We start from the raw sequence: 105,757 nt of genomic DNA on the forward strand, positions 1-105,757 counted from the left end.
AAAAAAATGTGTTTAAACACTTAATTTCTTGTGTTTTAATTATTAACAACCTTTTACTAGGGCACATTTGACTGGTGGGTTTTCTGTCATGGTGTTTTAAGAGCCTTTTTTAATGTTTTTTTTCCATAAAATTTCACAAGATAGTATAAAATAAACAAATATGGACCACTGTAGACAACAGTTTATACTGTTTCAAAGTGTGCAATTTGCCCAATCGTGTCAGCATTTACAGAATAATGTCCTTTATATTTGTCTCTGTGTTTGTATTGAGGATATTTATTATTGAAATGTGACGCCTTTGAAACTCACAGGCAACTTATTGATTGGGATTTGTCACGGTTGTCAGTCTGGCAGGTTGGTAATGGTGGGGTTAAAATCATGAATCAAATTTAAATCTCCCAATAACCAGTGCAAAAAGAATATTTTTAGTTTGACATATCTTATCATAATGTTCTGTCTGACTGTACATGTAGAGGTTTCTTGAACACGTAGAGTGAAATGTATTTGCACAGATATAACCCATGTGAAACCGAGTTGTGTGTTCCTCTTATTTATTTGTCTTCATGAGCAATTCACTGGATAAAACAAATACTGTTACAACACAAAAAAAGATCATTTTCCAAAGCAATTTTGGCCACCTGTTCTGTACATGTTACAATGTCATAATAAAAAGACAGAAGATCATCGCCTCCAGAAGACCCCGTTTTCTCCATTTCCATAATAAAAAAAAATCATTTCACTGATCACCAGGCCTTTACGTTGAGACATAATGCTCAGGTCAAACCGTCTTCATGTTATTATTTGCGAATGCAAAAATCTTGTCAACAATAAATAATATTATAAAATGTACACAAAAAGATTGACAGTCCACCACAAGTTAAAACGTCGAACAGATCGGATGTTTTTAGGAACGAGAAAGCTCTGAGGAAGGATTCGTCTTAGCAAAAATGTGACAGTCCATACAAGTTACAGAAAAAGCTGATCATCTATACATTGACACAAGCAAGATAACAAAGTTGTTTGTTTCTGGTATATTTCGTTTTGTACAAAGAAGGGAGAGTCTTCTTTACAAGCAAGCATCATTGTCTTAACTGTGGAGATTATACAAGCAAGAGTTAAGGCAACTTCTCTGTTGTTTTTGAACAGTAACATGAAGTCCAGTCATGTTTTATTGTGTCTGTGGACCACTCGCCTCTATTAGGTTTGGAGTTAGTTGTCATTGCATAATTCAGGCTGCTGACCGGGGCCTGTAGTCTATCATCAAAAAAGGAATGCTGGATGTTTGTCAGGAGTCAGTTCATCATCTCAAAAGACTGATTCACTGGTCCATGATTTCCATGCGAATGTCATGGTTTCCTATCTTCAGTATCTTCTCCGACATGGACATCGTGCCTTTTATAACGCTTCACAACATGGTGCACATTAGGACCAGACATATTGCGCATGTGGTTCTATCTGTGTTTGTCTGTATGTGTGTGTAAAGGTGTCGAGCAAGGGAGGAGAACAGATAGAATGGATTTCTGATAGTTCCTGTTTCAAATCAAGCCCCTAAACCTTTTTTAACCCACTTAGAGAAAGACTGGGAGAGCAGCCAGTAGTATAAAATAGACTAAAATTGCAAATTTGGCCTGATGACGGAAGCAGAGGAAAGGTCAACATATCAACTTGCATTTGTCCTGGTTCCAAATTTGAAGGAACACTGTACTTTCACATTTTGGGAATTACATTTATGAAACTACAGCCATTAGCCAGCTAGCTTAGCTTAACATAAAGACTTTTAGAGATGCTGGTATTTACTTTCAAGCTTAGGAAAGGTCCAGGCTATTTCTTTTTCAACCAGTCTTTATTCTAAACTCAAGGAACCAGCTGCTGGCTCTAGCTTCATATTCAACATACAGATATAAGAGTAGTATCAAGATTTTCATCAAATTTTCTCCATAAAGCAAATGTGTGCATGTCTGAAAATGTTGAACTCTTCCTTAAAGTGAAATCTAAACAATTACTTTGGGCTATTGGATCTGTACAGTTGACATTTTGTCCTGAGGGTGGTGCTAGAGAAAAGCTAATGGAGTGGCCGAGTTGGAAAGGGTTCATGCTCTAATTAACATCAGCGGGCTCAGTCCATTTTATGGCAATCTAACCACATGACCATCATTCATCTCAGCCACCGAACAGGACAAAAATGTTACAGTCGGTCTTCTGTCTTTTTTGAAAATGTCCGCAGGCCGCCGGCTCTGAGCTACGAAGAAGCAGGACAAAGATTATTTTGTGAAAACTTTTTTCTCCTCACCGAACAGATGGGACGACCAAGATGAGAGTTTTCAACCTTTCTTTTTTAACTGCCATGGCGCAGAGTAATGGGCACGCCCGAACACTAACACACAGGAAACTGTACTCTTTCTACCCATTAGAGAAAGGACACATCTGTACCAGTGGTGGTGTTGTGTGTTGGGATGTAGCTACTATTGTTTTTCGCAACCTGGAGGGACTAATAGTCTTTTAAAAAGTAACACACATATTGTTTTTTTTTAGAAATAAACTGTACAAAAAGCATATTAATAATAAATACAACATGACTAATGTTAGTAGTTAAATTATGAGAGACCTTTTTTGGTTTCTGGTTAGAATAGTGTGGGGTGCGCTGGGCGGCTAGTGGTCTCCAAAGTCGTGGCGGTGGTGTTGGTTTAGTATTGTTACAGTATGTATTTGTTCTGCAGCACAGACACTTGAGGCTACAGTGTCAGCTTTCTGAGTTACATCATCCCTGGTTTTTGTGCTTTCACTTGCAAGATCACAGATGAGGTTTGATAGAGAAATTGCCATTTGGCAACAGGGGTGCATTTGCTCAATTTCGAGTCTTTAAAAATTAGATGGATATGGAAATCAGTAAAATAACTACAAAAAGGAGTGTTTCTACTTATGATCAGGAAAAAATAAGACAAAAGACTTCTGTTTAAAAAAAAGAACATATTCACTGCTTTTGCTTTGAGCGATGACGTGAAAATGTTTAAAGTGACACCAAAGCTAGGCCTTGGCAAGTGGCGAGCTAAGCCTAAATGCCTGACTAACAGGCAACAGATAGAGTTGCACACTCCTTATTCTGAGTCAACACGCTGTAATCTCAACTGGGCTTTCTGCTTGCACCTGCCACACACATATACACACACAAAGCCTAATTTACTATGTGCATTGTGTGCGTGTATTCCTATTACGTGCATGTGTGTGTGTAAATGTTGGGCCTCATTCGGACAAAGAATGACTCATCAGTGTCTCATTATAAGGTGAGAAAGGACAAGGTTATACCAATGTAACGTATGATTTAGATTCTTTCAACTCTTACATCTTTTTAGTCCAAAACCTTACTTGCAGGAAATAACAAAGGGTAATACTGCTTCTGACATTCACTTGTGTTCTCCTCGATATTCCTTTTTTGTCATTTTAAAAATAAGTGCTTGTTAAATTGGCAACCATAAATTATCTGGTCAATTTTTTTCCGGTTGAAATCTTAATGAAAACTAAGCGACATATTTTTGTTTCAACACACCAGGCCTTTGGCTTAAGATAACACCAAGTATTGCATTAGTAAAATGCACCTCCTCCATAGGAGTGTCAATTAAATGGCTGGCTTTGTGTGATGGGGTCTCGGCTCACAGGCTTAAGCCACAGAGTAACTGGATCACATCAATCTGGTTTAATGACAGTTACAGTTTGTGATGCTTTTACCTGACATGCCCCTAGAGCTGCACATAGAGCTCAGCACTGAATCGAGGACAGCACCGCCTTAAGGTTTGGCTCAAAACAAATAAGACCTGGCAAGAGAAGAAGTTTAATTTGGCGGGGTCGGTTCAGTGGACAAGCAAGCATCAATGTGTAGATTTCCTAAATTATATATTAAAAAAAAAGAATCTGTCTTCAGTGTGTTTAATGTGGAAATATTTTCTCTAGTGTTATTTCAGCTTCTTTTCCTTCACATATCCCAAAGGAATTATTCATGAAAGAGCAGGCTTTCCATTGCCCCCTCTAAATTCAGTGCAGTCAGTCTCAAACTAACCCATGACAGGAACATCACTGGTAATGTATTATAGAAAAGATTAAGTACTAGCCTGTGGTAGCAAGTACCTATTGCAGGTTGGCAGAGTTTCCACATTGCCCTGCCATCCCACTTCTTATGGGTGAGCAGTGAGCACTGAAATGTTCCCCGACAGCAGGGGCCCACATTACTGTTACTCACTCACGTTCAAGTACACAAGCTGTTTTCCAGAGGATGAGAAAATGTAAATAGTACGAATGATTATCATGACAACTCTGCCTCATTCGTGTAAAATAATATATATTTAAATTTGGTGATTTCTATGAGCGAACAAGTAGATGCCACAGGAACATGGTATCATTTGCTGGTGAAGGTTAATATTCTATCCTCCAGTTTGCTGATTCAGTTGGAATAACGCTCAACACAATTGATGATTTAATGGCCAAGGACATTTTTCTAGCCTCAGAAAAGCTCTTCATATTGTCCTTCAGTTACATTGCATTAACTTTTATCGGTCTTTTTCCCACCCAGCAGAATTCCCCCCAAACACTTGATGTCAAGGGGGAAAGTAGGCTTATTTAACGGTTGTGGACAAGTCCAGGCTGAGAAGATTATTGGATAGATCTTTTTCAACTCTGTGGCTCTACAGTCTTGACTTTCTGAAATTTGACTTACCCTTAGTGGCAGTTTGTGTGAGGTAAATCAACAATACTTGCTGGAGTTGAGATATTAACTGTGGTGTGGCATCAGGTCAGACCTAAACAGGAGCCTATCGTAGAAGGATGGACATCTCTCTCCAGGCTCCCTCACCAGCTTCCCAACAGTGGCTCTGAATATCGTACACTATAGTGTGTAACAGAGCACTTGCTTTTCTAGGGGAGGGTGTATAAGGTATAAGGGACAGTGTGGGCTGGGAGAGAATCCAAATGAGTAGAGAAGCAGCAGGGTGAAGTCCTCCTGTTGCAAGGGACACACAGGCTGCAGTTCAGAAGGTGAAACGATCCTGCTGGCCACGACATCAAATCTGTTAGTTCAGTCCATTAGAGTCTTTGTCCCACAGACAAAAGAAGTCCTGTCCGCTCTGCTATGATACACATCAACATGTTTGGTTGGACTCTCATCAGTCGTTTTGAAGGCGATTTGTGGTGCTGGTAGACTGGACGATGGGTGAGGACGAGAACAAAGTGTGTGTGAGTGTGTGTGAGTGTTTGTGTGTGTGTGCAGCGGTGTAGTGGGGAGGGGTGGGATTTGGAGGTGGGGTTGGACAAGTGAGTGTCATTGATGGCACTGCATCCCTCAGAGCATCCATCTGTGAAACAGAGTGGGAGGAGATTTAGACTGAGTCAGTGGGTGAGCAAATTTCCCCCCAACACACACAAACACACACACACACACACACACACACACACACATTCACACACAACCCCAAAGTCGATGCATGAATTGAAGCAGGCAGCCCTAGCTTTAAATTTAAAGGCGAGATAGAAGGTGTTCACTTCAGGCCAACAGGGGTTTAAACCATTAAACTGAATAAAAAGGCGATTTTCAGAAGTGCTTTATAATCCTTCCTTTATTTTCTTTGGACATGCATCAGTATCGGCCTTACGACACTTTGGGTACATAAAGAATGAAATATTGAGCGTCTACTTCTCGGGTGGCATACATCTTACATAATGTTTTAGATATTTCATAATAAATGTCTTGTTATACTGCAGGCAAGTAGCAAAGGTGAAATAGAGAAAATAGATTTTGCCTTCTCTGGTATCAGTGATCAGGAATTGTGCGTCTGAAGGTTAGAGCCCATTCATCCGTTCATCTCAGCCGCAAGGACGCTTTTAACAGAACTCACAATTTCCCCTCTTTTGATATGATTAATTAGTCTAATTCAGAGTCCTCGCCTCATGTTACCTCAACTTGAATTGGTCTTCAATTGCTCTTTAATACAATTTTATTTAATTAACAACTTCAATGCATCATTAAATGTGTCATTAATGTGTTGAATATATCCTCTTACATGAAAGACGTGCCATTTCTGAAGCTCGCATAAGGATTCCACTAAGTTAAAGTAACACACAGCTAAAGAAACAGCTGTATAAGCCATATTTTTATGTAAAAAAAATATTTGTAGTCTTAAATTTCAATTTCAATTTAGGTACGTTCAATTGTACTTGCATAGGACATCTGGGGAAATCCAAGAAATCCCTGCTATATCATTTCTCATTTCACAAATGGGCTTCATATCATGTTCCCACCCGGTTCTTCAACCCTTTAAGAGGCTGTTCCGCATCAGCCCATATGAGTGCAGGGCACCTCATCTGTACACCTTTCCCTGTGGAGTTAAAGCTTGAGGGGAATGCATTATTATTTATTGAATAATAATTAAGGAATTAAAAAATATTTCTAGTAATTCTGCGTGACTTTATATTTGTGCAGTGTACATATACAAAATGTATAGTGTGTGCAAGTGCGGGAGCACTGAACCCACCTCATTTGTTTTGATTGCGGATTCGCAGGCACCTCCTCTTCATTGGCGGTTCCAGGTCGGGGCTCCCGGCTGCTGATAAAGGTGCACTGATGGAACAGGACAGGATGGCCGTCTTGTCAGTGCCGGGCTTTGGCACAGGCTGGATGACCACACAGCCTCCGGCAGACAGCAGTGGCAGGGCATATGCATGCTCGCCCTCCTCCAAGTTGGAGTCAGGGTCTGGCTTTCCCTCTACTGAGTTTACCATCTCGTCTTGTGCTGAGCGCCGCTTCCCTGGCTCCCAGTCTCCAACAGAGCAATTGTTCTCTTTCAGTGCCTCACACTCCAGCTCTCCATTGGCTGGCTGATCCTCTTCCTCCCCTTCCCCTGCAACCCTGTCTCTTTTTAGGTCAGGAAAAGAGTCAAAGGTAGGGATGAGAAGTGGATGCCATCCTGTGCCATTGACTATGACATTACATGGGGTACCAGGGTTAGTTTGGGTTTGGGTCAGTGGTTGGGGCTGGGTCCGTGCTGTGCTGGGTAAGGGTGGTGGGGTGAGGCTGGAGATGGAGATGGAGGGATTTAGCTGGCTCACTGGAGGATCACCATTGCAAGAAAGGCTATTGTTGTGGGATGGTGGCTCTGATGATTCCAGTGTGTTTGTGTGTGTGGCTCCTTCCAGCAGTGGAGCACTGAGGAGACCCTGTGAGAGACCCCCTTCCCCACCATCACGACTGCCCTTCCCTTCCCTCCCCAGCCCAGCAGCGGGTGGAGATTGTGATTCTGCCTCTGCTTCTATTTTGACCCGGACCTCAGGTAGCATCCTCTGAATTACCTGCTGTTGGCATGACCTCTGGCCCACAGTTAGATCAATAACACCATCCATAAGTCTGGGACTGCTGGTTAGACAATGGTTGCCTGAATTTTCCTCTGCCTTCACAGTCAAGTCCACTAATGCCATTCTACTTCTCTCTGAAAGTACAGGAGAAAGATGCTCTGCACTAGCTGGCTCTATTTTCTGCTCCCCTCGGTCACTGCCAGAGGAACTTGGAGAGTGGGGCCCAGAAACTGAAGCTTCTGACGACTCTGGAGCACTGTGCACAGAGACATTGCTCTCGGGTGGGTCCCTGTACGTTTTGGGGTTCATGGGAATTGGGATTGGAATAGGTATTGGGACTGGGAGGGGTACAATAACAGGATAAGGGACTAAGAGAGTTGGTGGAGGAACCAATGGGGACAATGATGGCATGCCAAAATTCATCATTTGGGGCATGGGTATATGTCCATTGGGCATCATGTTAAAAGGGGGCATGCCTGGCATTTGGAGACCAGGATAGGGAGGCATCATGCCATGATTAGGATTGGCTGAGGGATGGACATGTGGAGATAGCATGGGCCTGTGCATGGGGCTTGATGCTGGACCAAAGGTCCTCGGAGGAAGTGGAGGACCAATACCAGGGATCATAGGGTTTGAAAGTGGGCTATGGGGCCCTGCTGGGTGGGCAGAGGGGCGAAGAAACGAAGGACGTAGCTGGTGCATCATTTGATGCTCCATGAACAGAGGCAGGGGCATAGGCCCCCGGGGTGTCATTATCATTGGAGGGCTACCAGAGGGAACTCCAACTGGTGGGTGCAAAGTGGGAACAGGTAGAGGGGGGAGTGTGGGGCTCTCATGGGGTCTGGGTGTGGGGATCTTGGCTGAGGAGGAGGAGGACGGTGAGTGGAGAGCAGCAGTGTCTGAGGGGGATGTGGCAGAAGAAGTACAAGGGGCAAAGCCAGAATTGGTGCTTGGTGAGGGAGCTTTACGTCGCAGGTCTGTTAATGGTGTTCCCCAGGATTCTGGAGTGAGCAGCTGTACCCCTCCACTGCACTCAAGCTTACCCTCCCCACCAGGCCCATGTCCTGGGTTACACAGTGCACCAGGCAGTGCCGCCTGCGTCTCCTTGTAGAAAATGTCCATCTTATATTGGTTCAGGCATTTGGCACTGCAGAACTGCAGCCTCCGCTCACCAGCACCAAAGTCCAGGTACTCCTTAGTGTGGCGAATATGTTTGCACCAGTCACACACCTGCAAAAAAAAACACACACAATACACACACTGTATCAGCACCTGTTACCATGCATACAAAAGACATCTAATTTGCTCTTGATGAAATACAAGACAACTCTTCTCTGAAGTACCCTGGTAAAGCAGAATCTCAGCCTCCATACCATCTGGAGATATACATGTTTTGAAAAGATTATTTTTAAAGAAAGTGTAGCTCTTCCTGAATAGGCTATTTGCACAGAGCTGTCAAGAGCAACACTTAACTTTGAAGTCGGTATAAATGTACATGGCTGTATGTCTTCTATTTATGTAATGTAGTGTGTGTGTGTGTGTTTTTGCAAGCATCTACAATTCTCTCCTGAATTCTCTGAGTGGTGAATGTGCACATGATGGCATTCTGCAGCCATCAAGTGCTATTGAAGTGACTTTGTCTTTAACTTTCTGTCCTAACAAGGAATGCCCATTTACACCTTCTGCTGGCAATAAAGACTCTCAGTCTCATTTAACCACACTTCACTGGGAGACCAATGCCTGAAGCATAACAAGCCAAAATGATGATTTCCCCAAAATGCCAGTCTACGCTTGGTCCTTGTGCTGAACACACATTATGTTAAAGATCAATTGTAATTTTGATGTTTTGGAATCCAGCAATTAAAACCAGATACCAGTAGTAGTTTTAAATATATATATATATAAGTAATTTAGATACTAAATATGGTTTAATTTCCATACACAAAATGACAAGTATTGCCATTTATGTACGTTGTAAAAGGAACGGCACAAAAAAGTATTGCCTGAGGGTGTCTGACACCAACAGATTCAACAGAGTGATTCATAAGGCCGGCTCAGTCCAGGAGCGGAGCTGGACCCGCTGCATGTAGAACGCCACATCGCCATCAGCATAATGATGTTAAACTACTGCTAATTCACTGTTAGCACTCATTACACTTTACATTCAGTTTACTTAAACTAAATTATGGTTGTTTTACTGATCTGTTTTGCATAATGGCATAATGGCATCCTCCCCTTTCGGCAAATGTTTCTATTCACTTATCTTTTTATTCATTATTATGACAATTTTATACTAGTTTTTACTAATTTACTGTACGTTTACTGTACGATTTCTTTCAAATATAGCAATACCCAATGCGGACATCAACAAACTTTCTCTGATTCTGACTCGGAAAGATGAGGACATTCGGATGACAAGTTGTCTGTATTACTCACTGCAGTGGCAAAGCTCCCACAACACCTTGCAGCACTGTCTCATCACTGTAAAACACCTTTTCAGCACAAAAACGGCAAATTTTTCTTTGGGAAGAAAATGAATGTGACCCTGGTAGAGCAGATAGCAGTGGGCGAGCCCCGAACACGGCGTTACTCGTCAGGCCACACACAGCTCACTCTTTCAGCTCTGGGAGGAGTGGCAGGTCCTCGCTGGAGATAATTAAGGCATTAATCAGTTGTCAGACCCCTCAACGACATCCATCCATCACATAGACCTTTAAGCCCCCCTGCTGAATGTTAATAAGTTGAAGGATGCAACTGGAAGGTGGATAAACTCCTCTTTGTACACTGCATAGCAACATTGGTGCATTTGGCAGGATGCTGCCTGGCAGCCGCTGAAAGACAGCGGACTCACACGGGCTGATTGGGCAGATGCACTGTAGGACTGGCCAGGTTTTTCCAGAGACCACATAGCATGTTTTTTCTGCAGCTGCTAAACAGATAAAATATTATAGATTCTTTATATAGATGAAGCGCTTGACAGCAGATTGTCCTGTATGGACTGATTCAAGGACAGCAGATTTCAAAGATCTGTATTTGTATTAAGTTAAGTATGCAGTGTCATTCAGGTAGAATAACTGGCATGAACGCAATTTAGGAGGAATTATTTGAAATTTTCAAATGAATAGATCTCAGGAAAAACAGAAAACTGCAGCATAAATCAGAGACTTGACTTCACAGCATCTGCTCGGTTTAAACACTACAGTGGGATAACAGGGCTCGGATGTCAGTCCCTTGAAGTCCACACGTTTTAACTGCCCATATGGTCCGAGCTATTTCAATGAGCCGTGACTGAGTAAAAGTCAGAAAGGTGCTCTCGCAAGTTGAGTTTGATAATGGTAGGCCCAGGATTTTTTTCAATAATAAATGTACTGAAATCTTCCTCGACTCAGAAAGACAGATGGAGAGCACTTAACGACTTTCTGCACTGTGAGTGAAATTTCACTGCGCATTACGCTAATGGAGTTGTGCTTTCTCCCCCTCGCTCTCTCTCTCCCGCTCTCTTCCCTCTCCTGCACACAGATGTTTGCAGTTGAGTGTAATTATGGTCATTTATTTTCATCGTGGCCAACGAACCAGCATCGGCGGTGTGGTTTAACCATTTGCTTTACAACAATTATCGTGCCTCCAAACGAGTGCGATCGCCTGGGCAGTCATTGTTTTGATCCTCCTCTCACCCTCTGACCCGGAGACGAACCCAGGGAAGTCTAACAGTCCCAAGATAAGGCGCAGGCTAGTTTAGTGTGTAATTAGCATGATTTAATAAGTTAAGTGAGGTGAGACTTCTCCAGGGGTTAAGGGACGTGGAAAAGAGAACTTAATCGCGGCAGCCACAGAGAAGAAAGAGGTTTCACGAGACACATACTGCAGGTTGTGAATCAACAGTTTGCAGAGGATGAAGAGGAAGTTTCAGGCAGTGAGGAAGAGGCTACAGATGTTAAAGAGATTGCAGAGGATGTGAAGGATTTAGATAATGAGGAGGAAGAAGAGAGGAGGATGCACAGGGCTTAGAGGCAGAGGCTGGACAGTTTCATACGATGCCTGAAGCGGTTAAGTATGTAGCATGAAGAGGTTCCTGAGCATGAAGCAGGAAAAGTGCTTGTGTAACGTTGATGTGTGATTCTTTTGACACTTGCTGGCGTAATCACATCGAGCAGAACACAAGGATTAAACCCATGACAAGGAACCAGGTGCTTGAAGGGAGCCGGTCGCTTGCTATTTGGTCCCAGCGAAACACTGTGTCTGTTGCACTGTGGATTCTGTCCAGAGTGTAGATTATGTACATAGCAAGAGGCCGCCATCTTAAAGCACCTGGTCCACTGGAAAAAGAAAACCGAGTAAAGTTCTACTAGAAAATCTAGCTTCTGCAACATGCAGGCTTGTGACTGGGATTTTCTATCAGCTAACAGAAGCTTTGTTTGTTAAAATATCTTCATCAACAGTTTAAATGACCTGGTTTACAGGAAACATGAATCCTCACTGTTCCTGACTTATTCATGAAAAGTTTAACATGTAGATAAAAGCCAGAGAGGAGCAGAGCTGCAGTCACTACAGCACCGCTCTTATCATGCCAGCTATCACCATCAGTCACAGTGAATGTGACACACAAAGGCCATTCTCACTTAGCCAGGTGATACTCAATTGCTCTATATTTCACAGCACACACTCCAGATAAAATAACTCCAGATGTAAGCGTGATGACTCAGACCTGCTGGATTGTATCTGGATGTGGCTGCAGCAGCCTGGACCTCTCTGTTGGTGTGAGCCTGTCTGATGGTCTCAAAACAGATGTGCTTTTTGCTGAGAGGTCAGACATCAGATCGATTCCACTGGCATCTAAATATGAAGCTTAAGCCTGGACCTGATCAACTTACCTTAAAGTCTGGAAGCTTTATGTTTTATTTGTCTAATCCGTTCGAAATTAAAATCGCAAAACAACGTGTTGTGTTATTAGGGGAATTATATTGGATGGTTTTGGGTTTTACATGGATTGATTTAAGCTACATCCATACTGATGAGTTTTCGTTTGAAAACGTCACTTTAAATGAAATGATCTGCGTTTTAGCTCCACATCAGCAATAGATAGATAATCCTCTATCTATGCAACACCTGAAAACTGGGCATGTGTGTGGGGGTCTGAAGAGGAAGCAGGTTGTCAAATTTGCAGTTGGCTGCTAAGTCACAGAAAATAATACAAACAAGAGAAAACAATGGTGTAAAGAAAGTTGAGGTAATTTATGTTCTTGGAGTGACGATGAGGTGGAACTGTTAGGGACAGTAAATGTCCGTACGTGTTTGAAGCTAATGTTAAGGAAACTGTCTGATTGCTGCTGTAGCTTCATGTTCAGTTTACCGAGTAATATTGATCTCTCTCTATCTCTCAGCAAAAGGGCAAATAAGCACAATTTCCTAAATCCCAAGCTCTTTAAAGATAACAAAAAGTTTTTTAAATGCTCTGGATCCTTTTTTTTTTTTTTTTGTATTGTGTTCCCACACGTTGTAACTGCTGAGATCCGGAAACATCAATGTCACTTAAATGACATCCAATGGACACAGTCAGACAATCAGCCAGGTCATAAACAACAAGAGTTTAGCTGCTGACTAAACCACTACATTTAGAGGCAGAAATGTATGTGAGAGCCTCAGAGGTGCAAATAAAAAATGCATTTTTACACTCACAACTATGAGTGGTTTGGCAGGCGCAAAAGATCTTCCTATAGGCTGTGATGGATGATTGAAACATGTCATTTTGGTTCTAATTGTAAATTCTCATTTAGTTTTTTTGCTTGTTTGTTTACTCCAAAAATGTTTGGCTAACCCAGGGTCGAGTTCAAAACCTTCTTCTCATTGCCTCATCTGAGTTCTCTACAGCTTAATTTTGAGACAAATCCCATAAATTCAATTGAAGCAATATTTAAAACGACTTTCATTAAATTATGAATATTGTGTGAATCACATAAAATGATAAGAAATATAAATAAATAAGTAGCAAGTATATGCACACATTTCATAGTCTCAAAATACATTTCTTATCATTACATTATATATAGTTCTTATTTGCCTGAAAATTTGTTCAAATTCCAACACAAGTCACTGAATATGACGCACAATGAAAATGAGCAAAGCAAATGATTAGGGGTGCAAACAGTTATGAAAAGCTCAAACTGAAATGTATGTAAAGTTAATGTAAAACAGAAGAGCCACTCGTGTGCTGTGTCTAATGTCTTGGGCTGAGCTGAGTCTGATGTGTGATGTCTGTTTTTACAGTAATGGCCGACTATGAACCAGTCCAGTGACACGTCAGGAGGAAATTACACATTTTTAACAAAGAACAACATCACAACATATTTGTGCAGTAGCCATCAAGCTTAAACTCTGTCTGGTGTTAAGTGGTTATGTCCTTACAAGCACATCGCTGTTTGTCTTGAAGACAAGCCTGGGCGTGTCCTGAGTAAAGCTGTTCTGGGGTAATTTCCCACCGAGGCCATCGTCGTCTCTCGCCTGGGGGGGAGAAATAATGGCTTCTTTTTACGAATGGACAAAAATAAACAGGAAGATATGAAGCAACAAGGAAACTCAGAAAAGAAAAAACAACATTGAAAAAGATGAACAGAAATGGTGACTGTAAAATGGGTGAACAATCATTGGTTTGTGAACAAACCAATCAACAGGATCCTCTGAAACAAAATTGTGTGTGAGTTTGTATGCATGCACGAGAGTGGTTGAGTGATTAGATATAGTACCACAAACTGTGTTCATTCAGACACGTGTTTATTTAAGGGGGAAATTAAACATATTTAAAATGAAAAACAAATGTTCAAATTTACGAAGCTAAAGCTGTTGATATGAAACAAGTTTTCCTCATATTCTTGTTGATCTGATGCTCTGGAGCTTTGCTGAATATCACATGATTTCACCAAACTCTTATATGATAATACATATATAATGTATGCTCACCTGTGCTTTACTGTGACATGTCAAAATGTCTCTCAGAAAAATACCCTTTTCACACCATATTAGTAGCCTAAATTAAATGTTTGTATTGTGTTCCATGTGCAGTAGGTATCATTTCCAAATTAAACCAAAATATATATATAAAAAATTATTTATTAATTATAAATGCACAGCATCTTTTAAACAGACCAGATCGACTGATGTGATGTATTTAAATCAGTGTTGGACTTTGGCTTGTTGTATCTGCCGACCAGCCGTGTGGCGTGGCACGGTGGTACAGTGGTTATTATTGACCTCATAGAAAGAATGTTATAAATTCAAATTTCTCCAGCTTTCTCACACACACTGAATTGACCATAGTTGTTTATGTGAGCATGAATAGTTCGTCACTGTAATATGCAGGCCACCTGTCCAGGGTGGACCCCAACTCTCAGCCAATGTCATCTGGGATTGGCTCCAGCTCCCCATGATGACCCTCAAAGGATAAGAGGTATAGATAATGAATGGATGGATGGATACCAACATGTTAGCAGCCATTTTGGTCTGCCGACACCTCTGTGGTACGATGTTGCTGATATCTTCCACTCGGAAAAACAAATAAAAGGCTGAAGTGAACGGTTTTCCTCAGCCTAGAGACCAGAGCAATCAACAAGCTCATGTTTATTCGCTCTCCTCCGATCAGGTCACATTGTCAAAGTCTCAGTCAGCTGATGAGTCTGAACGAGAAGTGAACCGAGCGTGATTACAGTGGTTGGAGGCCGTCCCACCCTATAGTCTCATTGAACCAGACGTATCTCCACAGAGCTGTTGTCAGCCTGTTTGCACCCTTTTTGTCTCGGGTGGCGCCGAGCCCAGGATTCATCAGTGGTGCCCCTGGAAAATAATGTCCTGGTGGAACTCGTTTGGGTGGAACATTTGAACGTGGCAAAGTGAGAAGTGTCATTAAAATGGCTTTTCCACACAAGCCCTGCAGAGAAAATGCTACAGTAAGCCGTATTTTGTCATATGATGAGCTGATCTGCTACTAAGCCCTTGTGTTAGCTAATGTTAGCTCAAAGTTCCTCTGTGCAGTTAAAGCTGAAGAACATATGATTTGTTTCTGACTTGTTGTCAAAGCTTTTAGCAACATAACAAGAAGTTAGTATCATGTTTCACTTATGGAACTTAAGGAGGCTCATCATTATTCCAGGGTAAAACCTGACATTGACTTTTGCATTCTCACATACAGCTCGGGAGAGTGACATGAGACTATCCGGAGTTCGGCGGATGTCTGAAAGCAGCTGAAGAAACATTGCTGTTTCACACTGGCCACTAGTGAACATCTAAGAACATCTCAGATGCTGCCAAATTGTGGTCTTAATAAAAATGTTAATACAATTAGTTAAAATTTGTTGATTGTATTAGCTGGTTAAAGTCAATTATAGGTTGTTGATTGAAAAGGAACAAATAAAATCATGCCGCTGACTGAAATCGCCAGTCTGTGCCCTGACTTATTTAATTTAAAAAAAAAAATACTTGGACCTGGTTGGTTTGTATATACACATATATAACAATGAGGTGGGAGGTACAGCAGGTAATCTACCAACCAGAAGGTCAGCAGTTTGATCCCATCTCCCCCATTTTGTCTGGGAAAGTGTTCTTGGGAAAGATACTGAACGGCTGTGCTTTAAATGTGATTGACATGGTGATGGCAGATTTTATATTTAGATATGTTTAATGAAAGAAATGAAAAGTATAGATGGAGAATATTTTTCCGAGATGTGTTCCTGTGTGGTTTAGACTTTGTAATTCTGAGATGTGACCTCCTCAACTGTGTATTCGTTGGAGATTCCTCTGTGCCTCTGTTGAAACAAAATGTTTTCACAGCAGGGGTTAATCCAGCAGAGGACAGGGGTCCTCGTTCAGATTGAAGGTGACCAAATGATAGCCTGATTACAACAAAGCAGAGAGCTGATTGGATGAACATTCTGCATCTCTGTGAGGAGGGGTCTGACTTGTATAAAAGCAATGTGATTTCATTGTTAAGGGCGCTTGCTCGAATCTTTCAGCGGTAAAAGCAAGTTGCCCTCAGCCGCAGCTGAGTAAGAATTAAACAACCAGAATTGATAATTGTTCTTCTGTGAAATGTATTAAATATTCCATTACACATGCGAAAGAGAAAGTGCTGCACATTACTGTAAAGAGCTTAGAGTGATCGGGACAGGAAACAAACTATATTAACCATTTACCATTTACCATTGACCATGTGAATTCTGTTGTTCTGCTATTATTAACTAAAGCCTCCTTTCCACCGACATCTTGCTTTTGTCTGCAATGGGAATGGACACAATCACTCCCAGGTCAGATGACTCTGCAGGCGACATGGGTTTTAATCAGCTCCAGGACACCAGGGTGAACATGCTAATTTGGCAAAACGGCGAGGGAAGGGAGCCACTCAATTTTCGTCATATATCGGTTAATTTAGCCGTAAAAGAGGTAGAACACTATTCAGCAGTTTTGGCGATGTGTTTTTGCTAATTCTGTACTTTGCGACCCATGCTGAAAATGTATTGCTGTAGAAATAACAATGACATTAGGTGACTTGAGATAATGTGAATGATTCACTCAGGCAGTGCTGCTGATATAACAATAGGAAACTCCTTTACACATTTACACCAGCTGGAAGTGGAGCCGCCCGGTGCTGCTCCCTGTGTCTCACTCCTTCTGCGCACTGTGAAAACTGAGGCTGCCGCTGCTGTCGTGCCAGTTTTTAGCCATTTTCGTTCCAAAGAAGTTAGTGGAGAAGCTTTGCCCGGCTCAATGCCTAATTGCCTCATTGTGTTTCAATGAATGAAATGCACCTTTATATAACATCGACCTCTGTGTGATATAATTAGTTGATACTTCACAGCCATGGGGCACGGAGCCGCCGTTATCAGAAATGAAGATTTAACCTCAATTATACATGTCCATCACAGCGTTCGCAGCCCTCGAGCTGACACACGCACTGAGCCCACGCCACTGACAGGTGAACCGCTGGCCCGAGCAGCTTCCTTTCAGATCATGTTCCCTTCAAGTTGCTCGGTGCAACCTTTGATTTGTCATGGGTAACTTGGCCCCCAGCTCTGTTCCTCTCTGGGTGATACCAAAGGGTAATTCTGGCGTATAATTTCCATTTCTTGTCCAAATACTGATGGAGTCTGCCGCTGCTTCCCTCACCTACAGGTAGGGTTTCCCTCTCCAACCGTCACTTAAATCACATATTGCCGTCTTGTGTCTCGTGAAAAACACTGTTATTTGTACTGGGAGAGGATACAGTGCGAGTAACTGATAGAAAACTTTGTTCAGCACTAACATTTACAGAGGAGGATTTTTTAACTTTGGGATGCAAGGTTCTAGAAAACAGAATCAGAGGTAGTGGGGTCAAGGTCATTTAGAATAACGGATGTAAATTGACCCTTCAGCAATTTTCTGTCCCTTTCATTCAAATTGACACATCCCATTGACACATTTAGTGGCAGGTAAAACGCACTCACCCATGAATCTAATCAGAAATCTGGAGACACACACACACACACACACGCACACACACAAAGATACATCATTGTACTATTATTCTGTCTCCAGTTTGTGCTCTGACCCTCTGGCCCTGCGCCAGTTCATTTGCACATTGCACTAATGAGGTGTTGGCAGTGTGAACGAGGCGTGATGCTCACACTGGGAGCCACACACAGATAAAGAGGATGGGATTAAGATGGATGGATGGATGGATGGATGGATGGATGGATGGACGTCCAGACAGACAGACAGACAGACAGACAGACAGACAGATGGAAGAATTGATGAATGATAGAGAGACAGGCGGATGGACAGACAGACAGAAAGAAAGAAACAAGGAAAGATAGATAGATTGATTGATACATAAATACATAAATATATATATAGACAGAAACAAAGAAAGAAAGACAGAAGGACAAAGGTATAGAAAGGAACAAAGACAGACAGAAAAAAAGAAAGAAAGACAGATTGAAGGAACGATAGATCGATAGATGGATGTCATGCCAGTAAGGTGCAGCTGCCACCCAGCTAAACTTCCTTATAAGAACGACAGAGCAGGACGTCGGCCACCTAGCTCCCCTCTGGCGACTCGGCCATCCTGAGAGGACGTCTCGCCAGCTGCCACCGTGCTCGCTTCCATCTGGGCACAGATGTATGTCCAGGTGTGTGCGACCGTCACCTGCCAAAAGTTTTGCATTTCCTAAAGAAGAGACGGTCATGTAGACAGGCTCCCCAAAAAATCAAAGGACGGCCAAGTGCAGCGCAGCTCATCCCAAATGTCCCTGACACACAGCTGCAGCACTGCGCATGTGACATGCAGGGAAACACAAGAAAAAGGGACGCTTGCGTTTTCTTTTCATAGTTGGACAAGCCGTCCCATAACCAGTTCAATTCTGCAACAATACGTGGCTAATATAGCCTGAAAAAGATGCTGCCATTTTTAAATATGCCATTGGTTTGGAGTATTTTAAAGTTTATGTACCTGCAGATCCTAAAGGAATTACATGGATCTAGCAAATTACCGAGCTCAGTCTGAAGTCCTGTTTAAATTGCAGGAGGGACGTCGCGGAATAATTTTTTTTGAAATGTGCAGCACTTGATTCTCGGTAATAGCCACTCTGGAAACAGCATACTCTGAAGTGTGAATTGGCAAATTATACTCAGAACCTCACAAGGTTCTAGAAGGGAGTATTCCCTCGCTCAAGGTCATCATCACAACACACCTAAAAACTGGTGGTGTGAGGTGTGTCAGCGAATGAAGTACATTATTTACCGCACTTTTTGTGCGACTAACTTTAAGGAACGACACAACGGCATGTGAGCTCATGTTCGTGGCTCGATCTCGACGCCTAGTTAGTCTGAGTTACTTTTGTCTTTATCTGAGCTGGATGGCTAGCAGCTATGAGATAATCACCTTCCTCTCTGTGCCCTGAAGCAGTGTCAGGCAGGCCTCAAGGCTTCCTAACCACCAGTGAGCCAGAGCTGCAATATGCACACACATTACACACATCACCACGCATACAAAATATCCACGAGCAGCTACAGTCATACAAACAGACACACACACACACACACACACACCCTTTCTCTTATTCATTTTGCGTGCGTGTCCTCCTTGGCAGGAGATGGAGACGCAAAGTAAATTGTGAAGTGTTCGGGAGCGGGGGGGCGACCACGGGGCTGTGGGTACGGCACCAGACGTGTCTGTGTGTGTGCGTCTGAGGTGATGTGACATTTCTGGGCTGACATGAAGCGGCATTCTGCCCCCACTCGCCTGGAGGGAGCTCCCGGGGAAAGACACTGATGGAGGTCTGGGGTCTCTGGGGGGGGGGGGGGGATTCCATGGTGTGAACAAAAAGCCCCGGCGCTGCGGCAGACGCGACCTGTAAAAACACGAGCCGAGGTCTCCTCGCTACCTGCTTTGTGCTTTTTTCAATATTGTCAAAGAGGAAGAAGGAGTTCAAATGAACATATTTGTGTTAATTTGTAAGACGTACAAATATAAAAAAGTAAGCCTAATTAAAGTATTTGGCTTCTGCTACCCTTGCAAACCTCAACGCATATGCTGTATGGATAATGGATGGATAAGAAATAATGACATAAAGATAATGATAGCATACTGTATGTGAATATAAAATAATTGTGATTCTTACATATTTGAGGTTCTTCCAAATTGTTACCAACAAATATGATAAATCCCCTTTTGACGCCACATGATAAATCAAAGATAACCTCTTGGGTTATCAGGCTTTTGAATGAGTTCTCCTCCCAGCTGCTTCTCAACCACAACATACCAGTGTCCAACTCCAGCCACGCTGCAGAGGAAAGCAGATCGTTGGGGCTATTGCAACAGCAACCGCCAAGATTTCATCACAGTTGACATCGCAGCAGCAATGCTCCTGCATGCAGCACTTAAAATCCAGCCCTAACAGATACACTCACCATATATTTTTCTGTGTGCGAAAAGTGAGGCTGATCGAGTGAATGAGAAAGCCAGGCATCCTCTTACATGCACCTTTTTGCTGGCATGCTTCACACACACACACACACGCACACACTCACACACACACACACGCACACACGGAGGGTAATTCATCACCACTAATTGCCTAACTTAATCTCTGCACTGTGTCCAATGAGCAAGCATGTTTATCAGTATATGAGTGGGTGTACGGTTGAGGGGGAAGCTGTGCGGCTGCATGTGAAAGTGTGACAGTCCAAGCTGTTGCACACCCAACATTTCAGTAAACTACCCTCAGCTTGCGTCTCTTCACACAAGAAGTGGAAAACCAGCGATAAGGCAGCCACTGGTGGAGAGGAAGAGATTAGTTGCGGTGAATTATAAATTATAAAACAAGCAAAGAGTTGTTCCTCTGGATCAATAGTGGACAGTCAAACAGAGAATGAAAGAGAGCAGGCAGGGTGAGGTGACAGAATAATGGAGTAGCGCGAGCGGGCGAGGAAGCAGCAGCTCCCATACAAACTAATCCAGCTGCTTAAGGCATATACAGTAAACAGGCAAACAAGTGATCAGCCAGAGTTAAACTATCAATCCCCCCCACACACACACACACACACACACACACACACACACACAATGTAATGTGGAGTTGTGCAGGGATGTGAGAAAGTAGCAGCCATTGTCATCCTAGGAGGCGATTGGGTTTCATGGATGAGGCAGCTGAAGATATTTCATGCAACATAATGCCAGCGCCGCTGCCCACCCACCGCACCCCCCATCACCGCCCCCTCGTCTCCTCTCTCCCCTACCCCGAGTGCACGCAGACACAAGATACCTTCTTTTTTTTTCCAGCCATGACAATATTTTTTTTTCCTCTTCTGGTGAAAAAAAAAAAGAAAAAGAGAAAAGCCTGCAGGCCGTGTTGTTGTGGCCAACCTTGTGGGTGCATGAGAAAAAGAAACGTTGGTATCGCTTACACAAATGTCCTGCATGCATGTGTGAGAGAGCCAGACAAAATATAGAATCTGAGCCGCTGTGGAGGAGCAGGCCTTTCCTGTGTTTGTGATGATTGAACATGTGCATTCTGCTGATGGATGAGGCCAACATGGCTGACTGGTTAGTAACAGGGTGTGTGTAAATGATCTTTCTGTGAACTATGTGCCATGGGAGCCTGACACGACTCTGGTTGATTGTATCTGTACCTTTTTGCTATGCTGATGCATTAATCCAGTAATGGTGAGTTCTTTTTTAGAAGTCAAACCTTAAAGCTGCCATTTAAATTAACTATGTCAACTTTATTATTAGAGGTTACAATAATTGGAATGAACAAAAAAATATCACCAGAGAAGAGTGACAGCATCTGTGGTTTGTTATTGTCTTTTACAATATTTGCTTTCACGAATTTTCGAAGAAATCTCCTTTTCTGGAATTGGAAAATGTTCATCTCAACTGACTCAAATTGCAAATAAATTATAGATTTAGTCATGTATAATTTTTGCCTTTTAGTTAAAACATAAATTCATGTTAGCCTAAACCAAGGCTTCCAATGTTTATTGAATGTTTGCTAAGCGGAAGATAGCAAATCAGAGCTAATATAAACATTTTACCTTAAGTAGCCAACGTTAACACTTTAGAGAACCTTATGCTGCTGTACTAAAAAATCGGTATGTTTACTTATGCAACAAACTGTCTCTTGTACTGTTTGCACTTTTATCACTTTAATCACTATGTTTACACTTTAAAGAGCCTTATGTTGCTGTACTAAAAGATCTGCATGTTTACTTAGTATTAGGAAATGTCTTGTGTTATCCGTTGTGCCTGTGCACTTTTTACGTTTCACTGTGGGAGAGTGGGAAACATCGTATCGATTCCTTGTATGTTTTGAACATGTTAAGAAATTGACAATAAAGCTACTTTATCTTTATCTTAAAATCTATTGGTTTTCAATGAGGACTGGTTGAGATTGATTTTTGGGAAATCATGACACCTTCCTCGGCCTTTAAATCCTCTGCCTGTTTCATGCAATGATGTAAACATGCGTGTGATGTCTCAAATAGCATTTAGGATAAACCCACAAAAGCAGGAAAGGAAGAATGAATAAGAAATAGAAATAGAAACTACAGTATTTTGGAGACTAAATCCGGACTGTGATGAGAATGTGTGCTGGTAGAAGGGATGTATATTTGTTTTAAAAACGACTGGTGCGGTTCAATTCCCAGTTCGTACTTAATGCTTCTTTCATGTTTCTGATATATTTTTCTTATTATTATTAATCAATATTTAACAGGTAATGAATTATCTGAGAATTGAAACATTTTGATGAAAAAGTTCTAAATTGGTTTCCGTAAAAAATAATAGCCTTATATATTTACAGAAAGGAAGTATCACATTCAGTTTTGATGTGTTTTTTTAACAGACTGTGAACTTTTCTAAATTGTTAGCTGCCTGTTAAACTCAATGGCATGTGAGGGGCTTTGTGGATAAAATTACAAAACATGAAGTGGAAATCTCAAATATTTCAGTTCTGCTTGCTGGGATGACACCAGTTGGTAAAGGTGGTAACAGGGAATATGACAGGTCAGATCATTCTGGGGGCAAAAGTACATTATTGTTGTTTTAATAAAGGAGTAATTAGTCTTTTCCCATTATTCTTATCTGATTTATGCTGCTCACAAACTGTAGGGTACAGTGGGAGGTGGTGGTGAGAGCAGCTCTTCATCTGACAGCTCTCTGTGGCTGCTCCTGACTCTGTCTTTACTCACTGTAACAGTTTAATCTGAACCGACTGTCAAAAACTGAACAAAATGGCTGTTGACTTGAATTAGAGACACATTTTTGATGAAATGAAAAAGCAGTATACTACGCACCGACATTGCATTTCCTGTGGCTATAAGTCCATTTGTGTTTTGCCAGTTAAATTATTTTAAAGGGAATCTGCAGCAGCAGTGTGATTGTGCCTCGTTGACACAGTCTGATCTGCGGCTCCTCTTTCATATTTGCTGAAGATACGGCCTGATACAAAAATACAACAATAAAGCCTCATTCAGCAATAGGTGCAACAGACTGTAGCAAGCTAATAGCTTATTTTAAGTAGTTGCATTAATGAATCATATTTAATTAAACAATATAAATGTGCATGTTTTTTGCAGGGGATTTCATGAATTGCACGTAAATTTGATGAACCTTATGTTGCAGCACCAGTAAAACTGAATCTGACAGGAAATCTGTGTGTCACAGCTCATGAGGCTAAAGACTTTATCTACTGATGTGATCTCTACTTTCACTTTAAAATTCAGAATATTTTACGCCTACAATTTGTTTGGCGATGTCACAGCAGTGAGAGGATATGCTTTGATATTTCTGTCAAGAGTCTGAGGCCGATTAATGTGGAGAGCAGAGAGAATATTGAAACATTTTATAGAAGGCACATTTTTTCAACACACTTTTCTCCCCACACCTCTGTGTACCTTAAATACCAGCAAAATATATTCTAGCTCCACTAACATAAAGATGTCGTTCAGGGTCACACAGTTAACGAGACTTAAAAGAGATGTCAGGTCCAGGAGACAATTCTAATGTTATAGACTTCATAAAATCAAGGTAAGTATGAACACATAAATCTTTTCTATGACTCTGAGTTTCTTTATATATTCACTTTCTTTATGACTTCATAAGAGCAGCTTTTTTATTTCTGTTTAATTGAAGAGAAGGATTCACAGATTGACAGCAGCCTCACTTTCCATGTTATGTTTACAGCCTCCCTCACTGATCTTTCATTTCTACGGAGCCGCCTTGTCAACCCTGCTGCACGTCAACTTTCACAGACCTGCAACTGTTTCCTTTGACCTCCTCTGGAGCTCAGAGATCAAAATAACACCAGTTCAAACGCTGCGTTTCCATCTGATATGAAGCTCTACAGCTCCGTCACACAATGGTTTCATGTGTCAGACTCTCCTCGTCGTCTCCGAGAACAGACAGATCATCATTTCAACATTTAGAACGATGAAAACTATAAACTTGCTATTGGATTAAATGAGCTAAAATGAAAAACATATACTATGAGCAACAAGTACAGTAGACACAAGTTCAGCTTGCTTCTCATGCTTTGGGGGGAAAAGTGTCAGAAAACAAAAGAAATAGGATATCGTTGACTGAAATGAACAGACACACTCTATGTGCACACCCCTCTCTGCTCCCTGCTCCGGTGCAGTGCTTGAAAAGTGATTATGTTTGGATGAATAACTGACTTCAGGACAGACAAGCAGGAGAGGAAAACACATCATACTCACAGCGTAATTCCTTACATATCCCAGCTTTGGTACAAGAGAGAAAGGACATTGTTTAACTACAGTCACTGGGGGGGGGGGGGGGGGGGGGGACAAGAACACAATAACAACTTTGATATTTTCCGTCTTGCCTCTATTGCATCACGCTGACCATGACATTTTGGAGTTGATTGCCTAAGAGTGTTTTTTTTACAGCAAAATCCATGATTTCTTCTAAATGGATTCTGGATGGATGTATTATGTATTATGCATTTTGTATCCGAGTCAAACCTGAGAAAGTAATGAGAGGGTTTTTGTAAGTTGACATTTTTAAACAGACCTTTAGAGGTCTTGAGTCAGAATTGAGGATAATCATATTATAATAATTGCTGAACAATCACTAAGACAGCGTGAAAATAATTGAAAAGTCATGAAGGACATAGTATCAAAGTTAGCAGATGTTTGTCTTGTTTGTATCAAGGTTTGTACAGTTTGCAACCACTGTAAGTAGCTAGTAGTTGTTTTCATAGACCGTAAAATAAAAATGGACGACTATACTTCCTTCCACTGTCCAGAAATGAAGCCTAAATATCTCAAATATGAACATCATGTAGAAATTTGGAACCAGCTAACAAGTCGTTCTGCTTTATAAACAGTCTGTGGCTGTATGGTATGGTTTTACTGTGTCAGCTCGATTTGGAAATCTTGTGCCCTTCTTTGGCTTTTATACAGTAGATGGTACGACACAAAATTGTAAATCTGATGCTCTTTGAAGCAAAGTAAACAAAAATTTTTGTTCCAGAGGTAGAAGGAATGTTCCAACTGGCCTGGGTTCCATCCCCAAATCATGAAGGTAATTAATATGTGTTGAGTTCTCATGTTCTTAACAAGCATTTTCCTCATTTGCCAAACCTTCAAATACATCAACTGTTTTAGTTGACTCAAACTTCAGAAAGTGCCAAACCAAACTTGTCTGAGCTTACTGACCTTGACTATAAGTTTTGCTTATTTTTTTAGTTGTCTAAATTTAAAAGAGCAAACATTTTGTGAAGTATGCTCATTTTAATTAGGAAAAGGTTGAGCTCTTGCAACTTTTTCACATTGTGTTGTGAAAAACGAAATAATGCGAGTTTTGGAGATTGTGGCGAGATGTTTCCCCAACACCATTAATTATGCTGCCTCCTGAACACATATATTAGGGAAGTATCATTTTCTTCATCTGACCCTTTAACTTGGTTTGAGTGAAGGAACTGATTTTGTGAGCATTTAGTTTTTGTCCGTGTCAACAGTAGGTTTTCATTCCACTGGGTGTGATCTTCAAACGATGGCAAATTGAAAAGAAACTGAGTGGATCATTTTGGAGTTTGAGCTAATAAATGGTGAAAAGTTACTTTTTACAAAACTACTGCTATGTAGAAAAGATAGGACATGTCAGAGGACGGTGTGTGAAATCACTGAGCTGAGGAAAAAGGATCGAGTTTTGTGTCGTTTGGCGTCTGAGAGACCGAGATGTGGTACAGTTGTTGCAGTGTGCATTGCTGTGATATGTGTTTACATGAGGGTACGCAGCTATTTAGTGTCTAGTATCATTTATTTACCTTATTGTTGGAACCTTTTCTGTAAATAAACACTACGGCAATAGCATCATGTCAAATTCATACAATTCTCAAAGACCGTTCACTTCACGGTAACTTACAAGTTCATATCATGATACATTTTAATTAATTTGCCTGTTTTATGAAATGTCAATTTTATATTCCCCGCTCAGCCTCTCTGAATATGAACACAGGTGGTTGCCATAGACATGTGACATGGTGAAAATGCAAAGTGTCTACAAGGTGTTATAACATAGCGCCCAGCTGATGATGAGGAAGGGATTGTACCTTATTTCTCTTAAAATAGGCTCTGCGGCAGGCGGCGAAGCACTTCTCACTGCAGAAACTCTTCAGCTCACTCCCCATGCTCAGAGAGTAGCGTTTGACCCCGACTTTCTGGCACCAGGCGCACATGATCTGCATGTTGGATGCATCCTCATCTGGAGAGAAACAACCAACAGTGACAGTTGAGAGCGTAAGTATGTGGGACATACCACTATTATTCCCCACATTGTCATTTTAAACCTATATTGACCTTGTGGTACATGCGTTGTCACTAAGATTTAGAATACAATATATACAAGTAAGGATTAGCTAGGTCTATTATATTTCAAGTGTAAGTCCATAGTGGTCAACAAGCATACAGCAACTAATGACTTCCAGTGATTCGACCTACAGCTACTGGGTGATTAAATCCGCTCAACATACAAGCCAGAAATCGCTGTAGCAGTGAACATTAGGATGTCAATCAATCAATTTATCAATCAACTAATTTATCAATCAATCGATCAAATTGTATTTGTATAGCCCATATTTACAAATCACGATTTATTGCATAGAGCTCAATATGGTGTGACATCAACTGCCCTGAACCCGAAAACAAAAGGGAGGCAAAACCACCGAAAAACTCGACAACTTACAATGTAAAGTGCCTTGAGATAATGTGTTATGATTTGGCGCTAGACAAATAAAACTGAATAGAAATAAATTGAGGGATTTGAGGGATTCCTCTTCCTGGACGGGACAAACAGTTCATCTGGTTACTTGGTTTTTCCCTTTCTTACTCCCAAATTATTCATGATGAGGGCACTCTGAGGGCAAAAAGACGGAAGGAAGAAAGAATAATCAAAAAAACATAAGGGAAGAGAACCAGAAGTAAGTCAATACATAAACAATTTTACCAAGAAGGCCACAAGGACAGTAACTGAGAAAAACAAACATGCACATCAAGGACAAGACAGCATTGGAGTTTGCCTAAAGTAGAGCCTAACTCACATTGTAAGGATTAGAGCTATTAATGATATTATTAGTGCTGTACACACTACAGGGAATTTTATGCAGATTTTAAAGTGTTAAATGGCCAAGCTTAGACAGGAAGTAAATAATAAATGGGAAACAAATAAAATACTGTAAAAAATTATTACATAGTGTAACAACAATACAGGGCTTGATGTGACTAATATACTGTAGCTGTTGGTTATTTTCAACTCTTGTCCCTATTCTGGCTTTAACACACAATATTTTTGTACATATACAGCTTTTTTTCTCATATATCCACAATACAATCTGCTACAAAATTGTAAACCACCGTTGGGTAAAATGGCTACAGCTCTGGTTTGCTTTTATTCAGCCTTTAATCTTAGTTGTGAGGATTTTTATATCTTGATTTGATTTCAGTTGAGGACGTGGCAAGGTTCTTTTCTGCTTGCAAGGTGCAGTCAGTATTATTTGGTATTTATGTTTTAGGGTTTGTATGTGTAAAGACATTTTGCAGCAGAGCTCTGGCTGTCAAGGTGGAATGCAGTAGGTTGTCAGTAAATTATAATGTAAGAACAAAAGTCAATGAAATATATAACTTTAGATTGGGGGGGGGGGGTGTAGCTGGAGTGGTGCTGTGTGGTCAGTGTGGCCAACAGACCCTCAGCGGCAGAGAAATGCCTCTTTAGTGGTAAACTGTGACTGCTGGCTTTTAGTGCCGCCGCTGTTGCAGTGAGAGAGATTCACGGAGATTCCCTCCTGTATCTCCCAATTATCACATTATGACTGTGCGGGTGTGAGGGTGAAAGAAAAACAGAGGCCCATTAGTCTTTCACCCCCGCTCGTGTCCTTATCGCACGTAGGCTGTGCTTTCACCTCTTAGTGAGCTTAATGGATCTACAGGGCCATCAGATTTTAAGTAAAGACTAACGCACAATTAAGGGAATAACTCCCCGGAGGCCTAAACAAAGCACAGTGGACCCAACATGCATATTTTATGTCTCTCTTCTCCTTGTCTCGCTATCTCATTCCTATAGTCTCTCCAGCTTTGTGTGTGTCTGGACTGCTGCCCACTGCAGTGATAACAGGAAAAAAAAATGGAAATAGTTTCACTCTGAGCTGACTGAGTAGGTGGATCAGAGTTTGTGCATTGCTTGGAATAACATATGTACCACAGGGTGATAAACAGGCTCCGAGGCTAACATGAAATCACAACATCTTTCTTGATATCTCAACATTTTTTTACACAAAGACACATCTTGAGGTGGAAATTGTTTCCGCCCTCCCACATCCTGGCTCCCCGTAACAAGCCCATCTCAAAACACTCACATCTGCGTGAGGGGCAAAAAAAACCCCAACCTGGTAATTATGAAGCCCCCATAGTAAATACCACCATCGTGCACCGTACCTGCACCTCAAAAGGTCCTTTGTCGGATTTTGCGGGGCACATGAATAATTCAGTGTATGTGTGGGGGTAGGGGTTGAGGCGGCGAGTTAAAGGGGGTGTTGGCCGGGTGGCGGGTTGGTGCTGCGCTCTAAGCAGGACCACACCATCTGTTTCCCCGCCTAGGCAGGGCCAGCGAGGACTCCTCTTGGGCGATGCCAAGGCGGCGTGCTCCCTCCGCCTGGGCGTACCAACCTCCTGTGCCACGGCAGACGCAGGGGATAATGAAGCCTCTGTCTGGCCGAGGAACGTGGACATCTCCTTGGAGAGTTGATGGGGGTAATATTGACACTTGGGCAGGTGGAGGAGAACAAGGTGTACAGCAGGTAGCTCAAGCTCATTAGTGGCCTGTCCCTGGCTGATACGGAGGCTTTCAGGCTTTTGCAAAGACAGACGCAAGTCACATTGCATAAACATTCAGGTTTCTTGCTAAGTGCTGGAGAATTAGCGAGTAAGTTTATACTTTTGGTGCAGTCCGTCAGGAGAGCAGCTTCTGGTTGGGGGTTAAAACAGAGGATGTGGCTGTGTTGTGTTCGGACATTTGACCGGACATATCTGGCAAAAAATGTCCTTGATCACTTTAGCCTTGTTCAAAACACACAAATGCCTGAAAAAAACTGGATGTGCCGCCTGTAGAAGGGGGCTGGTTTGTATATTTGAATACATTTTTATACTGTTTCTTCTCTGGCAGTCATGATGTGTGTTTTCGTTCCTATTTTATTTACTCGTGTCACCTCAAAAAGTGTGTCGGAGTTCCCTACCTGCAGCGGGCTTGATCAGAGGCGGGGGGATCATGGGGACTCTGATGGGCAGGTTGCCATGTTCCATGTTGCCGGGCGTGGAGGTGTACGGTGTGGTGGTTGGATCTGTGACTCCGTTCCTGTGGCCTGGCAAAGACTGGGAGCTGTTGGCTCGATCCGGGGAGTCCTCGCTGCTCTCGGCTGAAACTGGGATTTTTGGCAACAAGTTTTCTAGACGGGAGAAATTGAGCAAAAGTAAAGCTTTGCTAAACAACTGATGAGATGCTGCAGCACTCACTCACTGCAACTCACGTTGGACTCACATTTCACACTCGAAGCACAAGTGTCTGTTTATATAGAATATAGAACAATCAATTTAAATTCTTGAAAACAGCTTCTAATCAATAATTGTATATTAATATTGGACCAAAATATGTGCAATGTAAATGATTTGCTCATATTGAATAAGCAACAATTAATCTCTGCATTCTGTTCCCTTTATAATTTGGATACCTGACCTGCGTGTCCTGACAGGTCAAGCTGGGTCCATGTTGAAATGATATACTGGTTCGGGTCAGGTGATGTCACACTGGCTGAGCTATCTAGTTGATTTACATGTGCCGATAATCAGGGAAAACATGGGGATCGGGTCAGGTTGGAAACAAAAAGCTAATTGGGTTGGGATCAGCCTCTGTATCATTTTCTCAAGGGCTCAGTCGGGCTAGGACAGAAAAAACATGGCCAGTTCCCTTCAGCATCTTTCAGCTCATTGTTTTGGTCATGAGGTAGCAACTTGAATGTTTGAGTTTAACCTCCAAGAATTCCACATTGTTGTTCTGGCTGTTCTTTTCACTGAAACAGCTCTAATAAACCTTACTGTATACTACCTGCAGCAGCAATAAACTTAAACCTATACGTAAAAATAAAATGTATGGCTAGAAATCCCTCACAACCAATCATTTTTAGTCTTTGAATTTTATAGTTTTCTCAAGTGGGACCCCATTAGACTCCTATGGACTGATTATTGAGAAATTGTTTCCATGGGCATTAACACAATCACAAATAGGTTTCACATGTGTGTCTTTAACAGACTTTCATTTGTTCACATTTTATGCAGCGTAAGAACAGATGATGAACAGTGAAACATGCCAACCGAAATACATGCGCTCTGAATTAATGTATGGTGTTTTAAATAAAAAGGAAATAAGCGGTTTGCTGGAGTTGCATACCTCTGAGGACGGAGATGTGTTGGGGGGTGTCCCCTATGTCCAGGTTGTCAGAGTCCCTCAGCTCCACCTTGTCGTAGCCGTACCAGCCCAGCAGCTCATTCATGGTGTTCTCTGCAAAACTCTGCAACACAAGCAGTTGACTGGTGAGGCTCTGAAATACAGGGAATCACTCTGACTGAAAATAACAACCTTTGATCTGCTGCTCACACTGTATATTTCTATTTTATTCATATACCTTTTTATATTTAATTGCATTTATTTTACATGTTCACCCCATCTCCCTTTAGAGATTTTGTGTCTGTACTCTTCGCTACTGTAACACAGCAAATATCCCCATTGTGGGAATAATAAAGGATTATCTTATCTTATCTTATGAAGGAAGTGACAGTCATTATTTTGGTGCATGCATTGTGCTTTTCCTGGCACTTAAACTTCACACACCACCCATGAGACCTCGACTTTATTTTCTTTCTTCAACTAATTAGGCAGAGATTTTGTGACTCACACTCAAAACATAAAACTTTGCCTGGAGAAAATCACAATGTCTTTGTTTAAACTGCAGGTCCTCTTCATATACAGTTCAACCTAATTGGGGCTAAGTCCCATTTAAACGCTGCAGTGTGCATCCAGCCGAGCTAATGGCCCTTATCATTTCACAATAAGAGAGGATGATCTTTTGTAATAAAGAGAATGGGGAACCCTATCAGACTAGCACACTAACTATAGCAAACTGAATGGAATGGAAAGGTTACCACCAAATGGGGAAAACCAGAGTAACAGCAGAGATGAGGGTTTGAGTCATTTTTGTTTCCGGTGCTGTTACTGATCATTTAAAGCTTCATTCTTTTCTCACAACTCCTCTGGTTGAAAATGTTGCAAGTGCATGAACAACATGGCATATGGGTTGAATGGACCACAGGGATTCACCAAATCACTGATCATTTCATCTGAAGCTGAGCAACCCAACAATCACATGCCAGAGATTGTATTTTAATTTATATATATATTTATTCATTTTTTGTGCAAGGTCTAGTTTCAGCTATATTGCACAATTCAGAGGTATTGAATTTATTTATAACAATTTATTTGTAGTTTATTTTTATTGTTTAGTTAATTTCCCATTGGCCCTAGCCAACTGAAACATAGCAATATGTTTAAACACCTGTGTTTTGTTTGTGTAGGTTTAAGGTTGTAATGCCAAACCTTAAAGTTCTTCTACTTCATGCACTATTTTCTTAAACCTGGATCCAGAAGCTGGATAGCCAAGCTCATAGCACGTAGACAAAAAAAACATGCTGGTGTCTGAACTACCCACACCTCAGAAAAGTTTACTAATAAACACCAGTTTGAGTTTGTTTAATCTCTAGAAAGAAAAAGTATAAGCACATGAATCTTTGGTTTTATGGGAGGCTATTTTTCTTAGCTGTGCAATCCTTTTTTGATTTTAGTAAAAATAAAACTGATGTAAATATAAAAAAAAAAAAAACAGATATATCTATATTGAGCTCCACCTCCTGGCTTTACATTCCTGAATAGTATAGATACAAGTGTGAACCAATCAAAACTACTGAGGTTTGTAAGTTTCCACATCTTCCACTGAGCAATAAATAACACTTCACAGTCAAGCAAATATCATAATTCACCAAGCAGTCCTCCACCCGCACTGACCTTTGTGTTTGCAGCAGCACAAGCAATGCACAATGCTCTGCAGATTTTGTTAATATAAAATGAATATAACTCTGTGCAGGTGAAACATAAAGTATTTCTTCCATACCACAGTCAGTAAACTCTGACCTCGAAACAAAAGCAAACCGTAAATGCATGCAGCTCATCATCACCACACACTCCTTAGAACGGTCCCAGAGGCAGCGGAACCCAGATACATTTGCTATATATTTGGCTGTGCCATACAAATCAGAGTAATAGCTAAGTGAGGTGATTCTTTCCAGATTGATGGCTAAGATGGTTTTTGAATTTCTCCCAAAACAACAAACCCTTCAAGATTACATTTGGAATGATAATTTAAGGCCTTTAGATCTGGAACGTGCCTGTCAATTAGCATATGACAACAGCTTTTAGAGACACATTAGTGTTTGAAAGGACAGACACAATGTACCGTACAGTCCCCAGCCATGGAGGTGGCCCAGCTTTTCCTCACATTGGTGGGTTTCGTTCCAAATCAAAACGCAGTTCATTTGACAGCCGGGTCTACTTTACTCTGTACATCAGTCACTAAATCAGCAGTTTCTACGTCAATTACACAAAGCTCCTGTGGATACGTAAGAGCCAGAGTGATCATGCTGGAGTGGTTCAGTGCCACCTAGCACATCTGACTCATGATTAATGAAAATTCAACAGCATGCGCTTGTATATACATCCCAGTCATAAATTTTGCATGACATTCCAGTGGCGGATCTAGGTTTTTTCTAAATCAGGGGCCATAAAGGGGCCATAAAGGGGCCACAATGTACACAGAGGGGCCAACATCCAAACACATAAAACACATAAAAAAAATGTAGTACATATTAATTTGACAAAATGTCACATTAACTGTTAGTAAGTGAGTAGTTTATTAAAAAAAGAAAAACTACTGACAGGAAAGGGGCATCTAAGGGACGAATCAGATTTCAGCTGGGGCAAGTGCCCCCCTGGATCTGCCCCTGCTACATTCAAAAATAAAAATGTGAGAGGCAAATCCAGAAGCTGAATGATGTCATTGCCTCTCTTAGACAATCGTAAAGCAAAGGTGCTGGGGAGTCTAGTGTAACTATTGCCTTTTCACCCGTGAGGAAGCGATGGCCCTCAGCCAGTAATCCTGTTGGATGATGTTGCATCAGCACGCCACACGCAGCAGGTTCATGTTTACTAACAAGGCTGGTCTGTGGAGGTTTATACCGAGATGTTGGGACAGGAAAATAAAGTTGTAACTTGAGTGAGTTAAGATTTCTCTGCAAGCTGTTGATTCACTGCTAGAAGCAGGTCTGAGGTATTGATTAATGATACACTGTGGAGGAAATTGAACTTATCTGACACCATAATTTCATTTCGGGCTAAGTGTATTTCACAATAAAAAACAGTTATCTATAAACGGACATAATTAAATTGTTTGAATGGCTCATCACACACATACACACACACACACAAGTCACACTGAACTAGGTGCCTTTGTGTGTGTGTGTGTGTGTGTGTGTGTGTGTGTGTGTGTGTGTGTGTGTGTGTGTGTGTGTGTGTGTGTGTGTGTGCACCTCCTCCAGACAACAGGTCAGTCCATTCAACTACTTGATACAAATTTTATTAAGAGAACAGAACACAAAGTGCAGCTTGCATATTTCTTACAATGGTATTATTGTTAAGGACACACACACACACACACACATACACACACACACACACACATTGACACATAGAGGCAGAAGTATCTCTTTGCATATGTGAGACACTGTGGCCCATTGTAGGAGTGACAGATGCAGATTTTCTCCTGCATCATCAGCACATTTCTAAGCACTTCAGACAGAAATTCATGATGTGCTATATTCTTATCTCACAGTAGTAGTGCAGCTCTTGGATCAGTTTTGTCTCACTTTTGCTCAACACATACAGAGCACGCAGTTTCTGCCATTCTGTACAAAAGTGAACGTGCCATAGGTTAAGGAAGGACTTGGCTACATGTTAGGAAGACGTCATTAATGAAGGATGACAGGAATTATTGATCCGTCTGTTATAAAATACCACTGTGGTGGGGTCGGTCAATGGGTTGACACAGTGCAGGTTTCAAATAAGTCAAAACAATCCGTTGTGATCAGAAAGTCACGGATGCACGTACATCACCTGCAGGAGCGTTTCAGTGTGTGCACACATTAAGGTTATTTTGTGTCAGAATCCAACTATTCACTGGATTTTGAGCAGTAACCAACAGCATTTTGAGTCTAATCCAAACAATTACGTTCTCAGCGTTTTTTGTCACCAAAGTCTTTAAACATGGCAGTTAAAGCAGTGATGGCTGCTAATCAGGACAGCTCGTGTTTGCAGATGTAACCACGCTTCTGCTTGAGCGGCGATGAGTGACAGCAGAGCTCGCGCTGCCTCGAGGCTCCTGGAAGTCAGATTTAGTACCACTTCCTGAGCCGAGCCAAAGTTGGGCTCTGACAGCTATATACAACCTTGGAGACACCACATGAGCACTTTTTTGTGGAATGTTGCATCAGCCTGAGTTGTAACTGAAATAGCCAACAAATTTATTCATGTCCTGTAAATGGGGGCAGTTAAATTTGTGTCCTTTCCTTATGGAATGAGAATGTTTCCACTAGGGTTATTCTCCCAACATTTTACAGACAATATGCAAATTAATTGAATACATTCAAGTGTGCCTTGGTTTAAGAATGTTTTTTGAGGCATTGTGCCTTTATTTCATCAATGTTTTTGCCTCTTTTGTTCTCCACACGGACAGTTTACATGCGTCCAACCAAAGCCTGCTTATGATTGGCCAAATAGAAACGGAAACCAGAAGAATTCTGGACCCAAAGTCTTGTACCTCACCTAAAGATTGTGTATATTCACATGAAGAATCTGTTTATAGACATGTATTTCCATAGACACTGTGAAAGACAACCAGTAAATTGGCTGAGACTAGAAGAGAGCTGCATGAAATCCGTCCGGGCAGCCAGCAGTCAAACAGGGACCTGCTGCTCAAGACATATAAGGTCGTAAGGGAACCACCCACTCAGCCATCAGGACACCCCGATGTTTCTTTAAGATGCATTGATTTGTCCCAAACACATGCACAGATATGCACAGGCACACTCATGCAGGTAAGGAAATTCAACCTCTGCTTTTGACCCATCTGGTGCAGGACACACAGAGCAGTGAGCGACCATGTACAGCGTCCGGGGAGCAGATGTTGGGGGAGTAAGGTGCCTTGCTCAGGGGCACTAGACAGGGTAGGGAGAATCCTCTTGGATTTTTGGACAGATCAATCCAGGTTCGTCTTTTTGTTGTTTCTTTGGTTGTTTCTTTTTGTTTACTTTGAACTCTCAATCCTGGGAGAGGTTCCTCTTATACATGGTTTCGAAAATATTACAAAAATATCGGATAATATTAACGAGAACGTATGACATTTTATCAAAGAAGCTGAGATTAACTCGTAGTTTTTCAAATACACTTTAAGTGCGATAGTGTCAATACGTGGCAAACCAGCCAAAAAGAGCACTGACACACTCACATTTCACCCACTGGCAAGCACAACTGCAGCAATTAGTCCAACTGCAAGGATGAAACCTTGAGAAGAAAAAATCTGAGAGAAAATCCTCCCTTTGAACGAATGAGTTGGAGCATAACCCATCCTGAGTAAAACGGATGTAGCTGTTAAATAACCAGATCATGGAGACAAAAACACAGCATCTCTCTGTGTCTCCATTTTCCTTCCTACCGTGCTGTCCTCTGTGTCACCCTACTACTTTGAGAAAGTGGGAGTATTATTAAGAGGGGAATCTAATCCTGGCTGGCGGCTTATCAAAGCAGCGGCACCAACTTTGTCCTCGGCTGAACTGGGGAGGAAGACACGGGACACAGACGCAGCTACAGATGTCTATACTTTACACTGGATGTAAAGGTTTTTAATCAAGATCTCTGTTTATCAGATTTATTAATTTCAGCCGCTCTTAAGAGTCTCTTAAAGAAAAAAGCTGAAAGAAGAGATCAAGCCAAACTAAGATGTTTTATATATTTAGATAGAAAACAGGAACGCTTTGCTAAACTGCACTGAATGCCCTGGGATGGTGGGATCACTTATTACGTCTGTTTTTACTTTCTGTATGAGACATTGGTCTGAAGCACAATATGGTAACAATTACTCATGAATAATCATGTTCCCCAGAGGATGATTCAGAATGATTTGGTTAACCCTTCCTGATCATTTGCTAAACAGAACCACTGGGTCACAAATTCCCTTTGACCAATACCTCAGCCCATGTTATTTTAACTACTAGCTTCATTTTCATAAAACTGGCAGTGGATAATCATGGTCCCCAGAGAATGAATCCTACAAAATCGTGACATTTATTGAGCTCATTTATTTGGACAAAAGACAAACCCTTTCAGTTTTTTGGAAAATAAAAGACTAATATATAGGTTTGATGAAATTGATTGAATACATATTTTTGCCTAAATGGCACTCAGAGGTTTTTCCTCTTACATCTACTTTCGAATAAACCAGTCTGAAACGTAATAAAGCTCCAATCACAGGAAACACCACCACCACCACATTATTTGCCCCAACCAATATCACTTGGGACAACAAAGAAGAAGCTAATTAAATTACCTTGAAACTGACTACTTTCTAATCAACGGGTTAAAATTTAAGAATTGGAAATCGATATTAAAAGCTGCTTTAAAAGCATTTTACCATTTGAATTTTAAAAATAAAAGCACCATTGCTCAATTCAGCACAGTGAATGGTTTTGTCGTTAGAGTATCCCTATCCTGTGACACAGGATAAATGCTGGATGTTTTTAAATATATGTCTGCTACCATTGTTCTCCTAGAACTGTTGTTACTGCTGTTACTCACTTGCTTTATGTGAACAATTGGTACATTTTTAAGCAGACATATTGTGCTCTTTCAGTCTTTTTCTTTCCTCTAGTGTGTGTTGTAGGTCTTTGGTGATGTAAAATTTCTGCAAAGTTATAAAACCCCAAGTCTGCCGAAGGGAGCTCCTCAAGACCCTAAAAAACATCATAGAAAGCGTCCGTAGTCCGGCCGACACTTACGCTTTATCATGATGGCAAAATAACTCACATTTGCATAATGCTCACTAAGCAGATAGTCTGACACAACCCCTAACAAAGTAAAGCAAGAGTGGAGGCTGACATTTCCTACAGGCACTGGAAGCAGTTACCAATCACAACAGAGTGGACCAGCTGGCCAATCAGATTAAACTTGGCTTAATTAGGAGGAGGGCCTTAAAGAGACAGGAGCTAAAAACCAAGCGTTTCAGACAGAGACTGAAAAGAGGAGCTGCAGCAACGGACAGTAAGAGGAAAGTGATGTGTTTTCTGAACATAAGCGCATGTAAATCTTTCAAAGTAATAATCTTAATCACAATTATTAAAGTGAATAAAATAATAATATGTCTCCTTTAAACAGCACACACATAAAAAAAATAACCTTTTTAACCTTTCTGCCCAAATCACATCTCAGTTTTGTTCTACGTGAAAAAAAATCTGATTACTCTGGCTCCACCTAATACAAGTGTAATTATCATAAGGGTTTAAAGCAGATGCTGATCTGCCTACTTTCCACCTTGAGCAGCAGACGTGGTTTAACCACTTCTAACACAGAATGGCTACTTTATTACTGTTAATGCACCTTCATCCAGTACAATCTAATTCATCAACACAGTAAAAAAAAAAAACTACATTAATGATACTGTCAGAGTGGGGATGAGTCAGCCTCATGGTCACTTCAGATGCTGCACTGGAGAACAGGATCACAGTTAGCTGTAAGGTGTTTCCTATATTTTGACCGGTCCTTGTGTCAATGGTATAAATAATTCATTTAAGCCTTTTGGGCCCGCGTCTCACTTGCAGTTTAACCAAACATGTACGTAGGCAACTGGCTGCGTCATGAACGTTATTGTTCACATACTTGCTTAGGTACTACATTGTTACTGGAGGCTTCCAGTAGAGGCACAACGCAGAACTGTAATGAGCGGACTGCTCTCTAATCTTTGTTTGAGACCAATCTTTCTCTGCAACTACCATGTTCCTGTGCGTTGAACAAACACAAAGACGGAGACATTTAAGGAGATAAACATTTGGCCGATGTTAAGATCAAGACGGAACATGCAGTGACACTTCGTACAAATGTTGGTAATTCCACACCTGGTCACACAGCCTGTCCACCAGTTCTGTCACTGAAGACGTGCCCCTGATGACGTGTCCACTGACCCTTTCAAGGACTCGCTACTGCCCCGACCTTTGTTGTGGGTATTGCATCTTGCAGACGTGTCACGTTAAAGGGGACATAAACGTCCCAAAAACTCTGGAAAAAAACAACTCCCGTGATTTGTTGTGGTTCCTCCTCCGCTAGGGTGCGTCGAATGGGATACGACCGCTGTTTTAGACAGGGTAAAAAGGTGCTGTTTTAAATGATCCTTGTGGTATTTTGACCAAAATATGTTACAGACATTTCATTAAAACCCGAGAGAACCATATCAACTTGTGGTAAATGGGCATAATATGTCCCATTTAAGTACTGAGGACGAGCACAACCTACGCACCAAACAGACGCAGGATACGCAAAGCCGCAATCTTCCACTGCGTAGTTAACAACCAATACACTCAGACCCTTAGAGTTATTAGCTCTTAATTCTGCCTATGTTGAACACGTTGGATCAGACCAGACCAAGAAAAACATCAGCCCCCCCTTTAATCAGAACCCACTTATAGACAATCTGGTGGTTTTTACAGACGCTTGGGTCCTCCAGCGAGTTTATGTTTAAATTTGGAGGATAATTAGTGGTTAAGTGAACTGTAATCATAATGTACTGCTCTTCACTGCCAGGAGATAATGATAAAAATACATTGAAAATCCTGTTTGTCCACAGTCTCCCTCCAGTTCCCTCCACTAAGACCCAGACACGGCCGGTAGGATTTGTGGTAATGACGATGGTGGGAACTGGATACCTTGTGGATAGAAACCAGAGCAGGTCACAGAACACCGTGATAAAATTCCCGAATCCACACGCCAAGTTTCCCTTTGCCTCCTCCTACTCCATTTTTCCACTCCCTCGCTCCCTCTCTCCTCCTCTCCCTCTCCCTCTCCTCTGCTTTCATTTCCCTCTACTTTCCTTGATATCTGATCCAGCAGAGACACTCAGGTTACAGTTTTTACAGCTTAGCCAGCCCAGCGCTGTATACATTCCTTTCTCCCCTGTTTCTTACCCCACTCTCCAACAGCGTCTCCTATCCCCTTCGTGTACCCGCTCCTCCTTCTTCTCCTTGATTACTCACCGGGGCTTATTTTACCATGGCACACATTAAGCAGCCAGATGAAGGAAACACTGTCAGGCTGAGGGTTTTTCAGAGCATGATCCCTCACAACAAGGGCACATTGTGGCTCTATGGCCGTGTTTTTTCCTCTGGCCTTGGATTGAAATATTGAGGCTGAAAGAATCTAAAGAAAAGAACAGAGTCTTTGTTCTGAACACTTAGACAAGATTAATGTGAGAACTTTATAAATAAATGTTTTGACATTAAAATTCACTTACAGCGTACAACAAATGGAATATAGGGACTCCGACGGCCATAACTCTGGATCCAGATTTACACTTGGCTTTGTATCTAAGTGTATTTACTTGGCAGAGCTTTGCTTGTCCAATTAAATACATCCATACTTTATAAAACTAGATTTGACATTTTGACCATAGTGTTATTTTGGCAACATAGACGTGTATTCTCTGGGTTGGATAAACTTGTTTAAATTAAGGGTGTAAATTAACTTTGTAGACACAGTGTGTGTGTGTGTGTGTGTGTGTGTGTGTGTGTGTGTGTGTGTGTGTGTGTGTGTGTGTGTTTGTGTGTGTGTGTGTGTGTGTGTGTGTGTTACTGCTACTCTATTCAGTAGCATCCCTAACTTTTTCTTCACACCATCAATACAACATTATCGGGGCTGTGGCTGGGGAGGTGGAGCGTGTCGTTCACAAACCAGCAGGTCAGCCATTCAATCCCCAGTTCAATCAGGCTAATCAGCTGTGAACTCATTTTTTGTACACTCTGTATCGGCACATCTAAAAATGCACACTTTCACTAGGTCGGGTGTGCAGTGCCTCCTCTACCATTTGACAGATTGTCGTTACAGTTATAAGCCTGAAGCCCAAAAAAACTAAAAATTGATGACACTTTAAGCTGTTTCCCTCAAATTAGATGTTTAGCTGACATGTCGGCTCTCTGCAACATATTATAAGTGACGTCAATTCACCGAATCCTGAATAATGACCAGTGTCACACAATTTACCATCAAAAAGCAAAGCACACAGAGCTGCAAATAGAACATCATTCCTGACTGACGTCTGACATCATGTAATTATTTGTTGAGTGTGATGAAATGCAACACAGGACATCTCATTTGGTTTTTTTAAACGGCATGAGTTAAAAAAAAAATTAATGAAGATTTTACCTAATTTCTGTTACAATATTTAAATGATTAAATTAAATCTGGACTTAAATATGTCAAGATGTCCCTTCACTGAGGCGTAAAGCTGCTCATAAATATTTGTGCCATTTTTAACGCTCCGCTGAGACAACCTCTAGTGCTCCCCTGATAAGAAATGGGGAAATTTCTCCATGGCAGGCTGACACCCCCCTCACTACAAACCCACACACAAAAACACGCACACACACATTCACACACACACACACACACACACACACACATTCTGCATCCTGTCATCAGGACCAGGCAGCAGCACAAAGCAGGGTTAACTGGGTTCCTTCACCACCTGAAGAGCATGAAACATATTTTTAATCCTTATCAATGTGTTTCTTTCCAGTTTAACAAGTAGTTAAATTTCCTTATTAAATGAACTCATCTCAAGTTATTTATTTTAATTTTTTTATAAATAGGAAGGACATCATTAGAATTCAAGATGTTGCTTCTATTCAATGTTGCAACAATGAAAATAAACTAAAATAAAGTGGTTACTCCATTAATTAAGATGTTACATTATCTTGTCATATTATTCTGGTTAACTGCCTGTTTCTTATTTCTCTTTGATGATAATAATTGCATCTTGGCAGCTGAGTCCCCCCCACCCCCCACCCACCCACCCTCCTAAAAGAATCATCCCATAATCAATAATATTCACATTTCCCTCCCTTTTATTTTACAGTCTCAGAAAAGAAGCAGTGAAAAATGGTATTTTGGAGAGGTCTGGATACAAAAAGGGTTTTTTGCCAGGGTTGTGTCAGGACTCTCCCACAACCGGCACCATCTCATTCCTCTCTGACAGTCTAAAAATCACAATTTCCACAATTAGCCTCGGTGTGATCGCCTGCATATCCATTCACAACAACTAAAAACCTCTGGGTGCTCGTGTGCCTCCAGCCAAATATGTACAAACAATGAAGAGATGGAGACAAAGCGGACACACAGCTTGCCTCACACACGCACACACACACACGCATGCCAGGAACACTTTCTCCACAATGAACCGCAAGGAGCGCGGGGCTCAGATATCACAATGTGCGCCGAGGAAAACACACACACACACACGCGCAAATAGAAACAACGTGTGGCTGAATATTGGGATGGATAATCGCGCAGGCCGAACACTGGAGACATTGTGCTCCTGTCGAATGCGTAAAAGCTCGCGCACACACACATACGCACATCTGGATCACACGCCTCTAGGCAGCTGGGCAGCACACACGCACCAAAACACAAACACACACGCTCAGAGGCAGACCCACACGGACGCACAAACACATCTTAGTTGCGCGAGTGTTCCCCTATTGATTTATACTAATGATGAGCCGCGGCTGCCCTGCGCTGCGCCGGAGTGGAACAGTATTAATAGCAGTAGTAGAGGCTCTGTTGACGCCTTCACTGACGCACTGGGTTTTCCATTGACTCTGACTGAGCCGTGGAAGGCAGCGCACACAAACAGCGGAATAATGACAAGAAGCGACAGGAGCGCGCACTGATTCTCCACTGCTCCAAAACTTACTACAGTACAGGAGCGGCGGACGGTGCCGCATCCATTGTGCACCGCTGTCTTGGCTGAGTGCGCAGCTGAGGGCTGGAATGTGCATGTGACAAAAGAACTTGTGCAAAGAGAAAACCACAAATCAGAGTTTGACCACCCTGCAGCCACCTGCACTTGACTCTATTGTGCAGATATGTGTGAACGCACACGCACGCACAATCCACTCCGCTTCCACGCGTAATCGCATGCAGCCGGACGGACCCTCCTTTCTTTACCTTCATCTCTTCGTTTATCTCCCTCTTCACTGGGTGCGCAGGCTTTCGGCTCCTTTTATTTTCCGGGGGTCTGCCCTCTTTCTCCATCTCTGCCATGTTGTCTCTGCGGTGCTTCTGTCAATATTTGCGGTGAGCGGAGGAGGGGGGGAGGCCGGTTCACAGTCGCCAGACGGCGGGCGTCTCGCAGCTTCGCAGCGGCCCGGGTGACGCTGGGGATGCCGCCGAGGGCTCTTGGCGCCCGGCTAAGTCAGCCATCTTCTGGCCGTGTCCTCCTCCGCGGGTCCGTGCGCCAGTGGTGAGCCGCCTCTGTGAGTCAAAGGAGAGGTTGAGTGAGGGGAAAAAACGAGACAGGGGGAGGGGCGTCCGCTGAAACATTATATGACGCGCTGATGATCAGAGGTGGGCTATTTCATCTCGCTTTCCCATGGAGCGCAATCAGTGCGCTCACGTCCACTTAGCGCTGCGCCCTCATGGTGACAGTGTGTACGGCGGCTAACAGGTGCCCGCACACACCCCCAGCCCGGACCCACATTGTTCTGCGCTGAGTCTCTATCGGTTACACTCTCCACCGCTTCAGCCACTTAACACCACAAAGTCAAAAACTGTGGAGGTGCCAGTGTGTGGAGTGGCATCGACATGACTTTCAGCCTAACGTGACCACGCAGAGACACTTTACAAGTGTAGTGAAAGTAGTGCCTTGCTCATGGACGTTTTGAAACTTAGTCGCTGTTGCTTGGATGGATTCGTATATGTTTTGTTTTACTTTGCAGTGATGATTGTTCTCAACCAGGGGCCATAACGGGGCCATAATGTACATACACTGCGCTGTGTGTCCTGCACCAGATGGGTCAAAAGCAGAGATTAAATTTCCCTACCTGCATGAGTGTGCCTTTGCATATCTGTGCATGTGTTTGGGACTAATAAAATGCATCTTAATCTTAATCTTACACTGTGTATCTGAGAGGCTCTGGACATTCTCCGGAGTTTCTACTGCCAGCCCCCTATAGTAAAAACTGCAGAATGTCCAAATGAGGCCACGTGAGAACGCAGCAGGAGATCCTCTGCAGGACTCACCATGGGCAAGCGGGCGTGTTGATATTGTTACAGATGCAAAAATGAAGAAAAGAAAAGAAAAAGAAAAAACTCACTCGGGATGAAAAAGCGGAGCCATACACGTGAGAGACACAGACAAAGAGCTGAGCTGTAAACAAAAACACATGATCTCTGTAGCAGAATGTAACCTTGCAACCTGCTTCTGCTTGCTGCCCCCCCCCCCTTACCTGCATGTTCATGAGTGAAAGGCAACCTCCAGAGAGTTTAAGTCCTGACCATATTTCTTATTTACTGTTAGTTCCATAGCTTGAAGCAAGGTCATTATATATCATTTTATATATTTTGAAAATTGGTCCTTGTTCAAGCTTTTTTCTCCAAAAAGTTGATAATTGTTATCAAAGTTCGTATTCATTCTTTGTAAGTGACTGGTTTATTTATTAATTAAAAAAGACTACTGACAGGTCAGAGGCACTCGATCTGACCCTGCATAGGAACATGGAGTTACGTGAATCCGATACAGATGTCACAGATCATAATTCACTTAAGTTGAACCACATGTGAAGCTATTCGTCAATTTACTTCGCCACAGGAAACAAATGTTTTATCGGCCTCTTCCCTCTCAGACATTGGAAATAAAGGGGAGGCGAAGGTTGCGTAGTCAGAAGTGGTGCAGGTGTTCCATGAGTCTTCTCAACTGAGGAAATGAAATTGTGTAAGTGTGTAAGAAGAAGAGAAATGTTGTTTAAAACAAATCCTTCATCCTAAGGAGGGAAAAGGTGCAACACACTCTGAAGGGAAAAGGAAACTTCTGAGGTGTTTTACTTCTGCAATGTCTGAATCATCATGCTAAAAAATAAAGTTTCCATTTGGCCTTTAGAGTTCTGCTTCTTCTCTCCCAGGTTGTTCCATGAGCTAACAATGTGCAAGGTGAAAATAAACATCCACAGGTGTCTGTTGTATCAAGAGGACATCTATTCTAATTAAAGAGGTTTGCAGAGATCCCTGAGTTTTGATTTATCAGTGGGCGAAAGGCCACATGTGAACTAAATAAATCATCAACATTTCAAAAAGAAAATTTAAACTTGTCAAAGATAATGATTATTTTCCCACATTATTTGACTGATCAATAATAATGAGTAACTCAAATTCAGTGTTTAAGACAATAACTGGAGCAAAATAATTCACTTTTTAAAAGCATCCATGAGGGGATAACTCCGCCAAGTCCCAACAGTCCCCTGATTATACTACATCCAAATAACGGGATAAGACATTTTATATGGATCTGCATCAAATTGCACACACTCGAGGTCCATGAATTAATATCTGGGAAATAAATGGGATTGTTGGAAAACACCTCCTCTCACAATTTTAAAGAAAGAGGGAAAGACATTCTTGGATCTGCATCTTGATCCAGATCTGCACCAATATTTTATGGATTCTTCCCTGACCCACATCAGTAACCAAGTTTCTTGGTAATCCGTCTCGTACTTTTGGCGTAATCTCTGTTACAAACAAACAAGCCAACAAACGAACAGCCCTGGGTTGAAAACATGACCTTTAGAAAGACAGACAGATTTGTCCAGGGGGGAAATGTCTTGCATTTATTAAATACTGATGATTACATATGCACATACAGTAAACATTCAAGTCCTCTGTATAGTATCCCTACATGTGTTAACTTACACATGTAAACACTTATTGGAATTTATATTTATATAAAGCTGTTTTATACGCCTATCTCGCATGATACATGTTGACAGCATGTTGTTTGAAAAGGGAATGTCAGAACCTCTATGTTAATGCAAAACAGTTCTGTTATTGGCACATGAGGCAGACTCAGGGGCCCTTTAATAAATGATTTTAGCGTCAGGCATTGATTTATCCGTCACAGCTGTGTGCTACATGCTGCCCTCTGACTTTAAGTGGAATTACAATGAGTCGACAGGTGGAGAGCCACGGAGAGGGCCGGGAGATGCTGCTCGTGGTGCGGTGACACCCATTTCAGCCAGGAAACCAGCAGGAACGGGAGCTGTGAACCGTGACTTGGGGTCAGGGTGTGATGACTTGAGTGCTACAGCACAGCTCTCGCCTCAGATTCACAGCAGCACATGATTCCTTTCTTCCTCTGGCTCTATCAAAGGTTTAGTGGAGTATAACAGGAATGCTTCTGATGATATATTATGCATGAAGAGTTGGAGATATGAATATGTGAAGAAACTGAAGACATTGTGCATAATCTAAATGAAACAGTGGTATTTGGTGTGGTTTTTGTTATTATAAAATACCGTGAGATTTCTAAATATGCTTAAATTGCCTGCAGCTATTTTAATCTGGACAATATGACGCTGAGAGGGAACACGTCATTTGTTTCGTAAGTCTATTCAGCAGCTCTGTGTTGTTTAAGCTGTCCCTAACAAACTTTGTCTCCAGTCCAGTAACACGCAAATGAAGTAGAATTCAATAAAAGCATTGTTATAACTCTGCTGGGTCTTTTCCCTCTAAACTGTGGAGATGTTATATCGTCACAAGAATTTTGTATGAGAGCTCGGTTTTCAACAGTGTGGTTTACATGAACACCCTCAACTTTTTTTTATTACCTTGGTTGCAAATATATGTTTTTACTTCATTGTAGTCTTGGACACAAATAAACATTCAAATGTGCAGTTCTTTATCTGCCGTATTAAAATCAAACAACGAGTTGGGACGAAACTAAAGACAGATTTGATCCAAAGTGTTTCCACATTGAGGTGAAATCTCTGTACACATGTTGTTGATTCATAGTAATCTGACTAAATGTGAAACATGCAGCTGTAACTTTAATATCCAATGATTTGACAAAAGCAGTTACAATATGTTTGTGATGTTTCAGAATGATCCAATGAAAAATTATGTTCTCTAATGATCAAACATAACTTACACCATCAGATTGGAGATCACATTGGACAACACAGGGGTCTTTATATTATCTAACCATAGAAACTGTGTAAGACTGTTTGATACAAACAAATCTGCTAAAGATCAGTTTATATTTTGTCTGTTTACATTTGACATTTTATATTTTGTTGACTTTACAAGGCTTTCATCTAACGTATTATGTGTACTTACAATGCAGTAGTAATCTTTATGCCGAGTATAAAGTGAACTTATTGTTCATTTGTGCTGTAAATCATTACATTAACTTACAATTTGCTTTTAAGAAAAAGCAACACATAGATAAAGATCATTTTGAGTCTCAATATATTTAATGATTGCCATTTACTACCTTTTCAAATCAAGATATCTAATGGATTAATCCAATCAAACCAATTTGAACATTATCTGTTTATACTATGTAGCACGGAAGATCTAGAAAATCAAGGTAAAATTCCAAAAAAAAAAAAAAAATCCATCTCATTAAGCTTGGTAATAGAATATTTGAGGTATCTACAGGTACCAGCTTTGAACAATGGGAATATATATAATACAAATGAGTGTAGCTAATAACAATAACGACAAAATATCTATTTATGTATATTATGAATTGAGTATAGTATAAAACTGATGTATGTGATTTATATAAATTTATATTTATTATTAAAGTGTTGTATTTGCATAGAAGTTAAAACAGTTGACTTAAATATACAAAATATTAAGATATACACAAATTAATAAATGTAAGTTGTCTCAAGTTGTGCACAACTATTATATTATTATTTATTTAATGATATTAAATCAATGCATGATAACACAGATTCTATCACTGCCTCTGTGCTCTCAGAAAGTGGGCGTGTCGGAATCTGGCAGCAGCCGTCGCTACGTTTCACGACGTAACGTATTACGCAAACAAAGATGGCAGCTCCCAGTGTCAGGTCGTGTGTTGTGAAACAGCTTCTTATTCTCCCAGTGACAGTTTGTTAGGTGTGTCAGGATATTTAATCCTTGCTATTTATTAATACTACAGACGTGGCCCTGTTTAACAACATGTCACAGCGATAGCCTCGGTTAAATCTGGTCATATACCGTTTGAAGATGGCAGCAAGAACCTGAATGACACTTCAGTCAACTGTCTCCGAATAGAAAGAGAGTATTCAGAGAAAATGCTTCTCGGTACGTGGTCGCGTCTGTGCTGCCGGGCGGCGTCGAGCCGAGGACAGAGGAGGCTGAGTCTGTTCTCCAGCCCCGGAGCGTCCAACTGGAGCAAAGTGGTGTCCGACGCAGAGAAGATCGTCGGGTATCCCACCTCCTTCATGAGCCTCCGCTGCCTGCTCAGCGACGAACTCAGCAATGTGGCCATGCACGTCAGGAAGCTGGTGGGAACCCGGCACCCGCTGCTCAGCACCGCCAGGTAACACATGCTGCTCTCTGCACGGTTCAACCAGGGCTCTGCCAACTCCTGGGCTAACACACAGAGTTCTGTTATTATCCAGTTGTGTTATTATGTTTTTGAAAAATTTGGAAATTGAAACCCCACAGGTATTTATTTGACCAACACCCAACTTCAGAGAAACACACAAACACTCCTTCATAGGATTCCCTTTCAACACTTTAGACATGCAGGTATAAAACGGTTGTTTGTAATCAAAACAATCTTCTTTACAGTGTCTCTTGTGCTAGCTACAGTCTATTCAATATATGTGTATTATTTTGTAATAACATATCAACATTGGAAATCAGAAATACTTTATTGATCCCAGGGGAAAGGGGGGTTCACTGAGATGCTCCAGCCAAGAATTGAAATATATACAGACCAACACAGTAACAATGCATATAAATACAAAACATAGGTATGAGTAAAATAAAAAGTAAAAATATGTGCGTTAAAAGACAATATATGAAAAGAAGCCGAATAAGAAGATGCAGAAATGCTGTACATATACAACAGAAGATAAGTTATTATAAATGAAGGTGTAATGTGCTGACAGGGTGAATTCAGGGCCGGTCTATTGACCTAGAGTGTCTAAAACTCTGAGAGAGGACTTCCTGTGGTGCTCTGTGTGATCTTTGTCATGTGAGCACCATCAGACCGAAGTGCCAAAATGTTAGGGTCTTCGTCCTTCTAACAGGAGCAATGCTATTTTACCTTTACCATCATGTTTTATGATTACATAACACAACTCTTATATGGCCACAACAGTATTGTGGAGTTGAGGCAGTAGTGAAAGACTGCCGGAGCTCGCATCGTCTTTCATTGCTTCAGTGCTGAGTCAGAGGGTTTGGAAGCTTTGGTGTTTTTCCTTTAAGGGGGATATGTAAAGTACACGAATACTAGAAAAAATACTTTTTTATTCTTAACTAGGGGCACTGGCTGTGTTTGCAAATCTTGATTGTTCTTAATTTTCATGTTATTTTATAGATTGATGTGCAGTAATCCAGAAACATTTGTAATAACACACTGTGTGAGTTGTTTACGAGAACAATTAGCAACACATCTCATAATACCAACTGTAACCACTTCTGTAAGCAACACACCTGCAAGATACAAGTGTGGCAGAAAAATCAGTGCTGATCATGGAAGTAAATAGAAACTCAATCTGGACAGAACAAAGTAAATATGACAGTAATTCCACAGACAAAGAAATCTATAGACATGGTAACAAGGTGAGTGGGCCCACTTCTAGGAACTCACTGGTATATTCTTGGACTGAATTTGGGCATAATAATAGACAAATAAAATGTCTAAGCAATAAGAAAAAGCTTATTTTAGCCATAATTGGTAGAAAAGAATAATAAAAAGTAGTTAACCCTCTAAAATGATTATTAAGATAAGTGACAGCATTAGTTGCAGCAGGACCATTTTCAGCACCACAGGAAGCACTGAGAGATGTGCATGTAGGTGCTTTCTTTTTTTTGCAAACTAAGTTAAATAAATACAATTTGTCTGCTTCAACATTAGCATTAACAGCTGTTTACTTACAGATCTGACAGAAACGTTGTGGGCTCAGCATCAAACTTAAGTCATCAGCTTCTACTGTAGTTAGCATGCTAACCAGCTAGCTCTTGTGCAGCTGGCCTATCTTCACTTCAGCATCACTGTAGTGTCCAGTCTGCCCTGAAGAACTGCTGAGGGTGACCTATAATCTTGTGTTTTGGAAACACAAGGATGATTCAAGCCCTGTACGTGACCTCATCAGTACCACGCTTTCCTGGCACGCAAAACACACCAGGGCCCAGTCACAAATGCAAATATTTCCGTTGTGACCCTTTGCCTCCTGTTCATTTCCAATCAGTACAAGCGAGGAGGCAAATGAAACATTTTCTTCCTGTGACAAAGCAGATCTCAGCGTGGCTTCGCGTGGAGTTCAACTTTGGTGAACTTTGACCTGCGCAATTTGCTTTGCATTCACACACATGTGACATGCCCTTTGGCTGCAAAGAAAACTTACGTATAATACTTTTGTAGCGGAAGCTAAAATGTCAATAATAGATTTTTTTGTCGATTTACTTTATTTATTAACAGTTTCTAATAGTTTTTAATCAAAGTACATGACAGACTCTTTAAACCTGTGTTTCTTCTTAGACGAGGCAGAATAAGCTCCTAATACCTAATAGACCCATTGCCATTGTGGTGGATGCATCCTATTTCTTCTAAAGTAAATATTGTGATTTAAGGAACACAGTGTATTGATTCCTCCTGCATTGCAAAGGCCTCACCTCCCACAGTCACAGACACAGTCACCTCTGTGTGGGTACGAATCAACTTTAGTAGTCTGTCCCCTACAGGAAATATTTTGTTTATGTTTGCCCAGCTGTTATGTGATGCAACTTCAAAGACACAATTGTGCATTGAAAAAGGATGAGCAGGTCACATCTTCCAGATATTATCCCATAACTTTATCATTGTTTTGTGTTTTATCAAACAAAAATCAGGAGCCGACGAGAACGAGAAGAGAGAGTCCTCAAACTCAATCCCGCCATCCAGACAGGCATTTGGAAACAGGAGCCCAAGGGTGTAATAACCTATACGCCTAAATCTGATATGACAATCCATTTGGGTGTTGTAGCAGGGGGCGGGGGTGGTGAGGGGGGAAGCAGACCTCTTGACAGTCTGACTCCTCACTGTCAGCTTGGGTTGGCTGGTTCGTATTTCCCACTGTGTCTCCGCCTTAGACGAGCGGCAGATAAAAATATCCACAACAGCAGACAGGCAGACCCTTGTGGAGTTGGGTTTCGGTTTTTCCTTTCCTTTCATTCTCAAAAACTGCAGCTCAGCTAACTTTGGCCCAAAGTCTGGAGTTACAGCGAGGGGACTGCGGCCCAGGAGAGGAAACTTAACTTGCTTTAAGGACAGTCCTTGAGAGTTGGACTCAGACTGGAATTCAGCTCTACTGATGCCTTCTACCGTTCACACCTTTTTTTTTGCAGTCTTACCTGTGATCATCATTAAACTGAATGCAGTGGCCATTAATATGACGTCATCTGATGCACAATACGTCTGACTGCTCCAGCTACAGTGTTGACTAGAGTGAATATTGAAATCAGTGTGGAGTCTAGAGCAAGAACTATTTGCAGAGGAGACAAAGACAGCTTCCAGATTGCAGGCTTGACGTATCTTCTCAAAACTTTTTGTCATTTAATTTTCCTTCATTTTTGTCCTTTTGATTAAAGCCCATGATAATGTGAGGCCAAAGCTGAAGTGATTTATGACTAAGAATTAAGAATTGAACATATTCAAAGTATGGAGACAAAAAAGTTTGAGTGGTTTAGTGTTTTTCTATAAAGAATGGAGTTGATCCGCCAACTCAGAGCTCTGTCTGTCTTAATTGAGAGTAGCTTGGTAATTCAAACAGGCAACACACATATGGAAACTAATTTACAGCAATCAAATATCACAGCTTGAAATATATATGGGGTATTATCAGTTAAATATTATCAGTTAAATAAGCCTCCAAAACTATATAAAATAACTATTTATGATACTTCTAGTATTGATGAACTAGTAGAACTATTTGATTGTTATCAATGTCAGTAGATCTTACTACTGTGTGTGTCATATTTACCAAAGAAATGTATTGACTTTATTGTTTTAATATAGAATTTAAGATGGTGGAAGAATGTGGTGGATTACTGGAAATAACCCATGGTGATTAGGAGACATAGATTCAGGATTTTGTTTTCACTTTCTTTAATCAATCTTTTCAACAGTGTCCTTGATTTCGCAGAAAATAATTCATGGATATTGATGAAAAAATAACTGACATCTTTAAGAGACTGATATTTATTGGTGCTAATAATTTCTTATTAGTTTTTTTTAACACGTAATATGATCTCATTGATTTTGCATGTACACTTAGGATTTAATAAACAAATGCCCTTAAAGAGCTTATGGTGTCTTAAGGGGTTTTGTCAGAACAACAGTCCAAAGCCCATAATATTTAGTTCCATGTTATGTATGACAAAGGACCTGGAAATGGTGTTTTGATAAAAAATTGACAAAAAACTAATTTGATTATCAAAATGATTAATTTCATCTTTACAAATGTGTGAATTAAATCGTGAAAAATTAAAAAAACTGTTGGAATCATGATTTCATGAAGATATATACTCTGCACATACCGTGAATGTGTTGCCATGAGGAAAGGGCAGCCACATTGGGCACATTCATTCATTCATTCATTACTAAGGGGAAAAAGGACAGAGGATCAATACGGCACCACACATGTGAGGTCATATATTTGCATACACTAATTCCTGCCCCTGGGCACGCTGGCTGAAGTTCTTGAATTCCTGCGGTGCATTTGCAGAGCAGAAGGCGTGGTGACCTGTTCACAACCCTTTAAAATGACAGCGGCCCATTTCTCTCTTTCTGCTCCCTCTCTCCCTCTCTGTAGTCCTCACTATCCCTCTTTTCCACAGCATCCTCGACCCACCCCTTTGCAGGAGGGCGGTTGTGATTGATTGATGTATGCTGGTGTGGATTGTGACATAAATATTAATCATTTGCCACCCTCAGGCCACTGGCTTACCTGGACTCCTCCAGAGGAGAGCCTGCTTCATAATGTTGGCACAGTAGCAGTTTTTTCCCGTTCAGCAGGCCATGCTGCTGCGTTCATCAGTGCACCAGGTTAGCCACTATTTTCCATCTGAGTAAAAATTTAGAGGGACCATAAATAAATCTCACGAGCTTCATAATGTCAGCTGTATCGTAAATTTAAGGTTACATAGCGTGAGCTGTTTTATGTGGTAGATTTTTTTGGGGGGGAAAGAACAAAGCTTCTGGGCATGTGCGCTTTCCCCCCCTATTTTTTCACCCGAGTCACTCACATATTTCTTTTGTCATCTTTTCTCACATTTCTCTTTGGCCTCTTTTTCCTCCATCTCTCTCTGTCCCCTCTCTGTGTTCATGCTCTATCCTTTACATCCACTCTGTCGCAGGTTCCTCTTTACCTCCCCCTGTGGTGCAGGGGTGGGTCAGAGAGGTGGGGGCTCTGGGTTGGTGGTGAGGCTGGTGTCTGGGCAGCGAGCGGATGGGGGCGTGGCCGCTTGTCTGCCTCCGAGCCCCTAACGAGAGCGTGATTCATGGCACGAGGGGCTCCCATAGGAACAGGATTAGAGGTGCTCTGTCTAACTGCTCCCCAGAGAGAGTAAAAAGATATTTAATCTGCCCACCACGCCGGCAGTTACCACTGTGCACTGTGTGTGTCTTTGTGTGTGTGTGTGAATGTGTCAGAGGGTTGTTGGCTAGGGGGCGGGAGACTAACAGCCAAAAGAGAAAATATCTTTCTGCGGCAAAACTGATCAAATATATTACTGCCTCTATATTTTTTTTAAATCTATCACAGTGAATTGTTACTTTAGAAATGTGTTCTGATTTTATACAACAACTTTTTTATTTTGTCCTTTCATTATTGGTCAGGACTTTCATTGAGCAGAGTGTAGCTGGTCTATAAAAAATAGTTATGATCTGAAATCAATTTGGTAATGATCAAGTAGCACCAAACCACTGTGCAAGACTTAGCTATTATTATATAGAAAATATTATTTGGGCCAGAAATGTGCTTTAAATGACCTGGTGCTTTGAAAATGGATTTTTCGTATTCCTGTCCAAATAAATAATGAAAACAGAAGAAATACAAATACGTGTAAAGCTATAATAATATATTATAATTTGTATTTTAACAATAGCTCAAATCAATATGAATAATGTGAAAGGGATCATTTACAGCGATGAACCTGCAGAGAATTATCACCCAAGTCTACAGTATCTCTCAGCTCTACAGTGTAGAGCTCATTGTTTTTGTTTTGTTTAAATGCTACATGTTTCTCCAGCATAAAAATCCTTTACTGTTCAGCAAAATCACACTGTCTGGTCTGTATTGTAACAAACAGCATTCATGCATTGGCTGGTCTAGTGTGATTCTTTTCCAGTGTCTACAAAAAGTGCATTAAAACTCAGTGTCTCCGTTTGAGAAAATCAAATGGTTCTGATGAAGGTCTAATTGTATTTTTGTCTGCTCTTTTTGTTTTGCAGGGGTTTTGTCTACGACAGCAAGAACAACCTTCAGATGAGGGGCGTTATTGTCCTGCTCATTTCCAAAGCAGCAGGGCCAAGCCATGCAGCGTCCGATCTCCTGGCTCAGGACATGGTTAGCGGCATCTATCCCAGGTAAATCCCCTGTTAAAGGGTTGGGGGGTTCAGACAAACTGTGTGCATTACAATTACTAGTATGGTCCTCATTAAAGGTCCATCAAAGTATCATCAGCGAGATGCACTAATGAATCTTCCTTTAAGCATTGCTAACTGTGCAAATGTAATTTTTGCAATTGCTTTTGTGGTAACTTGGGAGCAAATTGGCAAAGCATTGTGTAAAAGTCACGATACCATTGAGGATTTTCTTAAATGTTTAATGGCGTCTTGCAGCTTTAATCACATCATAGTGAGAGACTGTCGTCTCAAAGGTCTTATCTTACCACAGCTGGTTTACACCAAGACGCTGCTTTTGTTCAATTAAACCCAGCTGATAATTCAAATCCTCAGATAACAGTTCAAATCTAATCACACAAGAACCGGCGAGCTCTCTGCCTTCCACAGATTTCTGTTCTCATGTATGGAGAGCATTGGAGAAAACAGTGGGCAGTAAAACATGTGTAACTTTGCATTGTAGAACCGTAAATATGCATGGCAAGCAGACCAAGAAAGGTGATCCCCTTTTTTCCCCTGTTACATGGCTGCTGAAGGATAAATAGTGAAATAAAATCCTTGAGGCTGGTAATTCTATCATGTCCTTTGTGGTTATCGTCCATATCAATTCCTGTAAATGAGGCACTACATCATCTTGTGATGTTTGATGGAATATACTGTATGTATGGGCCACCATTAGAATGTGGGGATTTAAAGATTTTAGTTTATATTAAGATTGAAGCTAATTGAAAGAACCCTTCAAAAAGTCCTCTCAGCATCTTTATGACCATCCTCAAGTTGCTGGTGTGTATTCAAACTGCCAAACAGATACATAATGAGATGTATTTGACTCCAAACCACTTTTTTAATGCAAACTTAACAGTCTTTTAAATTAATAAAAGACAATTAATGAATGTTTCAATGTATAAGTCTATACTCTCAATAGCAACAGAAGCTAATAAATCATCCTGAAAATAAAATCTTTATGTGGACTAAATAAATATAGTTCATGCATGTATTTTTAAATATCTCAACAGCGATTGGATTGGTTGACACGACATTCTTTCAGATTTCCATAGTCCTCATAAAGCTATATTACTTCATCTAGTGTCACCAACAATTTACAATGTACTTGTTTACAAAAAGTACACTTATTTACAACATGTGTGTTCTTTGTAAAGAAAAGCATCGTCCCCCTGACTTTTATGATTTCCTGACTTTGTATTTAGTGCCATCAGGCTCAGTTGTACTCTGTGTTCAGTTCTAATCAAAAATGTTGAACCGATATGTTGTTAAAGAGCAAATAAGCTTAACTTAAAACTCAAGATTCCAAGGATCTACTGTCAAAAAACAAAGACTGAATTTCGAAATCTATTTAAAAGTTGTTTTTTTTTTTTATTCAACAGTAGAAGCACAGTACATGATGAATGATACCATGCTCTGATCAATCCTCTTCACCATGACTGCTGAAGATCAATTTCACAGAACAAATTATGAATTTCATTAAATTCTTACATTTTCACATTACAGCCTCAGCCTTTAGTGGTGTTATTGTTGTATGCAATTTCTGGAATATGTCATTAACTACAGTGTTTATTGATTTCCCTATGCATTTTAAGGGCGAAGTGGTGGTACTAATGTCTAGTTGGTAAGATGCTCCAGGTAGCATCCTCGGGTCCATCCTGGCTAACTCACACACTTCAACTCTCCTACGTGCAGCTCAGAAAAGGGACGTGGGCGTGTGCCAAGTGGTTTCCAGAAGTGACTGCTGTGCTTGGCGTGGCTGTGCGCTGAGCGCCTGAAAGGCTTCTTTCTTACTGCGAGCTGGCACAAGGCACGTGTGTGTAGTGGAGCCGTGTCCGTGCAGACACATCCTAATATTAGAACTAATTGGAATAAACCAGGCATCATGGAAGCGCTTGGAAGAGTCCGGTTGAGATCAGGCTCCGAGGCCGAGCCGTGTCGACGGGACAACCTCATGTCACGACCTGCCGCTCACCTCACTGTGACACCGCATTACTGAGTCCAACATGCAGTAGCATTCCCTCACTCATGTGTGATGGATAGTCCAAACCCAAACACACACATACTCAAACACTCGTACACACACCCGCAGCAGGACTTGATCACCTCATTTGCACTATCCTGCTCTCCCTCTCTCCCCTCCCTCGGTACTCCCCCCACCTCTCCTGGGCTCATTAGCACCTCTGCTGATGGCGAAATGGAAAGATGGAGGGAGACGGGTTGGGGCGGGTTTGGGGGGTGATTGAAACCTCCGGGGGATGGTCTCCTCCCTCCTGACAGGCAGCATTTGTAAAACATTTCCCACTCTGCTGCCTGACACTGATGATTCACCAAAGCACCGCCATGACAGATAGATAGATAGATAGATAGATAGATAGATAGATAGATAGATAGATAGATAGATAGATACATAGATAGATACATAGATACATAGATATATACATAGATTGGTGGATAGATAGTCTAAGTGGATACCCAGATACATCGATAGACGGACACAATCCCAGATATTCCAACTTGTGGCCACCACACCTCTTAATTTCTTGTTACAAATAGACGTGAAGCCTCTGAATGCATCACGCAGGCCGTTTGATGGACAGGCCACCTCTTTAAAGCACTTACATTTGTTAGGCTGCATTTGATGGTGAGGCAGACTGCAGAGCAAGGGAAAATGGAACAGAACAGTCAGGACAAGGGGCGTGGTGGGGGGCGTTACACCTCAGCAAGATGGCATCGGTTGCTATGCAACTGGGCACCAAAGCTATTTATACATCAGCCCCCTTGTCCCCCTTTTTTCCACCCCTAGCTCCTCTGCTTCTGATCAGGACTACCAGATGTGGAGGCACAGCGTTGAGGGAGAGGTTCGACTGATTTTAGTTGTGGACACTGGTGCTTGGTGCATTTGTTTAGTAATATTAATTCCTACATTTAAAAGTAGACCAGAGTATTTTGTGTGTTTCCTTTCCTTCAGTTCATTCAAGTCAGGGTGGGTTTCTTTCACATGTTGAGCCTTATGGGAAAATCATCTACTTATGCCAAACCACAAGTAATCAAACCCTTTATTCAAGTTAATATCTCTTGAAGTGTAAGGCCATTTTGGGTTTTGTGGCAAATCAATTACCAGGAATTAGTTAGTGAGTTATTATTTTTCATTGGTGTCATGGGAGGCTCATTTTTTATTTAATCTGGTGGATACTATTGGTATCCATTAGGGCTGGGTATTTAACCAATATAAATACTTATCACACAATAGTTTTCATTAATAACAATATAACAAAAGTCCAATGTTTGTATATAAGTGAGGAGGTTCACATAATGAGCTGCATTACATTTGTGAAATGTTATGCTGTTTAGCAAGTGTGGAGATTCAAGAGATTTTTATTGTCAAAATAATTTTGTAAGTAGCAAACCTGTAGAGACCTAATTGGTACCATGCACGAATAAAGACTACAAGGTAAAAAATGTCCATGGTATAACAGTTAAAGAAAACACCCTGAAATAGATAGATAGATAGATAAGAATATAGAAGGAATAAAAAACAACCATGTTTGTCATTCGCTGCCCAAAGTGAAGAGTCTAAAACCTTCAGTCAGAAAATAAATTAAAATAAATTAAAAGGATAATTCTCTAAATCAACTTATATGAAAGTGTTTATCTTGATATAATTTTGGGCTATATACCTTAAATGATTAATTATAACATTTGTTGATATTTATTTTCTGTACTTTGATTAATTGCCTTCTTGACCGATCATTTCATCTTGACATATATGCTAGTATTAGACTCATGTCACAAAACAGGGGTTGTCATTCTTGTTATCTTATCCATGTAGTTTATCAACTAAAATTCCAGGGTATACCAATATATTGCTATATGGCAATATTAAATTATTTAAATAATTAAAAGGTGACATTTATAATCCCTGGTCATTGAAGAAAGTTTTAGCTTCAGATCTTAGTCTAAAGGTCATGAGTGACAATTATATGTAAATAGCTCACTTTGTTACTCTAGTCTGATATGAACCAGGAGATCTCAGTCATGTTTGTCTTGCAGTTGTTTCTGCCCCTAGTAAAGCAACCAGACTGAAGAGAGTCTCTGAACATTCTCACAGATACAAGCTGAGTATGAGGGGCTGTATGAACACAAGTGTTCGAGTGACACCTGTGGACTCTCTCTGGTTTCTCCTGCCAGCTTGAAAAGAATGTCCGAATGTGCCCATGTGAAAACACATCATCAGGATTCAGCCCAAACGTGTGTTGATGATGTTTGTAGCATGGGACAGATGCAAAAGTGAAAATAGAAAAAACAATACAGTACAAATATCCCCGGATGTCAAAGTGGTGCCATACACGTAGAAGACACCATCACCTTAATGCTCGGGAGATTTCTGTGTTGTGAATATGTCTGAGCAGAGAATCTCCTGCTGGGTTGTTTATGAGTGAAAGGCAAATTCCGGAGGAAAGTCCAGTCCTAACATTCTCCGGAGTTCATTTTTGAAAAACGACCCCATTCACTGCAAGGCTGCCCTTGGAGCTTCGTGTATCATTTTAAACATTTTGTCCTGACCTTAAACCAGCCTCAGCTTTATATCATGTTCCTCTGCTGTAACAGCGAGTTCCAATCTTTAAACCCGTCGAGCGCATCCATCCCTCTGACACACCTTGAGAACATGCCACTGTCAACCTGTTCATTGCCTCTTATTTAAATCCCAAACTTATTAACTCTCATCCGTGGCGACTCTGTTGTTGCTCTGTGTCACCAAGCAGAGAAACCAACCAGACAATGGATGTGATTGAGAGGCGACATAGAGGACATTATTGAATTTTAATCACATCTTTTCCACACAGCAATTACCTGGCTACACGATCTGCATGTGTGTGAATGTGTGTGAGTGTGTGATTAGCCAGGGGTTGGAGCACAAGGCAGACAACCGGCTCATCAGGTTCTCATAGCGGCTGAAAGAAGGTCGTAAGTGGCTATCAGCGCACCCAGCCCTGTCTGGATGGATCCCTCCTGTCGCAGCGTGCCGAGCTCCCTCCATATGGAGAGTGGCCTAATTATCCCCCACCAATGACTGAATCAACATTTGATTATATCCTCCCTAAGGCGGCTCTGAAAGGCTCTATTCAAAGACCACTTTTATTTCTTTTCTCTCATAATCAAGAATAGCTGTTATTTGCTAATGATAAGTTTAATTTCTTTTTTTAACCCCGACACGCTGCGTGGCAAGATGCTTGACATATCTGGAGGTTTCTGGCCCTGAGCACGCCGATTTTGACTTGGAAGTAAAATTGTAGCTGTGGAGAAGTCTCACCTTTTTTGAATACACGATCGTTTCTTCTTTAAGTTGGTCAGTAAATGTTTCAGATAGCGTTTGGATTAACAGCGATGATCCTGACTGTCTTTGTTGGGGAGCAGTGTTGTATATTTGCTAACTGAAACCCTTTTGTTCACAACATAGATGTTTTTCCCTGTTGTTTGGCAGATGAAATGAAACCCATGAATCCTCTGTTCGGATGCTTTGTGGTCAGCACACCTGTAAATGATGCTGTGAATGTGTTTTCCAACTTGCCAGACCTACGAATTTCACCAGGATAAAGACAATGAAAAGGTTTCTGTCAAAAAGCTCTCTAACTGTCAACCCTCGGCAACGCCTCTCTTACAAGCAACAATGTGTCCTTCCTTTTTTTATTTTCTTTTTCACAGCCAGAGGAACCTGGCGGAAATCACAGAGTTGATCCACACAGCATTCCTGGTGCATCGTGGGATAGTCAACCTGAGGGAGTGGACCGTTTCAGATGGCCCGCTGAAGGACATGCAGTTTGGGAATAAGATGGCCGTTCTGAGCGGCGACTTCCTACTGGCGAATGCTTGTACTGGACTGGCCCAGCTGAATAACACCAAGGTACATGGTCTGTCATTGACAAACTGAAGTCCTGACAAAAGCTTACAGCAGTGATATTAATGAGAAACACTGCTGTCTTAAAACAAGCAGCCAGAGGCACCTAGAACCTCACATTTCAGTGTCAGTCTTCATCCCTTCATCTGTTCTTTGTATTGATTTTCATTTCTATTCATATCTGCAGGACAAACATCCTTTTCATTATTTTAGTAAAACAACTGATTTCATAGGTTGTTTCCGAAACACTCACTATTGCCTTTATAGTCCATTACATAGTGAGTTCTCCATTTTGTTGTGCTGTCCAAATGTTCAGTGACATTTGTTTATACACTATATAGTGGAGTCATGTTTCCTACATTGCATTGCACTTGCGGTGGAGAGGAGAGAGGGCAGCATGGAAATCCTGACCTGTTGTACAAATGTAAATAAGAGCAGGGTATCACAGCAAAAACCAAGGCAAAAGGTTTATTTCTATCCGACGTAGTATTGTCTGAAAGCATGTTTTTCTTTTGCCGATGAGCTAAATAAAATGGAATTAATTTTCTTTATGTCATGATGTCAGATCCGGGTTAGCTATCACACCATCCTCCGCAAGTACTTAAATAACTTACTTACTTTATCGTAACTTGGATTTTTCCGTTTTAGTACTGGGTGTTTCTATACCTTTGTAAGTATAGAGTATAAAGCATATACCTTAGATGACATGAGTTTGAATGAATGTAAAGGTTTCCAGGAGGGTATCATGATGGTACTTGTTTTTTTTAGAGAAGAGGACGAGGAGGAGAATATCCCATATATGTTTGAAGGTCTGCCACACTATTTAAAATGCTATCCAAAAGGTGATGTTAACGGAAGTTAGCGACCATCAGCTGATGTTAGGGACATATCTACAGTTTTGTATGTCATCGGGTGTTTTAGCCTTTTAATAATGTTAGAAGACTAACCTGGGGGTATGCTGATGCTAAAGGTAATTCTGACTGGCTTGTATGGCAGTACTATGAAAGCCATGTGGCCCGCTCAGTAGTTAATCGCCTCTATGGCTTTTTTAACTGAACACCTGCTGTCGCAGGCAACAGGCTCAAAAGCTGTCCCACTTACCTGTGTTGTCCCTCAAGGTTCTGTTTCCGGGCTCTATCATATTATTTTTATATATTGATGCCCCTGGGGTCAATTTTTTAGCAGTACTCTCTCGCTACTGTTTTGGGCATGATGTACAAATGTACTTGCCCTTGAGTTTTAAAAACTAAGGATTCAGTGTAGCTCCTGCTTGATCGTCTCAATGACATAAAATTATGGATTAAACTTAAACTTCCCCAGCCTAAATAACAACAACACTGAGGTTTATGTGTTTGGACATCCTGAACTGCTGGATGTGGGCAGTTGTGGACAGTTTTTCAAATTAGACAAGCAGATTTCCTACGTTGTAAGGTCCCGCTTCTTTCAGTTTAGACGTATAGCTAAGGTAAAGTTGATTCATGTCTTTATAACCTCTCAACTTGACTATACCAGTCATCCATCAACGCCTGCAGCTCGACCAAAATGCTGCTGCTCGCCTCCTGACAGGAACAAAAAAGAGGGACCATATTACAACAGTGTTGTGCTCCCTCCACTGGCTTCCTGTTCACTACGGGATTGATTTAAACATTTTGTTGTTCACTTTTAAATAACTTAATGGACTGGCCCCACCTTAGCTAGTTGAACTTCATCATGGTCACAATCCAGCTGGAGAGATGAGGTCAGCCACTCAGCTGCTCCTGACCAGAGGCGATCAAGCCTTTGCAGTAGGTGACCCAAACTTGTGGAACAATTTACCACTCATACTAGATCTGCACCCCCTCTTGCACGCTTCTGTAAAGCATGTGGTCAACCAAGTTGTTTTAAATGTGCTATATAAATAAAGTTTACATTGACATTTTAGAACAAAGGGAGAATATCACTTGTATGTCATACCACACTAATTAAAATACCAACCACCAGTGGATGTTAGCGGTATTATGTCAGATTCGCTCATTTATTTTTCTGAAAATTGCAGCCCTAGCCTAACTCTAATCTGAATGTGCCGTGTTTATTTTTGGAGCAGAATTACCAGCTCAACTTAAGCTTTCTTTATTTGAATGAAGCAACATTGAACAACCACAAGGGATGGTGCCTGTAAAATGGCAACGAAGCTGTACAGATTGACTTACACTGATCCAATTTCTACTACAGCTACTGTGTAAAATATAACCCCACATTGATTAAGAAATCAGATAAACACAACACAACATCAGCCTGAATGAATAAAGCGAAAAATAGGATGGGATTTAGTCGAACACATACCTCTGCCAAAGCCCCACACTCCCCTTAAATTCAGTCAAGCTGATTCAAATCACATACACATCTCTCAATATTAAAGAAAGAGAAATAATCCTGGAACTGCGTTGATTTTGGAAACAGAAAAACTGCATACAAACAATCAAACAAAAAAATTGACAGGGTAAAAGCATATCGGAGGTAGAAAGGCAATTTGGGCTGATGACCATGCTTGTAAGACTGAGACTGAATTCCTCCTGTTTCTCCACACAACACATAAACAGTGATATTTTTAGTTTTAGGTCCAAATTACATTTTGACTAATCTTCATTAATAGCTATCTGTATAACAAGTTCTGCCTCTTTTGATCTCTACATGGACCTTTCACCTGCGGGCAACCAAAGCCTGCTCAAATGTGATTGGTAAAACATGCCAAATATCTTTGCAGGGACTAAAAGATGGACGATATGAAAGCTCCATAAAAGTGAAGCCTAAGTGTCTCAATCCCCACCTGGTGGCTGGCTACAGTATAGATCATAAATCCTTCCTGGGACATGGACCAAACTAAAAAGTCAAAGTGCACAGACTCAGACTCCAAATATACAAGATGACAGCGTTTGTGTCTGGGATTTTTTGACTTCATATATATTAAGTGTATGAATAGAGAAACAGCAGCCATTTTTATATAATGTCTATGGTACATTCATTGTGAAATTTACAGAAAAAAATGCCCCATCACTCCTCCTGGGTCAGAGCCTCTTTGTACTAAGGAGCATGTCAGACATCAAGTGTTTACAGCAGCATACGTTATAGTAAAAGTCACGGATTCATATGTCAGGTCCCTCAGTCAGTTCCACGCAGGCTGCTCCACTTGATGTTGCACACAATCTGTTTGGATGCAAGAGCATGTCGTCAGGAGACAACATTGACATGTGAACCATGGGATTCCTTCTTATTGAGTTTTCAGTTTTGGACATGTTTGTGGCGGTGGTCTTGTAAGTGCACCACAGATCATATCTACTACGTGGCCCGGCAACCCCGCGCTGACAGATGCTGTCACCACGCTGCTCTGTCAGAATGCGGTTTGCCTGGCTGGATCAAAATAACTGTCCCCCGTCCCCCACCCCCCACTCCTGTGTGCCACCAGCCAGACCAGCCCTTATCGCATTCCCTGCTGCTTCTTATTCAGCACACAGTCTGGCTTTATGTCTGCTCTGTGATGTAAGTGGTATCCATGGTGGGGTCGTGTGTAGGAGTTATAAGATTGGAAATTTTGATTATGAATGAAAGATAATTCTAAAGGTGTGGCATTTCCTTTACAGGGTTATACGGCTTTCATTGGGATGTGTCCCTCTAACAGCACTATGACAGAAAACACTCACCGTTGCTCAGATGCAAATTACACATATGGAATTGATGATGTTTCACTGTAAAATGGAGACGAACCACATTGAAAATAAAATGATAACAGATCTTCTGATGACGTGACGTGGGTTTTGGACCATCTGTTACTTTAGTTGATCTCATTTTCATGTTAGACACAATGGCATTTTATGTCAGGTCAGGAACAACGGCTGAAAATCCTACTGTTGTTTTTTCATTTTTTTCCCCACAAAAATCTTCCGTTTAATTAGACAATGAGCGTAACCTGAAGCAACAACAGGAAATGTCCCCGCAGTGGAAGTTTTTAAGGGTAATAAGGAGATAGACATCTGATATTCAGCAGTTACTCATGTTCGAAAAGGTTAGCAAAACAAAATGAAGCGAGGGCAAACCACAGCCTGCGCTGACGCTCATATTCAGCTGTGTTTTTTAAAGCGCTCCCCACTGGTATGAGCAGGAGGTAAGTTAGACGATTGTTAACAGCCCCTATAAGTCCATCATACTCAGCTAAGGTTACGGGAAGGAAATTTGTTTTGACGGAAGTCTCTGAACTGGTGGTTTGAGGTTAAGAAATGCTTCATCACTTAACCTCTTGTTTGTTAGTTCTTGTTGAGTTTGGCCCTGATTTGAAATTCAACCTAATTTAAATATACTTGTGCAGGGCAGTTTATCTATGTGTGCAGAGCTTTTTATTATCAGTCTATGGTGCATAGTGAAGTTAGTAAACTTTGTGTTCATATTACCTGGTTTATCTGCAATATGGGCTTTAAAAATCAATGTTGCCCAGTGTGAAGATGATTTGATCACGAGACATGCTTTACACAGATTTCAGTAAATTTTTCTTTGGTGTGCATGAAAGAAAACATGGTGTGGATGGGATTTTATCTGAAAAACATTAAAATCACAGAAATTTAATTTTATTGTTTTCTTTTCTTATGGTGTAATTAAAACCATTAACCTCAAGAAAACGTAAAATTTCTTGTTAAATATTTTTTGCTTAACCATGGACACAGCAGTTGACAGAACTCTTCCTACCTATCCTCTTTGGAGAGAAATTAACAGCAGTTAATGGATCTGAAGTTCGCAGAATAAAAACACAAGACACGTCAAGTGTGTCAGTGAAGTCTCCGAACCAATCAGGGCAGAGTTGTGTCGTCACAGAGGTGGTGCCCAGGTGCTGCAGCTGCTTGGTCTCACTGCAGCCGGCCCGCTCCTGCGTCACATGACAGGATCATGTGTTGCAGACAAATATTCTCAGCAGCATGCATTGTGTAAAATGCAACATGCATAGCTTTATGTCAGCGCTGTGCACCCATTTTTTCTCAGGCCTATTAGTCCTCCCTGTGATGTGTACACTGAACTCGATGTGTAAAATCAATCGAGTGCCTTTTAAAAACTGCATCTAAGCTGCTTCATCTTCTCTGCATTAAAAAAGAGAAATACAGTCTATTGTTAATGCAATGAAAGGCTCTAAAAGATTCCATTTTCACTCACATATTTAGTGTATAGTTCTGTAACTCCATTGCACCTGATGCAGATTGACTCCGATGCTGCAAACTGACAGTTTGCTAAACAGTGGAGTGTCTCTGTTTTCCTTCTTGTCGCCTGTGTGGTCACTTTACCACCTCACCTTAATGCACAGAGTGACAAATGAGAAGTTCTTCAGCTTTTAAAGTTTTTCTCACAAAGCAGCCCTTTTTTTCTATCTTTCTACTAAGACAGTGAGAGCGATGGAGCTTATGTGTCGTGGCCTTGAGAGGAAAACCTATGCTGCTACTTGTATAAACTGTAAAGTAATCTCACCGAGCAGCTCCGGTTTCTCCCCCCTCACAGACCTGTCGGCAAAACACGATCTGGCTGGATTTGGGAATGGAGTACGGGGGAGGCAGGGGGAAAGCTTATCTGATACTTTCCAAAAAAAGACCCCCCACTGGCCCCCACTTCCCAAGGCTGGCCAGGCAGAGACACCACATCTGGTAATACTGTAGGCACATTGTCCTTCCAGGTCTGTGGGCGCAGCTCGGGTTTCCTCAATATTTTCCCCCGGCGGATTCGGTTACCCAGAGGGCACTGCGAGGCTGACGGCGCAGCCAGCGTTCACCAGACTTCTCTGATGAACCAAGGATGTCTGGGATGAGCTGAAGGAGCTCTAAAATTGACCTCATTCAAATCTACTGTACGGGCGCTGCCTCGACTCCGGTGTGTCAATGAAAGCTGGAGGCATCGACTTCAGATTTTAGCTCATTCAGTGAAAAGCAGCCTTTAAGCAGTGTTTGGACAAGATGCAGCCTCCCATCTGGTGGTCGATGAGGAAGCTGGGGATTCTGTTTGCAGAAATGTAGTCATGCATGCCCCCTGTAAGAGGAAATAGGCAACTGCAGTCTGAACGAGACTCAGGCCTCCACAACAGTTGTCAGCTTGTTGGCTATTTTAAATTTTGAAAGTTCATTATTCTCTACGGTCACTTTCCAAAACGTAATTTATTTCCCCATTTAAAGCGTATTTAATAACTGACCAAACAGAGTCTATGACTTAATCACAGAATAATAAATTCCTTATCTCTCCTATCTCTCTTCTGGTGATAAGGGGGGTGTGATGGGCCATAAACAAAAACACGTGATCTCTGCAGTGGAATTAATATGTTTCGTCCTTGCCTCTTCATGCTGCACCAAGCCTCACCTGAATGTCCCGTGTGGAGAATCTCCCGAAAGGTTCCTCCAGAGTTCATTTCTGAAAACAGCTTTACTGTGGCACCTCTGCAGAAATCCTACCTTGTATAAATGTTGTGATGTTATTATACTAATGTTCCACATCTAATGTTCCATGGTGAAATAAGTCTTTAAATAATTCAGCAATTAAAAGAAAGGGATAAGAAAGTAGACCCTGAAGTCAGATCATCACCCCTCTGCTCTGTGGACAGTGTATTTCATCTCACCATTTCAGCCCCTCAGACCACAGACCCCTCAGCCAACCCACTCCTATGGACTTCTCCGGGAACACAAAGTGTAATGAATGAAATCGAGCGTGGATCTCATGTCGTGAAATCCACAGAATCTGTAGCAGTTCACCAGGTCTCCAGTCCTCTTCTCACCTCTGATCCAACGCGAGCGCTGTTTACTCGAGCTTCAGATTGGGGGAAATTGTGCCTTTTTTTTTTTTAATTACGAATGTCACGGATGATACGAGTAGTGTGTCAGGTTTTGATCGACCTCATTTGCATATTGGGAGTTTAATCAATGCCGTTAGCCAGAGTGATATATAATGAGGGAACAGGTTAGCGGTTCAGTGCCAGAGCCCATGGACACACAAGGTGTACATGAAGTGTAGATCTGGAAGTTTTTGGTTCAAAACGTCACCTATATGCTCACAAGGCAGAACTTGGTGTCCTACTTTATAGAAATGAGGCACATGGCATTACTTGACGTATTCATGTTGTGTAAATCTGTTAATATGATGGTAAATCTGTTACTTCTTCTTGTGCATTTTAGCCCAAATGTCTGAAGCTTTTTTCTCTTTTCTGCATTTAACAGGTTGTGGAACTGATCTCAAGTGCCATCGGTGATTTAGTCCAAGGAATCTACAATGAGAATTCCAATAATACTGAGGTAAAGTACCTGTTCTCCTCTTATAGATCTGCTGTGATGCAGTGCAGAAAGGACCTACAACTTGTTGGAGGAAATTTAAACCAAATAATAGAATGATGATGATTGGTTGAACATTTAATACTTAAAGTTAGTTTTGAGAGCTCTACATGTGAGACAATCTTGAAAAAGATAAATGATAAATTTAGAAATGTATACATTTTAAAGATGTAGATATATTATACATTTGAACGCGGATAAAAGAGAAAAGGACTAAGTTAATATTCAATATTTTTGCTAAAACAGGAACTGTTCTTGGAGTTTATTACTGTGCCTTATAAGAGCTTAATCTTTACATATAAAACTGTTAACCTGTTACTGGTCACGCCCCATTTTTATGCACAAGCCCAAACATAATGTACCCAAAATAAAAAGGTTACTGTTCTTCGGCCTTTTTTATTACAGTCATAACCCTGGTCTCCTTTGAAAGGTAACTATTTAAATTTTACAACCCAAAAGTCAGAGTGACTATAAGAGACAGTAAACTGAAGTGGCATTAAAAAGTGGACTGGAGGAGCTTTACTTGGACCTTTGTGTGGAAAACACTTCACAGTTCACAAGTTTCATCAACTGCCGAGTATTTTGCACAGATACAAACAGGAGACTGCCAAGTATTTTTTTTAGAAGGTTAAATTCACGTCATGAGTTACACTGTTGCCATGGGTAACATGGTCCTTCATTACAATTACACTAGATTAATCCACATCTGGAAAGAGTCCACGACAAATAGGCCTCTCGGTTTCCTCCCGTTAGAGTAACGCTTTATGTTTTTTTTTTGTTTTTTTTTTAATTAAAGTATACAGTTGCGGTCAGTTTTAAAGGTTTACATATTCATTAAGAACGAATGGATTTTGGAGCTGAAAGCCACAGGCTACATTCACTTACAAAAGCATAAATTCTACTACGGATACAAAAAGTTTTTAAACAGCTAAAACTGAGAAGTTTGAATACGCTGCCCCCCCCCCCCCCCCCCCCCTATCAGTTTGAAATCTCCAGGGCTGTGTTTTAGTATGGACGGGCAGAAACTGAAATTCTTGGAAACCATCATATAGACACTCACAAATGCCTGCTAATTAAGTCTTTGCCGTCCAAATGTAGCGTTTGTTGATTCGTCAGGTTCCTATCACAGGACGCCCTTCCTGGAGATGGAATCCGGCATTAGCCTCCTCGGCTACTGGAGTAGACCGCTACATGGATAATCAGTTACAAGTGTTTCTGACACTGTTGCCTTAACCAACAGCTGTTGTTCAGTAAACTTCTGCGTTTTACAATGATTCAACTGTTTACATGTAGTAGGACACCAGCTGTTCCCAATCGATGTTTCCACCAGAATGCGCCTGCCCATTGCACTTCAGTGGTCAAAAGATGTGCATGCAGAGATTCTGGTTTGACAGAGCAGTTATCAAACTAAAGCGTAGTATAGGTGAAGCCACAGACACTTTTATTGACTTTGTTCTAGCTCTGTTGACCTTTGTTCTGGAAGATTTATGAGGAATAGTTGACCTCTTTCGATGGTGATTTTAGATTAACTTCTTACAATGAAGTGATTTCTCTATTATTACAGTGTTTTCTATTATTATTCCTATTCAGTATATCTTACCAAATACATGCACTCGTTTGGAGATGGTCTGTTGAACCGTGTTATACCTGTAGTGGTTAAAATGTTTTTAATGTTTGACTTTATATCCGATATAAAACAACTTTGACAAGTAATTGTTTGTAGAGCTAAAAGAGTGTTTTCCTGTTCGCCCCCCCCCCCCCCCCCCCCCCCCCACAGTTTCCCTCGGTTTCAAACTGAAGAACTTGTGGGAAATACTGTGTCAAATTGCTGTTACTCTCTGGTGCACATCCAATTACAAACTGAAATATAAAATCACAGAGGAGGAGGGGTTGTTTTGATTGAGAGGCTGTGAGATGCTCTGTGGGAACTTTGAAGCCGTACAGTAGAGGCCAGTCAAAGCTCAGGCCGGCCGTGTCTCTGACTCTGTTTGCTCTGCAGGACAACGGTCTCACCGACGGCGTCGACGTGGAGACATGGGAGGAGGAGACGTTCCTGTCCCACGGGGCGCTTCTCGCCAAGAGCTGTCAAGCCGCGATGGAGCTCGCCAAACACGACAAGGAGTCCCAAAGGCTGGCCTACAAGTACGGCAGGCACTTATCACTAGGCCACAAGGTGAGTCTGATGTCAGATCAATAAGGGTCAAAGGAGATAATCACAGTTGTCTGTCTTGATTCAAAGATCTTGGAAACCTCTTTTTTTTTCTCAATTGGCTGCAAGTTTTGAGCAATGGGGTCAATCCAGAAAATAGTTTTCTTCTCTATCAAACCTTTAAGTTTTGATCATTTTACATTATTTCACTTTCTTTTCTCCCTGGGTTGAAGAATCACATACATGCATTTCTCTGCACACCAGTGAGCGATCAGCAAGATTTACATCATCATATTGTGGCATAAGGATGTTTGACTGAACCAACCCCCACCCAGTTCTGATGATACAAACAAGCTGAGTGTGTTAGTGTTAAATAAATGAAATAATAATTCATTCATACAGCGCAGGCTTACAGACTCTCCAGGGAGACATCGATAGTATTTCACTCAGTCAAAAAAAAGCTAGAAAGAGAAATTCAAGCCCCGTCTCCACAGCTCTGCACAGCCAGACCAGACCAATCAGGGTGTGACGTGCATCCTCAGTTTTCGGAAAGTTGTAGTCAGAGCATTTCTGGAACGTACAGGATGTTAGCTGTGTCTGTCTGTTGATTGGTGCTGAGCAGGTCATGTACAGACAACAGCTCCCTGCTGCAGCTATAACAGATGATATCAGAGCAGTGAGAGTGAACTAGAACGGTAAAGTTGCAGCTGGACATTTAAACAAAACCAGAAGTCACTACAAAGCTGTGTTAAGCTGTAGATTGAGGTGATTATTCTCTGTAGGTCTGTCATTATGAGCCTTACATTTCACATTTTCATATATAATCATGATAATAGAATGACATATTCTTATTTGATACTTTGTTGTTATAAAAATATAAATTATTAACTTTAGTTTCATGATTACATCATAAATATTTATCCAATGATTGTGAACCATGTTTTCAGGTTTTTCATAATGTACTGGATGTTTGTCCCGCCTGACCACTGTGCTGTTCCTGTTTATTTTGTTACCCTGATTGATTTAGATAAAAATAAAAAAAGAATCAGTGTCCAAACTTCTGTTCCTCTTCTGCCTCTGTAATCAATTGGCCTTATTTTAGTTTAACAACATAGGTATGAATTTGTATCGCTATAGCTGATTTGATACATTAAAAAAATGTAATGAAACAGGACAGGGTGACATGTTTGTCCAAATAACCTGTAGAATCAGACAGTTTCTTTTATATTTAATTATCCTTTGTAGATGAAGCAAGGTTTTTTAATTCGATTTAAGTGTCTTATTATTGTTACATTGGTGGCAAACATATTCTGTAAGGATGGTGGATTTGTGCAAAGCTAAAATGCCATTGATGTTATTACAGATGTTTAAATATTTCTCGAGGTTCAGTGATTTACAGCAGTAGCTTAGCAGTGCTACACTAAAAGTTGTTCATACTGATCCCACTCACAGTGGTGTATTAGTACGTCCCCTCCTGCTGCGGCTCCCTGTAGCGGCCTGTCTGCAGGCCTCAGTGGCTACTGGGAATCTCTGCATGGGAGGAAGCAGAAATGAGGTCTTTGAAGGAGAACCATCAGGTTAGCTGTCTCTCAGCACACTGTTCATCAGGCTGCTCATTAACACGCTCGCTCAGAGTGGAGGCTGGCTCCTCATTTTAACCACCGGCTCTGTTTAATTGTCGGCTGCAGGTTAAGACTTGGTGTCTCACCGATTTGTCGTCTCACTGTCAAATGTGCTCTCCCTTCTGCAGCTGAACTCTGACCTGCAGCCGTTTGTGAAGAGCAGTTTGGGAGAGCTGCTGTCGTTCAGCTTGGATGCCGCCCCGGTAGTTTTCCACCGTCAGATCGTCGGCCAGGAGAGGTGGCATCAGCAGCTGCAGCAGGTACAGGAGGGATGGGCCCCACTGCACGAGCTAGATGTAGTTAGTACTGGGACCGTCAGTGACTAGTAATTTTGAAGATGACGATAAAGGGGCAGTAAACATTTGTGACAGTGTCTTTACACTGTAAGTATGTAAGGATCAAAGTAGGTGGAGAAGATTTGCATTTTCACACTTGGGGAAATTGGATGTAAATTTGAGTCCAAACAAAAGATGATTTACAGATGTTTTTTAGATTCGTGCTGATCTTAAATTCAATAAATTTTTTTAAAAGTCAGTAAGGATGTGTTGAGTATGATGTTAAAGTGATCTTGTAAACACTTTCTTTTTCTGTCTTCTTACAAAGGCTAAAACACTGAGAAACCAGCTGGATTACTCAAAGGTAAGAACACTGCTTGATGTATTTGTGATTAAAGAAAACTCAGCTTTTAAACTACAATGTTACAAGACTACTGCTCTAGTATTCCCTGCTGCAGCTTCTGTTGCTTGTTATGTTTCAAAAGATTCTGATAAAACACATTATCAAATAGTTAAATGTTTCTTTGTTGTTTTTCACCTGTTTACTTGGTGGCCCTGTATCCGACAGAGCCACCACAGAGAAACAATATGTCTTTTCCCTGTAACCTATATCAAAGTTGAGAACCGAGCTTTCCAAAGTCAACGTGTGAGGGAGAAGGGGAGGGACGGGGGTACAAGGAGAGGGTGAAGCTACAGAGGAGGGGTCTGATGGTATTAGGGGGGTTATCTGGTCCTGTCTGAAACCAGAGCAGGAAGGATTAGTTACCGAGGCCTATTTGTGGAGGAGACACCGAGGCTCTGAGACAGTGGCATTGTGAGAGAATCTCCTTCAGCAGACCTGCTGAAAAGGGGACGTGAGGAGAAGTTGGAAGGAGAGAAGAGAAGAGGGGAGGAAAGCTGAGAGCAGGACACAAGAGAGGGATGAGATTTGGGGGAAGAAGGAGAAAGACCTTGGGCCCTCAAGCGTAATAACTTTGCTTTGATTCAGTACAAAGACAAACATGCACAATAAACAGGGAAACTTTGTGTTTATTTCCACAAAACTAACTATTATAAATCACTGTGATGAAATAACCAAAATGTTTACATGAATTCCTCCAATCTTCAAGTCTTTCATCCCCACTTAGAAAATATAAACCCAGATTACACTTTCATTTATTAAAACTGAGTATTATTGGAACTTTATGTTAGAAAATGATTACTCATTACATGAAAGAAGTCACCAGATGCAGCATGTGGGTATAAGCCTGCCATTTTAGGAGTCAGTCTCCTCGCCTTCCATTTCCGTCACCACAACAATCTCAGTCCTACAACCTACGTGGTAAAATAGTGGCGAGTTTGAAAGAAGTTTTCAATCGTACCATCACTCAGTCGACATATGTCTTTTACTGTGAAGGTAATGATGGGGAAAAGACATTTTAATGACAGTACTCGCTCACTTCTCTGTGTCCCAAAGAATATCCCCCAAAAGACTATATTTTGCACTATCGCTGCATCCCAGGCAGAGTGTCGCCCCTGGACGACTGTGAATGCATGAATTAAAACAAAAAGAGCAAGAGCATTTCCCCCCCATAGCAGATGTATTGTATAAAAAATGTATTGGAACAAACGTTATTATTATTGTTATAATGGAAATACAGTGAATTCAGTTTCAAATGTGTATTTCACTTGTTTACAGTAACTCATTCGTGCATCTCACTAATTACTAATAATTTTGGACACTATTGCCCCATCAAATTGAGGAAGGCACATGGTGTCAAATTCACACTCCATCTGTAAACTTAACTGTAAACCTACTTGATGGAGCTTATTTGACAGAATGTTGTTTTACCAATCCTCATAAACAAGCAAACAAGCCATATTTATTATGTTCACTTTGCTTTTAAATAAGATATGATAATAGTTCAAAATCATATTGTAGTGTTACCTGTGAACCTGTAGAGAAATAAAGTTCCGGACATTTCTGCTCTCACTGATAAGAGAGAAACTGTTTTAACTAAATCTCCCAGTGATCAGTCTCAGTGATTCTCCCAGTAGTTAGATGTGATAACCTGCCTCCAGTGGTACCAGGGGCAGTGTGCTCATGCACACATTGTGTTCTACTCTGTATTTCCTGTCATTCAAAGTGGTGCTGTGCCTCAGTACGATCCACTTTCACAGTGAGATAACTTTGTCTGGCTCTGGCTGTGTTGTGGTTGTGACTGGAGTGACACAAACATGACAAACTAATGTGTGTTTTCATCCCTCGACAGCTTTTGGCGGTGGTTAAGTCGGAGAAAGGCATGAGCTCGGCGGTGGACTTGTGCCGTTACCATGGCAACAAGGCTCTGGAGGCCATCCAGGCTTTCCCCTCCTCCGAGGCTAGATCCGCCTTGGAAAACATCGCCTCCACCGTCAGCAAATTTTGACCTGGACAATGTCTCACACACACATGCCCAAACACACACACACACGGCTGTTTCTACATGTGCAACCTGAGGTGTTTGTCTGCAGAGGCAACAGGACACTGAAGAGACATGGGAACTTCCTTTGAGCCAGGTGCTGGCTCATGTCTGGACGAACTGCTCTGCTCTGTTGTGGATGGTATAATGGTCATGGTTTTCTAAAAAAAAAGAAATAAACACACATGACGTCAGCATCAGGTCTTGTATTCTGCTGTCTGTGCTACGTACCCGTCATATTCTGCGTGGAGAAAATGTCACGCCGAGCTGCATTTTAAAACCTGGCAGTTAATTGTAACCTTGCTTATCAGCGGAGCCACATACCAGACAGAACGCAGTTTAAGATGTTGTGAGGAATCCTTATTGTCGTCTGGAAAATGTGCCATGAACGGCAAATAATGCACCAGGCAGCACTTATCCTAACAAATTTGATTACATTTTTGAACTGGTTCCCTACGCTTGTAGCTACACATCTCAAATGATGCTGAAATCATAGCGGCTGGTTCTACTTGTGTTTGCCAAATCAAAAAGTGGCTGTAGTTGAAAGTCATGTTCTACCTAGTATGTGCCTCTGCTGATAAGCAGAGCTGCACATAAAATTCTTTTAATGGAGTTTGGCATGATTCTGTCTCTCATGAGGGAATCAGGAGTAATGTCATCTATGTTGCCTTCTCATGTCTGTCCCCACGTCTGTGTGTGTGTGATCTAAGTCGACCATGGGGCGGGGAAAGGTCACACAGCCTCTCCCCTTGGCCCCGGCCAGCCAGCGCATTGAAGCTCCGCCGAGCAGTAATTATTAATGAAGAGACCTGAGCAAATGGACAGGAAATGCAGAGGTATTGATTGGGCCGGCAGCCCTGCTCCAAGCCGTACAGGCTGGCGCCAGCCTGGTGGCCTGTGGTTTCCCAGGCTGCTGTCTGCGGAGGGCGGGGGGGGGGGGGGGGCAGCCAAGGTGTGAAACCAGGGCACCACTGGCAGCTGTCTGTCACATCATGGCCACACCTGAAGGGCAGAGCACAGGAAACAGGGGAGAAAGGACTGATGGTTCTTTGCAGCTGCAGAGAACAGCAGCATAGGTTGGTAAGCCACATTAAAGCATCATCTCTTTAGAGACTTTGTTTGCAAGAAGAAAGGTGTTGCTAGAAATGGTTAAACATTTATCTTCGAAAAAGAGCCAAGCCTCAAAACGATGTCAGTAATGTCATAAAAACGAGAATTATGAGTCTTTTTATAACCATTATATCCATTAATAAGAATTATGTGAAGTGGTTCCTTTGGCAATAACAGTCTTTAGGGGCCATCTTTTCAACAAGCAGTTGTATGTTTTAGATGGAATTTGTAATGCCACTGGACTGCTCATACAAAGTCCAAGGCAATGTCTGTGTGTCTGTTTGTCCATCCGTCTGAAACACAGTATCAAAGACTATTTGACGGATCACTGGGACCGTCAGGCTGACATCTGTGGTTTTGAGTGAAAAGCAATGTTAAATAGACAGGCATCCATGACTTCCTCATGGTGTAACTGTTGTGATCACTGACTTTAATACTTTGGTTTTGAAACAACTGCAAAACCTATGACATACCCACCAACCATCAGAAAATCCCCCAGTAGAGTGCAAACCTCCACCCAGGCCCAACAGTCCCCTTGAAAAATGGTCCTTAAAGAAGCCTAATTCTTTTCATCAAGATCCATGAATTATTTCCTAAGAAAACTGTTAAACTATAAATAAAAACTCCTGTCTCACAATGTTAGTGAAAGTGAAAAAGAATTGTTGGATCCGCCCCCTGATCCAGATCCAGACCGAAATGCGATGGGTTCTTTCCTGACCCAAACCACATCCTGTTTTTTGTATATTTTGCCAACAAACAAAAATACAAACCAACCAACAATTGTACATGGCTGAAAACACAACCTTCTCTGCAGCGGTAGTATGTGACATGAGATGTGTGCCACACAGGTTTCAGTTTTTTTTGTATCATATGTAAGTTAACTCATGCTCAAACATACAATGAAAAGGGTTGGACAAGAAGGACAGGTCAGATCAAAATACATTACTAAAAAACTTTAAGAGAATAAAAGTGTAAAGGAATATGCATCGATAAGTTATTGCACAATTTCCAGAGGTTAGAAAGTAAAACAGGTCAGTAAACAGATATGTGGAGGATTCTTGACTGATATGAAGATAATACATGATCAGATACTATAGTAAAGTATAAAATACTATGGTATACAAAAGTTCACATTATTTGGACGTGGGAGTGTTGAAGAAGAGGACACAGAGGGTGAAAGTGGGCAGACGATAGGATGAAAAGAAGCAAGTGGGGTTGAAATGAAAGAGGATGTGAAGTATGTGACAACAAGCTCCCGTCTGTTGCCGGGTTGTACGTCCACTCTCTCTGCTGTCTGGTTCCCGCCGCTCGGGCTTCCCGGGAACAGAGAAGTACAGCATGTGCCGGGGAAAGCCTCGGGCTCTTCATGAAATATTTAGCCTCGCCGTGAGGAGACATGGGGAAAGTTACATGGAAAGTTAAAAGGACCAGACAAAGACAGAGGCTGGGGCACTGCCAGAATGACAAATATAGTTACTAAACAAAACTTTTTTTTTATTTAAATGAGGTCTGCTTTTAAGCAATGAAACTGTTACATGGAAGCTCCCAATATAAATTAGCCGGGCAGAGCAGAAGAGGATTTGATGGGATGTGTTTTTACTTTTTATTGAGGAAAACTGTTTCTTTTTCCAGTGGTAAAAACAAAATGTTTAATGTTGAACAGAAATCTTTCTTTTTTTCTTCTCGACCACATCACGCTTGCCGGCGTCAGTCTTTTTGATATCTCAAGCGATGCCCACATTAAGGGCAGGATGACGATGGTTTCAGCTTCGACACTTTTATATCCTGCAGAGCAGAAACCCGACTCTCTGTTTGCTTACATTTTCCAGTTTGGGAGTCTTGGGTGTCATTAAAGCGAGAGCTGGCAGGACTATAAGCTTACATGCACAACATGAAGTGGGCAGCAGCGGCCTTAGTGTGCCCAGGCCGGACGATGGGTGGTGTAATTACAGCTGGGTCGAGTGGGTAGGTTTGGACAGCACGGTCCAACAGATTCCATTACACACACACAGACAACCACAGACAACCACATATGAACCAACATCACTGTGGATGTTGGGAGCAGCCGATGTTTGTGAATTTGACAAAAAAGAGCAAAGGAGCAGCATCGCACCACTCTAACAGAAACTCATACATTAGATAACAGAGACAGGGTGCGTGTGAAGATTCACACTCGCTCATGTACATTCCTGTGTGATTGTTTGCATTATGTGTGTGTTACTTATATTTCAACAGGAGGCAGGTCTAACTCCAGGCCTCAAAAGCAGCCTCACCACTGGTTCGTAGTTATACTGGAGACACAAAGGGGGACTTTTTCTTGAGGTAAAAAGATTCTCCCTGAACTTTATTCACACCCTGGTCCCTGATGTGGGAACGCAAGGCGTTCCTAAAAGATTCCAAAACATGGCTGAACACAAACTAAATTGGTGATGAGAGAAGCTGCAACCACTGTTTCATCTGCCCACCAGGTGTCAGTGTCCCCTGTCTTCAAGGTGTAGTCGCTTCTCGAACATGCTGCTGTGGAGTAACGCCATATCTGGAGAGTCAGTGACACAGCAGGGGGTTTGTGCACAGGGTCCCAGAGGTCAGGAGTATGAATTCATGTGAGGACCACACCACAGTAAATGCAGGACAAGAGCCTTGTTTAGAAAAAGGTCTGTAATTATACAGTCCCTCCAGTCCTGATGACAACATAAAACATTCATACTCACATTAACAGTGAATGCATTTTATCCATCATCCATCACACACACACATGTCAGGGGGAATTTGGGGTTCAGTATCTTGCCCAAGGACACTTCAGAATTTAGACTGGAGGAGCTGGTGACCAACCTTCTGGTAAGTGGATGACCCTCCCAGCCACAGCCACCCTGGTGTAAAGTTAAGAGCAGGTTTTTATTAAAATAAGTTTTAGGAAATCAAACCTTCTGAGCAAACATACCAAACGGTCCTAAAGTACAGTGGTGGGTGTTACTGTTATTGAGACTTCTGTCGGAACACCTGTTTCATAATCTGGAACCTGTTTCACATCTAGTCCCACCACTTTGGTCACCATTTGTTGGTTTAATGAACAAATTAATTAAAGTCAAATATAATGCCTACATATACTCACCCCCTTCTATGTGCTACTTTATATGCTGGGGTTTTGACCTGTAATAAGATCAAGTCAAGCAGTGATATCATTGCTATAACACTAATGCTGCTGAACCTTAACGTCTGCCACCAAAGATTCTGTATGTGTGAGATCAAGGGTCTTAGGGTCTCTTCGGAAATTAAGACAAAATATCCCAAATACAAACGCTGCCATATTGCGCATTTGGAGCCAGAGTCTGCACAGCAGCAATGGAGGAAGGGAGCCATGGTAACCCTGATACACTCGGACGTGATCAACCAATCATGTGAGAGTCTCAGCTCTCAGTCATAACATTCCACTTCATTTTATAGCATCAAATAACAATGATCTTACTTAAATTAACACTTGAATAAACATCATTGTGAAAAGAAAAATGAATCATCTTTAAGAAAAAATGTTTGGGACATGTACTCTTTAGTTTGGTCCTTGTCCTATCAAATAAGATTAAGATGCATTTATTTATCCCAAACACATGCACAGACACACTCATGCAGGTAGGGAAATGTAACCTCTGCTTTTGACCCATCTGGTGCAGGACACACAGAGCAGTGAGCGACCATGTACGGCACTCAGGGGGCAGATGTTAGGGGAGTAAGGTGCCTTGCTCAGGGGCACTAGACAGGGTAGGGAGACTCTTGGATTTTTGGACAGATCAATCCAGGTTCGTCTTTAGTTGTCTCTCCATTGAGTCGAACCAGAGACCTTCCCTGCCCATAGTCCAAGTTTCTGCCACTAGACCACCGCCTCTCCTTAGAGAGGTGCCAGGATTTATGACCTAATGCAGCCAGCCACCAGGTGGCGATTGAAACGCTTTGGCTTCACTTAAGGGGGGAAGTCATGTCATTCATGTCTATGGTTTAAACCCCGTGAGGCCTGGGCCATGATGATACCCTGCCTCCCCTTCAAGTGCATGCTGGGATAGAATTGATGTGGCCCTATTAGGAATAAGCATGTATGTAAAATGACTGCACGACTTTGAGTGTGTGGTGATTGCAGGATCTCCATTTGTCTTCCTCTCAATGGTCTATCAGTAAACACCTGCTAATATCATCATATCGCTGGCGGTGATGGATGAAAGTCATTCTCCTGAGATGGGAACAGTATGGCTGATTGGCCTCCTTGACACAGACGAGCATATTGGCCAAAAATGACACTTTAACGAGCTCTTCGCGACGGTAAGTGCCGCATGCCGGCCCCTCGTCGCAAGCCGTCGCCTGGCTGACCCTGAGCCCCGCTCCCCCTCCGCACAGGGGCCCGCTTGCTTCATTGGCTGACAGATCAGACTGCCATGGAGACAGCTCATTAGTCGGATAATGAGAACCACAGCAGCCGCACGGCGTCTTGTTGTGTCATCTCTGTATCGTAACATTCGTGGCTGGGGACAGAACGGTGGTGCTGCGTGGTGATTAAGACAGCGTAATGGTAGTGTGAGTTTCCTCTGTTCATCTGTTACTGACTAAAGTCTGTGCTCCTCAGCTGACACCAGTTTACCTGCTCTGGGAACCAGCTGTTTTTAATGGTGCCCCCTACAAATCAAAATGTCTCTGATTCATCTGAACAATATGTCTTCGCTCTGTTTGATCGTCTTCTCTTATTCATCATCTCACAGGTTTGCTCTCTGCTGCCACTGGCTCCATTTCGGAATAATCCACAGAAATCTTTTTTTGGAGGTTTCGACTCGGCAATCTTTAAACTTGAGATGTAATAAGTTACTGTGATTATGCTTTAACCTAAATTTCCTTCAGGATCAATAGAGTACTTACTTTTCTCCTGCAAAACGCTGATGGTCACATTTTAAGCAACACCAGGCAGAATTCCACATCCCTCCGATCCTTCCCTCCCTTCATTGGCTGCCAGGTAGATTTGGGATATTTGATTTTAAGACTATTTTAAAACAGAGCTACTAAATCTCTTCACTCCAAGTTGTAATAGAAGATCTTACAACCAACACGAGACACTTGTTCCTAAGTCAAAGGCTGTTAAGGGCGACCAGGCAGGTCAGGACGCCAGGGCTCTGAAACTCCTTACCTGAGGGGAACAGACTTGGAATCATTTCGCCTGTTTAAAAAAAGCATTGCTTAAAAACATAATTTTATGATTTTTTTTTTACTAGTTTTAACAATTGCTGTTTGTTTCTAGTATTTTCGTTTAGGTTATCTTTCTTATATTTGTTTTGCCGTACTGTTTTTCCCATTTATTTTATAGTTCACTTTGTAATCTTGTTTAGATAAGTGCTGTATGAATAAATCTTTATTATTAGTATCATTACTGTTTTTGTTGTTGTTTATCTGATAATACATCTCCAACCTGATGCGTTTTTTCCTCTTTATGCTTTAAGAATTAAACACAAAGCTTTAGGAAGCAGAAGTAGTGTTTTACTGTGGCACTGGTACCTGTCAATCTTCAGTAAGCTACAACTAAAATGAAATGTTAAATGTCTTTGTTATTTGATATTTGAATCCCTCATAAAGAAAAAGTTGCAAAGAGGATATAATGGACACTAGAAATAAAAATGTGTTACCAGGTTGATGTGGTGCATATTTAAGGCAAGAATATTAAATACTAAAAGTAATTCACCCGCACAAAAAATGTATACGTTATATTGAATTTCATGATTTTTGACATTGTTATAGTTACTCCTGTAATCTACAGCCATTACCAATTAAATAGTTGTTTTAATCGGTTCTCTATGGTCCAGTATGTGACATTTAAACTGATCCTGGTTTACACGCAGCCTGAAGCTCAGGGTTGATAAAGTGCATCAGAGTTAGAGAAATATGATATCGTTCCACTTGAGGGCGATGTTGCCCACATTATTTTGGCTCAATGCTTGACGGAGATCGTCTCTACAAACGCGAGTGATCACTCCTACTGGCATTGGAAGTGATCAGAAAGTATTTAAAGAAATATGTATATATGTTTTTTAAATAATTTGTATCCAGCTCTTCCTCGACCTTCAAAGATTAAGCAATAGAGATGATGGAATGAATAAGTAAGACATCCTAAAACACGTCAACAAGGCTATTCAAAATGCCAACCACAAAATGGTCTATATAGAGTATTTATGTATGTTGTTAGTTAATGATAAAATAACAATAATAATAATTAAACCGGGTTTATATACAGAAGTAGTGTATGTAGTAGTAGTGTATGTTGTTAGTATATGCTAATATCACTAAAACAATAATGTAACTAGTTTTATCTAGACTAGTAGTGTATGTTGTTAGTATATGATAATATAATAATAACAAAACTAGTTTATTTAGACTAGTAGAGTATATTGTTAGTATAAGATAATATAATAATAATAAAAGTAGTTTATATAGACTTGTAGAGTATGTTTTTAGTATATGATAATAGAACTATAACAACATTTTTACTGTTTATATAGAGTAGTAGCATATGTTGTTGATATATGATAAATAACAATAATATAACTGGTTTATATAGACTAGTTGTGTATGTTGTTAGTATATGATATATAAGTGTAACAATAATATAACTGGTTTATATACAGTAGTAGTGTATGTTGTTAGTATATGATATTATAATAATAATATAACTGGTTTCTATACAGCAGTACTGTATGTTGTTAGTATATGATGATAAGATAATAATATAACTGGTTTATTTACAGTAGTAGTGTATGTTGTTAGTATATGATAATAAAAGAATAATATAACGTATAGCTTTATATACAGTAGTAGTGTATGTTGTTAGTATATGATGATAAATGAATAATATAACTGCTTTATATACAGTAGTAGTGTCAGTGTGTTTGTCTTTATTTCTATTCACAGCTGTGCGGAAGTGACACAGCAGGCGCGCGCCGCGTCACGTCACGCGAGAAAGCACAGGAGCCGAGCGAGAGAAAAAAAACATGAACAAGAACAAGAAGAGTTTCCTGTGAATTAAACCTCGTGACAAACCCTAGACATGTCCAACCCGTCCACACCGGTACCGGGGACTCGCTCGGAACCGTAAAGATGAGCTCGAACCGCAGGTCACGCGCCTTTTCCCTGAATTTACGGTAAGAGTCAGAGCAGGAGAGAGTGGGGGGGTTTGAAAGCTCGTCCACGCAAACATTGCCGCGTCATTAAAATTCACAAACACAATGTTTTGCCGCCAGAGGAACGGACCTGCTCAGAGACACGGACTCACGGACACACAGGTCCGCCCGCTGCGCTGGCGGCGGGGCTTCGTCTGCAGCTGCACGCGCACAGGTCGCTAGCATTGTTTTGGTTGAGGGGCGGAAGAATGAGGAAGTAGCTGCTCAGTGAAGCTAGGAGGTAACTCGGTGCCGCGCACAGCACCACAACAACGTGTCTCCTTTGTGACAGCAAGTGTGTTCACGTCTCGTCTCAGGATGTCTCTCTCTCTCTCGGTGTGTCAGCACTGAACCCCTGCAGCGGGTCGCATGCTGCCTGTCTGCGCTGCGCCGCACAGCACGCTGGAAATGTTGATCTGTGTGTTTATGGACGTTCATATTGGTCCATACAAGTTACATACGCTGAATAGTGAACGTACACTCTGCATCTGTTCGATGTTAACACGATCAATCAATCATATTGTAATAAATCCAATGTTACAGCATCCACTTCCGTTTGACTTTCCTCGCAGAATTTATTCAAGTCCCGAAAAACGTGTGTCACCTTATTGTCTGTTTTAATTGTTGATAAACGTAGTGTTTATTCTCTTCAAATTAATTGATGAATTGGTGTTTACTCTATGAAGTACGAAAAAAATAGTAAAGAATGCAAAGGAGCTCCCATGGGACTGGCATGACTCCAAGGATTATCAGTCAACTGTCAGTCATAACTAGGGCTCCGCAAATATTGACCAAAATATTGTCGCGGTAAAGAAAGAAATCATATCAGTCGATATCAATAATTATCCTGATAAATGTCAAATTAATATATAATATTAATAATGATTTAAAGACTGATCATGCTCCTGAGTGAAGGTTGTGGTTTTAAACTCTAGACAACACTTAATAAACAGCACAACATTTACTACAAACAAGGCATCAATATATATTTACCTTTTGTTGTGTTGTTATTGATGACATTATATTAACAATTATTGTTATGTTTTAGCTCCCAGTCCTATTCTAATATTATTTGAATGATTAGTCAATGATCAACATTTTTCAATACTTTAAGGTCAATTGACTCATCATTTGTAACATTGTTTCAGGTCTACTGTCACTATCATGTATATGTTCACTTATGCTGATGTGTATCGTGATCTTTTTCTTCTGTGACTTCATGCTTGTGAATTATTTTTCTAGGCTATGAATTTCTCCGAGCATGGGGAAGTTTCAGATGAGGCGATGCCAGATGAAGGCAAGTATTATCTTTGCACAGTAATTGACGTAATAAAAGTCTGATCATAAATATTTGTTTTCAAGTTTTAAAACATACATTTTAGGATTATTTTTCCTGAATAATATATGTGGCTAAAGCGCATCTTTGAAAGAGACATGAAAGAACGTCTGAGCACATGCGGATCTGACATGGTTTATCAAAGAAAGTATGAATCTCCCGTTATTGCAGAACACAAGCATGTCCAGGACATTAAGGAGGAAGCGGAGGACTATGCTGTTTGCGATCTACCTGAAGGACGTGGAGGAGGATCTCATGCGACCTCTGAGGCTGGTAAGCGGACATCTGCAGAGATGGGTCCTGAAACCGACCTGTCCTCCAGCAGCAAGAGAGCCAAAGTCTCTGCAGAGGTAAGCTAACAACTAACTATTTCATCTAGGAATTGACTGCATATTGTTTTTTTATTATGTAGGTTGAGATGTCTTTTTCAGTATTTCTGTGCTTTGAATGTTGTTTCCTCTGTCTAGATGAGGAGGCACTTGATCGATGTGAGCAGCAGACATGAGCCTCTTTGCCTCACCACAACCGGAGAGAACAGGGACTGCGTCCAGGAGAAGTCCAGGGCGTCCTACAGAAAGCCTCTCTTCAGCATCTCCCACAGGATCTCAGAGAAGAGGAATACACCGAGTCTGGAGCAGCAAACCAGTCCTGATGCTGGAAATCCGCTCAATTACAGCAGCGTCCTCTCGTCCAAGCTCCAAAATTCAGAGGAAAAAGACAAATCGGAGACCCTCCCCACCACAGACAGTTTAGGCCAAGCTTCAACAACAAACTCCAGCCTTTATCCACTGATTGAGAAAATGTTTTTTATTCTCAATACCCTCAATTCGAGCATGACACAACTTCATAGCAAAGTGGACTTGTTAACACTCGAAGTCCTGCGCATAAAAAGGCAGATCAAACCAGCCGAGATGGTGACGGAGTTCCAGCCTCCTCCTGAATATCTACTAACAAGTGATGAATTGAATCAGCTGATGGAGCAGACATCCGGTGCGGGGGAGCTCGGGTGTCGGCTGCTGGTGCATCTCTTCCCAGAGCTGTTCAAAGTAAGGGAGTGCTCTCATGAATGCATGGCGAGCAAGAGAATGCTGGAGTCTCTGCATCTGCAGCTGATCCGTAACTACGTCGAAGTATGCTACCCGTCAATCAAGAACAACAGCGTCTGGCAGGAAGAATGTCTCCTCCAGATTAATGACTTCTTTAATCGCTTTTGGGCGCAGAGGGACATGGAGAGCGCTCAGCTGCTCCGGAAGCAGACACTCACAGGTGCTCTGATAAAAGCTGAGCAGCCTCAAACCTACCATTTCATCAATGAGCAGGGTCAGGAGGAACATGTCGCTCTAGATAACCAGCAAAGCAGCCTTGCTGAGTCAGACCTTGCTTTCACTACTCAAGCCACAGAAGACATCGATGAGTTCTCGTCCCATGAGGACTTAATTTTTTTTCTCATGCACCGTCTTTTCCCTGAGGTGTTTGAAGCGGGAAAAATGCCTGAAGGCTCCAGTAGCTTCAGTAGAGTGGGGCAGCTCTTTCTAGAATCTGACAAGATGGAAATTATAAGAAAGTATATGGAGGCAAATTTCCCTGATGTACCTGAGGACAGCTGGCTCCAGGTCTGCATTCAGCATATGGAGGATGCTCTCGAGGGTCCTCACAGTAATGGTAATGGGAGTGAACCTGACAATATCAACGATGATGGCTATGATGCAGTCAGCCTTTCAGAAAATGTTTCTATTATTAAAGTTCCCGAGGCGGCTGATTATGAAAGGCCCAATCGCAAATCCAAAAAGTCCCTGCTCTCCCCCGTGGATTTTGACAATCTGGAGATTCCGGTACCCGACTTCACTGTCCCCCAGGGGTTCCTCTTGTCCCTGGAGCAGCTGAAATTCAACTATGAATGTAGCTTGTCCATTGGGAACTTTGCCTCTCGGCTGCTGGTGCTTATGTTCCCTGAGCTCTTCACCCACGAGAACGTAAGGAAGCAGTACAACTGCAGTGGTTCTCTTGGGAAAAAGCAGCTCGACCCTGTTCGTGTAAACCTGATTCGTCACTATGTGCAGTTAGTCTACCCTCGGGCCAACAACGACAGAGTGTGGATGTTAGAATTTGTGGGGAAACTTGATGAGAGGTGTAGGAGACGTGACACAGAGCAGAGGAGATCCTACCTGCAGCAACGCAAAGTGTATGGGCAAGAGTCTGAGCAGGACTTCCTTTGCCAGCTGAGCCAGCTCAATCCAGATATTAGAGAGGACTCAGATATTCCCTCTTTACCTCCTGAGAAAAGCAGCAAAGATTTTTGCAAAATTCCTCTGGATGAACTGAATGTATCCAAACCTGACTTCCCCGTACCGTCAGCCTACCTGCTCTTAGACACCGAGGTACGGGAGATCGTCCAGCAGAGTCTCTCTGTTGGGAACTTCGCAGCCCGTCTGCTCGTGCGCCTCTTCCCTGAACTCTTTACACAGGAGAACCTGCGGTTGCAGTACAACCATTCAGGGGCCTGCAACAAGAAGCAGCTCGACCCTGTGCGCCTCAGATTGATCCGTCACTATGTGGAAGCAGTGTATCCTGTGGATAAGATGGAGGAGGTGTGGCACTATGAATGTGTGCCTAGCATTGACGAACGCTGCCGGCGCCCTAATCGCAAGAAGTGTGACATTCTCAAGAAGGCCAAGAGGTCAAGCACTGTGTCCTAGTTACAGTACTCTCCAGTTAGGCAACACCTTTTGTCATGAAAAATAATTGCACATTATATAAGCTGAAACCGCATTGTTGAACTTTTACATAACTGTCCTATGTAGGATGAAGCCAAGCTGGTAAGAGTTTCTTCAGTACTATTCTTTGTCATATTTTATATTTGGACTACAGCAATAGATGTTGTAGTGTATGCAGTCTTATTAATGTTGGCTCAAGACTTAAAACTGCTTCTATTTATAAGCCAAAACTGTCATAGCTTATCTAACATTCTTTGTTGATAAATGTTGTAGCCTTAACAAGAATAACAATTATAGTAGCTGATACCATCACTCACACATTTGCTCTATGGATAGCAATGATTCAGAACTATGTGATGAGACAGGTGACAAACTAAAGGAAAAACCTGAGTAAATGAGAGACCGTTAATATCGGGATCAGAGGCTCCAAACATTCCCCAGTTTCTCCTGCCGGAACCTGAGTAAATACTCGGGAGGATGGCTGAATCAGCCGATAAGAGAAAACAGCTAGAGATCCTCTGCAGGATTCACTGCGAAAGAGTGAGTGTGTTGATGACATTTCTAAAATGAAATAAAACAATTATCTCAGGGTGAAAAGGCGATGCTACACACATAGAAGAAACTGACAAAGATGTACAGGGGCCTCATTTATAATTATTGTGCACGCACAAAACAGGGCTGACACTTGCGTACATCACTTCTCACGCAAAACGTTGGGATTTATAAAAACAAACTTGAATGTGCGCACTTCCACGCTAACTCTGAACCATGCGTACGAACATTTTGGAGATGGGAAAATGACGATGCAGATGTGGGGTGGTGAAATGAAGCAGATTATTGATCCACTTCATCATTACCATTAAAACCAACAGCTTTGGTTGTCCTCGTGCGACAAAACTGATCCATAAGAACCTTCCATTGAAAAGGATATAAAACAACTTACAGTAAATTACGTTCAGATACCATTAAACAGCTTAGTCATTAATAGTTTTTAATAATATATTTAAGACTGTGCATGTATCATCAAGGACAAGTGTGTGTGTAATATCGCAGCAGTAAACGTGGCTGTTCCATCGAGCGCACAGAGCTCACTGGAGGCCACTCACAAAAAATATAGAAAAACTGTTCACTGTCAAACTTCTATTTCCAAATAAGATCCCAGAGAGGAGGTTAGGATCACACTGATTTGTGAGGTAATCGGTCCGATTGCTCTAAATATATACGTTTTCAGTGATCACAAAGAGTTTTTGTCCCATGATGAAGATATTTGCTGATATTTATTCCAAAGATCTGTGATCTTGGATCTTTGTTCTGAACTGAATCCAGTATTACACAGATCGACCGATGGAACCGATCCATTCCGGTACAAAAAAAGTTTTAAATTGAATAGATTGTGGACATCACAACTGTCTCTACATTTGATAACAAAGATTAAAACTCAGACAGGTTATACAAGTTCCCTCACAATCTGACAGTTTGGAACGCTGCAATGGGATCTTTTTTTAAATTTTTTAAACTCCGTTCTATCGTCTTCACTCAAACTCACTGTTTTATCAGCAGCAGCAACAGTGTATCATTGTATTTTCATTATTAATCACATCACTGCTGTCCAATGAAATCGCTCTCCACCTCACCACCAAACACCTCAATGTCAGGGTCAGAAAGTTTTGCTTCCCCTTCTCATCGCTTGATGCCATGACTCTGTCACGATTCACTGTGAAAATCCATTGGTCAGCAGGATAATTTAATATTCATTAGTTGCTTTGCATTGAACATTTATGGTTGAAAGTGGGCGTGTAGAGGGCGGACTGTGATTTCTAAAGTGAACATTGCGTTCAGGTGTGTACGCACGGTTTTAAAAATCTGAAAAAAATTCGGCTTTTGTACACACGTACACTTTGAGTATGAATCCTACTCACTGCTTTACAAATGAGGCCCCTGAGCTTTTGGTGAGAATGATGCAGGTGTCCATGTGCTGTAAACAAAATTGCGTCCTGCCTCTGCCTGTTGCGCCACACCTCACCTGAACACTGGAGATGTCATTGTTGTTGTGAATCTCAAACACCAGACCCAATCCTACGGACATACACTGGAGTTCAAGTCTGAAAACCTCTATTATGGCCTTTACCGTTGTTAGATCTCAGTACATCTCCAACAGATGAAAACCTACAGGACATTTCTGACAGATGTGACATCTCAATCATCATCAAAATACCAGTATACCTTAGAAGAACCGTGTTTCATCCCTCTAGTCGAGTTCAGACACTTGTGGATTGAATGCAAAGCACCAGTGAAGCTGTTGACACATGTTGGCCCAACTCTTAACTCACCTTGTATCGTTATTTCCTGTAATTTGTCACCTGTCTGTATTTCCGTTACAGTTACTGATGTAGCATTGTGCCACCACTGTTTTAATAACGTGCTTATGTTAAGCCTTCTTATAGAAGTTTATACTATAAAGACAATTTAACATGACAATAGATCATGATAACCTTTCTAATAAAATCCTAGTTATAAATATGACATTATCAGACTGTTTTACATAATATCACTAACCTGTTGAGGTACTGAATCGTGCATACATTTCTTCAGCAGGGAGTGAGAGGTGTGTGTGTCCTGAATCCTGACCATTTCCCAATTTTGTTGTGCCAATACATCAGAAAACTAAGTAACGTGAATATTGGTCCTTCGTAAAATGTTGTACCATTTAGAAAACGATTGAATCCAGATTTAAAAGGAAAAGCACAACAAACCTAGGGCAACCGAGTCAGACGGAGCTCGTCAACTTCAAGTCATGGCGCTCTTCATCAGCAATTTTTCCATTTTCAAACATTTTCCAAACTTCAAAGTGCACATTTATTGGACTCGCAGAGTTTATGGTGGGGAAAGGGAAACAATCCAAATATTTCTCCCAGCCAACTGCTGAATGTCTACAACCATTGAGAAATGTTCATCTTTATATCATACATCTGTTATTGATTCTCAATCCAACTTCTTGGAGATCATTCAAACTGCCAGTCATACCATGTCTGTGTTGTAGCCTTGCTGGCATTACAGTCTCTTCCCGTCCCATTCAAGTTCATGGCTTAAAGGCCTCGTCCTTGGATAGCTCTATAGATTTCCAGCGCCTGATGGCAACTTTGTACTTTTCTTTTTTACTGGTTTCCTCAAAAACACTTCTCACGATGACTCTCATCAAGGTAACAGTGTCTCCTGCTTGGTTCTCTGACAGGACCATGTCTAACGTGTCCCCAGCTTTCACCTGAATACAGACAAAAATATGAGTTAATTATGAGTATATTTGAGGATTCCGTACAGGACTACATAATTTGTCACAATATATTACTCACCATTTTACTTTTTTTGATGAGTTTCTGCCCGTTTAGCCGGAGTTTATTGCTGTAAAAGGCATCTTCAATCTTTCTATAACAAAATGAAGGAAACACTTTATTCAGGGATTAAAAGGCTTAATCCTTTTTACTGTTTACAAGTCACGTTTGATAATGGTTATCCAATATTCATAAGCTATACAGAAAATGTCTGCACAGCTTGTAAACATAGACTGACTCACTTATTTGCCATGTCCAGACCAGCCTTCATGATGCCATCGTACCGGAAAGACTTAACATACTTTTCCATATCTTTATATTCCTTTGGTTGATTTGGGTCCATATCCACCTGATCATCATCGTCGTTGTCCTCTGGGTCTTTCTCATCCTCATCTTCCTCCTCCATCTGTGCTGTCGGAGCAGTTTCTTTCTTCCTGATGCTTTTGGATCTCAGATGATGAACGGACCAGCTCCTGAGAGAGTCTCTGCCGTGGGGGGTCGGCCTGTGACAGCCAAACATGGGGAATGACGAGCAGCCCCACAGCTGGCGTGTGTGTATGCTCCTGGGACACCATCTACTCTGCCTCAGTCCATATTCAGCAGCCAGCAGGTGGCGGGGGTTCAGCCGCCCGAGCTGCCTCATGGCAAGTGACTGCACCACCAAGTTCTGCATGTTTGTGTTCCACCCGGTCACTACAAAAACACCACAGGTTAAGAGGCATCCCACTGCAACACCAGCCTCCATATGACAAATGTAGTGTAATCTATATGTGTAAGATAACAAATTATCAATTAGTATTAACACTGACCCTGATTATAAGTAACGATTATTAAAGATTTACCTTTACATAATATCCATAATTTCACCCCTATGTATTGTGTTGTTAAATTTAATCATTATATGTCCAATTGTTTTTCAAATGCTAAAATACCTTTGTAAATAGAAAGGTAAGAGGATTAGGTTCTGCAGCACTATTCAACAAATTCAACAACCAAGATAAAAGCCTCACTCTAGAACAATCTAGAACAATCAAGGACACATTCAAGACTTAAGCACAAATTACTTTAAAACACTGATAACGAGGAGAGCACAAACTGGAGGTTCATTATTGACATGTTTTTGTTTTTTGCTTGCAGCCAAACAACAACAAACATTCGGCTGTGAGTCAGCGCTGTTGCAGATTCTGTTTAGTCCCGTCGCTGCCTGCTGCTTCACTAAATATAAAACCTAATCTAACATAAAGGCTGTCTGACTGAGTGAAGTTGAACCCAAGCTAGCTGCAGCTAACTAGCTTCACTTTTCTCCAGTGAGTGCAGGGACTCGCTACGAGCTCGCTGACCGACACACACACCGCGGGCTGTGGCCAGAGGGACTCTGCTGCTACACACTGAAGTGCAAGCTCTTCACATTATTATGATTATTATTATTAATTAGACAACTCACCTACGAGATAACCTTTCACTGCTTGTTACTGTACGCTGCTTATTCGCCTCCGCTGCTTGGTTACACGTCAATGTGCTGCCACCTGCCGCACAGGAGGGTGACAACACGTTGTAGCTCAGTATAAGTTAACAAAAGAGAAAATATTAGGGCTTGGAAATAAATAAATAAATATAATTTATTATCTCAATATAATTATCATTAATATCAGTATAACACAAGTTAACTTTATGTTGAGTTATTGTGTATCCATTGTGTAAGCACAGTGAGGACATACACATAATTGATCTACTCACGATTTGTACAATGTTTTTCTGTTTATCAAGTGTTTGTCATTCGCTGCTCATTAAGAAGAGTTTAAAACCACAATCTTCAGTCGTACAAAAAATACTGTCTTTAAACTTAACAGAATAAACAATATTGTGCCATTTATTTTTAACATTATCGACCGATATAAAAATGTTTATCTTGCCTTCATTTTTGGCCTTATCGCCTTGTTCCAGTTTATAATAGAAACAGTTGTGCAACAGATACGTACAAACCTTTTTCCACCGATGGCATTTTATACACAATGTATATATATATTTTTTACTTTTTCTACAACAGAGCCACAACCAAAAATATTGATTGCCGTCCATCTTTCAGTTACCTTTGGAGTTGAACAGATTAAAGACATTGAGAGCAATGCATGACCTATGAAATTAATTGAAGACGATTTAACACAAGCATTATTTATTTTTTCAGCACCAACTTCTCTTTCATGGCAAGCGGGGAATGGGAGGGGCTTGAAAACATAATGGTCAAATGACCACAAATATGTCCGTTGCCTAGATACAGGGGGTGTCTCACATTACCCGATGTCCCACATTACCCCGCTCTCCCCTACGTAGAAACAGATGAAGAATGATAATTAGATCTGATAAGATGGAATTTCCCTAACTATGTCAAACAGCAGCAGCATCACAGGGCTGCTTTTAAAGGGCTTCTGGTCAAATGTAACCAAACGCATGCATGCACACAAACAAACACACACACACTCACACAAATGGATACATAAGGTTACATGAGGCCTATGACAACCACTATTATTTCTTCATCATGAAATGTAAATATTTATGTTGTTGCAGAATATCGTGCTTACTAATTCTAATCTGTAAATAGTTCAAAGTTTTATGAAAATATGTTTATTTGTGATCTCGCTGAGAGTTATAAGAGAAGATGAACCTGGTTCTGTTCAAATGCAACAAAATCCACAAGGACATCAGGAACTCACTGTTCCTGGACAAACATACCCTGACCACAGTGTGTGGTTTGGAGTTTCTAAACAAGATCTAATGTGGTGTTAAATTGCTTTTAGTGATGCTACTAAATAGGTTTTATTAGCTTGTGAGTCTTTGTTAGCAAACCGCGACACAATAACAGGGGAAACAGTGAGGCTCCTTCTAAAGCCGACAAAATCTGTGTATAAATGAATTAACATGTTTGTTTAATCTGAGGAATTAAAGTGAAAGTGCAACGAGTCACTGCTCATGAAAGAAATTATCAGAATGGTGAATTATTATTATATTTATTTCTGTACTTTGATCAGATCATACTTATTCAGTTTGAGAGATGCATGTTTAGATAAGAATTTTTTTTCTTCTGGCTGAACTTTTTCAGTCACTAACGGCCCAACTGTCAATGGCAGAAGAAGGCCAGAAAATCTGTTTGAATTTAATCAAACTGCAACAAATTTCACACACTCATAGATATCAGTTCCCTGAACTCATTAAGATCAATGAAGTATATTCTCTTAATGTGAAAGAACGTTAAAACAAAAATTTCTGGATCTGAATCGGCCCCCAAATAAATTGGGTTCTTCTCTAACACCATTTTTTTTGCACCCCATTGCACAGCATTCTTAAAAGCAAGACCCCGCAGGGAATTGAACCCTGTCCTGACAAAGTCAGGAGTGCCACCACCGGGGTCTTTTGCTTTTTTGTTTTTGCTGTAATAAGGGCAAAAGCAAAACCTGGAGGAACAAAATCAAGGCTTTGTTCCCCCAGTAAAAGAAAACCACTCCTATAGCACCTGGCTGCTATATTATTCTGTCACCACATTGGGATTTACCTCGGTCAGGAGGCCCTGTGGCCATGGAGAAATGCTAGTAAAGCATTATTGTTACTAATTATTTGAGGTTAACATGAAGCCATTTCCAAGATGTCATTTTTCAACTGGAAAGTTCATTATGAAAAGTTAAGCCAGCACCTTACTACCTGCTCCAGGTAAGAGGACTTCATTCGTTCTTGAGCCAGTCTCACAAGAGAAGTGCCGGGATAAACCCAACCAAACCCAATGGCAATATAACCTACTGCAACACATTTGCACTGCATTTCAGACCAAGTTGAAGCTGCAACATGCACAGCCTTCCACAGCTACTGAGGAAAGCTGTTGCGCGATTTCAAGATCTTAATATGAGCAACACCATCTGCACAGTTGCACAAGGGCTAGCAGCTGAGGGCTGATCATTTCAATCCATTGAACAAAAAAGCAACCTGAATCCCATTGCTCAAACTGCATGTTGGTTGAGGTGATTCCTGTGTTGTCTCACGTAGGTAGAGGTAAGAGGTAGACAAGAAACACCCCCTATGCTCCCCGAGGTAATCGTAGAACTGACTATTGATATCCTTGCCCATAAACTTTACTGCAGTTAATGTCAGAATCAATGAAGGTCCATCAGATCTTCCCCTGATAGACTAGAAATGTGAATACATTTAGTGACCTTACCTGATGCTTGATTGACAAGGGAACTTGTATCAACAATTAGTTAGGACTTTCTGGTGATCTTGGGTATTGGAAAGCCCACAGGACACAGCACTCTGAAAAATGCGAAGGAAGAAGCCCCTCCCCACAAGACCCTTCCCCAAATACAAGCAGTACAACACTACAAGACACTCACTGGAGTTAGAGTTATCCTAATTACAACTGCCTTCAGAGGGACAACTGTTTGACTGAACACAAAGTGGAAACCTTTTTCCAGAAGAAGCTTTTAAATACCACAGACCTGAACGTGAAGGATTCCTCCTTTATGAACCGTAGGTATAGACTTGTATGTAGATTTTGGAACGGCGGCTCATATGACTTAATCTGCAAGAGTCACAAATACAAAGTCCCTTCCCAACCCAACACAGCAACTTGAAGGCCTTACAGAATTACAATGACTTCTAGTAAAGAGACTTGTTACCGCACTCCCTGGGAAAACAGAGCGTCTTGCTACATCTGGAGACTAGTTCTGAAGCTGCTATCCTGCGATAGTGTCCATCTTGTTGGTGCAACTGGAAGTTTCCTATTCAAGGCCTTCTGTGCCGAAAGAATAGAGCTGTGAATTCTAGGGAGAGCCCCCCCCCCCCCCCCCCCCCCATAACAGGCCATAGTGTAACATAAATGTATACACAGAAATTGATTGTCTTAACTGCATCTTTGGTTTTTCATGGACAAAGTTGCTTCCTTTCTTTCCAAAACGAAATTGATATGTCTACTATCATTGCTGGATTTAGATTAAGACTTTTAAGGGATTTCTCATAATTTACTTTTCTTTCTTTTATCTAGCTTTAAAAAAAAAGACGACTGAATTGACCAAGGTAACACTAATAGTCTTGGTATCTATAGCTTAATTGTTATATGAATTAATCTTTGACTTTGAAATGATACTGCATTAATTTAGACATTTTTTTAGTTAGTTGACTCCAGTAAGATATGTATATTAAATTTGATCTGAATTGAGATTAAATTTAATATAGATTAAAATCTTAATGTTGCAACATGCAAAGTTATCAACAACCACGTCATTCTAATAATGAATCAGTTGAATAAATATGGCCTTTAAAAAACTTTAGGATTCTGAGATTGGGATTAAGGGCCTCTGGCTCTAGCTCCATAGCAGTTAAATAAATATGCTCAAAATACCAATTACTGATTGTGTCCAATTTGATTTGAGGTTATATATATTTAATAAAATGTTTGGACTAAATATACTAAATGTTGGAGGTTTCATGTAGACTTGCCGTTAAATTGGTTGGCTGATGATATTGGCCGATATGAGCCGTTCACACAAATATGTATCTGTATTAATATTTTCAGATATGAAAATCTAAAGAAGAAAATCTATTTGTGTTTTTTTCTATCTTTCATTAAGTTTTAAATTAAAACATCAAGCCCCAATTATTTCTTTATACGATCGTTTGACAACCAGATGTCGGGATTACTGTTAATTCTTTTTTTTATATGCCACTGCCAGTGTTTAGAACTCTCAACAATGTTAGCATCCATTTATTAATTATTCTAGTTTTAATTTTATTTGAAAAAAAGTATGTTTAGCAACATTCATACTAATTTTAAATGCATACGAGTTAGCTGTAAGGTTAATTTTCATCAGCAGCCACTTTGCCAGATGATATTAGTTATCCTGAACTTTCAAAATATCGTGGAATAGTAGAATATGATTTGCATCACCCTCGGATAAATTCTACTTTTAAGAAATTGAAATTGAAGTTGAGTGACCTTACCTGATGCTTGATGCGCAAGGGAACTTGTATAAACAATTAAAATGAATACGAGTTAGCTGTAAAGTTAATTTTCATCAGCAGCCACTTTGCCAGATGATATTAGTTATCCTGAACTTCCAAAATATCGTGGAATAGTAGAATATGATTTGCATCACCCGCGGATAAGTTCTACTTTTAAGAAATTGAAATTGAAGTTGTGTGACCTTACCTGATGCTTGATGCGCAAGGGAACTTGTATAAACAATTAAAATGCATACGAGTTAGCTGTAAGGTTAATTTTCATCAGCAGCCACTTTGCCAGATGATATTAGTTATCCTGAACTTCTAAAATATCGTGGAATAGTAGAATATGATTTGCATCACCCGCGGATAAGTTCTACTTTTAAGAAAATGAAATTGAAGTTGAGTGACCTTACCTGATGCTTGATGCGCAAGGGAACTTGTATAAACAATTAAAATGAATACGAGTTAGCTGTAAGGTTAATTTATATCAGCAGCCACTTTGCCAGATGATATTAGTTATCCTGAACTTCTAAAATATCGTGGAATAGTAGAATATGATTTGCATCACCCGCGGATAAGTTCTACTTTTAAGAAATTGAAATTGAAGTTGTGTGACCTTACCTGATGCTTGATGCGCAAGGGAACTTGTATAAACAATTAAAATGCATACGAGTTAGCTGTAATGTTAATTTTCATCAGCAGCCACTTTGCCAGATGATATTAGTTATCCTGAACTAAAATATCGTGGAATAGTAGAATATGATTTGCATCACCCTCGGATAAATTCTACTTTTAAGAAATTGAAATTGAAGTTGAGTGACCTTACCTGATGCTTGATGCGCAAGGGAACTTGTATAAACAATTAAAATGAATACGAGTTAGCTGTAAAGTTAATTTTCATCAGCAGCCACTTTGCCAGATGATATTAGTTATCCTGAACTTCCAAAATATCGTGGAATAGTAGAATATGATTTGCATCACCCGCGGATAAGTTCTACTTTTAAGAAATTGAAATTGAAGTTGTGTGACCTTACCTGATGCTTGATGCGCAAGGGAACTTGTATAAACAATTAAAATGCATACGAGTTAGCTGTAAGGTTAATTTTCATCAGCAGCCACTTTGCCAGATGATATTAGTTATCCTGAACTTCTAAAATATCGTGGAATAGTAGAATATGATTTGCATCACCCGCGGATAAGTTCTACTTTTAAGAAAATGAAATTGAAGTTGAGTGACCTTACCTGATGCTTGATGCGCAAGGGAACTTGTATAAACAATTAAAATGAATACGAGTTAGCTGTAAGGTTAATTTATATCAGCAGCCACTTTGCCAGATGATATTAGTTATCCTGAACTTCTAAAATATCGTGGAATAGTAGAATATGATTTGCATCACCCGCGGATAAGTTCTACTTTTAAGAAATTGAAATTGAAGTTGTGTGACCTTACCTGATGCTTGATGCGCAAGGGAACTTGTATAAACAATTAAAATGCATACGAGTTAGCTGTAATGTTAATTTTCATCAGCAGCCACTTTGCCAGATGATATTAGTTATCCTGAACTAAAATATCGTGGAATAGTAGAATATGATTTGCATCACCCGCGGATAAGTTCTACTTTTAAGAAATTGAAATTGAAGTTGAGTGACCTTACCTGATGCTTGATGCGCAAGGGAACTTGTATAAACAATTAAAATTAATACGAGTTAGCTGTAAGGTTAATTTATATCAGCAGCCACTTTGCCAGATGATATTAGTTATCCTGAACGTCCAAAATATCGTGGAATACTAGAATATGATTTGCATCACCTGCGGATGATTTCTACTTTTAAGAAATTGAAATTGAAGTTGAGTGACCTTACCTGATGCTTGATGCGCAAGGGAACTTGTATAAACAATTAAAATGCATACGAGTTAGCTGTAAGGTTGATTTTCATCAGCAGCCACTTTGCCAGATGATATTAGTTATCCTGAACTTCTAAAATATCGTGGAATAGTAGAATATGATTTGCATCACCCGCGGATAAGTTCTACTTTTAAGAAATTGAAATTGAAGTTGAGTGACCTTACCTGATGCTTGATGCGCAAGGGAACTTGTATAAACAATTAAAATGAATACGAGTTAGCTGTAAGGTTAATTTTCATCAGTAGCCACTTTGCCAGATGATATTAGTTATCCTGAACTTCTAAAATATCGTGGAATAGTAGAATATGATTTGCATCACCCGCGGATAAGTTCTACTTTTAAGAAATTGAAATTGAAGTTGAGTGACCTTACCTGATGCTTGATGCGCAAGGGAACTTGTATAAACAATTAAAATGCATACGAGTTAGCTGTAAGGTTAATTTTCATCAGCAGCCACTTTGCCAGATGATATTAGTTATCCTGAACTTCTAAAATATCGTGGAATAGTAGAATATGATTTGCATCACCCGCGGATAAGTTCTACTTTTAAGAAATTGAAATTGAAGTTGAGTGACCTTACCTGATGCTTGATGCGCAAGGGAACTTTTCTAAACAATTAAAATGAATACGAGTTAGCTGTAAGGTTAATTTTCATCAGCAGCCACTTTCCCAGATGATATTAGTTATCCTGAACTTCTAAAATATCGTGGAATAGTAGAATATGATTTGCATCACCCGCGGATAAGTTCTACTTTTAGGAAATTGAAATTGAAGTTGAGTGACCTTACCTGATGCTTGATGCGCAAGGGAACTTGTATAAACAATTAAAATGAATACGAGTTAGCTGTAAGGTTAATTTTCATCAGCAGCCACTTTGCCAGATGATATTAGTTATCCTGAACTTCTAAAATATCGTGGAATAGTAGAATATGATTTGCATCACCCGCGGATAAGTTCTACTTTTAAGAAATTGAAATTGAAGTTGAGTGACCTTACCTGATGCTTGATGCGCAAGGGAACTTGTCTAAACAATTAAAATGAATACGAGTTAGCTGTAAGGTTAATTTTCATCAGCAGCCACTTTCCCAGATGATATTAGTTATCCTGAACTTCTTAAATATCGTGGAATAGTAGAATATCATTTGCATCACCCGCGGATAAGTTCTACTTTTAAGAAATTGAAATTGAAGTTGAGTGACCTTACCTGATGCTTGATGCGCAAGGGAACTTGTATAAACAATTAAAATGAATACGAGTTAGCTGTAAGGTTAATTTTCATCAGCAGCCACTTTGCCAGATGATATTAGTTATCCTGAACTTCTAAAATATCGTGGAATAGTAGAATATGATTTGCATCACCCGCGGATAAGTTCTACTTTTAAGAAATTGAAATTGAAGTTGAGTGACCTTACCTGATGCTTGATGCGCAAGGGAACTTGTATAAACAATTAAAATGCATACGAGTTAGCTGTAAGGTTAATTTTCATCAGCAGCCACTTTGCCAGATGATATTAGTTATCCTGAACTTCTAAAATATCGTGGAATAGTAGAATATGATTTGCATCACCCGCGGATAAGTTCTACTTTTAAGAAATTGAAATTGAAGTTGAGTGACCTTACCTGATGCTTGATGCGCAAGGGAACTTGTCTAAACAATTAAAATGAATACGAGTTAGCTGTAAGGTTAATTTTCATCAGCAGCTACTTTGCCAGATGATATTAGTTATCCTGAACTTCTAAAATATCGTGGAATAGTAGAATATGATTTGCATCACCCGCGGATAAGTTCTACTTTTAAGAAATTGAAATTGAAGTTGAGTGACCTTACCTGATGCTTGATGCGCAAGGGAACTTGTCTAAACAATTAAAATGAATGCCAGTTAGCTGTAAGGTTAATTTTCATCAGCAGCCACTTTGCCAGATGATATTAGTTATCCTGAACTTCTAAAATATCGTGGAATAGTAGAATATGATTTGCATCACCCGCGGATAAGTTCTACTTTTAAGAAATTGAAATTGAAGTTGAGTGACCTTACCTGATGCTTGATGCGCAAGGGAACTTTTCTAAACAATTAAAATGAATACGAGTTAGCTGTAAGGTTAATTTTCATCAGCAGCCACTTTCCCAGATGATATTAGTTATCCTGAACTTCTAAAATATCGTGGAATAGTAGAATATGATTTGCATCACCCGCGGATAAGTTCTACTTTTAGGAAATTGAAATTGAAGTTGAGTGACCTTACCTGATGCTTGATGCGCAAGGGAACTTGTATAAACAATTAAAATGAATACGAGTTAGCTGTAAGGTTAATTTTCATCAGCAGCCACTTTGCCAGATGATATTAGTTATCCTGAACTTCTAAAATATCGTGGAATAGTAGAATATGATTTGCATCACCCGCGGATAAGTTCTACTTTTAAGAAATTGAAATTGAAGTTGAGTGACCTTACCTGATGCTTGATGCGCAAGGGAACTTGTCTAAACAATTAAAATGAATACGAGTTAGCTGTAAGGTTAATTTTCATCAGCAGCCACTTTCCCAGATGATATTAGTTATCCTGAACTTCTTAAATATCGTGGAATAGTAGAATATGATTTGCATCACCCGCGGATAAGTTTTACTTTTAAGAAATTGAAATTGAAGTTGAGTCACCTTACCTGATGCTTGATGCGCAAGGGAACTTGTATAAACAATTAAAATGAATACGAGTTAGCTGTAAGGTTAATTTTCATCAGCAGCCACTTTGCCAGATGATATTAGTTATCCTGAACTTCTAAAATATCGTGGAATAGTAGAATATGATTTGCATCACCCGCGGATAAGTTCTACTTTTAAGAAATTGAAATTGAAGTTGAGTGACCTTACCTGATGCTTGATGCGCAAGGGAACTTGTCTTAACAATTAAAATGAATACGAGTTAGCTGTAAGGTTAATTTTCATCAGCAGCCACTTTCCCAGATGATATTAGTTATCCTGAACTTCTAAAATATGACCTTACCTGATGCTTGATGCGCAAGGGAACTTGTCTAAACAATTAAAATGAATACGAGTTAGCTGTAAGGTTAATTTTCATCAGCAGCCACTTTGCCAGATGATATTAGTTATCCTGAACTTCTAAAATATCGTGGAATAGTAGAATATTATTTGCATCACCCACGGATAAGTTCTACTTTTAAGAAATTGAAATTGAAGTTGAGTGACCTTACCTGATGCTTGATGCGCAAGGGAACTTGTATAAACAATTAAAATGCATACGAGTTAGCTGTAAGGTTAATTTTCATCAGCAGCCACTTTGCCAGATGATATTAGTTATCCTGAACTTCTAAAATATCGTGGAATAGTAGAATATGATTTGCATCATCCGCGGATAAGTTCTACTTTTAAGAAATTGAAATTGAAGTTGAGTGACCTTACCTGATGCTTGATGCGCAAGGGAACTTGTCTAAACAATTAAAATGAATACGAGTTAGCTGTAAGGTTAATTTTCATCAGCAGCCACTTTGCCAGATGATATTAGTTATCCTGAACTTCCAAAATATCGTGGAATACTAGAATATGATTTGCATCACCCGCGGATAAGTTCTACTTTTAGGAAATTGAAATTGAAGTTGAGTGACCTTACCTGATGCGCAAGGGAACTTGTATAAACAATTAAAATGAATACGAGTTAGCTGTAAGGTTAATTTTCATCAGCAGCCACTTTGCCAGATGATATTAGTTATCCTGAACTTCTAAAATATCGTGAAATAGTAGAATATGATTTGCATCACCCGCGGATAAGTTCTACTTTTAAGAAATTGAAATTGAAGTTGAGTGACCTTACCTGATGCTTGATGCGCAAGGGAACTTGTCTAAACAATTAAAATGAATACGAGTTAGCTGTAAGGTTAATTTTCATCAGCAGCCACTTTCCCAGATGATATTATTTATCCTGAACTTCTTAAATATCGTGGAATAGTAGAATATGATTTGCATCACCCGCGGATAAGTTCTACTTTTAAGAAATTGAAATTGAAGTTGAGTCACCTTACCTGATGCTTGATGCGCAAGGGAATTTGTATAAACAATTAAAATGAATACGAGTTAGCTGTAAGGTTAATTTTAATCAGCAGCCACTTTGCCAGTTGATATTAGTTATCCTGAACTTCTAAAATATCGTGGAATAGTAGAATATGATTTGCATCACCCGCGGATAAGTTCTACTTTTAAGAAATTGAAATTGAAGTTGAGTGACCTTACCTGATGCTTGATGCGCAAGGGAACTTGTCTAAACAATTAAAATGAATACGAGTTAGCTGTAAGGTTAATTTTCATCAGCAGCCACTTTCCCAGATGATATTAGTTATCCTGAACTTCTAAAATATCGTGGAATAGTAGAATATGATTTGCATCACCCGCGGATAAGTTCTACTTTTAGGAAATTGAAATTGAAGTTGAGTGACCTTACCTGATGCTTGATGCGCAAGGGAACTTGTCTAAACAATTAAAATGAATACGAGTTAGCTGTAAGGTTAATTTTCATCAGCAGCCACTTTGTCAGATGATATTAGTTATCCTGAACTTCTAAAATATCGTGGAATAGTAGAATATGATTTGCATCACCCGCGGATAAGTTCTACTTTTAGGAAATTGAAATTGAAGTTGAGTGACCTTACCTGATGCGCAAGGGAACTTGTATAAACAATTAAAATGAATACGAGTTAGCTGTAAGGTTAATTTTCATCAGCAGCCACTTTGCCAGATGATATTAGTTATCCTGAACTTCTAAAATATCGTGAAGTAGTAGAATATGATTTGCATCACCCGCGGATAAGTTCTACTTTTAAGAAATTGAAATTGAAGTTGAGTGACCTTACCTGATGCTTGATGCGCAAGGGAACTTGTCTAAACAATTAAAATGAATACGAGTTAGCTGTAAGGTTAATTTTCATCAGCAGCCACTTTCCCAGATGATATTAGTTATCCTGAACTTCTTAAATATCGTGGAATAGTAGAATATGATTTGCATCACCCGCGGATAAGTTCTACTTTTAAGAAATTGAAATTGAAGTTGAGTCACCTTACCTGATGCTTGATGCGCAAGGGAATTTGTATAAACAATTAAAATGAATACGAGTTAGCTGTAAGGTTAATTTTAATCAGCAGCCACTTTGCCAGATGATATTAGTTATCCTGAACTTCTAAAATATCGTGGAATAGTAGAATATGATTTGCATCACCCGCGGATAAGTTCTACTTTTAAGAAATTGAAATTGAAGTTGAGTGACCTTACCTGATGCTTGATGCGCAAGGGAACTTGTCTAAACAATTAAAATGAATACGAGTTAGCTGTAAGGTTAATTTTCATCAGCAGCCACTTTCCCAGATGATATTAGTTATCCTGAACTTCTAAAATATCGTGGAATAGTAGAATATGATTTGCATCACCCGCGGATAAGTTCTACTTTTAAGAAATTGAAATTGAAGTTGAGTGACCTTACCTGATGCTTGATGCGCAAGGGAACTTGTCTAAACAATTAAAATGAATACGAGTTAGCTGTAAGGTTAATTTTCATCAGCAGCCACTTTCCCAGATGATATTAGTTATCCTGAACTTCTTAAATATCGTGGAATAGTAGAATATGATTTGCATCACCCGCGAATAAGTTCTACTTTTAAGAAATTGAAATTGAAGTTGAGTCACCTTACCTGATGCTTGATGCGCAAGGGAACTTGTATAAACAATTAAAATGCATACGAGTTAGCTGTAAGGTTAATTTTCATCAGCAGCCACTTTGCCAGATGATATTAGTTATCCTGAACTTTCAAAATATCGTGGAATAGTAGAATATGATTTGCATCACCCGCGGATAAGTTCTACTTTTAAGAAATTGAAATTGAAGTTGAGTGACCTTACCTGATGCTTGATGCGCAAGGGAACTTGTCTAAACAATTAAAATGAATACGAGTTAGCTGTAAGGTTAATTTTCATCAGCAGCCACTTTCCCAGATGATATTAGTTATCCTGAACTTCTTAAATATCGTGGAATAGTAGAATATGATTTGCATCACCCGCGAATAAGTTCTACTTTTAAGAAATTGAAATTGAAGTTGAGTCACCTTACCTGATGCTTGATGCGCAAGGGAACTTGTATAAACAATTAAAATGCATACGAGTTAGCTGTAAGGTTAATTTTCATCAGCAGCCACTTTGCCAGATGATATTAGTTATCCTGAACTTTCAAAATATCGTGGAATAGTAGAATATGATTTGCATCACCCGCGGATAAGTTCTACTTTTAAGAAATTGAAATTGAAGTTGAGTGACCTTACCTGATGCTTGATGCGCAAGGGAACTTGTATAAACAATTAAAATGCATACGAGTTAGCTGTAAGGTTAATTTTCATCAGCAGCCACTTTGCCAGATGATATTAGTTATCCTGAACTTTCAAAATATCGTGGAATAGTAGAATATGATTTGCATCACCCGCGGATAAGTTCTACTTTTAAGAAACTGAAATTGAAAATGATGGAACTTACCTGATGCTTGATTGACAAGGGAACTTGTATCAACAATTAGTTAGGAGTTTCTGGTGATCTTGGGTATTGGAAAGTGCACAGGACACAGCACTCTGAAAAATGCAAAGGAAAAAGCCTCTCCCCACAAGACCCTTCCCCAAATACAAGCAGTACAACACTACAAGACAATCACTGGAATTACAGTTATCCTAATTACAACTGCCTTCAGAGGGACAACTGTTTGACTGAATACAATTCAAAGTCGAAACCTTTTTCCAGAAGAAGCTTTTAAATACCACAGACCTGAACGTGAAGGATTCCTCCTTTATGAACCGTAGGTATAGACTTGAATGTAGATTTTGGAACGGCGGCCCATATGACTTAATCTGCAAGAGTCACAAATACAAAGTCCCTTCCCAACCCAACACAGCAACTTGAAGGCCTTACAGAATTACAATGACTTCTAGTAAAGAGACTTGTTACCGCACTCCCTGGGAAAACAGAGCGTCTTTCTACATCTGGAGACTAGTTCTGAAGCTACTATCCTGCGATAGTGGCCATCGTGTTGGTGCACCTGGAAGTGGAAGTCCTATTCAAGGACTTCTGTGCGGGTAACGTAGAGCTGTGAATTCTAGGGAGAGACTGATTAAGCCCCCCCCCCCCCCGCCAATGTCAGGCCATCGTGTAATGGATAATTATGAGGTATGTACAGGGTAGTTACACCCACATGTACATTTCATGTATTAAATGACTGCTGGGTTAAGTGGTAGAAGTAGCTGATGTACCGATGAGGCGCTGTTGCTGAAGCACTGAAGGGTTGTGGTATATACGCAATTGGCTGCACAGGAGACCATCCACTCTCACTCCAATGCTCAGACTTCTCTTAAAGTAATTGAAAAGCTAAATGACTGAGAGTGATACAGAGATACCTCTACCCATTAAACAAACCACCGCCTTGCTTTAACGTGTGAAGCTAGAAGATTTGTCTCTCATCACTGGCTGGCTTGGTCTAAAACTGCTGCTTCTGTGATGGTCCCTCTGTGCTGCTCCTCTGCCCTGTACCTCTGACTTTCTCTGGTGTACACACCGCCAACAGCTGCTGCATTCAAAGGAAAATCCATTGGGTTCAAAATCAAAGGAAAATCCTTGGGTTCAAATTCAAAGGAAAATCCTTTGGGTTCAAAATCAAAGGAAAATCCTTTGGGTTCAAAATCATAAATCAGCGGATAATCCTATGATAAAAATGCCCTTTAAAAACTTGAGGATTCTGAGATTGAGATCAAGGGCCTTTGGCTCTTGCTCAATACCTGTGAAACAAATAGGCTCAAAACACCAATCAGTGATTGTGTCCAATTTTATTAGAGGTAATAAATTTAATAAAATGTTTTGACTAAATAATCTAAAATGTTGTTTTTCGGCATTCCTGCACTTTCAAATATCGTGGATTAGTAGTATATAATGTGCATCACCCTCGGACAAGGTCTACTTTTAGGGCATGTTCAACATTGTCAGCTAAAGTTGAAC

The 105,757-nt window shown here is 40.7% G+C and overlaps 4 protein-coding genes across 5 annotated transcripts; 2 read left to right on the forward strand and 2 right to left on the reverse strand.

Moving 5' to 3' along the window:
* Positions 1-545: 545 nt before the first annotated feature.
* Positions 546-43,060, reverse strand: sobpa (sine oculis binding protein homolog (Drosophila) a). The gene is made up of 9 exons (XM_062398149.1): positions 42,788-43,060; positions 30,812-30,932; positions 29,594-29,813; positions 28,950-29,131; positions 26,430-26,581; positions 24,571-24,594; positions 13,735-13,830; positions 6,516-8,562; positions 546-5,339 (listed from the first exon to the last, which is right to left on the reverse strand). Exons 1-8 carry the CDS (start codon positions 42,881-42,883, stop codon positions 6,517-6,519), a joined length of 2,937 nt encoding a protein of 978 aa, XP_062254133.1. The 5' UTR covers positions 42,884-43,060; the 3' UTR covers positions 546-5,339; position 6,516.
* A 4,611-nt stretch (positions 43,061-47,671) lies between these two features.
* pdss2 (prenyl (decaprenyl) diphosphate synthase, subunit 2) lies at positions 47,672-74,360 on the forward strand. The gene is made up of 8 exons (XM_062398049.1): positions 47,672-48,164; positions 54,288-54,422; positions 60,168-60,366; positions 67,569-67,643; positions 69,679-69,852; positions 71,579-71,710; positions 72,054-72,089; positions 73,978-74,360. The coding sequence occupies exons 1-8, from the start codon at positions 47,917-47,919 to the stop codon at positions 74,131-74,133; spliced, it is 1,155 nt and encodes a 384-aa protein (XP_062254033.1). The 5' UTR covers positions 47,672-47,916; the 3' UTR covers positions 74,134-74,360.
* Positions 74,361-82,252: 7,892 nt separating this feature from the next.
* bend3 (BEN domain containing 3) lies at positions 82,253-89,027 on the forward strand. The gene is made up of 4 exons (XM_062397369.1): positions 82,253-82,439; positions 83,700-83,754; positions 83,965-84,143; positions 84,261-89,027. The coding sequence occupies exons 2-4, from the start codon at positions 83,703-83,705 to the stop codon at positions 86,487-86,489; spliced, it is 2,460 nt and encodes an 819-aa protein (XP_062253353.1). The 5' UTR covers positions 82,253-82,439; positions 83,700-83,702; the 3' UTR covers positions 86,490-89,027.
* Positions 89,028-89,349: 322 nt separating this feature from the next.
* Positions 89,350-91,399, reverse strand: mtres1 (mitochondrial transcription rescue factor 1). 2 transcript variants are annotated; one of them, XM_062397370.1, is made up of 4 exons: positions 91,281-91,399; positions 90,079-90,529; positions 89,858-89,930; positions 89,350-89,769 (listed from the first exon to the last, which is right to left on the reverse strand). In XM_062397370.1, the coding sequence occupies exons 2-4, from the start codon at positions 90,507-90,509 to the stop codon at positions 89,587-89,589; spliced, it is 687 nt and encodes a 228-aa protein (XP_062253354.1). In that variant the 5' UTR covers positions 90,510-90,529; positions 91,281-91,399; the 3' UTR covers positions 89,350-89,586. The 2 variants fall into 2 exon arrangements, with proteins under 2 accessions (XP_062253354.1, XP_062253355.1); XM_062397371.1 differs by having other exon boundaries at positions 91,285-91,349.
* Between the last annotated feature and the right edge of the window lie 14,358 nt (positions 91,400-105,757).

The sequence above is a fragment of the Platichthys flesus genome, chromosome 10 (assembly GCF_949316205.1).
Source record: "Platichthys flesus chromosome 10, fPlaFle2.1, whole genome shotgun sequence".
Lineage (NCBI taxonomy): Eukaryota > Metazoa > Chordata > Actinopteri > Pleuronectiformes > Pleuronectidae > Platichthys > Platichthys flesus.

Excerpts from the sequence above, each read along its gene's own strand:
- sobpa (XM_062398149.1), bottom strand. The coding sequence starts at position 42,883 with ATGGCAGAGATGGAGAAAGAGGGCAGACCCCCGGAAAATAAAAGGAGC. Across the intron at positions 26,582-28,949 it reads CCTAGGCGGGGAAACAGATG|ATGAGGATGCATCCAACATG; the intron begins GTGTGGTCCTGC and ends GTTTCTCTCCAG. Across the intron at positions 24,595-26,429 it reads CCTATTTTAAGAGAAATAAG|CTGGGATATGTAAGGAATTA; the intron begins GTACAATCCCTT and ends CTTGTACCAAAG.
- pdss2 (XM_062398049.1), top strand. The coding sequence starts at position 47,917 with ATGCTTCTCGGTACGTGGTCGCGTCTGTGCTGCCGGGCGGCGTCGAGC. Across the intron at positions 54,423-60,167 it reads GTTAGCGGCATCTATCCCAG|CCAGAGGAACCTGGCGGAAA; the intron begins GTAAATCCCCTG and ends TCTTTTTCACAG. Across the intron at positions 72,090-73,977 it reads ACCAGCTGGATTACTCAAAG|CTTTTGGCGGTGGTTAAGTC; the intron begins GTAAGAACACTG and ends ATCCCTCGACAG.
- bend3 (XM_062397369.1), top strand. The coding sequence starts at position 83,703 with ATGAATTTCTCCGAGCATGGGGAAGTTTCAGATGAGGCGATGCCAGAT. Across the intron at positions 83,755-83,964 it reads TGAGGCGATGCCAGATGAAG|AACACAAGCATGTCCAGGAC; the intron begins GCAAGTATTATC and ends CCGTTATTGCAG. Across the intron at positions 84,144-84,260 it reads GAGCCAAAGTCTCTGCAGAG|ATGAGGAGGCACTTGATCGA; the intron begins GTAAGCTAACAA and ends TCCTCTGTCTAG.
- mtres1 (XM_062397370.1), bottom strand. The coding sequence starts at position 90,509 with ATGCAGAACTTGGTGGTGCAGTCACTTGCCATGAGGCAGCTCGGGCGG. Across the intron at positions 89,931-90,078 it reads GGTCTGGACATGGCAAATAA|AAAGATTGAAGATGCCTTTT; the intron begins GTGAGTCAGTCT and ends ATTTTGTTATAG. Across the intron at positions 89,770-89,857 it reads TCATCAAAAAAAGTAAAATG|GTGAAAGCTGGGGACACGTT; the intron begins GTGAGTAATATA and ends GTCTGTATTCAG.